The sequence below is a fragment of the Dipteris shenzhenensis genome, chromosome 19, assembly GCF_047967505.1.
Source record: "Dipteris shenzhenensis isolate YYH24624 ecotype China chromosome 19, Dip_SZ_1.0, whole genome shotgun sequence".
In the NCBI taxonomy this organism is placed as follows: domain Eukaryota; kingdom Viridiplantae; phylum Streptophyta; class Polypodiopsida; order Gleicheniales; family Dipteridaceae; genus Dipteris; species Dipteris shenzhenensis.
Window position 1 is genome coordinate 7,812,870 of NC_141614.1, and position 108,636 is coordinate 7,921,505.

A 108,636-nucleotide genomic window follows, 5' to 3' on the forward strand; every position below is an offset into this window, starting at 1 on the left:
CTTGCCTTAAGAACCATAGAAAAGGGGCTTACCTAAGGATGTAAATTATGGCCACATTTTCAACAATCTACAGCTTCTTGTAACCCTAGCAACAAAAGGAAAGCATTACTAATGATCAATAAACATATGAATGGGATGCTAAGTAAATAATGGCAAAACTTTTGTACATTGTACACCATTCCCAGGGCCTCTATTTTGGTGGTAGACTCATTTATGCCATCGCAAACATTCAACTCGCATAGAAAATAGGCAAATCCATTTTCTTATCTGGTTGAGCTAAAAGGGACCCAATCACCATTCTTGAATCTTGATGCATCACCATGCACAAGAGAAATCTAATTCTAGCCTATATTTTAGAGTATTGATGTCGTTACTACCTTTTCCTACAAAATTGGAATGATTCTAGCCTAGCCAAACCTGATAATATTGTTAATTCTTCTAAGCTTTGGGATGTGGCCCTCATATTGTAAGAATCCATGCAAATCCCTTCTTGGGATATTATATGTCCTCAATACCCTACTTCTTTTGCAAATAAATTATGGCTGGATTCTTTAGCAAAAAAAGAGTTACCTCTAAGCAATTAGAGCACTCCTTCAAATGTTCCACGTGCTTCTTCATATTTTACTATGGATAAGATATCATTTTGAAATATTAAGCAAAGTTTTAAAAATATGACCTTAAGAGACTATTCATAAGTGTCAAAAATGTTGCTAGAACATTAGTTAAAGCATTACTTTATTGATAATGCCCATATCTATTACAAAAAGATGTTTTGGGTATATCTTCTTCTAACCCATATTTGTCGTTGAGATTCTTGGTGGCTTTGTGTGTCAAGAATTGTGAACTTAGCCTTCCTAGATGCATTTGCTTAGTCTTTCATTTGTGTATTCTTTTTGTGCCTGTTGTAATAGAAATATTGATCTACTGGTATGAGAGAAAATAGTAGATTGGCAATTGCTAGTTCTGTTGCGACTCTGCAATCATGGAGCACCAAATAATTTAAGAATTTAATGTTGCATGACCCCGAAGCTATTCGTGTGCCCCACCTTGCAAATGAATAGCTTGTTGCGAAGCTCAACCCGATCAAAATACTTTTAGTGTCCATAAGAATACCATTTACACATATTTGAGAGTTGAATTACAAGGGCCAATATCGTTTGCATGAAAGTGTCATAAATATCCTGGTGAGAAAGCATAGAAAGCATTGCCATGATTTTTGGACAATAAAGCATCTATGTTGGTCAAAATGAAGCGAATGATCTAATAGACTCACTATTACATGAGCAATGCACCTTGCGCATTGCTAACAATGAAAGCTCTACATGACCTTATCCTAGTGCCAATTTACATGGAGAATAATGTCATTCTAAATTATGCAAAGGTTGAACATCACATCGCTACAAAGAAACGATCAAGATATGTCTTTGATGGGTGATCCTGTCGTCAAAGACTTTGATGAGGAGTGGTCCATGGTTTATAAGCATCGCAACAAGTCACTGACCACAATGACTCCATTACTCACATTGCACCACCAGAAAATTACTTGCCACTTAACTAATTCAAAGACATAATCCGTGAGATGTAATTCCCAACATTATTATTTGATAAAGGAGAATATACACAACTTGTGCTATCGTAACTATCAAGCAATTGCAAAGTAGGAACTAATGAATGAAGATAGAATATTGACAAGGAACATAGAAAACCTATTCTTCAAGACAATGAAAGTAATGGTCTCAAGGATTCTGAGATTTGCCTTGGTGTGACTGTACAGTGCGCTCTTCCCCCGATCTCTCTTGTCTATGGCCAGTAAGCTCAATGGCTTATTTAAACCCTTCTTCCAATCTGCTTAAGCTATTGCAATATCCTTTGCTATAATCGTACTTTGTCAGATGCAGAACTCTATTACAATACCCAACCACTTTATAGGCCTACTCCGTTTCTATCCCAAGATCTCCCTACAGCCTCCTCCTAAAATGACTTTGGAATGAACTGTTTAGGCCTCCGTGCATTGGGAATATGCACAAAGAGTGCAAACAAAATTGTAAACCCTTCTTCCAATCTGCTTAAGCTATTGCAATATCCTTTGCTATAATCGTACTCTGTCAGATGCAGAACTCTATTACAATACCCAACCACTTTATAGGCCTACTTAGTTTCTATCCCAAGATCTCCCTACATCCTCTTCCTAAAATGACTTTGGAATGAACTATTTAGGCCTCCGTGCATTGGGAATATGCACAAAGAGTGCAAACAAAATTGATCATGGACCAACCTCTTGCGTCTATCCTTATTGGTCACCTCTCCCATAATTAAAAGAACAAGTGCGCCCAATTGATCGGAGTCCCGATTTCAGCATAATGCATTAAGGCATAATTATCCTTAGAAATATAATCGTGCTTTGTCAGAAGCAGAACTCTTTCGAGGAACCAATAACATTGTCCCTTTTTTTGATGCACTTGAGCAAGGGCAACTGCAAGGGAAGCATCTTAATGCAAAAGATGTGCAAGATGATACAAATGTTGAACGATTATTAAATTTGAGAATAGGGTGCAAAGAAGTTGAGGCTTTACGAACATTGAAGACTACAAAGAAACACTTTTTGAAAAAAGTATTTGCACTGATTTGCCAGCTTGGAACCGCTATGTTTTTTGACACATTCTCATGTGCTAAGAAGAGGTGGGTGCACTTGCTCAGATGCCCACAGAATTTGAATCCAAATATCAAGCATTCAATAGATGAGTCAGTGGCATCATACATTCATCCTAACCCGATCACAACAACAAGATATTATGTCTACTGGTTCATTACAAAGATGGATACAACCACAACAAGAGCAATTTAAAGAGGCATTTGACTACTACGCACAACACAGATGCGATATCATTACTACTTGCAAGTTGCTCAAGACAATTTGCCTTTGTCAAGGCTAACTTCTAGGAAGATAGAACGCTACTACCAAAATGGAAGGCATCATTGCAAGGTCTAGACAACAACACCAACATATTCTTTGATGACATCATACAAAAATACTACAGTTACCAAGCAGCATTAAATGTGATTTGCCTAGCTGAATATGCATTGCCATACAAAGCAATGAAGGGCAAACAAAGAAATCTTAAAAATCCACAAATCTTATGCTTTTTGTACTTCAAGGAGCGTGAGGACGCTTTGTGCTTCTATCATGAGAATTGGTTGCTGTACATCCCATTTAGAAGCTTTGAAGAACAACTCATAAAAGGAGCCAAGACATGGCAAATGTGTATCGAGAAAACATAAATATCCTTAATGCAAACAAGAACAAATTCACAAAGACAATAGTTTCGCTCAATAAGAATAGCGAATCAGCTAATCACATAGCAACAAATCAAGTTGTTGATTGCGATCTTGGGTTGGGCATTTAAAGACAAAAAAATGAAGCACATTCGATACACAAAACTTGGACCTTCATGCCCAAAGCAAATTTCTACAACAAAATTAGAAACCTAAACAATCAACAACACTACTTCACAATGACATAATGCTTTTGAAAAACATTAGAGCCCGAGAAGCCTATCAACCTATTCTTGACTAGTGGCACTAGCATAGGTAAGACATTCGCATTGCACATTATAGTTGAGGGACTCATTCACCACCACTGTACACAAAGAATCAAGAATCATGCCAACAACCCCATAGCATTGCTCATGGCTTACACAGGCAAAGCGGCATTGAACATAGGGAACACAACCATCCACTCAGTGTTGCACCTTCTACTAGTCAAAGCATCATTGATAGGACAAAACATGTTAAACATAATTAATACTCATGTTCGCTCAATTAATCACAACCACACAAAAGCATTCGGTGTGCTAGATGTCATATTCTGCGACTATCTTTGCCAAGCAAGCCCTCTAGAGACGATTGGATCTTTACCCAATTAGCATGATCGAACATTCATACTGACAGTTGCAAGTTTGATGCTATGAGCGAACTACAACAATGTGTCAAAAAGATAAGTAATTCATACAGATACTAAATAGAGTAAGAATTGGACAACAAACTATCGAAGACCTAGCTTCCATGAACGACACATTTTATAGGGAACCGAATCTAGAAACCAAGATCATGCACCTCTTCTTCACCAATGCCCAAAAAGAAAGCCACAGTGAGCATGTTTTCAACAAACTACTAGGACAGCCTTACACACTACAAGCAATTGATTCCAAACATAAAATGTGCAACAGACGAATCAAACCACCAAATAGTGCGCAAAAGGGCATGAGAGTCGAAATATGCTTAAGGAATATAGACATTGTTGATGCACTCATTGATGGAGCTGATGGTGTCTTCCAAGTTGTGCCACAAACTAAGAACAACGAAGCAATACTATCAACATGGACGCCATTACAATCACTAAGGACTTCCAAACAGGGAAAAATTTTATCACGTGGAAGTGATTCCCAGTGTAGCCTGCGAATCCAAGAACCATACACAGATCTCAAGGATTGACAATGGTGAGTGTAGCACTTGGTCCAGAAAACATTTGAAGCCATGGTCTCACTTATACAGCTCTTTCTCGACTTGCATTCTACAGACCACCTATTCAACAAGCTAGAAAATTGGCACATAAAGGTTGATAGCGCTGTTCTTGCTAGATCTTGTATGTCCAAACAAAAGCAAAATGGGAATGCCTCCAAAAGGAAATCTGTACATATGTTAATTCGCACATTGTTCAATGTGCACATAGAAAACATAGCGGTACGCGAAATCCTTATGGTTGCTGACATTTTGTGTTTCTAAGAGATAAGAAACAGCCAAACAAAACTGCCTCTTTTACATGGCTTCAAGAATGTATCTTGCTTTGGTAGCTGCAGGCTATCACTTCTGTATAGACAAGCGCAACACTTGATCGTAAGCATGCTAACAGTAGCGAAGAAAGGCACAGAACCAATGCACGTGCTCGGATTATAAACCATGACAACGCACTCTCCAATGCTCTACAAGAACACTCCTGCAGCAGCAAGGTTATTAACCAGGCTTATTAACCAGGCAACAACAATCTACAGTCAAGCTTTGTCCAAATATGATCCAATTTCAATTAGCGAAGCAGTCATCGTCATAACTTGCCATTGCTACTGGTCCAACCACTCTAGTACATACATTCTCATCCTAAAGCAATGATCCGTCGAGCTACATCTACACATAGCATTTTCCAATGCCCACACCCCTCAACAAGCCCATCAACCTTTTTTTGGCATTCTCTTTCTTCTTCTTGCCCATGCAAAACAAGGATTTATATTTCTAATTTGTTTAAAAAAGCTTGCTAGAATGTCACTATCCACAATATATTCCCAATTAAAAAAAGAGGGGGGGGGGGAGGACTATTTCGAATGATGTTACCCCGCATGCATTGCTAACAATTCTAAAAAGCCTACCACACCCAGGCCACTACCTTCACCCATAGTCCTCGGCACAAACCTATAACTACCAATACTACTTCCTATTCCCATGGGCAAGCCATGTGGAATTAACGCCCTTGTATTATCTATCCTTAAGTGTAATATACTATAGACATAGATAGATGCAGATTAAGCCCTTAAACCCTTCCGATATAGTTACAGATTAAGCCCTTAAACCCTGGTAAAACTTGCATTTCTGTGCGTGAGCTATGCTAGCTTTGCGACCATGGATTCGCGTCAGGCATCGGCTTTCATGGAGAAGAGCAATCGTACCTCCCTTCACAGCCACTCAGGGTCTCGAAAATTCTGTCCTGCCTTCAGAACGGACAAGCCACGCCTTCACAACATCAGGTGTTTCGCTTTCAAACGGCAAGCAGAAACGTTGGTTTAATCAATAGTGTCCCAAGAAAGACTTTTATGCCATTGTGCGCTAGTTTCTGGACACGACTTCAACATTGTTAGGAAACTCAATGCACCGTTTTGCTGTTCAGGTGTACCCGATCGTCTGAGGACTGAAGCTTCGGTAAGAGAGGTCCTAGAAGAGCACAACATCTTCCTCACTTCATATCACGCGGGGCAGTACAAAAAACTCCTTTGCCCAAAGGTATGCGAGCTTTTAAACTCTTCATACGTAGACCTATTTCAAAGAATCTCGAATTGCTCGTCTCATATTCTCATGTAAGTTTGTTTGCTGACGTGCTATACTTTCAGAGCATTAAAAATGTAGGATCTAGATAAGCTTAATCAGTGCCATTGCTGGCCTTTTCAAGGGCATCCAATGCAACTTTGAGGGCCATGAAATGGGACAAGGCCCAGCTGTAAGCCATGTGCCTACATTGCTCTTTCATGCGCCAAAGCCCAACGCCGTAATATGCCATCGGCACCTTGGTGATATAATTGGCCACCAATCAATGTGTACTTCCAAGCCTTTAAAGCCAATTGTCGGCGTTTGTCCTTGGGCATTCGTTCAAGGAATGTGCTTTGTGATACATACTAAAGCTATAGAGAAATCCATTGCAACGTGTAGCTCAGTTAGCAAGGTTGGCTTATTTTAACATTTATTTTTCATTGGCTTGTTTGGTTCGTAGGAAGAACGAGGAGTTAGTAAACATTTTGTTTAGTGAAAATCCAGCATTATTGCTAGCACATCAAAGCTGATCCCCAGAGTTGACTATGAAAGAGCTAGGAACTCATGGTGTAAAGACCATATAGATGAGTATAGAAGCTTAGTGGATATGCGGATTATTTTAGTCTCGTGAGGCACATTGATAGGTGGAGGGTGAACCGGTGAAATAATAACAAGTCCTTTGCTTCATGAACAGCCAAAGAAGAAAGAGAAGGGGGGTAGAGAAGGCAAAGGGCTGCACAAAGATCCAATAGGAAGAGGATGGAAAGAGAGTCAAAGGATGAGGGTTGGACGAGGGCAAGCACATGGCTGTGGAGGTGGTGAGAGAGCCGCATGCTAGAGGGAGAAGGGGGCTAGGAGAGGACAGGAAGGTGCTAGAACAAGAAAAGGGGGGGGGGGCTTGAGAGAGTGTGATGGAGGTCCGGAGTTTCATCTCTGTACTTTTTCAGGTTGTAATAGACTCCTCCAAGTTATATAAGATCCATGGCATTTGGCATTTTACTACATTGCTCTGATCTGCCGCCCATGCTCTACTACTTTGCTCCACACCCCTCCTGTATCCTCTATCTCTTTTTTGCCCCTACTCTAGTTTGCTCCATGCTCCCTCCTCCATCTCTCATCACTGCATCTACTCCCCTGCTCATCTTCTTCTCACCCACTCATCTTCAGCATGCCTAATTGGTCCCCCCCTCAATGCTCTGTGATCCCAATAATATTTGCAATCTCATATAAGGTGATTGTGTTGCACACATCTGAATGTCATCATCTTGGATAACATGCTCACAGAGGGCCTCTTTATTTGGCCGTGCTGTATGGGTTCCCCCTAGATGTCGATAAAGCCCTCAATATTTTTAGAGCAGAGTACTCTCGATGGGGTGATTAATAGATTCTTAGCAATGTGCATGGTCTTTGAACTCTCCATCGTATCCTCCTTTGGCTCCCTAAAAATTTTTAATGCAACAAGCTAGACTGGCTGAAAACTGAGTTGTACAAATTCCCTCTTGCTCAGACGAGGCTATCAGTAATGGCTGGATGTAATCTTTTGGGCGAGCTCAACGATCTTTTGGCTCACTCGATGTAATGTTTTGGTCTCTAAGAGACTAAGGCATTTATGTAATCTCTCTTTGTTCAATTTGAGGCTCTCAGTATGCACTGTTGTTAACTTTTATATTTTTATTTGAATGGTTATGGCCGCTTCCTGTAATCTTTTGTTTAAGGCTCTCAGCAATTGTCGAGTTTTAATAAATGTAAGATCCTCTGTTCAATTTTTGCTCGGCCCTGTTTTTAACACACGTTTTTAATACCTTGTGAGAAGTGTGATTGTTGTGGCCATGACAGTGTGAAGGTGGACCTGGGAGAGAGCAAAGTCTTGCAGTGCATATTTTTCCTGATGGGTAAGTCGTTAATCAGGTATGCAATTGGTGGAAATGGGGTCTTTGCCATTTTTTTGATATCCTGTGTAGGAAACCATAAAAGGTGTGTGAAAAATGGCGAGCTTGGAATCAATCCTTGTTGTAAGCCGATCTCTCATGGCAGGGGATTCGCCATATGGAATTGCTTTCGAGCCGATTGTGGATACACTGGCCAAACTGGGGTATGTTGAATGTAGCCAACTAGGCTTGTGCTTGGTTAACTCTTGTGACAGTTTATTTCCATATTTGTATTTTATACATGCTATATTCTCTCATTCTAGGAACAAGAAAGTCAATGTCTGATGCGCAGAGTTTTGCACTCACAATTGTCTATGTAGGGCAAGAACAATTTACCATCACAGACTAATGCAGACAATACAGATGCTGATGGTGTTCATGAGACACATAGTGCAGGCTCCATAGATGAGAGTCTCCAACTAAAACCTTTATCTAACAAGGTGAATTTTGATTGCACTGGCTATGTAAAAATCCTCCTATAATGCCTGGAAAGTCAAAGCTTTATGATTGATTAGTTTTCATGTGCTCATAATGCTTTGAGATAAGATGTTAGTCTATATCATTTTTATATTGTGGTGAAATATCCTCGTTATTTAGTGAGTCCATTTTGTTAGGTAATGCGGGCTATCTGAAGTCGACTAATTGTAAATAGACTAAACGAGAGAATAAGCACGGTTTGGTGAATTACCTAGCATGGGAGCACTCTGTGCCTTGAATGACCACATTGATATAGTTTATAAAAACAGCATGCTTTAAACTATTTTGCTTGGGTGAAAGTGTTGGATATTGTTTTATTAATTGTATAGGACCTTGGAGAGTGCAAAAAGGCCTGAGAAAAGTGTGCTAAGTTGGACAACCAGCTTTTAGGAAAGGGCCCACATGAAAAAATGTGCCACATCTAGTGAAAAAATGTGCCACATCTAGCTTTATGGGTGCCTTTTCTAAAAAAGACCAGTTCAGCCAGCTTTTCTTGGCTGAAAAGCTCCCAGCTTTTAGGGGCAAAGCCCAAAACCATGGCTGCCCCTAGTCTTGTAAGTGAGGGAGCTTCTAAGCTCTTAGAATCAGAATTCTAGCTGTATCAGTTTCTTGCTCCTCCGTGAGCCAGTTGTATGGCAGTTTACATTGCAATAAAGACCCTCGGGGGAGGCACAGCCCTTGTTTTTGGCCCTAGTGTGGTGCCCTGCTTCTCTTTCTCACTCTCTCCCTCAATTGCGATTTCATGAAGTGCTGCAAAGTGACTTAAGGTGTGTTCTCATTAGCTAGAGGTTTCAGTGCTTTTCTCTTTGTCATAGGCATTAAGTCTATATCAACTGCATGTCAATGTCCCAGTGGAGGATCGGAGCTTCTCCCTGCTCCCCAAGCTCCTCCTCCTCATTGCCATTGCCATGGCTTCCTCTCCCTCCCCGTCCACCCCACCTTCGGCTCCCTCGCCACTCCTTGCTGCTCTGCCTCCCCCGTGCCCCTCCCTACACTTCTCCCTCTCCGTCCGCCCTCCTTGCTCCTCTCCTCCCCTTCACGCCATTCTGCCCCCCCGCCGTGCCTCTTTCTGCCCCCCTGCGCCTTCTCCTCCACCCCCGCTTCATCTCCGCCTCCCCCATGCCTTCTTCGCCCTCGCCCGGTCTTCTCCCCCCCTTGCTTGGAGGCTGCTGCCACCCCCGCCTCTTCCTCCTCCTCCTCCCTCCCACGCCCTTTCTTCCCGGCCTCTTCCTTTCCGCTCCCCTGCTTCCCTTGCCCTTTCTTCACCTCTTGCTCCCCCGCTCCCCTTGCCCTTTATTCACCCCTTCCTTTTCCCGCAGGGCCTTTCTCTGCCCCCCCTTGTGGGAGTTTTTTCTTCTTCCCTCTCCCGCCTTTTTGCCTCTGCTTGGAGTAGCTGCAGTTAGGTGGACCAGCCGCCTGTGTTGGGGCTGGGCTGAGTCTCGAGGGTCTCCTTCTGAGTCCCCTCGAAGCAAGACTTGAGCGAAGTGCGCTTCTTGAGAAGCCTGGAGGTGTCTTGGCACCCCGGGCTGCTTGCACGTGGCTTGAGTTTAGCTCAGTTCTCAGCTTGAGTGCCAGACCATTTGCAGCGCCATCGTGCCCTTTTTCCTTTCTTTATTTTTTGGAGCTTTGGGTTAATTGTTGACATTTGGAAGAACGAGAACTTGGTGGCGACTTCTGTCCGGCTAGAAGGGCTCAAATGGCATTACCTTCGAACCCCCTAAGCCGTCAAGGTTAATCTCTCTCCCTAGGACAAACAATAGGTCAAGCAAGCAGTTCAATCCCTCACGGACAGAGCAGTAGTGGGCCGGATAGTAGGGCTCACCCCTTCTAGGACCCAGATCCACCACTGGTTACAGGCGAGTTTAGCATTAGAGGGGGACCACATCCATGAGGTCACCATCTATGGATGAGGAGCCTTCCTTCTCTAGTTGCGCTCACCCGACACCATCCAAGCACTAGTTGAGCAGAGCCCCCCATCTATCTTGGCCCGCACCTAGTTTTCCTTTTCCCCTGGTACCACAGCTTTACAATAGAGGACATGGACTCATCCCACCATGTGCCTCGCTTTCCAGCGACGCTTAGTTTTCCAGGACTTCCCAGGGAGTACATGCCCATTCTCCCTTCCATTGGAAGAGCGTTTGGCACGGTTCTAGAGTCCCCCCCAGAGTCAGCCGCATCAGTGGTGGTGACAAATGAGGGGGTCCCCAGACTCCAACTGGTGATAGAGGACCCAGAGTCCATCTTGGCATTTAGCATTAGAGGGGGACCACATCCATGAGGTCACCATCTATGGACGAGGAGTCTTCCTTCTCCAGTTGCGCTCACCCGACACCATCCAGGCACTAGTTGAGCAGAGCCCCCCATCTATCTTGGCCCGCACCTAGTTTTCCTTTTCCCGTGGTATCACGGCTTTACAGTAGAGGACATGGACTCATCCCACCATGTGCCTCGCTTTCCGGCGACGCTTAGTTTTCCAGGACTTCCCAGGGAGTACATGCCCATTCTCCCTTCCATTGGAAGAGCTTTTGGCACGGTACTAGAGTCCCCCCCAGAGTCAGCCGCATCAGTGGTGGTGACAAATGAGGGGGTCCCCACACTCCAACTGGTGATAGAGGACCCATAGTCCATCTTGGATTGGATCCTTTTCGAGACTCTCGAGGGGGTGAGCTATGTTAGAGAATTGAGATCTTAGGATTACCGAGTCAGTGCCTCCATTTCAGAGAGCATGGACACCTGGCCAGGGATTGTTCTCGAGGCCCGAGACGATCCCCTCAATCGCAAGATCGTCAGCGAGAGCCGCAGGTGGACAGGCAGAGTCACCTGCATAGGCAACAGCAACAATCGCAGACCGCCTGGGTGGAGCCCTTGAGTGGGAAGTGGACAAAAGTGGAGCATAAGAAGAAACCCTCCAAAAAGACTCTGAAGAACCGATGAAGGAGAGCTCGCCTTAAAGCAGAGGCGGAAGCTGAGCGCGAAGGAGAGTTCGTCCCCCCAACAGATCTCGCTGGGGAAGGGACCCAGAGCATGCAGAGGGTCACTTAGCAGCAGCAGGGCCCAGGAGGCGCACGGGGCCCTACTCGACAGGCTAACAGACTCTCTTCGGTGATAGAGGACTTCGGGTTCGCAGGCTAGGTCCCAGAGACCGGCTCCGACTGCATCCCCGGCCTCTTCCTCCGTGTTAGGGGAGGCTGCCTCTCCCCCTGCCTTGGTCCTCCCTCCCCCCTCGCCCTCTTGCATAGTTATCACCCTGACCACCTACACCCCCCCCCAACTCGACAATCCCCCTTCCCACCCCCTCAGCATCACGATCTCCTTCTCAGATCGTGCTCGACCCTCAGCCCACAGGCAAGGGTGGATCCCGCAGACAGGGGCTTCTTCGTCCTCTCAGAAGCCTAGCCTAGTGGTTTCCCAGAACACGGATCTGCCTCATCAAACAACTTCCAGAGGGGCCTGTGGGGGAAGTGGCTCGTCCCCCCAGTCCTTAGCTCCACTGCTCTAGCCTGGGCGACCTCTTCCGAGGGAGTTCTAGAGGTTGGGCCTTGGAAGTACCTTGAGATTGAGGACTCCTATCCTATGCCGTTGGAGGTGATGCTTCTGGTTTTGTAGCCTCGGAAAGGGGGTTCGATCAGTGCAGTGGGCTCCCACACACATCTAGCTTGGAGGTTCTAGTTCACTTCCACATGGGTGGAGAAGTGGACTCCATCTATGTTTGATGCCATGCTTGGTGATTAGTTATCGCACATGATGGACAAGTGGATGGGTCCGCAGGGTCTGGATCTATGGCTCGCCCATGGTGTCGAAGTTAATTTTCAGCTGGGCTTCGCGCAGGAGAAGTTGATCTGTGGCCTGGCAGTAGAGTGGTAAGACTGCGACCCGAGGTAAAGCTTGATCAGTCGCACTGCTAGCCACTCCAAAAGTGTGTTGAGATGTTTGGGGTGGACGTCTCCTTTATGTTGCAGTAGGCACAGAAGGTAGGCGTGGAGCCGGTAGCCACTATGGTACACCGGAGGACAAATATAGTCTACTCGCCTTCCAAACCTACATCGAAGTCGCAAAAGGCAGTTTTCCTAGAACAAGTTCCCACTCACAGACGAGCCTTGTTTCTTGCTTGCAGCTTCCCCCTCCCCACCTTCTTCGAGATGCCTGCAGTAGAGAGGAGCACATGGGAACATTTTATCTTTGCAATCAGAGGGAGGGATCCTTGGCGAGAGGCGGAGCTCACGAGGGTCCCAGGTAGCTTGCAGTTTTCCTTTGGCCAATGGAGACAGGATGGGCTTCTAGAGTGACTCGACAAATTCTACGTAGGGGACTGGGCATTGCACAGGGGCGGCTCTACCGGCATCTTGGCATGTACCACCATGTCAGACCATTCCCCGGTGGTACTCTTCCTAGAGTAGCTTCGCACCGGTCTTTCCCAGAAGGGGATCCGCATCTCGGATAGCCTCCTACAGGAGGAGGTAAAGCGGGCAGTGGCCTTGATATGGCAGCTACCTGATGATGGGCGGCTTGGGTTGCAGATGTGATCCAGAGGAGCAATGAGGAGCTTTAGTGACAGGCCCTCCGACAGAGACATGCGCTTCAGGAGTGTGAGAGAGCACTGAGGCGGGATCTAGCCTCCATAGAGCGACTCAAAGAGCATGACCCAGACTCACGGGCTTTGGGGCTGTTGTGAGGCTGCGAGACTCCTTTTACAAGCTACGGAGGTCCGCAGAGCTGAGTTTTTGTATCACTCGTCCCGGGCGAGATGGATTCAGCAAGGGAATAGGATGACCAAGCAGTTTTTCTAGACTACCGGGCCACATTCAGCAGGGACATAGCTGTAGAGGTTGCGGGATACCCAGGGACAGCTGTATTCAGACCCTCAGGAGATCCTTGAGATTACCACAACTTTCTATCGGCAGTTGTTTCAGGCAGAGGTGGACCCTTGAGGCACTTATAGCACGTGAGGCAATTTGGGACGAGGTTCCTTCAGTGGTCACATCGGTTCTGAGCAGGTCCCTGGAGGCTTCGTTCACAGATTAGGAGCTCTGGGAGGCCCTCAAGGCCCTCCCTCCTCAGAAGTGCCCGGGGGAAGATGGCCTGACTCTGACTTTCTTCGTGAGCTTTTGGGAGCTAGCGGCTCTTTTGTCAGGAAATCTCCGACTCTGGTTCACTCCCGTAGTCCTTGAGTCGAGGTTGGATATGCTTGATCCCGAAAGGGGGAGATAGATCAGACATTCGGCAGTGGAGACCGATCACGCTTTTGTATACCGCATACAAGATCCTAGCCAAGGTCTTTAGCTTGCGGTTGCGGCCACACCTTCTAGACATCATCCATGACACACATACATGCTTTTTGCAAGAGAGGAGTATCCTGGACAACATTTTCACTTTCTGGGAGGCGGTGGATTGGGCTAGGGAGGAGTCATAGCCTCTTGTGATTCTTCCCTTGGATTTCGAGAAGGCCTATGACAAGGTGGAGTGGTCCTTTCTAGAGGGCACGATGCAAAGGCTAGGCTTCACGGACAGATGGATTAGAGGAGTGTCGGTTCTATGCGCAGGGAGCTCCAGTTAGGTGATCATTGGCGGACACACATAGATACCGTTTCTCTTTCACGCTCACTTTGCCAGGGCTGCCCCCTCACCCCCTTCCTCTTCCTCTTTGTAGTGGAAGCTCTGGGTACTTCCTTCTCTCCCGGTCAGCTGGGCTCATGGGGACGTGGCTTTTCATCAGACATGAGGAGCTACTAGACTTGGAGTTCGCTGACGACATATCCTTGTTTGTCGAGGGCACCACAACGAGGTTAGAGGCGGCTAGGGGAGCTCTAGCCATCCATTGTGAGGCTCTGGGGGCTCGAATCAACTGGACCAAATCGATCGGTTTCTTCACACGTGCAGAGGAGGTCTAGGAGGTTCGGGATTGGGGTTCGGCTATTAGCTTTCTGTGGATCCTGCGTGGGCAGACTGCGAGATACCTTGGCTTTTCAGCGGAGCAGCAGATCCCCCAGTGCTGCAGAGTGCGGCGAAAGCTCTTGTATTGGAGCTCAGCCAAACTCTCTCTTGCAGGCAGAGCGTTGGTGGTCAACCAGGTCCTCCTTGCTACGGCCTGGTACATAGCCTCTTGGTGGTGCTTTCACCTAGGATGCATGGGGCAGCTGAGATGACTGGTGCAGAATTTTCTCTAGGCGGGATTTGCAACCAGCCTTCAGAATTTCCAAAGGGCAGTGAACAGTTAAATAATTAGCAAATACTTAATTTCCAGCCACTTAGAACTTTCCACAACAAACCAGAAAGAGCTAGATCGCCCTCGTCCTGCACTAGACACCAGATTGGCCCTAAACTTAGCGCCCCTTTCAGTATTTCTTTATCTTTTATCCAGAAGGCGTTCAAATACAAAGAAAGCACTGTCGTGCGTCAGCCCAAAGACAGCCAACTGAATAATCCATTCACAGGCACTTCTGTCCTGCTATGCAATCATAGAAAAGGCATCCTAGTCCAGTGCATCATTCCATGGCAGCCCTTCTTCCGATTTTTGGCTGAGGGTTCTAACTTGGCAGCTCTGATACCCGTCAAGGGAGTCCTGGCACGAGAGAAATCAGCCAAATCTGTCATGGCAGTGGAGTCCTGGCAAGACTGAGGCCAGCAAAACAACCAACCCTGGCTGTTCCTGGCAAACAGAAAGGCTAGCTGCAACAAAGCAATAGGATCTGAAGGTTCTGAGGCAGTAGGAAAGATTCCGGAAAGCAATCAACAGATTGGAAGGCTAGGGAAACCTTGGAAGAGCAGCATACATGAAAACAAATCTCCTGGCCCAGTTCTCTAGCACTTTGGTAGGTGAAAATCAGCAAAAGCAACTGTGGAAGCGTGCTGGAGAAGATCGCCAACCGTGGAAGCCCTGGATGGCCCTGAGAAAACCTGAAGGTGACCTGTTAGAGGACACCGGAGCAGCCCAGATAAGTGCGAAATTGGAAACAACTGACTAGAAGAGCCCCCTGGTAAATTGTGAAATCACAGGTCAGACCTGGCAGCTGCTAGAAGCATGTAGCATGGGGCTCTGCACTGTGTCATTTGTATGTGTGAAAGGTGGAATAGAATCAAACACATCAGAGGCTTCCACCGAAGGCTGTGTTTTACAGTCCAGCCAAGGTAAAGGGGCATGCTAAGCAAAAACTACGTCCCTACTGACAATCACCTTGCCTGTGCTAGGCTGAAACAACTTGTAACCGTAGCTGTAGCCAATGAAGATGCATTTGACAGCCTTATCATCAAACTTATGCCTCAACTGAGAGGGTACATGCACATACGCAAGAGACCCAAACACCCGCATGTGAGAAATGACAGGCTTACGATATGTCCATGCTTCATAGGGAGTCATGGTCTTCAATGCCCAAGTGAATGCTTGGTTCAGCCCATAGTTGGCACAGATAATCGCATCCAACCAGAATTTATTGGGGACTTTCCCTTAAGCATGCACCTGCCCATTTCCGTTTCTGTTCTATTCTTGCGCTTGACAAGTCCATTTTGTTGCGGAGTGTAGGCCACTGTGCATTGATAAATGATACCCCAGGCTGCTAAAAGATCAAAAAATTCCCGGGACAAGTAATCACCTCCCTTGTCAGTGCGGAAGGTCAAGAGTTTCTCCCCATTCTCATTCTTTGCCAAGGCAATCCAATGCTTGAAGCAAGAGAAGACTTTTGACTTCAGCTTCATGGGATATATCCAAGTGAACCCAGTGAATTCATCTATAAAAGTAAAAAAGTAATAGTACCCCCCAAGTGATGCTGTCCGCACACATCTAGCTTCCTGGATGCACCAAGAGTCTCGTCCTTGGGAAATGGAATCCTATGCATTTTGCCCAACAAGCAGCCTCGCATACATGTTTTTTAAGTGCATGCATGGGTGGAAGATCTACGACCATGTCATGTGAATGCATCTTCAACAAATTGTTGAAGTTGAGATGTCCCAATCTCTCATGCCATAGATGTGTATCAGAAATTACAGATTCAGCTACGGCATTAGCTTCTATAGCCGCTTCTTGTGCATATATGTCAAGATGATACAGTCCTCTATCAAGTGTTCCAGTAAGTACAATATAGTGGTCGTATCGATTATCATAAATGGCACAGCGATAACCATAAAAAAGAACTCTGAAGCCATGTATGGAGATGACTGAGATAGAAATCAGATCCTTTTTGATACCTGGAACATATAAAACTTGCACAAGTTGAATGGTATCACTTGACACTATAGTGACAAGCACTTGACCAATCCCTTTCACGGGATATGCTGCATTATTTGCACAAGTGACTCTGCCCCCCCTTTGGAACACAACTCAATGTGTGAAAGAGATTTTTGCAAGAAGTGATGTGCTTGGAAGCACCACTGTCAAATTACCTGTCTGAGGCAAACTCTGAGTTTGCAAAAGCTGAATCATGCAGAGTATGACACTCCACAAAAAATGCCCACTCATCATGAGCAAGATTGGCTCCCTCTGTATTTGCGACATTAGTAGCTGGAGTATTTGTGACAACAAGATGTTGGTGTCCTGGCTGTCCCTGCTTCTTCTTCTCGGAAGCAATACGCTTTCGGCACTCAGAGATTTCATGACCTGGTTTCCTGCAATAATTGCAGTGTTTCTTTTTCTTCCCGTCAATAGAAGAGGAAGAGGTACTAGGTATAGGTTTGGGCTTGCTGTAATTTCCCCCCCTTTTTCTTTGCCCCTGTGATCAGTAGCAAAGGCTTGATCTGCATGAGTGGAAGCAGCTCTGTTTTGGTGACTTTGCTCCTTCTGCAGGAGTAGGGAAACGAGCTGATCAAAAGAATAGTGGTTGGGGTTACACATGGCCACTAGTCCAAGTGTTGTAGCAAATCCCTGATACGAGTCGGGAAGCCCATCAAGTGTGGTAGACACAATCTGTGAGTTTGGTACAATCTCATCAACATTGATGAGCTGCTCTCCGAATTCTTTGACCTGTGTCAAATAGGCATCCATGCTGCCCCCTTCATTCATCTTAACATTGTCAAGCTACTTGTACAAATAAGCAAATCTGGCCTCATTGCGTATCTGATAAAGACTGGCCAAATTGTCCCATGCAGCCTTGGCTGTTTTGCAAGACCGAATGTGAGGTATAACAACTCTCTTGCAATTCATGGCAATCACTGCATGTGCCTGTGCATGTCGTGCTGATCCCAACGAATCTATTCTTGTATTGGAGGGTCGACGGCAGGCACGGAGGGAGTAGTGGTAGATGAATCAGAAGTGGCAGAAGTGGCTATGGTGGCAGCAGTTGCCTGTGATGAAGAGACATGTCTAGTCTCCGATCCAAATACAGTTCCCCAAAAGTTCCTGGACACCAATAGGTGGCGCACCAAGTACGACTACATGGATAATTGGTGCCATCAAGCTTGTCCCAAAAAATAAAAGTGCTATGCAAGTGTCACAGTCTCAAGGCTTGTTGCAAAGAGCTGGCTGCCCAAGTATTTGACTCTGGCAGGAAATGTCAGACAAAAAATGACAGCAAATGTCTGCAAGTGTCAATGCCAAGATGGCTGCTCAAACACTGAGCAAAATGCACAAGCTGCCCCCAAAAAATGACATGCAAGAAAGTATCTGTCCAATCAAAGGACCCCCCTGCAAATAGCTATCCTACAAATGACCAGCCCAAATCAAAGGGCAAATGTTTGCAAATCTGTCCAATGCAAATCTGAGCTGAATCTGTCCCAAATGGTGGTTGAATGCCACAAATGTCAAAGGACAAATAGCTCAAATCAAATGGCAAATGCAAATAGAACCCAAATTTGGTTTTGTCAAGCAAAGAATGCTGCAAATATCAGCAAATCTGGCAAAAGCCCCAAATTTGGAGAGGACAATTATGCCAAAAAGAGGGCAAATTGGTAAAAGCCCTAAAATAAGCTGTAATTTTGCAAATGTGACCAAATCTGTCGCAATGTCTTGCCAATGTCGGTGAAAAACCCCCAATTTCATATCAAAGTAGCCAAATGTCATTGCTATTTAGGCAAATGTGACAAAATAACCTACTTATCTGAAAATATCCCGCAATCTTCCAGCAATAGATCCAAAATCCCCAGTGTCGGAGTTGAAGTGGAGTCAAAATAGGGCAAATACTGCAAAAGTCCCAAAATGTGACCAAAAGGAGTAAATGTCACTGCAAAATCTGCAAATGTGACACAAAAGCCCCAATTTCTAGAGCAAAATCACCTCAATGTCACTGCAATGTGTGCAAATGTGACATAAAAGAGGATGAAAAGCTTCAAACCCAACTGTGCCAGGCAGATTTTGAGTCAAGAGGGAGCAAATCCTACCAAAATCGTGCGAGAGCAGGTTGGAGCAGCTGGAGGAAGGCCCGGATGACTGAAACGAGTCCAAAATCTGAGCAGAATACCCCAAAAACAGTCAAAAAATGCTCGAAATCAACTTTTGACAGGCCGTACGGATTCTTGGCACCGCCGCACACATGTCCATACAAGTTTGTACCAATTGTACGGACCTTTTTTTTTGGGGGCCGAAATGGCGCGGGACATGGTCGTTTGTATGTAGGCAGCTTAGAAACTTCGAAAAATGTTGAAATCGGACCTCAAGAAGTCAAAAAACAGCCGTTGGGCTATATGTTTGGTCAAAAAACAGGTTTTCGGCAATGAAATGAGGCACCGAACTGAGCTGGAGCAAAATGGCAAGTAGGAGCAATGCTTGAGCACGAGGGGAGGCAGGTAGGAACAAGAGAATCTGCTCTGATACCACTATTGGGTGCGGGAAGCAATGGAAACGGAGAGGAATTCAAGGGAGCAAACAAGCTGAAGGAACATGAAGTACTTGCAAATGGATAATGAGAAAGTACAAAGGGGTGGCCTATATGACCCTGAAGTCAACCATATGGTTGACCAATGAAGTCAACCTAAGGGTTGACTGAGTCCTAAGACTAGCCTACAAGGTCATACCAGGGCTAAGTGCTAACAAGGCCGGCCTCGTTGCGATTTGCAGTGGGACCCAGGGGAGTGGTTCTGGCTGGGGGCTGATGGATTCAGTTAGAGGCTGCAGCTTGGACCCCATTGAGGAAGAGACACTGGGTAGAGCAGGATGTTCCCAAGTCTCATGATTCTGGCCTCATCTCTGGACAAGCCTGAGACCACGGAAGATCTACTTTTTTCGCTTGATGGCTTATGGAGGATTGCACATCGGCCCTTGGCTAGAGCAGATGTGAGTTGACGGCAGGTGCCTTTGTTGTGCAGAGGGCGTGTTGGAGACGATCTTTTATTGCTTGTGGGGTTGTGTAGCAGCGCAGAGGATCTGGCTTGTGTCCTTTCGGATAGTGGCCAGTACTCAACGGAGGCAGAGGGACTTCACTTGGGGGATGGTAGCATGGCTCACAGCGGGCGGGCACGCTTTCTTCATTGATCCAGTGTCACCAGCTTATAGGATCTATGGCCAGCAGGTCTCCCGGATAGAGGCCTATGATATAGTACTACCTTCCCGCTCACATGTAACCAATCATGCTGAGCCTCATTGGCTGATTCATCCTTCTCATGAGAAGAGAAATTAGTAACTGCAAGGTAGAGTGCTTCTTCTTCTTCTTTGACTCTATGTGCTTTCGGCATTCAGAGATATTATGACATGGTTTGCTGCAGTAATTGCATTTCTTCTTTTTCTTTTCTGCACTATCGTTGGCATCTGAAGTAATACCGCAATTGTGCTTTGGTTTTACCACTAGGCTTTGCTGTTTTTGCATGACCCATATGCTCTGCTCCTTTTGCAACAAGAGAGTCACCAGCTGGTCAAATCTATAATGGTTGGGACCAACCTCAATGTGGTAGCAAACCCCTAATATGAGTCGTGAAGTCCACACACACAAGCTGACTTTTTGTATAACCTCGTCAGTGCTAGCCAGCTGATCTTTGAAATCCTTGACCTTAGTCAAATGCCACTTGCTCTTCATCCATCTTCAATTGCTTTGGTAGGTATGCAACCCATGCTTCATTGTGAATTTGATACAATGAGGCTAACTTATCCCAAGCATCCTTTGTAGTCCTGTAAGATCTGTTGTGAGGGATTATCATCCTTTTAACCAACAACACTATCAAGGCATGAGCTTGAGTATCTCTGTGATCCCATGTGATCTGATCCTGAGTAGGAGACACTACGGCATCAGAGGCAAATGATGAAGAGTCAATGTCATTATCACCACCCGTCGTGGCGGCTGTAGTGGCAAGAGATGCCTATGGCAGAGGTCTCACCTCAAAACCTGCAATAATGTTCCATAAGTTCTTGGCCACCAATGCATGACGCATCTTGTATGACCACGTGGGGTAGTTGGTGCCTTCAATCGTGTCTTCATTGTTTAGGAGCAAGCATACCAAAAAGATCATTGCTTGCTATTGCAGAAGGCAAGCTAGCTGATCTTTGCATGTGATGTGTTTGAAAGGTCTTCTGTGGCTATAAAAGAAGTGATGCAACTTCATGTTTGGCATCATAACTGCACAAAATTAAAAGCCGATTGTTTAGCCACAAAGTTGCTGAAGTATCATCCTTATTTGCATTGGAATGACTAGAAGCTATAACCAAAGTGCCAGATTCTCTCTCTTCTTCTTTGCTTTTCTTTTCTTGCATTTGCTAATGAAGTGCTCCAACTTTTTGCAATAATGACACTTGCCCTTTTTGTGGGCTTGATAGTAGGGACGCCTGTGCGTCCCCGAGAGCATGTGTCGAGAGCCTCCCTCGAGGTGGCCGAAGGAGCCGAGTGATGTAAGTATGACTTTGGCAAAGACTTCAAAATGAATTGATTGTCTGGAATGACTTCATTAATATCGAGCAACTGCTCACAAAGATCTTGGAGTTGTCAAGTGTTTTGACATCGGATCCCCTTCATAGGTTCCCATGAACAACAAATTGCAGATCTCGGCAGAAAACGAGCAGACAGTGGCAATAAAAAGATGAAATATCAAAAGACGACCTTAGGTAACAAGGTAGTGGTAAGAAACAAGCGGTCCATGGCTCCAATAAAGTAAGGTAACGACTTGATTCAAACTACGATGGCTTGAATAGGCAGAATTCGGCAGTTGAGCGTATTTTGAAGCAATTGTTGTTGCTTATAAGGTTCTACCGGATGACGATACTCTTGTAGATGATGATGTAGGTCGATGCTAGGAGATTGGTTAGTTGGAGGTGATGATGATGCAAGTCTCTGAGGCAGTGCACGAAATAGGTCTGTCTGACACCGAATGACGAAGAGGCAGGGGCAACTTTAGTTTGTGTGTTTTGTCTTGATTTCAGACAAATGGTTGCATTAACAACCAGGAGCCGCTCCCACCCTTACTCCATCGTGCATTGGGCCCTATCTTGTCTTCACCCATCAATCTTTCCTTGGAAAAGAAGTTGTTTTGTTGGAGGAACTTCTCTTGAAGCAAGACTAGCTTGAGTTCATAGAGTAGCAAGGATTTGATACCAACTTGTAAGTTTTTGGGGTAGAGGAAGATAGAGAGTGGAGTAGAACAAATCAGTCGTGGAGAGCAAAAGAAGGCTAAAGTGCTATTATGAAATGTCAAAACGTACAAAACCAAAATGGGGTTATGTACCTCTAACATAAGAAAAAACCCTCCTAATTGGAGGTGAAAAGGGCCCAAGGGGTGTTCACACCACACTACTCAATATCGAACACTTGTCATGATCATATTATCAACGCAAAGAATGGGTATAACAATAATGAGATTTAAGCCGGAAAACTACATTTTTCTTTCGATTGTGAAAATGACCTGCTCCATCCTATGCTATCAAGGTGACAAGTAAAATTGGGTTTCCGTCAATATGTGGCTTCATTGAAAAAGATTCCCAAATCCTGAATATCTTTGTTTTTACGTAATGTTTTTACTATTCCACCAAATTAATTGATTCAATAATAAAGATCTATATGTTGACAAAGATGTATGCAATTTTTTGCTGCCTTTCGGTGTTGCACATTACCATATCGGCTCTTAAAGAATCAGTATTTTGTTCATAAGAATGCTCCCTAGTGGAACCTTTGTGCATCATTGACAATTAAAAATCTCAACCCTGGAGAAATTGCTAAGCTATCTTTCTCTACAGTCGTACTGCGAGTTGTGTGAAACGATCGTTACAGTGATACAATTGACTCATTGGACCCTTGAGCCATGTCAACTGAGTGAGCTCACGTGTGAGAGGACTGTTTGATATGTATACAATTTGTGAGAAGTTGAGAACTGAGTGAGCTCTCTTGTGAGAGGACTATCTGATATGTATGCAATTTGTGCTACCACAGAATTGCGTCGCTGTTTGAGATGCATGGAAGCAAGAGACAATTTTCATTGCTTGACTGCAGGGAAGTGAATATCAAGCTTCCGAAACTCTAAAAGTAGGATCAAGGGGTATGATTCGCTATCATTATTTAGAATATGCTTTTCTCTGTTTATGGGCATGTGGAAAGGAATTGGATGGTGCATCAGGAGCCCTTTTTGCTTGCTTTGGTGGCCAATAGCTGTTTTTCTTCTTTATTTTGTCTTGTTGTGGTCCTTCTTTGAAAAATCATTACTACTACCTTTGTAGTTTCCTCATTTACTCCACTTGTATCATCATTGGCTGTGACCACATCTTTTGGTTACCTCATCTTTCTTCTCTTTCATTTTCTTTTGTATTTTCTTTGTAGAATTTTGAACTTTAGAATAAGAGAAATCTGAATTTGTACAATTGGATTTATTCCAGTCTTACAAAGGTATATATATATCGTCGGCGGTGACCACATCCTTTGAGCATGCTTTTAGCTCACTGAATTGAAGTGTTGAACGATAGATGGGGATTGGAGGCTGCTGCATATTCTTCTCCTACTGCAGCCTTGCCCTAATCCTAAAGAGGAATCACTTTGGTGTTTTGTTAGAAGAAGCATTGTGTTGTTGAGACAAACAAATAGCGAAATGTGGGCTTGGTTGCTGAAGAAGGTTTTTTTTTTTTTTGGGGGGGGGGGGGGGGAGGGGGGAGGTTGGGAGTGTAAAGATAAGAAAGACGATTGCATATGCAGGTACATGCAAGGAGGAAGTAACTCATTACATTTTCTATGTTTTGACTCAATTGTACATGTGAACTAACGGTAGTAGAACATATTTCTGAACTGATTAGATCATAACATGACTGACCTAGATCTAGTGACAATGTTTTGCAAGCTCAAGAAGAAATCTGATTTCATGAATTGTGGAAATGTTGGCTTTGTTTTTGTAGGTGATATCATATTTTGCCTCAAGAGGAATCTCAAAAGAAACTCTTGTTCGCAATGGAGTGAGGCAAAAAAGCTCGTCTAAAGGGGTAAGCATGTTGATAGTGTAGATCATAATGCTTATCTCTTATGTATACTGTTTGTCATGACATCTCTTCGTAACTTCTATGGCAGCTTGCAATTGCATTTCCGTACAGAAAGAATGGGAAGATAGTAAATTGCAAATATCGAACTTTGGAGAAGCTTTTTTGGCAAGTAAGAGTCGTACGTTTTTTCCTTTCAATTTCTCAGCAGGCACAGATTGTTGTTGGCAGTTTTTTTAAATTTTAGTTTGTTGAATTAATCCTGGTTTGTATTACTTTCTGGCAGGAGAAGGATGCATTGAACATATTTTATGGTCTAGATGACATAAAGGCTGCGGATCACATAATTATTGTGAGACTTTCACATGGTGTTCTCATGTTGAGGTTCTGTATCCAACTTATTGTGATTTGTGACTGAGGCTGTCTATAATTTTCAGGTTGAAGGAGAGATAGACAAGCTATCAATGGAAGAAGCAGGATTCATGAATTGCATGAGTGTTCCGAATGGTGCACCAGCAAAAGTTTCTAAGAAAAGCCCTATTGAATCTGAGGTACCTTGGTGTTTGGACCTAGCTCTAAACCATCTTAAATAGTTTTCCTCATTGGTTTTCAATGTTTGAATGAGATTGAGGAGCTATAGACATTCATTAGTTGAGGGCCTTGTTGGAAGTCGATTCTCCATGCTTTGTTACCCTTTGTTCAGCTTAGTTGCTCCTCTATAAGGCCCCCAAATGAGAAGCCATGAGCATGGTAGTGTAGAAGAAGGATAGATGCATGAGAATCAGTATGCAGTGAACCATTATCCTGATGAGATGGGGTGCATGTTCAGGACAGTATATGGCTGGCTAGATCATCATACATCCATAATGATGTAGAGGTGGCACACAGCCACCCGAGGCGGCGACGTAGCATTCTGGCCACATGGCGAGGTGCTGATGTAGTCTGTGGGCAGCTGTATGGACTGGTATGATGCTGATGTTGTAGAATCTGCAGGCTGCTGACATGATAAACAGCCACATGGGCTGTACGATGTTGGCATGGTAGCCAATGCTCATGTGGCATGTCGTTAGGCTGACGTGGCAGTCGACTAGCTGACATGACAGTTGGCCTGCCATGTGTGAGTTGGTTGCTGGTTGGCCTTTGGGTTAGTTGGCTGGCTGGTTGGGGTTCTTTGTGCTGTGCACTTCCATGGGCTTGATATATTCTTACTCTCTAGCGTATTCAGTTCCCTTGCATTGCAAAGAGCAAGAGTGTCACCTCCTCTCTCAAGAGTTGTACAAGGGACATCCAATGGAGGAGACTGTGGCTTCAAGAATTTATTCTGATCATGTGATGGAGCTTCACTTTCAGCCTGATTGGGCTATGTTTATACAGATCTACAGATTACCTCCCTTTCAGTATAGCATTGATGTGCCCCCCTCCCCCCCCAGTTCCGCTCACATATCATGAGATGAACCAGGTTTTTTTGGAGGATCTCTTACCGTTATACACATTCAGGACTTGGTTTGCACCCAACGAGCTTACTGTGAAGCTCAGCTTCTAGAGGGACCACTGCTTGCAGATTTCAGAGGGCTTCATTGACCCACCAGGATATTCACAGTTCCACCTCCCCCATTCCTTGAGGATATCGATCGGACAGATTGTGTCTCCTCACATAGAATTTGTATCGAGAGTGGGTGGCCTGAGGGCATACCCAGACAGGGTCGCATCTGTACTTTGTGATTGAAGAGATTGAGTAGAAGGAGCGCTTTGATTTCAGATGCCCTGCATACTATTAGTTCCGAGGTTGCTATCACAGTCTTTTTCAAGGATGGCTTCGAACCCTTAACTAGTTTCTTGTCCTACCCAGATCAGCAATGCCAGTGACTCTGATTCATGAGGCCATCCGACACATGATCAAGACACATAGGCGAGATTAGGGTATACAATTGGACTCCACTCAGAGCATGATCACCGAGTTTTTCCAGTTAGTCAGCACGGACCAGCAGGCCTCGGGGAGATGGCGGACCCAAGGACCAGAGAGAGACACGGCAGATCTGTGAGTGGGTTGAGGCACATATAGATTGGGAGACCTTCTCTTCATGCTCAACAGACCACAGGCATGACTGACGACGGGGGTGACAGTGGCACTCGTCCGTTGCAAGGCCATAACTAGGAGACCACAACAGACCTCACATCTGATCATCGTCGATGCCCCATCACAGGTTTCATTCTACTGCATCCTCCCACATTGCCGGGTTCCCACTTGGGCTTGCCCCCTCTGCTAGCATCTGGATGATCATCACACTGGTGCCACATCACAGCCTCTGCATGGGATTAGAGAGATTTCTTATTTATTGATATCTCTATGATTTTGGATATGTTATATTTGTCTTGGATGTTGATGCCCGCTTAGAGGCTCGACCCTTTCAGCTCATTGTATGAGGTTCTTACAATCTCATAGACAAACTTTCTCTCTCTCTCTCTCTCTCTCTCTCTCTCTCTCTCTCTCTCTCGTGTGGGAACTATTCTTGGTTAAAGATTGCTTCTGCTGTTGTGCACTACATGCATGGTGAATTCTCTCACAGACTTTTACTTGATTTTTGTTTTGTTTATCTTGAAATTTTGAGGTGGCCAACTTGCTCCACATGCACAGCAAGGTACCCTGTACTTTGGGTGTTAATGTGGTTAGGAGATCATAAAGTCATTACACAGGTTTAATTACTAGGTCTTTTGGACTCTCTCGATCCAATTTCAGAAATCAGAATGCATAACTTCGTGCATCCTGTTGTTTTTTCCTATTTGCATTGCTCGCCTCAAAACTGCTTCTGGAACAAGATTGGCATGATGATTCACTTTTCATTGCAATGAAGAGGTAGAAGTGTGTTTTTGTTTTTTGCATAAAAACCCAAGTGAAGTACAGCTTGTGAAACGAGAAATTGAACTTTGCCCAAACCTGAGAGAAACGGTGATATGCCAAAAAATGTCAATAGTTTTTTCACTTGTTGCATGTTTGAGGGTAGGCACATAGGTATGCACATAGCTAGTGGGTGATGGTTTTGAGTCAATGGGCACTCCCATCAAAAGGCTTTGTATTGATGTAAATATTCTTTTGAGATTGTAAATGTCTTTGCAGGGGCTCGTGGGATATGATGAAATGCAATGTGGGAGCACCAGGATAATCCAGAGCATGGTTTCCAACATTGTCTATGTGGTGACGTGATACCATGTGCTCCGAAATGTTGTCCTGTGTCACATGTTTATGTTGGGATATCTCAAGGTGTATGCCCCAGGCACACCTTGGTTTCTCTGTGTACCTCAAGACGAACATTTTGAGTCATTTTTCAGCTCATTTGGTTCAGTAACGAAGGAGAAATCGTCAAAACTCAGGTTCAGCCTGCAGCAACTCCCCCGGGCAAAATAGCGCGCCATTTCGCCCAACCTCTGTGCTGGATCTTCTCTGGTATATGAGCTTTCTTTTGCTTCAGAAAGCCCTCTTTTCTTTGCTTTGAAGAGTGAGATACAAGCCCTCCAAGTTCAGGCCTCTGTTTTGGACAGTTTTGACAAGGTTGTGAGTGTGATGCTACATTAGATGCTACTTTAGCATTTCTGAGGTTTTAAAGTTTTGAAAAGCATCAGTACAACTGTGGCTACAACTTTCTTTTAAGTTGCTATACCTGGATTTGCTTGGAATACTTTCATTTAGTCACCTCTATGAAGCATGCAAGTGAAAACATCATTGATTTGTAGTATGGATTTTGGTTGCAAGCCTTTGCTACTCTAAATGCTTGTTTTTTGAAGCTCTTCAACTCTTTCTTGCCTTGTAAGAGAGTAGACACTGCCCATTCTGGGTTAGACCCTCTCATGGCTACCATCTTGAATATGGATAAGTTCAATGGTAAGGGCTTCCACACATGGCAGATGAAGGTCAAGTTTGCATTAATGAGGGAAAACCTCTGGGGGCTTGTTAAACCGGCTTCAACTTATTCTTCAACAGCCTCCAATGCTGGAGAATCCTCAGCTCCGACACACCCGGCAAGAGATACTGCTAGAGAGGAGAAAGCCTATGGCATCATTGCTCTTGCCTTAGGAGATGACTATATTCATCACATCTCTGACTTAGAGTCTTCTTCAGAAGCTTGGCAGAAGCTTGACATTATTTTTGGTGCTAGCTCTCACATCTCAAAATTGTCACTTAAGATTGCTTTCTTTGAATTGAAGATGGTCAGTGGCACTCCATTGGCTGCCCATGTCAATTACATGCGGAGTCTCATGACTCAACTTGCTTCTATCAACTCTCCTATCACTACAGATGATGCTATGGCAGTGCTGCTCAAGAGTATGCATGAAGATTATGATCATGTTGTTACCACTTTGAAAAATCTTCCTAATCCTAATCTTGAAGGTCTTATTTCTGCCCTTCAAGAAGAAGAAAGGCACATGGAACTCCGGAAAGGCAATGACACAACCTATGCCATAAAAATTCAGAAGGGCAAGTTTTCACCTTGCAATCATTGTGGGAAGACTAATCACCTCTCAAAAGATTGCTTCAAGATCAATCCATGCAAACACTGTGGCAAAAATAATCACCATGAAAAGTTTTGTAGAGCAAAAAAGAAAGCAACTTTAAAGTCAGAAAATGCCAATCTACTTTTAGTTGATGTGCCTCCACAAGATGAGGCATCCTATGAAGATTATGCTTTTTGAATCATCTCCATGTATGCTCCAGATCTCTCTTTTTTGTTGAGTCAAGGTACTCAGCCTGGATAGTCCTCCAAAATGAATGAAATAAACTATTGTGTGTTTTGTAAACACCTCTGGTCACCATATGATGTAGGCCATGTGTATGTGCTTTTGCTCCATGGTACCTCTTGCAGACATTGTGTGCATGTACATGCAGGGGAGATAACCATTGGAAGGTCTTTTGTATCCCTTTTGTTTACCTTACACCCATGGGAACCCTTACTAGCTTGAGATCCTAGCCATTGATAGATCCATGACCACCATGAGATGGCATGTGACACCTTGTGCTAGCTGTATCCTTGACATAGCTTGAGGCATTCCCTTGAGGGGGGGTATGTTGGGATATCTCAAGGTGTATGTCCCAGGCACACCTTGGTTTCTATGTGTGTGTGCTAGAGGCGCAGTTAGGAGCCCATAAGCACTGTTAGGTGGTGGTAGAAGCCACATAGGATGATTGAGAGAATCTAGGAGCAGATTGAGGAGATGATTGTGGAGCTCAGAGGTCATCAGTGATGTCAGTGATCATGTAAGAGGTGCCTACTTAAGGACCTCACCTTTCTTCATTCCATAAGCAAGAATTCTCAGTTTGTGTTCACTCCATGCTTTCCCTTCAGTTTACCAACAGTTTATAATGTCACGAGTGTTTTTCCTCTTGTCTTGAGTCATGTGAACTTCCCATGAGTTGAGTTGGTTTGATCTAAGGAGATTAGAAGTGGCATGTAAGTGATTGAATGCCTAACTAGAACCATGTGTGCATCAACGTCTAAGGTTTGGAAAATGAGCATTTAATGCTTGGTGTATGAATTTGGGGGAAAATCTTTGAGAGTGGTAAAATGTCGTTGTTGAGGTGGCTGAATGAAGCTGAGGTGGCTGAATTGATTTGGAAAGGAGGGTGTGCATGTGAATGTGATTACGTGAATCCCTTCTCAAGCTTTCTGGATGGCGAGGTGTTACGTGATTAGGATATTGGCGTTTCTGGATAGCATGCAAGGTGGCTACGTGATCTAGAAGAGGGATGCTCTGGTTGACGGGTGGAGTTGATCGATGGGATGTTTGATGGAAGGATCGTTCGTGACTTTTTGGACGAGAGGCTAGTAGGTGATTGCAGAGGTCGTCAAAGAGACGCTGAAGCATTCCCTTGCTTGATGAGGTGACGAATGGAGCTTATCTATGAGAGGCCGTTGCTCTTCGATCGTCGTTGAGAGGGAAGATGCTTGCTGCAGAGATCAGTGCATGTGTGTCAAGGATCCTTGCTCTGGATACTGGTGCACGTGCTCTTGAACTCGAGCCCACATTGCTGCTGATCCCTCGAGTTCCAACTACAGTTGGTTTTCTCTTATACAAATCTGAAAGTATATGATGATCTCTGGAGCTTGGCCCAGAAGTACTCGGTGTGTATTTTAAGGGTTTTCAGATTGAAGTGTTGTTCAATAAGGTTCTTGGGTATGAGTGGTCATTGCTTTAGCGGGTGAAAGAAGAGTAATGGGCAGGGGTAACTCTAGTTGATGAGGAGGACCTTCCTGAGTATGTATATCACATGGAATTTTGTGAAGAAGAAGAAACTATCTGAGTGATTGTTTGCGTTTACTGGAATCAAAGGTTGGTGCGTGTGTGTTATCTTAGCTTCTTTTGTCCATACCGTTTTCTGTGTATCATTGATTTGGCGATCCTGCTGGGGAGTGCACTTTTTTAATTGGTGAGTGAAGTCCATCCAAATTAAGAAGGCCCAAGAGTTTGGAAATGGCTCAAGATTTTCCAAGATTCTATGGTTTGCCTAATGAGGACCCTGAGAGGTTCATTGAAGGCATGGAGTTTTCAGCTTTGATCAAGGATACAAACGTTCGAGAGGTTTTATTACAAATATTGTCCTTCTGTTTGATGGGGGAGCCCCGTTTGTGGCTGTAGAGGTTTATGGAAGCCTACCAAAATGAGCAAGGGGAGCATAGGAATCCCACATATGATAGGTAAGAGTTGCATTTTTAGCTCGGTTTGCTTGCCAAAAAGATGCAAATGGTCTCCGGAGAGAGATGTGTGTTTTGCATCAGAAGCCAGACTAGAGTGTTGATGCTTATTTGGGAAATTTCACCATTTTGTGGAATGGATGGCAGTCAGCCCTTTTGTGCCTTCACAAACCTTTGCCTTTTCCCTTTTGAAACCTCTCCTGGAATTCTACCTGTCATGAGAAAAGTTTCCTTCTTTGCTAATGATTCTCTCCCTTTATACCAAGGCTCTTGAATACTGATTGCATAAACCTGTACTTCCTCTTTATTACAAGCAGCATCATGAGCTTCTTGATTTTTGCTTCTGTCTATATGCTGGAGTATCCATTTATCAAAATACTTTAACTGTTTCTTTACAGCCACAATCCAATCCTTTAAGTGTTGATGCTTTGTCTTCCAAATTCCCAGTATTTGCTTCACAACCAGAAGAGAATCTCCTTTGATCGCAAGTCTTTTTATTCCCATCTTTATACTTCTCTGCAAACCTTCAAACAGAGCTGATATTCAGCTTCATTGTTGCTGCCCACCTTCAGCTCTAAGCCTGTTTTAAATATCATTTCACCTTGAGGGTCATAAATTACAATTCCCCCTGTAGCTTTGTTTAAGATTTTTTTGAATGATCCATCAAAGAAAAGCAAAAAACTGTTTTCTAAAATCTGCTCCTGCCTTTCCTCCTTCTCTTCAACTTCTTTGACGAAAATTGGCTTCTCCTTATATGTAAGTAAATCTGCAAGTGTTGCTCATCACCCCGATCACTATATACACAGATATCATCAATGAAAGCTTTACAAAACTTGTCAAGAAACGGAGCAAGTACCTCATCAGTGTTCTCTTGGTAATGAGAAGGGGCATTCTTTAGACCAAAAGGCATCTTCCTGTAACTGAAACATCCCCAAGGAGTAATAAATGTTGTCTTAACCTGATCTTTTGGGGCTATCTCCATCTGAAAGTATCCTGAATAGTCATCACAAAGGCTGTATATTTGATGACCAGCAACTCTGTCCAGTATGTCATCCATATGGGGCAATGGATGATGATTGCTTTTTGTCAAAGCATTAAGTGGCTTATAATCTACACATATTCTCCACTTTCCATCTTTCTTAGGTACTATAAGCACCGGGCTGGCCCAATCTGAATGAACAACATGATAGATTATATCATCCTTCAAAAGCTTTACCACTTCCTCTCGAAGCACCTCCACTTTTGTTCTGGGTTTAGCGTTCTCATTTTTTGAAACACTGGCCTTGTATTTTCTTTTAATTCTATCCTCTAAGGCTTTCCTCTAAATCCCCGAGTTTCATCATAAGAGGTGATGAACAAATGAGGGTATCTCCTTAACATTGCATAATATTGCTCCTTCTCTTCCAAAGTGAGGTCTGAATTAAGAGTTTGTTCCACCACTTCTTGTATTGGAACTGGGGGGTCACTAGATTGCATAAGCTGCTCCATCTCTTCATATCTGCCCTGCTTATTTTCCATTTCAGATTCAAATGGTTGATCTATCTTCAATCATTCAACACTTTGAATAAATGCAACATAAGCTTCTTCACTTTCAGATGTTATTGAGCTGTCTTCAAAACTGGTTGTATCACTCATTTCCTCCTCTTCAGAACTACTTGGAATATCGGGTTGCTTTACCATATTAAACTTCATCTTTTTTCCTGTGGCTGAGTGAATTGTAATCACACCCTTCCCCCAATTCTGGATGGCTCCCACTTTCCTCAACTAGGGCCTTCCCAAAATGAGAGGATAAGCCCCTATTCCTGCTGGCATAACATGACAATCCACCTTGCTGTGGACATTATACACCTCCACATCCAAATCTGAAATTAACCCCAGACTCTTAACTTTGGCATGATTAGCCATCATTATCCGAAAGTTAGATGGAGATGTGATTCTAAGACCCAATCTTCCAACACAAGATTGAGTTATTACACATATTTGTGCTCCACCATCTATATATGCTTCTCCAAGATCAAAACCCTTATGCCATGCTTCTATAGTGGGACATATATCTGATAACTTTGCCACAGACATGACCTTCTTTTCCTCTCTACGAAAAGTCTTCTTCCTGCCTGTATTAACAGCCCTCCTCCACTACTTCTTAAGCTTAGGACAAAGACCTATCAGCTGGCCAAAAGTTATATCTGCTTTTCTGCTTGACAAATCACCAATCAAGTCATATTCAAGCTGTTCCTTTCCCAAAGGATAATCTGATGTCTTGTACTTCCGTCTTGGCTGTCTTGCTTTTCTTTTTTGATAAGTTTTCATCTCCTCTGCTTGCTTGTTTTTCTTCGCACTTGGGCCCACATCTTCTTCTCTGTCTCTCTTCCTAAAAGGCAACACATCAGCTTCATCTTCTTCCAATTCCAAGGGCATGACATCAGCAGCCTTCCTTTCAAGATTAAGCACACTCACAAGCTTCCCTTTCCCTTTCTCTTCATATGTAGGCTTTGCTGCCCCATTACTGGCTGAAGATTTAGCCTCCTTTATCTCAACTTCATGATCATTTGACCTGCTATTCAGATTTGGAGGAAGTGAGTATACATCACCACCTACTCTAGGAGGCTTGTCACACTGTGAACTATAGTGATCCCATTCTAAACAGTTAAAGCACTGAACATAAGGAGCATAAATCCTTTGCCCCTGTTTAGCTTGCTGAGGAGCTTGAAGATTCGAAGTAGAAGGACCCCCAATTCCTCTACCACTTGGGACACCGCCACGCCCTCTTCCTCTTCCTATCATAAGATGCAAACTCAGATTCTTCATCATCTCAGCCATCTCATGTATCTCATCCTTAACAGATCTTTCCTTCTTCTCCTCAACCTTGAGTGGCACAGCTTCATTCTGAATGGGTATCTCTGGAACAATTGGAACCGCAAACGTATCATAACCCAATTGTATCAACTTCTTCTTCCTTTCTTTTTCTCTGATAACCCTTACTGCATCTTCAAAAGAGCTAAGCTCTTTTACCTCCACTTTGACACGAATATCTGACTTCAAACCTGCAATAAACCTGTCCTTCTTGATGATGCGAGGTGGGACCTCTGGCAAAAGGGCTGACTGTCATCTATTCTACATAATGGTAAAATTTCCCAAATAAGCATCAACACTCTCATCTGGCTTCTGATGCAGAACACACATCTCTTTCCAGAGACCATCTGCATCTTTTTGGCAATCAAACTGAACTAAAAATGCAACTCTTACCTTATCATATGTGGGATTCCTATGCTTCCCTTGCTCATTTTGGCAAGCTTCCATAAACCTCTGCAGCCACAAACGGCTCTCCCATCAAACAGAAGGACAATATTTGTAATAAAATCTCTGGAACATTTCTATCCTTGATCAAAGCTGAAAATTCCATGCCTTCAATGAACCTCTCAGGGTCCTCATTAGGCAAACCATAGAATCTTGGAAAATCTTGAGCCCTTTCTAAACTCTTGGGCCTTCTTGATTTGGGTGGACTTCACTCACCAATTAAAAAAGTGCACTCCCCAGCTGGATCGCCAAAATAATGATACACAGAAAACGGTATGGACAAAAGAAGCTAAGATAACACACACGCACCAACCTTTGATTCCAGTAAACACAAACAATCACTCAGATAGTTTCTTCTTTTTCACAAAATTCCATGTGATATACATATCCAGGAAGGTCCTTCTCATCAACTAGAGTTACCCCTGCCCATTACTCTTCTTTAACTCGCAGAAGCAATGACCACTCATACCCAAGAACCTTATCGAACAACACTTCAATCTGAAAACCCTCAAAATACATACCGAGTACTTCTGGGCCAAGCTCCAGAGATAAAATCATCATATACTTTGAGATTTGTATAAGATAAAACCAATTGTAGCTGGAACTCGAGGGATCAACATCAATGTGGGCTCGAGTTCAAAAGCACGTGCACTAGTATCCAAAGAAGGGATCCTTGACACACACAAAACGAGACAAACCCCCCCACAAAATCGATTGATTTCAGATATACAAAAAACAGAAAATTCACGACTCAAGATGCACAGGTCATTGACGATCTTCAAATTTGCATCACTGCCAAAAAACCCTCTTCACTGTTCAGTAACAAGTCAACCATGTATAGCCACAAATATACAGCTCGCAGTGATCGTTATCTGCTCAAGATCCCAACCACGAACCAAATTCAGAGCTCCATAAAACAGGTCGCATGTAGTCTATGCAGGCTTTTCTCCAAGACAGAACTGCCTCGTTCAGTGTGTGTGAATCAGCTTATCCATGCATATACGCAGCCATTAAGAGTCTCGTTTATACTCACGAACCAATACCAGCCTGCGTACTAACAACGAGCACCCCTGGGCAATATAATCTGTCAAAAAGGAACTGTGCTAGACTCCACGTGACAGCATACAAACAGATGCAGGAACATTAGCGATCAATAGCATCCTCCCACAATTCATTTAGAAAAGCAGCGTCGCATTGATCTGCAGCAAGCATCTTCCCTCTCAACGATGATCGAAGAGCAACAGCCTCTCATAGACAAGCTCCATTCGTCACCTCGTCAAGCAAGGGGAACAAACTCTTAATTCAGATCTCACTTTGGAAGAGGAGGAGCAATATTATGCAATGTTAAGGAGATACCCTCATTTGTTCATCACCTCTTATGATGAAATTCGGGGATTTAGAGGAAAGCCTTTAAGGATAGAGTTAAAAGAAAATACAAGGCCAGTGTTTCAAAAAATGAGAAGGCTAAACCCAGAACAAGTGGAGGTGCTTCGAGAGGAATTGGTAAAGCTGTTGGAAAGCCTTTAAGGATAGAGTTAAAAGAAAATACAAGACCAGTGTTTCAAAAAATGAGAAGGCTAAACCCAGAACAAGTGGAGGTGCTTTGAGAGGAATTGGTAAAGCTGTTTTAATACAAGGCCAGTGTTTCAAAAAATGAGAAGGCTAAACCCAGAACAAGTGGAGGTGCTTCGAGAGGAATTGGTAAATTACTCTATCTCCATCTAGTTTATGCTTGGAATTTGAGTCCACATCAAGTCTCTGCACAATGCATTGCAAAATCTGAAGAACTACTCTCACTAATGGGAGTTCATGGAGGCAATGTGAAGCTTAAGTAGGACAAGAAACAATCATGAAAGACAAAATCTTCCTGCTAAAGTATGGAACCTATGGAGTGTTTAATTGGTGATGGAAGTTTAAAACCTACATAGTTAAGTGCACACTGTTAGGACAAATCTGGGATGGGGAGCCTCTCGGGACCTCTCAATCAAAGAATAAATATATTTTTTTATATTTGTTGTGTGCACATGTGTTCAGTGGGGACGCCCATCGTGACTAGAATTAGTCCACAGTGTGTTATTTGCATGCAAAGCACTAACAATTAATGGGTGCCATGGTGGTGCACTTTAATTAATTGTTGCAGGTACTAGGAAAAGTTACCAATTCCTCTTGAAGCACCTCCACTTGTTCTGGGGTTTAGCCTTCTCATTTTTTGAAACACTGGCCTTGTATTTTCTTTTAACTCTATCCTTAAAGGCTTTCCTCTAAATCCCCGAATTTCATCATAAGAGGTGATGAACAAATGAGGGTATCTCCTTAACATTGCATAATATTGCTCCTCCTCTTCCAAAGTGAGATCTGAATTAAGAGTTTGTTCCCCTTGCTTGACGAGGTGACGAATGGAGCTTGTCTATGAGAGGCCGTTGCTCTTTGATCATCGTTGAGAGGGAAGATGCTTGCTGCAGATCAATGCAACGCTGCTATTCTCAATGAATTGTGGGAGGATGCTATTGATCGCTGATGTTGCTGCATCAGTTTGTATGTTGTCACGTGGAGTCTAGCACAGTTCTTTTTTGACAGATTATATTGCCCAGGGGTGCTCGTTGTTAGTACGCAGGCTGGTATTGGTTCGTGAGCATAAACGAGACTCTTAATGGCTGCGTATATGCATGGATAAGCGGATTCACACACACTGAACGAGGCAGTTCTGTCTTGGAGAAAAGCCTGCATAGACTACATGCGACCTGTTTTGTGGAGCTCTGAATTTGGTTCGTGGTTGGGATCTTGGGCAGATAACGATCACTGCGAGCTGTATATTTGTGGCTATACATGGTTGACTTGTGGTGCAAATTTGAAGATCGTCAATGACCTGTGCATCGTGAGTCGTGGATTTTCTGTTTTTTGTATATCTGAAATCAGTCGATTTTGTGGGGGGGTTTGTCTCATTTTTTGTGTGTCAAGGATCCCTGCTTTGGATACCGGTGCACGTGCTCTTGAACTCAAGCCCACATTGTTGCTGATCCCTCGAGTTCCAGCTACAGTTGGTTTTCTCTTATACAAATCTGAAAGTATATGATGATTTTATCTCTGGAGCTTGGCCTAGAAGTACTCGGTGTGTATTTTGAGGGTTTTCAGATTGAAGTGTTGTTCAATGAGATTCTTGGGTATGAGTGGTCATTGCTTTTGCAGGTGAAAGAAGAGGAATGGGCAGGGGTAACTCTAGTTGATGAGGAGGGCCTTCTTGAGTATGTATATCACATGGAATTTTATGGAGACGAAGAAACTATCTGAGTGATTGTTTGTGTTTACTGGAATCAAAGGTTGGTGCGTGTGTGTTATCTTAGCTTCTTTTGTCCATACCGTTTTCTGTGTATCAACGTCACACAGTCACAATGGACGAGCAATGAGGTAGCCCTATATGGACGTTGGGACGATTGTACCCTTTTGAAATATCACGTCTCCAAAAATGCATTGATGAGCAATGATGTAGCCTTACATGGGATGCTTGGAATAATTGTTGCTCATGTCATTGAATTGTCAGAGGCTAAAGGGGCCATGTGTGGATATGACTTAGAAAGGCCACCACAAATTACCATGTGTTCCTCTAAATTAAGACATGATAACTTTGTGTCATACTTAAGATATTGCCTACTCGCCACTCTAGGAAAAATTGGCAAGTTGCTTCATAGGGTAGAAGCAAAAAAAGTTTTTGGGGGTGCCGCGGGGGGAGATTAATATGCATTTGAGATGCATAAATCAGCTAGTGGAGTTATAAAGTGCAACATGTATTTTACTGTTTTGTGACATGTATGAATAAGGCTCATACTTACATCTTTTTGCAAGTATTTCTGGATAGTTACAGCTCTTACCTTGTGTCAGAAAAGCAATGTACTATTACTCTAGCAAGAGAGGGAGTGCTAAGTAAGAGATAAGCCCGCATAAATGTAACATGGGGAAGGACATGAGGTAGTCACTTCAATCTCATAAGAATAGGAATAGAATAGGAGGAAGTACATCAGGATAGGTATGAGTCTTGAGAAACGACAAGAACAAGCCAATGAGGCGGAATGTAATGCCACCCCATATCATGTTTGGTGGGCTGGAAGCAAATGGCACAACTTTGGACATCAAGGAATGCCTTTGTCTGTCTTTGCCAGCATGGGAAACGGCCTTTGCAGTGCATATAGAATGTCTTACCAGATTTGTGACCAATATCTTGCTTTTCTCCATCCAATCGCCATAAATAATATGCTTGCAACATCCAGTAGGGTAGGAGTATGGAGGATGTCTATGAAGGATTGAACTATTCCCATCACCAGCGATTGATGTCCCTAGAACTTTCTGCAGGAGATCCATGTAGAGCGTCATGCCATGCATATGATATAGTTCTTTGAGAGACAATCAATATGAGTAGTTACATAGTGTATCAATGATCTTACATTCGTTGCTTTGTATTGTGTTTAAGAAGCAATATTAGGATAAACGGAGATCTGCCTAACTTAAACAATGCGCCAAGAGCAATGCCTCTATGTGCTCTTTCATGCCTAGACAAGTCCAGCTAGTGCATCGATTTGTTACTTGGATGAATGCCTGTCTAGTCTTGTGTCTAGTGCACTAAATTCAATATCGCAACTCATGAGGACCTTATCTAATCCATGTGGACCATAGTCACAAGAAACGTTTCGTCTGTTTCGCCGTTTCGATAGGTTTTGTTTGATTTTGTTTCGTGTTGTTAGACGAAATGGAAAGGTTTCGAATTGATACATAATATATACCCTATTAGGGACAAAAAGATATGTTATATTTAAGTTAGAGTGAACAAAGAGAAATATAAGTCAAGATACCAAAAGGAAATTCAAAACATAAACACCTTGAATTCTAGAAAAAACGGGGCAAAAACGTTTATTTTGATTTGGGCGAAACAAAGGTTTTGTTTAGAGCGTTTAGTCCTATTTCGAAACGTTTCGTCTATTTCGTGTTTCGAGGTTTCGAAGAGGACGAAACGGGTTTTCATGTGACTATGATGTGGACATAAGCTCAGCAATCCCCCCAATAATGCAAAATGGTTGAGGAGTTTGACTTGATTCTTAGAGATGAAGAAACAAGCTATCTTGTATACCAAAGAGATGCTTGCATATGAAACATGTCTCCTTTGGTAAAGCCTTGGGGAACATGTTCGTTGGATTATCCTTGGTAGAACAATATATCATCTAGATCTGTTGATTTTCCACATTCCACAGATGTAATGGTACGTGATATCAGTGTGCTTAATTGTAGAAAGATCCACAGGATTCTAGACCAGATCAATGCATGAGTGTCGTCACGACCACTTGGAACTGAATCATGCTATGCAATGCCAAGATCACCAAGTAATCTTTGAAGTCACATTGCTCGACATATTGCTGCACTTTCGTCCATATACTCAGCTTTAGTGGAAAAACGAGCACTAGTGTTTTAGTTCTTGCTCATCCACAAAACACAGTCACAGTTGAGTGAAAAAGTTGTAGCGTGTATTGGACTTGATATCTCGACCTACTTGCTCACTATAATCGCAACCCTTGCAGCCGTAGTTTCGGATGTCACCCATACATAGTTGCATGCCGAAACGGAAATGGGGGAAAGGGAAACGGTAGAAACGTCGGAAATGGAGTTTCCGTGCCGAGCCGAATCAATAAACGGCAATATAGTAAAATTTTTGTGTGAAAATCACTTTATGAGGAGAAGGGGGAGGGAGAGTATGAGTAGTAGTAGGAGGAGGACTCAAGGAGGAGGATGGAGAGGAGGAGGAGGAGGAGTAAGAGTATGAGGAGGAGGGGGGGAGAGTATGCGGATGAGGGAGAGTATGGGGAGAAAGAGGAGGGAGAGCAAGAAATGAGGAGAGGAGCAGGAGGATGGAGAGGCTAGGGTAGGAGATTGGAGAGGTTGGAGTAGGAGAGTGGAGAGGCTAGAGTAGGCGAGGGTAGGAGAGGGGAGAGGCTAGGAGGATGGAGAGGGTAGGGGACTAGAGAGGCTAAAGTAGGAGAGTGGAGAGGGTAGAGGAGAACGGAGAGGCTAGAGGGTGTTTTAGAAAAACCCAAAAAAAAATATATTTTTAAAAAAAAAATGTTTAAAAATATTTTAAATTAAAAAAAAACAGGCAACCAGAAACGCGGTTTCGCTGTTCGGAAACGGCCGGAGTTTCCGTTTTTGTTTTGGCCGCAAGAAATTGCTTTTCATGTTCATGCAAGGCTTAGGTCTACGGATGTGTCATGTACTTGCTTGCATATGAAATGCAAATCCTCGTGGTCATAAGATAAGCTAAGATTCACTTTAAGTACTTGTACAAAGTGGCATCCACAATCTTGCTTATCCACATCAACACTGAATTTCAATCTTGTCTCCATGGGAGTTGAAATTGGTTCGCTGCCTTGTATGTGACATTTTCCTAATAACATCAAGCATACTTTGCCTGGCTGACAAAAGTGCCCTTAGTATGCTGTCATACTAATATGCCAAAAAACTAATTGAGCTGTCCCAAATTTGTGATACCTTTGCATTGCTTGCATTGATGAGATCATCCACATAGAAAATAGACGAATGAAACTGCCATTTTTATGTAAAACAAAGAGATTTCGATCTAATTTTGTTGTTATGTCAAATACATGAAAGAAGGCGTGCATCTTGGTAAACCATGACGTAATGCATGTTGAGTCCATAAGATGACTTTTGAAGCTTGCAAACCCTCTGCGCACGCAAGGCCAGGTGGATGCTCATCTCCATTTAAAAATCCTGATTTGGCATCCATGTGGGGCTGCCTAGAATAGCACTGTTCTTATACTGGTAGACTTAGCAACTGGCGCAAGAGTACCACTTTTTCTTGGGGGTATCCTTTGGCAACTACTCTTTCCTTGTACTTGTCAATGGGTCCATTTGTTTTGACTTTCTTCTTCTATACCTATTTGGATCGTGCATCAACAAGCTCTCTGTTTTCTTGGGGGTATCCTTTGGCAATTACTCTTTCTTTGTACTTGTCAATGTGTCCATTTGTTTTGACTTTCTTCTTCTATACCTATTTGGATCCTGCATCAACAAGTGCTCTCTTGTTTCGTGGCATTCATACAATGCACAGGCAAGTAAAGCTTGGGTCGTAGTTGCCCAACAAATGCATCATGAAAGCCAAATACCCTTAAGTTTTTCCTTTGTCATTAAGGTTGGATATCGTTAATATTATGCATAACACACACTTTTCTCAAGCTTTCAACGCATCATTGATACATCACTTGTGGGATCTTGTCCATAATCACCTTCCACATTTCTTGTGGGATTTTATGCTGTCCTAGTGTTCTGTTGGTGGTTACATGGGGAAAATAATATGGTGCATCCTTCCCTTCTCATATGTATTTTGTAAATTGGATTTTTCTTACATCAGATCTGCAATGATTAGACCTCGTGCATTCTAGAAATCTTAATAGGACCCTGTTTCACAATTTAGTCGCAGTGCTGAATTGGTGGGTGACCTCATTGCTGTCACTGTCATGGTAGAAAGATAAATTGGGATTTATTCGTTGTTGCTACTGCTATATCCTGGCTGTACCATATATATATCTATATATATATGTGTGTGTGTGTGTGTGTGTAAAGTCTACAAGCTTCTTCAGCCTGCCCCTTGGATTCATCAATATGCTAATACTCTGTGGCATATCAGGTGGCCCCTTTGATGGTGGCGGAAAAATCTCCGACTAATATGGAGGTGTAAAATGCCTTTGAAACAAAGACTTTTTCTTTGGAGATGCATTGTCACGATCTGTGACGTATTCCTTTCTCTTTCTAGACTTATGGATGGTTTAATGAATGGACACTTGTGGAAGGGTATGACCTTTCGACGGGACACTTGCCCTTTCGACGGGACACTTCCTAATGAGGCACAACCCTTCACAAGAGACATTCTAATGAAGAGACATTCCTATTGTAATGTACCCTCTCATCAAGGGTCACACCCTTCACAAGGGGTACACACCTCTTCATGCACATACCCTTTGGAGTACACACCTTTTCATGTGTGACTCTTCACTCTCTATATAAGAGAGGCCAAATTGTATGGATGACAATCACATCCACCCTACAGATATTCAAGCAATACAGTTATTCCTTGTTCTCTGCTATATCAGTCTCTTTTCTGTTCCTTAGCAGAGTTCTAAATATAGTAAATCTATTCTTACAGTGGTATCAGAGCAAAATTCGCTCCTGCCTGTAGGAAATGCCCCCCACCTTCTAGCGCTGATCTGATACATTTTTGCCGCTAGAAGGACATCCGTGCACATAGTGCATGGAAGAGATGGAGAGGATGAGCGTAAAATTTTTAAACGCCTAAAGTCATCCTGGCCTCTCCATCTCCCTCACATCACAAGTTGATGTGAATGGACACGACCAAAATCGTGTCCTTTAAGGTGCTTGGGCTGTCCCAAAACCAAGGGACGCGCCTTTTCCACCATGGGACACACCTTTTGGTGACGAGTCTCGACTCCTCACTCATGGGACATACCCCATCGTGGGCAAAGGGACATACCTATTCATGCAGGGTCACACCCCTTTTAACAAAAAGGACACATCCCCTCATGAACAGGTGCACCTATTCCAAGGGTCACACCCCTTCGAATAGGCACACCTCCTAGGCCCCAAGTACCTACAAAAGGGTTCCTAGAGGGGTAAAAAAGGGACAAAAATGAAACCCATCCCCTACCCCTAGGTTTACCCTAACTACCTTAGGGTTAAACTAAACCCCCATTTAAATTTTTGGGGCAACTAACCCTTTAGGCAGCCTTAGCGAAAAGTCGTAACTTCTCCTTCAATAAAAGACAGAAACAGTACGGATGTCCGTACCTGCGCCATCTCGTCCGTACCCTCCTGCGCCATCTCGTCCGTACCTTCCTGCGCCACTTCGCAGCCAGCCGTACGCTTGCGCAGTCAGCCGTACATTCCTGCGCAGGGAGTCCGTACATTTTGTACGATTTTTCGCCCAGCCTGCCGTACAGGCCGTACAGCCTGTACCGTACACGCCATACGGTCAGCGCAGATCTTTATCAGTTTGCGCTGGCAGGCCCTACTTCGTCATCTGCGCTGCCAGTTCCTGTTTCCTGCCAGCCTTGCCTCGCCATTTTCGCTGACAGTCCACTCCCTATTTGCAGCCCTGGATACCACTTTTTTTGACAGTCTGCGGCCCTCTCCTTGTTTCGCCATTTTCACCCTGCCAATTCAGCACCAGTTGCCACATTTCTCGCAATGAAGACAGCCCGTTGACAGCCCGGACTAGACAAGCCTCGAGCACTCTTGGCAAAACACTGCAACATGGACCTCCGGACAACGATTTGTAGCTTTCTTCTACGCAATCACTTGGCAGATTAAAGTATTGCCAGGTGGAGTTTTTCCAATCTGCTTTTTCAGGATTCTTTTTAACAAATTACAGCAAATGAAAGAATCCACATTAAAGCATGGAAACCCCTGGTAATTCACCCGGCCATTCAAGGACACCTCAGGCACCTGCTACTACACAATATCGTGTTCAAATTGCACAGCCAGCCCATTTTGGAGCCTTTGCATCTTGGGTCTTCTGTGTCACGTGCCCTCCGAGTGACTTGGATCACATCCTCTACCTTCTGCGTGAGGCACCTCAATTACATTATTTCCTCAGCACAGTACAGGTTGTGTTCCACGAGACACGAAGATATCCGGAACACGATATTTCTCAGGAGTTTGCTGTTCATTTTTGGAGAGAGTTTTACCCTTCACCTTCGGCATCCCCAGGGTACTCTCCACCTCCTTCAGCTCCCCGATATCCTCCTCTACAGGGTGTACCTTCTCCAAGTCATTATTTACATCCTGAAGGCACTCCCTCCCCTGGATATCCTCCTCTTCCGACAGCAGCTCCTTACCCTTTTTCAGAACCGTGGACTCTGCTACCTACCCCTGTCTTATCACGAGCAGTAATACCTTTTTCAGAATCTCCAGTGTTACCTCCGCCAGGACCTCCCTTACCAGATTTCCACGGGTGGTTCCATCTTGCCTCGCCTGCCCCCTCCAATATGAGCAACCTCAGGGAGCAGCCCGAATCCTCTTTCAGGGATGGTCCAAACTAGAGCGCAAGTTCGCGCTTTTCTTACAGGGATTTCCGACATATCGCACCGCTCGCGTGAAGCCTCTCCCGAGATTAAAGAATCAGTCCCAAAAAGACCCCTGAAGGCAACGTCCAAAGTGAATCTCTATTGCAACTTCAAATATCTCAGCTTCAGGACAACATCTCCGACCTGGTTCAAAAAGTTCAACAACTCCAAGATTCTCGAAGTCCAGCACATACAGAGGACGACGTGACGCAACCCGATGACGATGCGGACTCTTTCCCACCAGAGGTAGAAAACACTGAACTGCGTACTCTCTACCGATTACTTCAAGCTTCCAAAACAAAACGACTTGACGTCAAACTTCCGGAAGCCTACATTGGTCAACGTAATCGCCGAACTGTTGACCAATGGCTCGCTAAACTGCGCATGTATTTTGACACTGTTGACCTCACGGAAGGCAAAAAGATCGCCTTGGCAGCCTCCCTCCTGAAGGATACAGCATTTCTATGGTGGCAAAGACGCTTAAAGGACGGAAAAAGTGTGTTAACTTGGGAACGTTTTGAACACGTGCTCCGTAAGCAGTTTGTACCTGCCAATGCGGACTTCCAAGCACGATCAAAACTTCGACAGTTGGAGCAAACGGGTTCCCTGTCTTCTTATATCTCTCAGTTCACCACATTGGTGCTAGAGATTGATGGTTTAACTGAGGATGATCGCCTTCATGCTTTCATCTCAGGCCTACAACCCTCGTTACGCATTGATGTTCTTAAAGCCAATATCACCACCACAGATGGCGCTATTGCTTACGCAGAGCGCATTACAGATTTCCTAAACACAGGGAAGCAGAGTGCTAATCGCACACAGAACTCTCCTATGGCCAAAGGTGCTCGCCCTCAAGATAATACCAGGTTTCGCAAAAACTTCGGTAATCAAGGTCAGCGACAGTCTCAAGATCCCCAGAAGCCTCAGAAATCATTTGCTGGATTCCAACAGAAGCACTCCCCCAAGGATCGTGTTTCTTCTTCTTCACAAAGTCATTATCGACAGCCCCAACATAAAGGTGCGGCCACTGACAAGAAGAATAACTCCAGCTCAAAAGGACTTTGTACCATCTGTACAGGCGACCATAGATGGTTCGATTGTCCCAAGCGACCAAAGCAAAATTCTAATATGGAACCTAGCACTTCCCCAAAAGAAGATGCTACCTCAGCACAAGACAAGAAAGGCAAAGCTGTTCGAATGGCGAATACCATCCACCTGAGCCTTGCCAGCAACCCCGAACCTTCCCTGGCCACTCAAGTACTTTGTGTTCAAGGATCGATTCGTGGAACAACGGTCACCATCCTCATCGACAGTGGCTGTTCTCATAATTTCCTAGCCAGTTCTGTGGTCGATAAACTTCGGTTGACCACCAGTCCTAGCCTCATGGACTATCAGATTGAACTCGCAAATGGAACTACTTTCTTGTGCAACACCAGGATCAAAAACTTGCCTTTTCGCATCCAACATTATATGGATAAGTTAAACTTCGACATTATGCCTCTTTCTCGGTACGATGTCATACTTGGACAACAATGGCTCTACGACTATGATCCATCAATCAGTTTTCGCAGCCATACTATCCAGTTTGTCCACCAGGGAAAACTTATTGAGCTAACTGGTTCTAGGGATTCTCCTTCAACCCCAGTTGCCTCTACCCTACAAGTAAAGAAGTGGGTTCGTAAACGCCAAGCAAAGACTTCACTTCTGTTGGTTACGGCAATCGAGGAGACACCAACAAAGGATCCTCTTGAATACCTCAACCAACCTTTTTTCCAGCCTTACCTGGATCTTTTTCCACAGGAATTGCCAAAGCAGTTACCACCTCGACGACCAGTGGATCACCCAATCGAACTTATTCCAGGCAGTAATCCACCGTCGAAACCTCCTTATCGGGTTTCTCACACTCAAAATGAAGAAATCCAAAGACAGGTCACCGAGCTACTCGACAAAGGTCACATTCGGCCCAGTCGCAGCCCTTTCGGATCTCCTGTATTACTTGTGGAAAAAAAGAACAAGTCTATGCGTCTCTGCATCGACTACCGAGGCCTCAACAATTTCACTATCAAAAACAAGTATCCATTGCCTCGCATTGATGATCTTTTCGATCAACTTCTACATGCAACACACTTCTCCAAGATTGATCTTCGTTCAGGTTATCATCAAATTCGTATACGAGAAGGCGATGAGTACAAGACAGCTTTTCGAACAAAGTATGGACACTATGAATGTTTGGTCATGCCTTTTGGGTTAAACAATGCCCCGGCCACATTCATGACATTAATGAACGACATCTTCAGGCCTTTCCTCGATAAGTTCGTCATCGTTTACCTCGATGACATCCTCGTTTTCAGCAGATCCCTACATGAGCACAAACAACATCTTCACCAAGTTTTTGAAGTTCTCCGCGCAAATTCTCTCTACATCAACATTGAGAAGAGTGAGTTCTTCAAGACCCAACTTGAATATTTGGGACATGTTATTTCAGCTCAAGGTATCTCTGTGGATCCCAAGAAGGTCGAGGTAATCCAAAACTGGCCTACTCCTAAGAATGTTCATGATGTCTGCTCTTTTCTCGGATTGGCAAACTTCTACCATACAAAGGTATATCAGTTTTCCGAAATCGCAGCTCCTATGTCCGAATTATTGAAAAGCACAGCAATTTTTCAGTGGCTTCCCGAAACAGAGTATAGTTTCCAACAACTCAAGCAAGCACTCACTACCACACCAGTTATGGCTATTGCTGACCCAAACCTTCCATTTGAGGTCATGACCGACGCTTCCGACATCGCTACAGGAGCAGTCTTGATGCAAGAAGGCAGAGTTATTGCTTTTGACAGCCATAAACATTCTGATATCCAAACCCGATATCCGGTTTATGATAAGGAGTTTCTTGCTGTTGTACATGCTTATTGCTCTTGGAAACATTATCTCATGGGTGCCGACTCTGTGGTCAAGACATACCATCACTCTCTCAAGTACATCTTTACTCAGCCAGTCATGAACGCTCGACAAGCACGCTGGGTTGAGTTTCTGGCCAACTTTCACATGACCATTGAGTACATACCAGGACTACGCAATGTAGTTGCAGATGCTCTCAGCAGGTTACCTCTAGCATCAGCCATGGTAATCTCTACATTATCTGTGGATGTTCCGAACTCATTCAAAGGAAAGTATTTCAATGATAAAGACTTCGGCACCGCAGTACAGGTTCTTTCCAAAGATCAACCTTCGACTTTCGAACAAAAGATTTTCTCATCCTATTCTTATACGGACGACCTTCTGTATTATCAAGATCGCGTCTGTGTACCACATGACAAGGATGTTCGACGTCTTTTGTTAAAAGAGCATCATGTAGTTCCTTATGCTGCCCATCCAGGCATCAATAAGACTTATCGGTTACTGAGTGCAACATACTACTGACCTCAGATGAAAAGAGATGTCATCAACATGGTTACATCTTGCTTATCATGTCAACAAATGAAAGCAAGTCGACGACTTCCAACAGGACTTCTTCAGCCTCTTCCAGTTCCAACTGAAAGGTGGGAAAGTATTTCCATGGATTTCATTACAACACTACCACGATCCTCTAGAGGTAACACTCAGATTATGGTAATTGTTGATCGATTGTCCAAAATGGCACACTTTGTTGCTTGCAAAAGCAGTGCACAGGCCCCGGACATAGCCAAACTCTTTATACAACACATCTTCTGACACCATGGATTACCCAAGAATATCATATCCGACAGAGATCCTAAGTTTACCAGTCACTTCTGGATTTCACTGTTCGAATCTTTGGGTACAACTCAACTGTTCAGTTCAGCCTACCACCCAAAATCAGATGGACAGACTGAAAGAGTCAACCAAGTTCTGGAAGAAATGCTTCGACATTATGTTCAGTCACGCCTCGCAGCCTGGGAAGAGTATCTACCACTCCTCGAGTTTGCTTATAATAACTCTTTCCATAGTGCCATCAGCATGACTCCATTCCAAGCAGCTTATGGACACACTCCGATTGCACCAACAAATTTTGTACTTCAACATCAAGTGGCCCTAGCTGATCAATTGGTTCAAGAAATGCAAGACATTCTACTGCAAGTCAGGGATCATATGCGAAAAGCGCAAGAGCGGTATCAACGGTCTGCCAACAAACATAGACGTCACCTGGAATTTAACACTGGTGACATGGTGCTATTATTTGTAGCCCCACATCGCTATAAGACGGTTAAGTCTGTGTTTCCTAAGGTGCGACCCAGATACTATGGACCTTTTCGGATCGTCAAGAAAAATTCACCTTTAAGTTATAAATTGGAATTACCACCATCATGGGGTAAAATCCATCCAACATTTCATATTTCTTGGCTAAAGACGTACATTCCAGGCGATGAAGCAGTTCCTCCTGCAGGTGATTATGTCCCAGAAATCGAAGACGATTATGTTCTCCTTATTCCTGAGCGTATTCTGGACCATCGACAGCGAGAGACTCGACATCGACTTATCACGGAATTCCTTGTTCTTTGGCGAGATCTGGACGACTCCGACGCTACTTGGCAGTCTGATGAAGACTTACAGCAGTACCCTGATCTTTTACAGCAGTATTTTCAGAATCTACCATGATATTTTCTACATCGGTTCATTATCTCCACCAGGGTCTTCTTTTGAGTGGGAGGGGATGTCACGATCTGTGACGTATTCCTTTCTCTTTCTAGACTTATGGATGGTTTAATGAATGGACACTTGTGGAAGGGTATGCCCTTTCGACGGGACACTTGCCCTTTCGACGGGACACTTCCTAATGAGGCACAACCCTTCACAAGAGACATTCTAATGAAGAGACATTCCTATTGTAATGTACCCTCTCATCAAGGGTCACACCCTTCACAAGGGGTACACACCTCTTCATGCACATACCCTTTGGAGTACACACCTTTTCATGTGTGACTCTTCACTCTCTATATAAGAGAGGCCAAATTGTATGGATGACAATCACATCCACCCTACAGATATTCAAGCAATACAGTTATTCCTTGTTCTCTGCTATATCAGTCTCTTTTCTGTTCCTTAGCACAGTTCTAAATATAGTAAATCTAGGATTTCTTACATGCATGACCGGCACACTGTCAGTGGGAATAACACTTGCCAAACGTCACATTGCTTCACCCACTTGCTTACGGTGTCACGCTCCTTCAGAGACTGTCCCTCATTTGCTTTGGCATTGCCAGTCTACTTGGAACCTCCTGGGAAAATTTCGGATCATCTTCGCCTCCGTTTCCCGAGTCACATATTTGGGAAACAATTTTGGTTATTTGGCAGATTTAGGATGCCTTTATCTCAATACTCACTCTTTTTCTCATGGGTGAGATATTGGGCTCTTTGGACAATCTGGGAAGAGCATAATCTGGCATACTTGGGCCGTCAGTTTCAAAAGTCATATGAATCTTTTAGAGCCTCATTGCAGCTGATGCCTGCCATGAGGGTGATATACATGCATCTTGCATTGAACTTTTGTTTTTATGTTTCTGATCTGTGGAATACTCTCCATCTTGGAGACTTTCCCTCTTGTAAAGTTATGACAATATAAATACACTGCACTGGAAAAAAAAAAGTGTGTGTGTGTATACGTACGTACGTACGTGTGTGTGTGTGTACTTTTAGTCATTGTATTGACAGAAACACATTTTTAGTCATTGTATTGAGCAAAAAGACAGTTTGAGTGCCAGCGAGGACTCAGGGCTTAAGGAATGATCTTTTTGGGTTGGCCAGGGACACTTGATTTCCTTTCGGGTTGATACGTATATGTTTGTTGTTTGTTGTATACTTTCTGTCTCTACCACCTTTTTTTTTTTTCATTCTGCAGGACAAGAAATATGGATATATTTGGAATTGCAAGGACTACTTTGAGAAGGTCTGTTTTGACATTGATTTGTTTTTGGAGATGTTGCCTATCTTCTTATTTGCGCATTCTTAAAACTAGCATCATTTGAATATGCTACACGCATCACACTAGCTACCGATTTATTTTGGAGATGTTGCCTATCTTCTCACTTGAGCATTCTCAAAACTAGCATCATTTGAATAGGCTACGCGCATCACACTGGCTACCGATGCAGACCCTCCTGGTCAAGCTCTTGCAGAAGAACTTGCTCGTCGTCTTGGTCGTGAACGGTGAGATCGCATGGCTGTTTTAGCAACCAGAAATGCAGAGTTGGCTTGGAAAAGTTGTTCTTTCAGAGGTTATTTGTTTAGTTTTTTTGGCTGAATATCTCAATAATGGTTGGATTTTTGGGGTTTATTTTTATAGATGCTGGCGTGTAACGTGGCCTTACTCTGATGGTAAAGTGTGCAAGGATGCCAATGAGGTGTGTCTAAACATTAACGATATCTTATGATTGCTTTCCTCTTCTTAGTGAGTGATCACTTGTTTTACACAACTAATAGACCTGGCTTGGGATTTAATATGCTCGAGTATAAATGATGAAGTTTCTTGTGGAGAAACATCACATTCCATCACAATTCTTGCTTGCCATTGGTAGAGCCTTGATGTCCCACAAGCCGCATACCCCTATTTTGTTGAGTTGCTTGCTCTGTTGTACGATAACCTTCCATCTACATGTGCTTTCGCTTCCATGCATTCTGTATTCTGTTCTTCTTGCATGTGTGGGCGGAGCATGTATGTACATGTTGCCATTCGAAGCAGTCCCTTTGTGTTGGGATGAGAATACGGAAGCAAAGAAACAGAGAAGATACTTGGCTTACATTGATATCTCTCACAACAAGAGGGACAGCTTGCACATATTGTTTGAGAAGAACACACAAGACAAGCTGAGACTAAACCTGTGTAATCAGAAATTGGAGTTCCCAAACTCTACGGCAGTGCGATGTGGTGGGCCAAACTTGTTCAATAATCACATTTGAACGCATAAGCTTCCCTAGCTGAGCTGGATGATTTTAGAATTTTAAAAATAACCAGTGGCATGAGTAGTTGTACTATTATAAAAGAAAATGCTGGCATCAAAGGAGAATGCAGGTGCTACCTAAACTTGCCCATCCAGCAAAGTTTGCAACCCTTTCATTGGTGACGGTTAGCCTTGCAACTGGCAAGCAAAGGCGTGCACATATACGTATCTTGCGAATTACACTCATGGTGGTACATTATATGAAAAGTGAGGTCACATGAGTTCCAATATTGTAAGGCTTTACTCTGAATCTTTGAGCCATATGCAAGCTTCACATTATGGTAAAACGGTCACCATCAGAGATTTCCTTGTACTCCTATTCGAAGAGTCGAATCGTAGCTTGTGAGATAAAAGGTCTTGATAGGAGGCTGAATCTATTGATAGGATAAAGGTCTTGTGAGATAAAGGTCTTGATAGAAATCAGGATGCTGAAGCTATTTGTCATTTTGTTAACCCTAGCGACCAGCATACAAGGAAATGTGTCAAATCTTAAATTTGCATTATTTTGACTATTAAAGAACAGTCTTGGACTGCTAATGGAAAGGAAAGTAGGAGGGCATCTAGATCTCATGAATGGGTATCTTACTAATGCTGAAAAAGTGTTCAACATTGTGGCTCATGAGGATCATCTAAAAGTCTTGCTTTAAGATGGGTTTTACAGGAAGTGAAAACTTATTTGTTCTTGAACATTATATTTGGTCTTAAAATTGTATGCTTGGGAGCAGGTATTGCAAAAGCTTGGAACGCAAGCATTGAGGGCTGTTGTGCAGACTGCTGTAATCTATCCCATTTATGGATTGTTCCAATTTTCGGACTTCTATAAAGAACTAGATGATTATTATCATTTACGTGGGGCAGACGAAGTTGCTGTATCGACTGGATGGCATGGTCTGGATGAATTTTACAGAGTAAGTACTAAATTTTTTCACTAAAAGAGAATTAGAAAGAGTGTACAAGACTTTATATACTGCATGATGTTATAGACTAGTTTTCACAAACACAACTCCTGTAGGTTATTTGCTGTCATGTGGAAAGATAAAATGATGAGCAGTATGCTTAGTCTCGAATTGCTGTGGCAACGAAAGTTTTGTATATACACGCATATATGTACATATATGTGTATGTGTGTGTATGATTTCACAAAAAAAAAGAAGAATGTGTATGTGTACATGTGTATATATATGTTGTGTGTGTGTGTGTGTACACACACACACACACACATGTGTGTGTGTGTGTACTTTTTTAGAAGTAGTAAATCCTGGACTTACCATAAAAGCTAGACCATGACCTTTTGTGTTCAAACATCTGCTAATCCGTGAGGAATTGCTATTAAGGGATATTGTTTTTTAATTACCCATGGGACGTTGCATGGAAATGCACATATAAGGTGAAACGTTGCATGAATATAGACCGACGGGGTCGGCCTGAATACGTTGATGGCTATATAAAGCCTCCCACTCAAGCCATTGCAATTCAAAACGCAGCTTCAAGGTTAATGCATGCCAACGGAGTCTTCTACGTGAAAGGTGGGTGCGCAAAGATACTCCATACATCTACATAGTTACGCTTCAGAGTCACGGGGAGTACGCAATCACAACCAACTACTTTGTGCCCATTCAACGCTCCAGCATATGACGATCTGCGCTTACCAAGGCCAGTTATCACGATATGCGATCCAGGATATGACGATCTACGCATGCTTATCAACACAACTGTTGACTATAAGAGGTAATCTAGAGACCGGTAGGAGCTCCTTATCAAATCTATACGTTACTCTTTTATGGTTGTATATGATCCCATAATCTAATAAATCAGGCTGGATGAGGCAATGGAGGCATGAAATCAGAGATAGAGTGTTGTCGGCCACTCACGAGTGCAGCCCTGTGACCTCTCTTGGTTATAGCTCTGCGCCTAACAAGGGCTACAGTAACCCTTGTCGGCCAGGCTCCAACTCTAAACAGGGAGGGGATATCCCCAAGTGTAATCTGCGTGTCAACCCTCTCTGAGCTGTCGAGTCCACTGGCTCTGGTCACGATCATGTCGAGGCCTCGTCTCGTAGGGGTCCATGTGATCTGGCTGAAAGAACTTCGTGATAGAGCTCTGAGAGGGATCAACAAAGGAAAAAGTTTGCTTGTGTCTCCGTGATTGAAGTATCCTCTCGCAGTGCCTGAGTACCTTATGAATGAAGCTTTCCAAGCATCTCTGGTCTGGGTAGGTGAGGAATCGGGACAAAACCCCATAGCTATCTCTAAAGAGGCAGTAGAAACGCCCTCGGATCTCATAGTAAACATGACACTTGAAGATGAAGTGCTCCTTTGTCTCAACCTCCTGCATGTCACATAATGTGCATATGCACCTGTCCTAGTGAGTGGGGTAAGTAGATCTGCGTGGGGTAAGTAGATCTGCGTGTATCCTGGTGGGTCAATGAAACCCTCCTTGATATGTAAGCAGTGATCTCTGTAGAAGCTAAAGCTTCACTAGGAGTGTGCTCGGTCCCAACCAGGTCCGGAATGTGTGTAGCTGTAAGAGATCCTCACGGATAACCTGGTTGATCTCGTGTGACAGGAGGGGAGAAAACAGAGCGTTCATGCTGTACTGGAAGGGAGGGAGTCTATCCATGTGGAGTCCCAGTCGCTCAAACCATCTCTCTGTTCGTGCATACCAGCATCTTTGGTCTACTAGGGATTTATAATTTGTTCCATCATATTTCTTGTCGCGAACTTCTTGTTGTAGAAGCAATGGAACCAGCTCCTTGAACTTCACTAGCACTAGCCTTTGCCCTGCAATCATCGTAGTTACAAAACTAATGTAGCTCATGGGGAGCATTCCTAGAATACCTAGCCATCCCGTTCGAGTTCGTTCTTTGACCAATTGTCGCTAGCTGACCCCACACCACCTTCACTTGGTAATGTGCTCTTGTCTTGAATCCCCCTCATGTATGCTGATGCCATAGAGCTCCATCTTGAGGTTCAAAATCCTCGCTTCGTTGTTGAGCTCATACATGTCCCTCAGAATGGTCCACGCCTTGGAAGGAAAAATTTGCCATTTGTAGGTGAGGGAGCGCATCCGCCGTGGTGCCCACAATGATAGCCAAGGCCCTCGCATCACGGATCTGCCATGCTCTCACTAACACTGGGTCCGCTAGTGTAGTCACCGCTGCTGTAGTTGCTGTGGCTGAAGTAGTCACGGTGGGTGGAGGCATCAGCTCTCTCACGGCACAATCTCCCACGACTCCCTCCACACTAAATGGCTCTTGACCTTCATCGTCCACAATGGGTAATTGGTCCCATCAAGCTTGCCCGTTTCACCAAAATCTGATATCTGTTGGCCATGACAATGAACTGAAAAGAGATAAAGTAGGAGTTTCGTACACGTCTTAACCTAAGCCTCCCGCCTGGGTACAATCCTTTAGACGTCGAAGTAGATTTTCTTGAGCAATGAATCAAGGTCGTCCTTCAACAAGGTCCTTGCCTTCAAGCTCCAGTTCCTGTGACCTTCCAATTAGGGCTCTGATACCATGTTAGAAATGAACCTATATAGAGGGTATCCTGCAGTGGAACACTGATAGAGCGTCCCAAGAATTACACGCTGAAGTGTTTAACTGCGGAATCTAAATTTTCTTTCCTTATGTGTATTTCACAACCATGTGTGTGTGTGTGCAAGTCAGTAAACAGACTGTGAACCACGAGAGATATAGCACCAACAAAATGGTATATTTCTTTCCTCAAACGGACACGATACAAAAGAGAGGCTCAAAGTCCCACCAAACCGCGGTCCTTTGACCTTACCAAATGTTGTACCTCTATCACCTTGGCACCTCTAGATCCCTTAGCCCGCTTGGTCCTCTCTGACCTTGTGTAGACTCTCCGTCCGTGATCCCTGTACCTTACTACCCTGGAAGACAGCCTAGTACAGCCCCTTGCTGAGTTAAGTCTGCAGCTTCTTAGCTTCCGGTGCTCCTTTATGTTCCCTGAATTGCTGCACTGGTCGGTGCCAAATGAGGCCCAAGTGGCCTCCTTTTATAGGGGAAGTCCTCCAAAATACCCAACCTGGTAGGGGGGATTTGGTCGACCCAAACAGCCCCCCCTACCCAACTTGGTCGTCTGTACATTTCCCCCTGGTGGGGCACATTATTTGAGGGCTGGCTGGCCCTGCCTGGCCACGTGGCAGGCTGCCACTGGCCCACGCCTGTCCAGCCCTAACCTGACCAGATCTGGGGCCTTCTGGCACTCCAAAACTGCTGCAAGCAGTGTGCAATGATGCCCGCCCTCTGTCAGGCCTATTCCAGCTTCCGGATCGAATTAGAATGGCATTGGTGACATTCTCCATGTGACTGGTAAGAACAATGGCACAAATGATATTGTCTACAGAATCAGACTGTACTGTCTTGTACTGTTGCTGATGTCATTGCTGGGTCAGCACAGCCTTTCCTGCCTGTAAACCCTGCAAAGTTCTGCTCTCTCCATATCCAGACAGGCACGTGGCAATTTTGTGCTGCTGCTGTCCTCCATGGTGGCTTCCATCTGCCAGGTATGTCTCTGGTCCTGCTGCCCACATAGACCATGTGCTGCCCATGTGGAAGCCCTATTTTCCTGCTTTTCCTTGTCTCAATGCTGCCCACATGGCAGCCACTATGCTGCCCATGTGGCAGTCCCTCAAACCCTAGGTATATGACCAACCCTATTCCAACACTAAGTATTCACTAAAAAAACTAACCACTCTACTAGACTCTAGTCTATTGCGTACTGTCTACATAGTAGGAATAAAGAGACTAATTAGTCACTCCTCTTCGCTTTCAGACATGGCCACTATGGCCTCCTCCTCATTGATGTCCTCCTCCTCCTCGCTTTCTGTGGAAGCATCCTCATCATTGGAGGAGCCTCCGCCACTGGCTGGCTGGGCTGTGCATCTTCAGCCCTAGTGTGAGCTCTCGTGAGTGGTCCTCTTTGCATAGGCTCCTCAAACAGCTGCGCATATATGTCATGCTCCTTTCGTGGCATCTCAGGTATTTTTGGAGTCTTGTATTTGAAAGTCAAGGGGCAGGGATAAATTTTTATTTGGTTACAGTTGTAAACTTTGAAGTGTGCAGTAAGAACTTAGAACCCTGAACATTAGTTTCAAGGTTGCAACTAGGATGAAGCTGCTGCTGCTTTTGCCGACAGTGCCAGGGCCTATAAATGGCCTGTACTTTATGTCCTGCCCCTGTAGAGCAGATGCACTGCTGCGCTGCAGAGGACCAACAGTACCTCAGTGTTGGTTGTAGACAAAAGCACCAAGGAGGTCTGCAGGGAGTGCATCTACTCAGCCCACCCTGAACCTCATTGCTGCTTGTGTCTGCAGCCAATGGTGAGGCACAAGGCTCACTGTTTCCAGGCCTCCTTGCTGGTGGAACTGAAGCCAATGTGTGAGGCACTAAGACTAAGTGTATCTCTGGACCTTCCTGCTGCTAGAACTGCAGTGAAGAGCTGAGGCACCAAAGACATAGAACTTCCCTGATCCAGGGGCCCTTTTATAGGGCTGAAATGCCCTGGGAATAGGCCTACCCCTTCCTCGTTTGATTCGATTGGGAAAAAAATTCATTTTGAGTCTGCATTCTTATTAATCTGAAAAGATAGAACCTTTGGTACATGTTTGTGGTATATAAATCTGTATGATGCTAACAACGTCTTCTTGTCCCTCTTCCTAGTAAGATAGCTATGAAAATGTGTTGTGTCAAATCTTCCTCTATTCAAATATGCTTAATTGTTTATAGTGGCAGTCCAGGTGAAATTATTATGACGCATAATTGGCAGGTTGTGCCAGGTGAAATGACCTTGGTGACTGGAGTACCTAATTCTGGAAAGAGTGAATGGATTGATGCACTCATGTGTAATTTGGTTCAGCAGAAAGGTTGGACGTTTGGGATTTGCTCAATGGAAAACAAGGTATTGGGTTACCTTCCTCATGAAATGTTATCTTCTTCAGTTGGTCATTTTAACTGCTCTTTGACTTTATTTGTGCCCTTATCCTAGGTGCGCACGCATGCAAGGAAACTACTCGAAAAATATTTGAAGAAGCCTTTCTTTGATGCTGTGTATGTACTTTTTCCTTCAGAGGTATCTGAATATGTTTCATTAGACTTGAAGTATTGTCCAGAGCACTGCAGGGTGTTCTTATGCAGCCTTTTTAAGGGTCAATGATTGAGAGATTGCTTTGTTGCTTGTCTTTTATTTTGGTGTTTACATTATAGCTTGTATGAATGGTTATAAGGTTCGCTAAAGAAATTACACGTTAAATGCTGGCCATGTGTGTTAGCCAAGACATTTTGCCAAGTCCTACGGCATGAAAGGAGAATCATGGCCAGCAGGGATAGATTTGCAGCATCTTGTTAGGTTATATGCGGGAAAGAAGTGAGCATGAAGGGGTTTTCGCAGGTACGAGCTGTCTAATAGCTTTGAAAGACTGACATGAGAAGCGTCATGGATCTTTCAATGTAGTGGAAGATGCAAAGGAAAGGATACATAATTTATCTTATGAGAAATCTGGAATGAATCATAATATCACAAGGCAAGCTTTACGGATACAAGACTTCTTGTGGTGCTCTTGGGCTGAATTTACGCATGTCCTCAATGACCTAATCTGCAGCCAACACTTCCTCTTTCGTGCATAATGCTGAAAAAGGTAAAGGATTCCCAAAACTACCTCGGTTGGAGCTTTACCTGTAGATGAATGTATAGTATTGTTGTAGGCAAACTCTACCATTGGAAGATATTGTTCCAACAACTGTGGATGATCATGGACATAGCATTGCAACAATTCCAGCAAGCCTTCATTTGCAGCTTCACTTTGCCTGTCCGTCTCGATAAGAAGATGTAAATTCCAGACCAAGTTGGTAAATAGTGCTTGCCAAAAATTATTGGTGTCTTTATTGTCTCAATCAGATACATGAACTTGGATATGCCATGATATACAAATATGTGCTTAATGAAAGCGATGCTGTGTTCGTTACTTTTAAAGTCTTCGTAGAAGGAACAAAATGTGCTTTCTTGTTGAACCTATCAATTATCCCCAAACCATGTTGTGTCCTTGTGGGAACCTAGGAAAACGAGAGTGATGTTATATATATAGATATACCTCTACATACATACATAGATACATGCATATATATTGGTATATGTTCCAAGGTGCTTTTGGGACGGTCAAAGGCTGAAGTAGCCTTGTGGTTCCAAATGATGTCGATACTTAGTCTTTTGACAAATAGTGCAAGATGACGTATATTGAAAGACATCGTACCTAGAGGCCTAAAGAAATATCTTTTGAGTTGTCCCAATGGCGGTGATATACCTCGATGCCCTGCAAACGTTGGGCCAAGACACCCTTCAATTACCTTCCATCTCATATCCCATGTTATACAAATCATGCTCCGATTCCATAGATCGATTCCATAGATACCCATTGCGCAGATAGTAATCCTTATGGTCTCTTCCTTTACTCAACTTTGTCCAGATACATGAGAATAGAATAGAATAGAATGTTGTATTATCGTCCTCTGGGGGCCGAAAAACGACCCATGGGACCTCATCTGATCAGAGAAGATACAAAAAAGGAAGTCTCTGTCCTCCAAAGAGGAAGGGGTGATAAAGTAACATAGTATCACTGCTTTATAGCCTACGACATCGTGCATTGTTCTCTGTGCTTAAGAATCCTACCAATATATGTGCCCAAGATAGGAGGATGTACATGCGTGAGTAGGCTCACAAGATTTGAGTGCCTCTCTACGACATTCCGAAAATCTTTCCTTATGTGGGCATACTGTGGGCATGTCAATAAAACATGTGCTTCTGTCTCCACGTCCTGCAAATCACACATTTGGCAAATTCGTCGATCTCTTGAAGTATCTCCCCAGGCTCCTCTCTCCACCTCTAGCATATGAGAACGGGTACGCATACTTGCAATATTACGCCTGACATTAATAGGTATGGAAAGGCATACTACGAGGAATCAGGTCCATAGTAAGATCCTCTGGTCTCTTGGGTGGTGAAGACTTAGGCAACCTGTTGAGATATGGTGCCATGAGCACATATATTAAAGGCTAAGGTACGATCCGTACTTTCACATGGTATCAGAGCATAGGTCTAGCTCTTCTAGATTACTTTTATATTGCTCTTGAGTGATTGTGAGTGATCTCCATTCACCTCCATTGAGAAATCTCTGGCTACTTATTTTTGCTCATTCTCTTCTCATAGATAGAGGTAGACATACTTAAGAGGTACCTATTGTACTTTAGGAGAAAGGAGATAGAGAGAAATCCACGAGCGACTCAGACTTTTCTACATGGGTAGTCAAGGCAGACTGGAGCAAAGATGGATTCTACAGCGACGGCCAATTCCTTGTAGGAGCAAAGCATGAACCAAGGAGCTTCAGCCGCGACCAAAGGCTACCTCACGCCACACAAACGACTTCTCCGAAGCTTAACGGCTCATGCGTCTCTTCACAACACCTCAGCAGCAGTCGTCTGACTTTGCACGTTCAAGTTTGCTTGCGGTATCACCGACCAAGGCGTCCTACTTTAGAGAATCTTGACCAGTTGGGTTCTGAAGGACTTCTTGAGAGCTTTGGTCCACAGGTCGCTCACTGCCTACGCCAATAGCTGCCACAACAACACATGAAGGCGACTCCTTAGATCGAACAAACAACCTTCTTTGCAAGATCAGCTTCCTTCTATGCCTCAGTGCGACTATACTGATCTGCTCTTCTCCACCGCTCTACAAGCAGTGCCCTCCGCAGCAGTAGCGCATGCCTAAACTCTCCAGCCTATGAGCCTATCAGCTTCCACGCTTAGCTAGCAGGGCCGACATAGCAGAGGCTCAGCGGCTCCAAGTGCCAAACGACCTCGACACACAGCCTATGTCAACTGTGCCTCTATGTCAACACAGCACGAAGTCTCCTTCGACGGTTCCAACAAACAGGACTAGCAGCCGCTCTGTTACAGTCGGGCGATCTCAACAGACTCCTTCGATGGCACAAAGGCTCCATTGAGCTTCCTCTCCAATGAACGCCAAACAGCTCAAGGAGCTCAATGGCCAGTCGATGGGCTGTGACAAATGAACACGGCTACCTAGACGCTCCAACATCTTTGCCATAATCTAAGCGGGTTGACTGAGAGCTCCCACGCACAACAAATGGTCTTCCACAACGAGACGGCTTAAAGGTAGCCGCATGTATCTACTCTAGTTTCAGCGTCTTTTTCATCTCTCTGCGACGTCGTCGGCCGTCTCCGCCATCGCTGTTTCTTTGAACCCATCTCCTAATGTTAGACCTTAGAAAATTTACACGTGGCAAAGATAACAACTAACCATGGTTTATGTATTTAACCTTGGTTGACTATGCACGGTTAAGTTACCTGTCACCATAATATCCTAAGTCAAAGTACAGTTGACCATTTATTTGATCATAATTAAAGAGTTTTATATGTATTAATTATGGTCAAAGAGTTATTTTAATGGTCAAAGGATTGACTACGGTCAAAGATACTTGACTCTAGTTAAGTAAACCTGACTGCGGTCAGAGAGTGTTGACTTCGGTCAACAAGACTTGGCATGCGCCAAGAGGGTTAACCCCGGTTAACCAAGATGTGCCAACTTCGGTTAGAGAGACTTGGCTATAATTAAGGCGCCTTGACCCTTAGTCAAAGCTCTTTAATTATAATCAAGAGTGTTGACCCTAGTCAACCAGAGAAAATATATATATGTTTATTTGTATATATATTTGTTTTGATGTGCACATGTGTTCAGTGGGGACGCCCACCGTGACTAGGATTAGTCCACAGAGCGTGGTTTGACAGTTTCCTTAAACTGTGACGATCCAAGTAAGGTTGAAGAGTGCAGGTCTGTGACGCAGAATAAGTGATGGCATAGCGCAAGAAGAGCTGCCAATAAAGCTATCGGTCTGGACGTCGATACAAGTAGTGAGCAGACGACGAAGTGGCTATCGATAGCGCAAATGAACTCCACTACCATAGGTCCGATGATGGCAGACGAAGGTGTGGACCCGAGAGGTGCTAGTTGGTAGGTCGGTGCAGTGCACTGACCACAGATGGGTCAGCCCCAAGGAAGTGGAAGGGCTTGAAGAAAGCCTTCTGCCAGCAGTTCATGCCTAAACAGTTTAGAGACCATGTTCTTCAAGATTGGGACAGCTTGCACATGGATGCAGGAGATACAGTGGATGGGTACAACCAAAAGTTCTGGGATGCTTATTTGCAGGTTGCACCGTTCAAAAAGATCTCCAAAGGCACCCAGATGAGGAAGTACAGAGCAGGTCTCACTCCAAGAATTCAGGCAGTAGTGAATGCTTTGGGGGCAAAGAATATTCAAGATCTTATGCATTCAGCTTCAGTAGCGAGTCTTGTGCCGCTACAAGATCCATCTACAGTGCCATCCTTGCATGTAGGACGTGCTGATAAAAAGAAAACTGATTTTACAAAATCAGAAAAGAAAGAGTCCCCCAAGGCTGAAAAGAAAGGGTTTCAGCCTCAGAAGCCGAGGGGTACTCAGTTTTCAAAGACTTATAAGGGCAAATCTCTATTCACCCCTGAACAGATAGCGGAATTCCGTAGAGATGGGAAATGCTTCAGGTGCGGTAAAGAGGGGCATGTGGCTGCCCAGTGCCCAGAAAAGCCTTCAACATCGAAGGGAAAAGAGGCAGAGAAGCCACGAGGACCGCAAAAGCCAATGGCAGGAGGAATTCCTGATATACTGGGTCATGCTTTGAACCCAGAAGAATGAGAATTACTGCTATCATGGGGCAAAGTTAGAGACCAGCAAGCGCTAATTTTATTTGATCCAGGGGCTAGTGATAATTTCATATCAGAGGATCTAGCCCTGAGGCTGGGAATAAAGACGGAAGAGTTAGGCAGGGCTTTGGATGCCGATCAAATGTTTTGTGGGAATCCTGTGCCAGTTACTCCCTTGATAGGGAAGCTCCGTCTTCATGTTCAGAGTTATGTGGATCAGGAAGACTTCTTCATTTCTCCACTGAAACATTATGATGTAGTTTTGGGGATGCCTTGGTTTCACCGCAAGGCAGTGAAGTTGACTCTTCCTGAAAGAGTGTTGGAATTTGTGCATAGGGGGAAAAATCAGCGTTTAATTGCCAGGAATAAAGGGGACACTATCCCCATTGTATCTGATGTTTCATGCGGTAAAGCAATAAAGTCTGCAATTTCTGCGTACATGGTTTTTGTAAAAGAAAAAGAGAATGATATGCATGCTGAAATGAATGATGCAGACAAAGATAAGCTCCAGTTTCTTGTAAACTTTAAAGATTGCTTTTCTGATGTTTTGCCAGGGGAGTTACCCCCAGAGAGACCAGAAGATCATCAGATAGAGTTAATGCCTGGTAGTGAGCCACCAAACAGACCCCCTTATAGAGTCAGTGCGACTCAGAGAGAGGAGATCATGGCTCAGGTAAAGGACTTGCTGTCCAAAGGGTTGATTCAGCCCAGCTCGTCTCCTTTCTGTTCCCCTGTACTGTTAGTACAGAAGAAGAAAGATGGTTCATTCCGTATGTGCGTCGATTATCGCGCACTGAACAAAATGACCATCAAGAATAGATTTCCTATTCCGCGTATCGATGATGTCCTAGATCAATTAAATGGAGCTTCAGTTTTCAGCAGGATAGACTTAAAGAGTGGCTACCACCAAGTGAGGATACAGCCTTAGGATGTGCATAAGACAGCATTCCGCACAACATTCGGGTTGTATGAATACTTAGTGATGCCTTTTGGGTTGACAAATGCTCGAGCCACCTTCAATAGAATGATGGATCGTATCTTCCGGAAGTACAGGCATTTTACGGGTACTTTCTTTGATGATATCTTAGTTTTTTCTAAGACAGAGGAAGACCACAGAGAACATCTTGCTATAGTGTTTCAAGAGCTGAGAAATCATCAGCTCTATGCAAACAGCAAGAAAAGTGAATTCTTCCTGGAAGAAATCCACTATCTGGGGCATATAATATCCAAGAATGGGATACAAATGGATCCAGTGAAGATCCGTGCCATTCAGGAATGCCAGAGCTGAAAACTGTGCATGAAGTTCGAAGCTTTTTGGGCTTGTGTTCTTACTACAGAAGGTTTATCAGACATTTTGCTGATATCGCCGCTCCATTACATGACCTCACTAAGAAAAATGCAGCCTTCACATGGGGATTATCACAGAAGAAAGCATTCAATACACTCAAGGAAAAATTGACTACAGAGCCTATTCTGGTAGTTCCGGATCTGTATCAGTCTTTTGATGTGGATTGCGATGCTTGTGGAGAATGTGTTGGGGCTGCATTGCATCAAAATGGTCATGTAGTAGCCTATGAAAGCAGACGACTTCGAGATGCGGAAAGATATTTCGGAATCTATGAGAAAGAGTTATTGGCTGTAATTCATGCCATCCATACATGGAAACATTATCTTTTGGGTGCAGATTTTACTGTCAAAACAGATCACCAAAGTCTGAAATACTTTTTGACTCAGACCAAGCTTTCAGAGAAGCATATGAAATGGGCAAACATGCTGTCAATGTATCATTTTCAGATTGTCCATACTCCAGGAATTCGGAACAGAGTGGCAGATGCCTTGTCCCGAAGACCCCAGGTCAATAATGTAACTATTGCTTATCATCAGGACGTGGAAGGCATGAGGGAACAATATGCTCATGATTCTGATTTTGGTGAAATTTTACAGCAAATGCAAGAAGGGCAATCCACCAGTCACTATTCCCTGAAAGATGGGTATTTAATGAAAGATGATTGCCTATGCATCACCCAGGAGATGAGGAAAAAGATTTTGGGGGAATGCCATGCACCTCCCTATGCTGGACATAGAGGAATTACAGCAACAACTCTAGCTCTGGAAAGATATTTCTTTTGGCCAGGAATGCGGAAAGATATACATCAGTTTGTTACGGAATGCCTTACGTGTCAGAAAGTGAAGTATGATAGACAGAAGGCACCTGGCCTACTTATGCCTCTTCCCGTGCCTCAGGCACCATGGGAAAGTATTACAATGGACTTTATTTTTGATTTGCCGAGATCAAAGTCAGGGAATGATGGGATTTGGACTATCATTGATAGATTCAGCAAACAAGCTCATTTCCTTCCGGTTCGCAAAACCATAAAGGCAGATCATATGGCTAAGCTGTTCATGGCACAGATCTTTAAACATCATGGTATGCCTAAGTCCATTGTTAGTGATCGAGATCCCAGAATGACCAGTCTATTCTGGAGAGCTTTATTTGATAACATGGGGACGAATCTGAATTTTTCTTCTTCTTTCCATCCCCAGACAGATGGTCAAAGTGAAGTAGCAAATTCTACCATTTTGGATATGCTGAAATGCTACGTGGGTGACCAAAGTTCAGACTGGGAAAAGTACCTACCGTTAGTAGAGTTTGCTTACAATAATACAATACATAGCTCTACAAGGAAAGCCCCTTTTGAAATCATATATGGGAAAGTGATTTTGCCACCTATATTGAGGACCAAAGATGAAATATTTGCAGCTGATCAGTTTGTGAGAGACCTCCAGACAGCTTATAGCCAAGTCCGGACAGCAATTGAAAGGTCTCAAGAGAAACATAAAAGAGCTGCAGATAAACATAGGAGACAGCTAGATCTCAAGGAAGGGGACTGGGTACTTTTGAGGTTTGAAAAAGCTAGGCTCCGCAAGTTTAAAGGCAAACAGAAAGTGTATGCAAAGTTATCTCCCAGATATTATGGCCCTTTTAGGGTTACAGAAAGAATAAATGCGGTTGCATACAGATTAGCATTGCCAGAGCATTGGAGGATTCACAATGCATTCCATGTGAGTCTTCTAAAGAAATTTCAAGGACCAGAGCCTACAGAACCAGTATCAGAGGATCCACCAGAAGTGGATGAGCTGGAGGAAGTCCTTCAGCCAGAGCAAATTGTGTACCATATTGTACGTAAAGGCCCTCAGGGTAAGGAATTTTACAGGTATCTTGTAAAATTCAAGAATTATACCGCATTAGATGCCAAGTGGATGGACGAAGACATGTTATTCGATCATCCACAGCTTTTGGGTGTTTACAAGGAAGCTTTTCAGTTGAGGTCAACTGAATAGAAGCCGAGGGGATGTCACCATAATGTAAATATCCTAAGTCAAAGTACAGTTGACCATTTATTTGATCATAATTAAAGAGTTTTATATGTATTAATTATGGTCAAAGAGTTATTTTAATGGTCAAAGGATTGACTACGGTCAAAGATACTCGACTCCAGTCAAGTAAACCTGACTGCGGTCAGAGAGTGTTGACTTCGGTCAACAAGACTTGGCATGCGCCAAGAGGGTTAACCCCGGTTAACCAAGATGTGCCAACTTCGGTTGGAGAGACTTGGCTATAATTAAGGCGCCTTGACCCTTAGTCAAAGCTCTTTAATTATAATCAAGAGTGTTGACCCTAGTCAACCAGAGAAAATATATATATGTTTATTTGTATATATATTTGTTTTGATGTGCACATGTGTTCAGTGGGGACGCCCACCGTGACTAGGATTAGTCCACAGTGCGTTATTTGCATGCAAAGCGCTAACAATTAATGGGTACCATGGTGGTGCACTTTAATTAATTGTTGCAGGTACTAGGAAGGACTATTTTTCCTAAGCGAAATGGGAGCCTGACAAGCATCTAGGAGGCGGTTCGTGTGACCGAGAGCTTTGAAGACTCCAGAATGGCCCTTAGAGGCTTGTAATAGGATTTAGTCTAGATTCTAGACAAGTGGCATGTTGCCAATTTGAATGGAGCTTGAAGCTCTTGTAAAAGTGGATTTTTCACGTTTTGAAAAAAGAGAGACTTACGAGACAGCTCTAAGCTGAACTTCTGTAACAGAATTTCTGCAATTAATAAAGACCTTCGGGGGGGTCCAGCCCGACAATTTGTCCTGGGCCCTAGTGTATCTTCAGAGAGAGGGAGTGAGGGAGAGCTTTGGAGAGTAGAATTCCGTCTGGTTTTATGAAGCCATACTCGTTCCCACCGTCTGGTTGTATTACCTCACCCTCTGCCACATCATCCATGATATGTGTTAGAGTTAGATCTGACCATGGTTAAGTTTTCTTAGACTTGGGTTAATTCAGTTCAGTTAGAAGATTGCCATGTGGCATAGGGTCCCTTTTTTTGGGATCAAAACTTCAACAAGCCGGAACTTCCAATCCAGGAAGAATTTGCACACGCTCCAAATAGAAAAAGTGATCGCCTTTTCGTGCTCTACGCGTCTGTCAAGTTAGAATCATTGTATGCAATTAGACAATGCCAATATTGAAAGAAATCAATTGGTAAGATCTTTGCAACAAATGATAAATCAAAGAATGAATGCACGCATCGTTGTCATAAGCATGCCAAAAGCACAAGTGCGTGAGATGACCATAACACAAAACATGGCATCCACACATAAAGCATTAAGGCACATGGTAGAACAAAGCATCATGCATCAAGCTAGGTCAAGCAAAGAAGAGAACGCCATCGACATCAAGCATTGAGAAGCAACAACCTTGCCACCTCTAGCCCACATGTTTGTATATCAAGCCTGACCACCTGAGAGTAGCCATGTAAGCACCCATGGGAGGATTTGATCTTGTAATACCCACACTTGACCACTTTATGTAGCAAGGTATGCACCAAGTGAGGTGATGGAATATAAACTCACACTTGACCACCTTGCGGTAGCCAATGGATCATGGCACCAAGGGGAGGTGTTGAGATATGGTGCCATGAGCACATAGATTAAAGGCTAAGGTATGGTATAGGAAAGAATTAAAGTAGCTATCCTAGGATGTGGACTACATGATGTGGATCAAGGATATCCACAAGGAGAGATGTGGATCGGAGGATCCCACAGATGCTGACTATTCAAAGGGCACTCTCTATATAAGAGGCCTATCATGTATTGTTGAACACACACATTTGGAATAGATTGAGTATTGCGTACCATATGTCTCTCATGGAGTTTCTTCTATGGCTTGATCCCCCTTGATTTTTTGCTAATTTCATGTTGCACTTGTAAGGAACTCTCTTTGAATTCATCTTGGAATTTTGTCCCTTTCGAAGTGATACTATACTCATTTTCTTTTTTATGTGCCTCTTGCACATAAATTAAATAAGAAATAAGGTTATTTCTCATATACATTTTGTGCTTGGATATGACTAACCATGAGTATGAAACTACTTGATACACCACCCTGAATAGTAATGTCTCGACCTATGTGATTAGTAATGTCTCAACCATCTTCTTGACCGCTAGGGCTACTTTCTTTGGTGGATCTTCCCTTGGTTCTTCTTGTGTCGACCATACTGAAACTTTACGTAAAGCATAGACTTCCAATCGACGCACAACCACACACAAAGGAATTCCTAGATTGACCTAAGGCTGTGTTTTAAGCACTATTAAGATCCCCAGCTGGAAAGGAAAGCAAGCATTATGTACCTTTTGTTTGTGCTTTGGGGAGAGGTTAAGGAGTCGAGGTGCTGCCATAGTTACCAGCCGAAACGAAAACGGAAGAAACGGAGTTTCCGGCCCCCGCTAAAACGGAAACGGAAGAAACAGCAATATGATACAATTTATGTATAAAAATTTATTTTTTATACATAATATAATTATCAATAGAGTGCAAATCATACATAATACAATTATCTATACTTGAAGCTTCAAGCATCAATGCATCATTCATGCCTCTATGATTCTAAATTCTTGAATGATGCTTCAATAATCTGAAATCAACATGTATCATGACTAACAAGTTTGGCATTACAAGATTCTGAAATTTAGAAGTTTGAAGTACTTTAAACTTAGCACACAAGTTGAAACTTGAAACTTGAAAGCATCCAATGTCCAGACTCCATAGATGATTCATGATCCACAAATTTCATGATCATGACTCATGAGTCATGCAAGACTCAAAATAAAAGCACCCATGGATGATATAAAAAAAAGTAGTTGCCACCTGGCACCAAGGTCCAAAGTACACTCAGTAGTAAGTACTGTATCTACTATCATAAAAAAAAGAAATAACATAGTCTAGGAATCAAGATGCATCATGCTGCAGAGAAGGATGAAGAGGATGAAGAGGATGGAGAGAGAAGGACGGAGGCCCGAGGAAAACGGGTTGGAGAGTACAAGAGCAAAGGATGGAGGGATGGAGAGAGCTTAGAGAAGGTGGAGAGAGCAGCAAGGATGCACAGAAGGAGTGCAATGGGCGGGAGGCGGCGAAAAAAAAAGCCAGGCGGTGAAATCGCGATTTTGGGGGTCTAGGGCAAAAACAGGTTTTACAAAACGGCGTTTCTGAAGAAACGCCGTTTTCAGAAACGCAGTTTCCATTTCCTGCCACGAAACGGCCGTTTCGTGCAACTATGGGTGCTGCCATGTGAGACCCTTTTTCCATACCAAGTGGTCACCTTCCATATTCAAATCCTTTTGTCAAACAAAGACCCTCACCTACTAGCTTGAAGAGGAAAAGGTAAAGGGACGGGATGAAGACCGGTTCGAAAAGGGGAGCAATTTCCATTGAAATACTTAATAAAACTTGGAATTTCAAATAGTCAGGGAAACTGAAAAAAACATTCGCATACACATCATTAAAAATTCACACTGAGATTAGAAAGATATATTAACGTCTCCAGGAGGCTTTACAGGCCTATGAGACAGAATGCCATAAAAAAGGATAAACACCAACATCAGTTATAGACTAAGAGTCTTTTGGAGTGCGGCTAGCATCTCCAAGATTATTATAGGATAGGTATGCTCTACTATAAAAAGAAACATTTACTTCAGTTTAAGGCTGAGAGTCTTTATGTTTAGATTCAAAGTCTCTAATTAGTGCTTTTTCGTCTCTGTAAACAGCCCATTTTCCTTCTTTGCAAGCGTCCTTCACTTTGGTCAATTCTGTGGCTTTTATCTTGAGCTGAGTTGGAGTGAGCTCCTCTGAGATCCATAACTTGTTACCTTGGTTTGTTTGAGAACCTTGCTCCTTGCCATCTTGTCATTAAGACTAGCTTGGCTTGAGGCCCACATTCAATCTGGGGGGTTGCTTCCATAGTATGGTCAATCTTTTCTGTCGTGCTCTCCTCGCTGTTTCACGGTCTTGAACTGAGTAGTACCCATGTCCTGGACTTTGGTTAAAAATTGAGGTGCAGGCGCTGTTTCATTGTGTATCTGCAATAGTTCCTGTACTATTTCCTGTTTTCCATGTTAAAAACTTTCATATCCAGAGAGACAAGTTGAGCCTTAGCCTCTGTAGGTAATAGACTTGTTCTTGTGGGTCCAAACCCATGAGTCTTCTTGGTTGTCTTTGATATTTCAATGCTGAGAGGAAAAACACTAGCACTTGATGGGTTCTGAGAGTTGTCAGATAGGGTCAGCACTTATGAGCAGTAGGAGGCTTGAACAATTCATAGTTGGCCTAACCACCACTAAATTGATGATGACCTATGCAGAGGATTTGCAATAGAAGATAACTGGCCCATCAGGAAACATATGCGCATAGAAAAGCAAACAAATGGAATTGAAATATCCATGAATAATCCATAAACGTAGTCTGTAAATATGTGGGTCGATCATTCTGTCATGTCAAGGCTTAGTAGATATAAGTGAGATTTTGGGAAAAGTGAATTATATCATAAACAAGTAATTGATAGCTTTATGTATGCAGATATGCGCGTTCAGTACCCAGAATCAGTCCTGAAGAGCTACAAGCAGGAAAGCAATGGCTGAATGACAACTTCTACCTAGTCAGGTGAATCTCCATTCAAACAAAATAGAACGGTTTTCATACAACTCTTCACAGATTCTTCATGTTGGTTTTCCAAGGACGTGGATGATGTTTAGGGTATAATTGTTTCCAGATGTGATGATGACGAGCTTCCTTCAGTGGATTGGGTGCTGAAGCTTGCAAAGGCTGCAGTGATGAGACATGGAATCCGTGGATTGGTTATCGACCCGTATAATGAGTTGGACCATCAGCGCTCCTCTCACCAGTATGTCAAATTTCTGTTTTCTTTGACGTTGTGCTCAAGTGCTGAAAAACCATAAACTTAGATACACTGCTGACTGACTTTCTTTAATTTCAGGACAGAGACAGAGTACGTAAGCCAGATACTGACCAAGATAAAGCGCTTTGCGCAGCATCATGAATGTCATGTTTGGTTTGTGGCTCATCCCAAGCAGGTATAGAAAAGTGTATCTTTGTGTAAGCAAACAAATGTTTGGTCACCAAGAGGAAGAGCGCTACATTACATTGGTCTTTGCATTGGCTCAGATGCAATTATGGCAAGGAGAGGCACCAAATCTTTATGATATTAGCGGCAGTGCTCATTTTATAAATAAATGTGATAATGGGCTTGTCATTCATCGCAACAGAGATATTCAGAGAGGACCTCTTGATCAAGTACAGGTTGTTTTACATGAACCCTTTTCAAGTTCTTGTTATGGATTGATTTAATCGTATTGTTGGGCAGTATGATCGGACACTGTAGGAGTCTATTTGGCAAGAATCAGGTCTGTGGATTTAATCATGTATTTTTGTACTCTAATTTTGCAAGGTTCTTGCAAGATTTAATCGTATTGTTGGGCAGTATGATCGGACACTGTAGGAGTCTATATGGCAAGAATCAGGTCTGTAGATTTAATCATGTGTTTTTGTACTCTAATTTTGCAAGGTCCTCGTAAGAAAAGTTCGCAACAAAACAGCTGGAACGCTTGGGGAAGCTTTTCTTACATATGATAGGTATGTTCCCATCCTGTTTAGACCTGTGATTGGTGTTCATGGTACAAAACTTTCGATAATTTGGTTCTGTTCTGTAGGGTGACTGGAGAATATAAGGATTACAAAGAATGACTGTACAGAAGCAATAACTTAACTAGAGATATATGTTTGTCCAAGCCTTGCTTACCATGCTATATAAGCTGTCTAGGATTTAAATCAAGGTGTAATCATATCTGTCAAACAGCTGAGAATGGCTCATGGGTCGGGTCCCTTGTCAAGCATCTAAAGATGAATATCTTTATTCTTTGGCGTTCTTGTCAATTGTTTTGAATTCAATAGGTATTTTGGTATCACTTTAATTTTTACATCCAAACAAAATGAATTCTTAGCACTATTAAGATTATCAATCATTTGATTGTTTCTTAGTAGCCAAGAGATGTTTCTTACATTGGCCACCTTTTAAAATCTTATTATTAATAATGACAATCGTTTCAAAATGAAATCAAAGCCATGGCATATTTTGAAAGCAACCTCAATAACAACCGTGCCAATCATGACTACTAACGAGAATAAAAATTCAAAAGGAGACATAATGATAGTCTCAATCATGACAATGAACGAGAATAACAAGAGAACTAGTTTTACTATCAAAATATTGATCATTTTGATATAGATTTTTTTAATAAAAAGACCTATATGCATGATTGATTGAGGACAATTTTTTTAAGTAGACGTTTTCAAAGCAAATTTATAGGTAGGTGTGATAGATGAACAAAACTTGGTTTTGTGTGAAGATAATGTGAACGATTCTTACATGATGAAGCATTCAAAAGGAGAGTTTAATAATTGGCCAAGTGTGACAATATATTTTAACAATAAAAATTGATTTTCATATCTTGGAACTAAAAAAAAAAGGACTTGTAAAATTAGATTACAATTATGAGTAGAAGATAATAATACAATGACTTTTGCTTGAGTGAGTTGAAAGAACAATGTAATAATGATATAAATTGTTTTACCTTACAGAGGATAGTCAACTAATGACAAAAAAGAATTTAAATGATCTAAAAATATCAATCTTGGATCTAAAGGTATGAAAGTCAATAGAATATCTTTTTGGGCTAAGGCAAATGCATTGAGAATAATGTAAGAATAAGGCATTTTTTTGCACTCAAATATTCTTGAAGAGTTTTCAGCATATGTAGAGGCTTCATTTTTTCATGATTGGATGGAATCAATGCAAAGAGAGTATAATGCAAGTTTGCACAATAACACAATTCAAATGATTAACTTGAAGGCTAGGATAAAATGAGGTATGAATGGGTATATTGAACTAAGTATTATATTGTCCAATGATGGGTACAAAACATTATTGGTGGCAAAAAGGATATGCATGGGAGGAAGGTGATTATTACTTTGACAAAAAAGAAGACTTCGCACAATGTTTGTTCTGTAGTGGCACATAATTGAATAAGTGGGTTAACATGATGTGAAATCAAATTTTCAAATATAAATTTAGATGATGTCTTACGTGAAGCACTTTGAATGACTTATAGAAAAAATAAAAGAATTTAGTTTGCAAGTTGAACGAGGCATGTAAGGATTAAAACAAATGTATGTGGTATCAATGTGAAGGAGTTTATGAGGTAGTGTGGTGGCCTATTTTGGTGTATATATAGTGTGAGCAGTTTCATGCTACACTGGCTTTCATCTCTTCATTCATAGTAGTTTGTCATTCAGGCTTGTCAACTGCGTCCTTAAAGTATACTAGCTCTTTTGTAACCATGATGGTAGTCATAAGAGCATAATTGGTGGTTTTAATACAAATTGCTTTGCCTTTCTGAGCATGTCAATCTTGTTGATGGTCTATTTTCTCTAGTAGACTATCTGAGTTGTTGCTCTTTTGGTGGATTCTTTTACAAGTCTTTCTATTTTTCATCAACCTTTTCTATAAGTAACTTAGTAATCGGTCTGACCATCTGCTATGTATTTGATATTTTTCATTCCGATTCTTCATTAAAAATAACATCTCTAGAGATTATGATCTTTTGGTTGATGGGATCATACAACTTGTATACTTTGCTCTCTTCATTGTTACCAACCATGATGCATTTACATAACTTAAGATCCAACTTTCTGCATGTATGTGGGCATATGCTATGCAACTATATATGCGGAGATGCTCAATGCATGGCTTATATCCAGGGAATGTCTCATAAGTGTCATGTCTTGAATCTGTTCAGTCGGAAGCCGATTAAGCAAGTAGTTTGTAGTGGCAATATTATTAACTCAAAAGATGCTTCTCACTGAGCATTGCTCTAGGATAATCTACTAAAATCCCATTCTTTCTTTCAGCTCTTGCATTCTACTTACGAGTATCTATACATGTGAGTTGTCTTCGAATGCCATTACTTTTGTAAAAGTTCATGAATGGTGAAGACATATATTCATCTCTTCTATCGGATCTCATGACTTTGATCTTTCTGTTTGTCTGGTTCTCTACCATGGCTTTGAATTCTTGAAATTTAAAAAATACTTTAGATTTCTCCTTTAAAAAGCAGACAAAAATATTTGTTGTAGTCGTCGATGAAAGTCAAGTAGTGAACCATTGATGCTATGGGTTTGTGCACAACACCATACATTTGTATATATCAAATCAAGAATATCTCTTGCTTGAGGGGTACTTTTGTCAAAATTGGTTCTCTTCTATTTACTGAAGCTACATGCTTCGTAAACTTTTTCAAGTACTGTAGCTTAGGAATGCCAAGTGCGATATTCTGGTTTCTTAATTACATCAAGCGTTTGAAATTGACATGTCCATATCTTCTGTGCCAAATTGTAGAAAGTGGCATTGGTTGCTATTGAGCTAACATGGCATGTAAGTTTGGTATTGAAGCTAGCATCCTGAATAAGCATCCTTTCTTGATTGCTTTTTCCACTAGCTTATATCCTCTAGATTTATCCATGATTGTGCATTCATCGAAGATGCCTTGATAGTAGTGTTCTGTCATTTGTCTAACTGACAAAAGGTTCTTGCCGAGCTTTGGAAAATAGAGTATATCTTTCACCAATTCTTTCATACCAGTGAAATTGTCCTAAGAGCAAGCTAAGAGGTTGGTAGAAGAAGATACAAGCAAAGGGCTTGATGGCCGAGCTAAAGTTAAAGCGGTGAATTTAGCCATTGTTGATGACTTAACATCGGAAGAGGAGAGATATTTGATCTCAACCTGATGGATTATAAAGATTGTTTTGCATGGAAATACACCAACATGAAGAGTATTCCACCAGAGATTGTACAATACAACATACCATTGATGGATTATGCTATGCCAGTAAGGCAAAGACCATCCAATGAATCCAAAATAAGCATCGCTTGTAAGAGAAGAAATTCAAAAAATTGATGCTAGGCCTGATTCATATATGAGATTGAACACACTAATTGGGTATCCCCCATTATATTTGTGATAGCGAAAAATAACAAGATCAAGGTATGTCAACCTCAAAGAGACCTCAAAAAGGTCAATGCCGTAACAAGGAAAGACCACTACTCTCTTTCATTCACAGAACATGTGTTGGAGAGATTGGGAGGGAAGGAGGCCTATAGCTTTCGAGATGGATTCTCGAGAAGTGTCCATTGCCCTTGAAGACCAGCAAAAAATATCTTTTGCTATAGAACGAGGAGTGTATTTTTTGCTATGGCTTGCAAAGTAGATTATATAGTCTAGATTGTGTTCGTCTGGATGTGTCAATACACACCCTAAAGTGAAGTTCAAGGCATCGATGTGGACATGGACTATTAAACTCCACTTTGGTGCCCTTAGGATAGGTGTGGTTGCTAGTGCATACGTTAAAGACTCAAAGGCATTCGGGTACTCTTCTATTCAAATGAATGCTATCAACAGCTTATACAAGGGACAAAAAATTCTTCTAATCTAGAAGAACTAACCTCCCAATCAATCGAGAAGCACCGTACATTGAAAGACAACATGCAGGCATCTGTCCAAGGACAAGTATTATTTGTACAAGGAGCATACAATCTATGTAGGGAAAGATGAATCTTCTATAATAACCCGTGTTCCCTGTGAAGCATTATATGCCTTTTACATTTGTTGGTAGGGGTAGCTCCAAGATGAGCTTAATCTTGCGGAAGTCCATGGAGATCCCGTTTTTGGACACTATGTGCCCTAGGATCACAACGTGCTTAACCCAGAATTGGCATTTTAGTGGGCTTAAAGATATTTGATAAAGTTGACATCTTTCGAAGACCAGCCTTAAATACTTTAGATGAATCTCATCCCAAGTGGATTTGAGACATAGATAATCTAGAAACCTTAAATGTTGTTATCATAAGCCTTTGAAATGTTGTGGGGGCATTTGTGAATCCTAATAGCATAACAGGTGATGCTTATTTTGGGTTAAGCATGGTGTGATCCTAGGGCACATAGCGTCCAAAAACAGGATTGCCACGGACTTCAACAAGATCAAGATCATCTTGGAGCTACCCCCACCAACGAATGCAAAAGGCATACAACGCTTTATAGGGAACAAAGGTTATTAAAGAAGATTCATCTTTCCCTATGCAGAGATTGCACGTCCCTTCTATAAGTTGTTGATAGTATTCATTTGGACAGAAGAGTGCCACAATGCCTTTGAGACTTTAACGCACGCTAGTACTAGCAACCACACCTATCCTAAGGGCACTAGAGTAGTGGAGTCTAATATTCCATGTCCACATCGATGCCTTGAACTTAGCATAGGATGTGTATTGATGCATCCAGGTGAGCACAATTTAGACTATAAAGTCTGCTTTGCAAGCCACCCATTAAATGATGCCGAAGTTAATTATACAACCATGAAAAAGGAAGGCCTAGGAATGCAAGACAACCTATGGTGTCCAACACTCTTTCAAGACATGGCTGAGTTTGTTAAGCATTGTGATCCATGCTAGTGATCGAAGGTACCCAACAAGCAGATCAAATGCCCCCTACAAGGTGTTCTAGCTGACAAACCCTTTGAGAAATGGGGGATAAATTTTATATGGGCAATTTGTCCAGTAGCCAAGGGAATTCAAGAATAGTATATCATTGTTGCTACTACTAACTATTTTACAAAATGGGCAGAAGCTAAAGCAAAAGCTAAAGCAACACAACAAGCTAATGCAAGAACTACGACCAAGTTCTTGTATGAAAATGTTATCATAAGATTCGGATGTCCCCCCTAGAATTGTTCAGCAACGATAGAGATACTCATTTTTAAAATGAGAATGTAACGATATTGAATTCAGAGTTCCTGATCATTCATCAAAATTCCTTGGCCTATTATCCAAGGGCCAATGGCCAAGCTGAGAGAACAAACAAGACATTGACTTTCACAATGACCCGCATGGTGGAAGCCAGCCATAGTGATTGGGAACACAAGGTCACAACACCATTATGGGCATACCACACAATGTATAACGTGGATACTGATTGTATGCCATTTTGTCTTGTCTTTGGCCTTTGGTACGTGGTTCAATATAGGGGTATTTATTTTTGTTTGACTTTACATAATATATTTACATTAGGGGTTCAAATTATAGATATAGGCATCCTTATAAAAGGGGCCCCTATTTGAAGCTCAAAAATTAATTAATTAATAGGATTTTACCAAAGTTAGGGGCCCCTATTTGCTAGAAGCTCAAAATTATATGTTGCAAATTGTTGCAATGAGTATATATGGGGGATGCTTCAAGGTATGAATGGCCATCGGCAAACTTTATGGAATATTGCTGTTAATATGGCATTATGCTGTATTCTTTATCATAATATAAAGTTCCATTTTGCTAAAAAGAAGAAGACATTATAGCATTTCTTAAGGAGAATATGACATGACTTTAAGGACCTTTAAGGATAAGTATGCACAAAATTTGTATAAAATAGAGGTGGGATCATTTGTAAATAGAGATTTAGAATTTATAACTTTTTTTTTTGGGAGAGTTCGCACATATTTGCAATTGGCCACCTTGACAATGATTGGGGAAAGTGTTTCATCTAACAAGTAAGGTGGTTCTAAAAAGGTTCAATACTAATTATCCTAAAACTTATGTGGGGGAAGGAAGGAAAGGGCTTTTTTTCACAAAGCTTGCAAAAAAAGGAAAGGGCACTGCAAGTTATAAAACGAGCGAGTACAAGTACTCGTGAGCACTACCCTTAGAGGGATGAGTTGATTTGGGAAGATAGGAAGAGAGAAAGAAAGAGGGCTGAGTTGATTTGGAAAGGGGAGAGAGAGAGAGAGAGAGAGAGAGAGAGAGAGAGAGAGCCCATGTTTTGCTTTGGTTTGAGGACCCATGCACACTTACACACACACACACACACACACACACACACACACACACACACACACAATTTGAAAAGAGAATTGTATACATATTAGAGAGAGAGAGAGAGAGAGAGAGAGAGAGAGAGAGAGAGAGAGAGAGAAGTGGGCCCACACACATACACAAACACACACTTGAAAAGAGAATTGAACACACACACTTGAAGAAGAGAGAGAGAGAGAGAGAGAGAGAGAGAGAGAGAGAGAGAGAGAAAGAGAGAGATATTTTTGACCTACCATCCATGGCTTTTTACTTGGATTTACACATGCAAATAGCTAAAAGCCTTCGCGATTGGGGGGGTTCAAATTTAAATTGAGGGTGGATTTCAGGAAAAGAAAATAATGGAGGTAAAAAGGGGGAAAAAAACAAGGTGGATTTTGTCCAATTGGCTTGCCCGTGGATGTTTATTTTTCTTGGTGGGTGGGTAAAGCGTAGCTATTTTTATAACCAATGCAGGGAGTATGGAGGTCGAGGGTTTATGGTCGTAGTTGTGTGTTGTTTTTTCCATGTCTGTGTCTATGTCTGTGAATAACAGGGAGTGGTCTACCTCGTAGGCAAATCTTGTCCCTACTCGTGCGTTTGCTTCAGGTCTGTTTGTCTAGATGTGGTCGAGAGTCGATCCGTATATTGTAGTTGGTACTTTTACTATTTGTTGAAGTTTGCAATGCGACATGAAGTCTTCGAGCTTTTTTTTGTTGTTAGTTTGTGTGTTGCAGTCTATGTTGAAATCTACCACTATGTATGTTGTTTTGGTCTGTGGAATTGTCAGTAATACTTTTTGCAGATGCTCTTGTATTCTGGTTGTGCTAGTTGCCGGTGACTTGTAGATGTTGAAGATGGTGATATTCTCCCTTTTTTTGGTTTGGAAGATTGTTGTTAAGCATTGGAAGTTTTCTCCATTTTTTCTATGTTTTGTTGTAGGAGGAGAGTGTCTTTATTGTATGTTGTTATTCCTAAGCCCGTGTTGATGCAAGACTCCTGGAATCCTCAGAGTTTAATAACCTCAAAATTTTGCGGTCTTGTCTCTTGCAAGCATAAGATTGTTGCGTCGAGTATGTCTCTGCAGTAGAGGATGTCCTCCATGTGCCCGTGCATTGACGTTGTGTTTAAGCATTGTATTGTTGCATGCTCTTCTCCTTTTTCTTTGATGTCTTTGTGCTAGAACACCCATTTGCATTGGCTTCTCAATCGTTGCGTCTCTTGTTGGACTAGTACATCCACCTTGATTTGTTTTTGTTCCACCTTTGATAGCAGGAACAGGCCGGCTAGGTCGCGTACTCTCGATAGCACTGTGTACATGAGCCCATGAGTCTTTATGCCGAAGGGGTCAAAAGCTACTGTGTCCAAGGTCAACCCTTGTGACCGATGTATTGTGCGTCCAGTCACTAATTGAATCAAAAATTGCTTCCGTGTAATGCTGTTGAGGTGGTTCTTCCCAACTTGGAATTCTTTGTCAACCTATGTGATTGGGGTCCATCATAGTTGTGTTTTTTTAGTGTATAGGAACTTGTTGATTCTTGCCCTTGTCCCACATGCGGATCGAAAAATTCGATCCAAACCACTACTGGTTTTGTATTGGCTGTGTTGCTCTTGAATATCCCATCCACACCGTTGACAATGCCATCGCTTGTGTCTAGATTAGCTGCACATATTTCAACAATCATGCCCTCCTTGAGGCGCAACTCTTTGTGTAGTGCCGCTGTTAGCCTCGTGCCTATTGGTATGTTTACTCGCTTGCTGCAGGTTTTATGTTTAATGTCAGCTGCTTTTAGAATAGGAGGCTGATTCTCGATGGTCTCGAACACAGAGTCGTTGTGCTTGTTTTTTTCCACATTTGTGTAAAAGAGGTGCGAGAAAAGGCATTTTCTCGGTGGTTTGGTGACATGCACATTATTGAATTCATGCAGATCTTGATTGGTTTGAGTCCTTGTCCTTATCCTGTTTAGTAGTGTCAGAAAGTCTTTGTTGGTTTGCGGCATGGGCAAATCAAGTTGGTAGTATCGGATGTTTGTCCTCCAAAACGACCTCCAAAACGATCCGAGCAATGTAGATATTGTTGTTTTCTCCATAAATATCCATGGGTCCTTTGTTGGGCTTGCTTGGTATAGGTCACTGCAGAGGAGGACGTTAACCCCTCCGAAGGGCTTATCATGGTTGTGCTTTATCTCATGCATGCGCACGTCTGCGGCGACAAATGTGTTGACTCCCACCAAAGAGATCTCACAATCACAATGAGTTGCACGTCTTTATATAGCTCGGATAGTATTTGGAGCTTCTTTGATGATAGTGCCATGTATGTGGATGTCAGTAGGGGGAGGTACAGCAGTGCCGCATGCAGTGTCATTCCGTGTACTGTATGTGCCGCTCTGCCAGTATATGCAAGGATTAGTGCTCTTGGTAGGTCAACGTTTGAAGTCTGGTTGTGTGAGTAGATCCGTAGTAGCGCTTGCAATATTGTCAGCAAGGCAAATGTTTTCTTTTGAGTATGATGTTGTCAAGGATGCATCCTTGTTGTTTTTTTAGTTGACGAATTGATGTCCCGAGGTCAAACTTATCTTGGATTGGTGCCTCTACGCTTGTATCTGTCGTTGAGCTCATCGAAGAGTTTGCTGGGCTGGGTGTTGAATTGCATGCGTTAATCTTGTTGAATTGCTGCCAATTTGTTTTGATCGTATTGGTGTTGGAATTGTACATGTCAAGCCAGGTCGGGTTTTTGGTTAAGAGGTTGTGTTCATGTTGATGGAATGGCAGGTACAGGAGGCATTGATCCCTGTAGTGGTTCTCAGGGTCTTTTGTTTTGTTGTAGTTGTTGAACCGTATGATACGTCTCCTTTTTCGAGAACTCTTTTGATGCTTTGGCACCACGTGCTCACTTGCAATCTTTGTGAGGCAAATTTGATGCAAGGCTTTGTTACGGTTTATGTATATGGCTACAATGTCATCGAAGAAGATGTTTGTGCTTTTAGGGTCTAGTCGTTCTAGTTGTGCTCGTCTCTTTACAGGCAATGTCCGCTCACCAGGCTCACTTGTGTTAATATAATAGAATTGCCTAGTCACGCTTGTGAGAGGTAGCGAAAGGCAGAGGTAGGTGGCTTGTTGGGCGTTGATGTGTTGCATGTTAAGTATTGCGTTTCCAATCTTCCTTACGTGCTCGTTTGCTGGCTCATTGGTTTGCATGCATGAATTGGATGTCCGTGTTTGCTAAACCCTAAACCGGTTTGTAGACATTTGCATTCGGAGGAATATGGTTTGAAGAGATTGCCCCAACCCTAATCTGCCAACAGAATACCCTTGGAGGGCCTACAAAGAAGGGGTCATAACTTTTGCTCCTTAGCCTAGATTGAGGAGCTATAAAAACAAAAAATGTTTAAAATTTCATGATCTATTCAATGGTGGGCTATTAAAAGTATAATTTTGAGAGGTGTAGAAGAGATCGATCGGGAATTTCAAGATGTATATGAGAGTTACAACTTCTCTCTAATTCATATTATGGCGGGAAGGAGTTTAGCAGGGACCACATTTCCTTAAAACTAGTTAGGTTTGGAGAATTTAAAATATTTTAAAAGTCAATCCCATGCCTTCCCATATTTGATAATATGATAGAGATGACTTTATGATCAATTATAATGGCTTTAGGTATGAGGGTTTTCAATATCTCCATCCAAGGAATATGGTGTACATTGTCACATGAGAGCTTCTCAATACTTGAAATATGGGATTTCTAAAGCTAAGGGAAATTCTTCTAAATCCATTGAATTACTTAAATCCTCAAAAGAGAGTATGGTAGGGAGGGATTTATAAGAGTGTCTAAACTGTTTACTATTTCTTCATATATAGAAAATGTTCTCTAAAATGAGGGTTAGAATGATAAATAAGTAAGAATATGGTTCTATAAATGAGAAATTAAGAAAGAATTGTATATTCCTTTGAGAAATTTACGAGCATGGTTGCTCGTACATATTTGCTCAAAACTGTGCACATCCAAAAAAAGTAGCTACCAAAGAAGAAATCTACATAAACCTTAGCCATTTTCCTCAGGAAAGAGCTTTAAGTTCATCTAAAAATCCCCACCCATTGAAAGAAATTAAAAAAATGATTGACCTCATATTGTAGGCTTTGGAACTTTTTTGGATCAAGGGAACAGGTACTGAGTCGTCCTTAGTGCCTACCTTTGAACAACCCCTTTTCTTGGCATAAATTTTGTTGGTGAGAATATCCCTTAAAGGATTTGGATTGATCTTTTGATTTAACCGATGCCAACATCTATCCTATAGTCATGGTCATCATGAAAATTTTGTAGCTCTAGGGAAGCATGCCTCCTCGTGGTCTAGGATGGCAATATTTTTTGACCAACTGTAACCACCAAATACATGTAGCCAATTGACCCCATGCCACCTTTACCTTGTTGATTTAGTATTGGATCATATCTCCCTTGTCCATCTTCTTGTTGTAGAGGATACCCGAGGTGAAGTATTTGGGATTGTCTGACCACCTCCCAAGATTCCAATGATGTCTCAATCAATTAGATGTAAGGAAGGATATGGCACTTGTTGATGGCTAATGCTCTTGCATCTTGAACTACCTAATTCTACATTACAAATGGGTTTGCCTATAGGGTCACTATTGCAGTGGCATCCTTGATGTCCTCACATCTCAACTCCATTTGCAATACTAATTTGCTAGAGACCCTAACAACCAAGTAACTTCAAACCTTCTTATTCCATAATTAACAATAGTTGGACCCTGATCTCCCCAAAGTTGGGGATGGGAATTCAACAAACCATCTCCAGGTTAACTTTTTGAGTCAGTGATAGGATACATCAAATCAGCTCCTTGATTACACAAAGCTATCATGGATATTTAATCCGCTCTGACCTTTCCACAAGATACAACACTGCCAAAGATGCAAGCATGAAGAGTTAAAGAGGATCCTACTTGCCTCATGGTTTCAGTAAAATTTTTAGTGTGCTTGGTCAAGCTCACATATGTTGTTATTGCATTGTGTCTACTAGCACAATGCTCTTGCTCTACACCTTGGCATTGTGGTTTTAGAAGATGAGCTGCAACTTCTCCATGCTGCTAAGTCTTGTCAACTTTAGCAAATAGTTTAGTGACCACTCTTTTTTGTAGTTTCTTTTCTTATCAAGTCTAGTGCCCTTATCTACTGAGCTACCTCTTTTTCCTACCATCAATGTGATGGTGGTGGTGCGAGTCCTTATTTGTTGATGCCTAGAATTCCTTTGACAATCATGGCAAGATGTGTCGATGTCTAAGTTGTTAAGTCAACCCTGAATCAATGCCCTGACTCATCTTTGAGTTGCCTAGTAAGCTACCTTGTTATCTAGTTTCCACCCAATACTCTTGCACTATCATCTCCTAGTTTGTGTTTCCTATTAAAATCTAGTATAGGTTTCATATTTTGGGTTCCCATCTGGACCCTCATTCTACATGTTCATTCATATTCTCGTCCGGTTTCACATTTGATATACATCTTCATTGAGAAGCCCAAATTTGGATTGTTCCATCACTTGCCTCCTTTTCCTCATCGTATGAGGGCTCACATGAGGAGCAATTATCTTCAACAAATATGACCTAAGATTGGTTGAGTTAGTCCAAATGAGAGATGAAACGTTCAAGAAAAAAAAGAGTTGTCATTTTATAAATCCTTGTATCATTTGGATATTTAAAGCTAAAAACTATGAATTGATAAAATTTCCTTCAATCTAGGCACATCTATACTTTTTCATGGTCATAAGCTCATTTCTTGAGGGATCAATGTTTTCTTGGGTATGGCCATTTTTGGTGAAGTTCAGGGAATTTTTTGCATATAGGTATCTTGCCTAACCCATAATTATGCATTGCTCAATGAAATTCGACAAACTTTGTCTTCAAATTGTAGTACACATATTCAAGATTAATTTCCTTCAATCTAGGCACATCTATACTTTTTCATGGCTACAAGCCCATTGCTTGAGGGGTCAATGTTTGCTTGGGTGTAGCCATTTTTGGTGAGGTCCAAAGCATTTTTTGCATATAGGTATCTTGCCTAACCCATAACTTATGCATTGCTCAATGAAATTTGACAAACTCTGTTTTCAAATTGTAGTACACATTCTAATCTTGAACATGAGATGAAAACCATATGGAATAAATATTTAGAAAAAGACCGTTAAAGCGTTACAAGTGCTATGTTCCATGTGAAGCATGTATCTTAAAGAGTATAGGATATAACAATTTATTCAAAAACATCAAAATTTTATTCTACACATACATGAAACCAAGAAATCATTGAAAAGTACACTACGTGAACTTATACTCAACCAAAGGACACACCTAATTGAGAACCTTATATGTGGTTTAAGGGGCCTCCAATGTTGTGCTAAAATTATCCATACCCATTTGAGGTCACACTCCATAACTATTTCATATTTTGTTGAAAACCCAAACCAATTGAAAAAATGGAAGCCAAATAGTGGGACTAGTGCATGGTAGTCTTAAAACATTGATAGTTGGTGATTTGGGATCTAGATTCATGCTAGAATGGAAGAATTTGAAAATGTGAAACTTTTGCATGTGCAAAGATCTTTTAATAAATCCAACACTATTTACAATTTTATATTAAGTCTTTCTCTATGCAATTCCTTGATATATGGCTCATCAGTATGTCAAAGATCATTGCATCTCATAATAGACAACATCAAACTTGATAGCATGCCCTTTGGCCATTTGTATTTTGAAGCAATTTAGGCCACATTGCAATTGCTTGAGGACGATATATCATGATTCTGATGATGTGTAGAGCTGGAGGGACATGGCAGCTGAAAATTTCATGTAGCTACAAAAATTTTTACCTCCTACCTTGCAAATCTTTGAACATTAACCTCCTACCACCTTGCAAAGTACATTCTCCTCCTATTGCCCTCCTGCAACGTGTCTTGTGCAAAGTTAGCTCGACATGACCTCGTTCTTTTGGTTTGGCATTATCTTCTTTACTCAGGTAAGTCATCTTCTATTCTTTGCTCACCTCACAAGTTAGCTGGTCTCTGTTTTGGTGATGATTCATGATCATCTCCATGGCGTCTAGCAAGATGTAGCTCATTATGGCTTGCAAGAGAACTAGACAAAGGCTACGAGATAGGAAAGCTGAAAAGCTTGGTCAAGGCATAAGGAACAAAACACAGGGTGAGGAAAGAAATGGCACGGTATCAAAATGGCAACGACGACACTTTTGCAACATTTGCGAAGGGAGAAACAATGAGAAGAAAGAAGAATCCTTGTAGAGTAGAAATAGAAAGCGACTATAGATGCACGCATTTGATCATTGTTAGTGGAGTGAAGAACATGAGCTCTGGTTCCATATTTGGTGGGAGCGTTTTTCAAGTTCAAATTCCTTCTTTCACAATCTACCAATGCTGATTACAAAATATTAGCTCTACTATTGTAAGTAAGAGTTCCTACTCCATTCTGTACTAGAGCTCGGGTAGTTTTCCTTCACACAAAGTGATCCTTTGTTCATTGAACAACAATTGCTACTCAAGCCAATGTGAGTGATCCTCCTCATATTTGGAACCTTCCTTGTATTGGTGGGCCTTCAATCTCTTGAGGTAGTAAGAAAACCAAGCAATGAAAAGAAAGTAAGGCATGAAAGGCGAGTAGTGAAAGCCAAGCAAGTCAAGTACACAATTAAGCTAAGATGAACATCACATAAATATCCATTTTTCTCACAGTAAATAAGTTCTATGAGTCCCAAATTTTTTTTCACAATGTAGTATAACACACTCGTAATATTAGTTAATAAACACCCTAGCAATTACAAGGGCATGTAAAATTTATGGTTGATTTATGGTCTTATAATTATATACACATGGTTTCAATCATGAGTTTAGATTTTAACCAAAATACATTTTTGATTAAAGTTTGATAGAATTCACTCATAAACATCCACAACTTAGTAACATATCACTTTCATTGGTAGCTCGGGGGTTTCACCTAATAAAATTTTAGTGTACCACGTGCATTCAAAAGGAGGGGTATTTTAATTTAACTTTTTGGAAAATTTTAACAGGTTTACAATAACAGGAGGGGTTTCTTAATTCAACTTTAGAAAAAAATCACTTAGTTCATAAGTAAAGAGGGGTGTTTTTATTGGGTGGAAAATTTTAGTTGAGGGAATTTTAAACTACCCCCTGAACGCACGTGATACATAGGGTTTCTAAGTAGTGCACCCCTCGAGATTGGTGGATAATAAACACCTTAGCATATATACTATGTATAAAAAGACATAATAATCATACTACGAACATATAGTTTCATATTTTGATATATTTTAAAGAAATTCAACAACATCAATATGTAAAGAATACAAAATTAAAATCTTTTAATTTTTATAACTCCTCGATTCGAGCTCTATATTAAAAGTTATGGCCATGGGAGGGGATATCTAAGGGGTCAAAAACCACCACGTTTGAAAACATAGTCCCTTTGCTAGTTCCAAGTTCTAGATGCTTCCATTTCATAGATCATAAAAAATTCCACACTTTTTCCTCGATCCAAGCAATAGATCTCAATGTTTTGCCATATCTTGAGATCTCTTGAGGAGCTTTAAAAAGAAAAAGTGTGTGGTTTTTCATGTGATTAATGAAATGGAACCATCTATTCTTGGACCTAGAAAAGGAATCTCGCTGCAAAACATAGTGTTTTTTAATCCTTGGTGCCCCCCTTGCCATTGACATAACTTGTAATCTGTAGCTTAGATCGTGAAGCTACAAAAAGAAAAGGTGTGTCATTTCTAATGGTCTATCCAATGGAAACATTTATTTCAAGTATTAAAATTAGAACATAAAGATAAATTATATTTTATTCACTTGAACCTCTCTTGATTTACGATGATCTCATAAAACCTCCTTCATGCATCATGCAAGTGTCACATGATTGATAGAGTAAGACCAAACACATCAATCACTCATAATGCATCATTGATATCAAAATATATGGCTTTATAACCTTCCTCAAGGGATACTATAACTAGTAAAAAAAGGACCATTGATCTTATTTTTTACATGCTAACCGTCCTTCAAGCTTATAGCAACCTCCTTTAGGTGCGTGATCTTAGAAGGCCTCCTTCAAGCATGTGAGCTCTTTATATGATATTTTTGTTTATTGTGTTATACATGATCATTTTTTTATTATCAATAATCATTTATGATTGTGTGAGAAAGGCATGTATAGATAATTAATTTGAGTACTTTATATAGTCTTGGCACATGCTAACATATCACTTCATCTAATTTATTGACTTTCAATGGCCTCTTCCGTACTAATGGAAGTTTGTGTTGCATGCTAAGTGTGTTGGACTTAGGTTAAGGCCCAAAAAGGAGCTTACCACCACAAGAGAAGGCATGGTTCCTATACGTAGTGATCGAGCCTTAATGAGAAACCGCAAGCAGTGTGTCTTAGTTAAATTCTGAATCACAAGCACCAGTAGTAGCATGTGATGAAGCAGATGATTTAGGTTGGTCGACCAACCGTGAGGTAACAAGATTAAAATGACTCCTTTTAGCAGGTGGTTTTGCTTAGTCTAGAAAAGCTTTGTAACATGGAGAAGGGTAGAGTAAGAGTGACAGTATGAGTTCATTCTCTCCCTCTTACCTGAGAGTAAGAGTGATAGTATGGAGAAGGGTAGAGTAAGAGTGACAATAAGAGTGATAGTATGGAGAAAGGTAGAGTAAGAGTGACAGTATGAGTTCACGCTCTCCCTCTTACATGAGCTTGTTAGGGTAGAAGCTTGGCACCAAGTGTTGACTACAAGATGAGGTGGCCTTGGTTGTACATATAGTGCTTCAATATATGATTTCATTTCCTGTTTTTCAATGAAATGTTATCTACTCGGTGTGCTGTTAAATTCCTAAGTGTTGATATTTTGATTCTCCCATCACCATACGATTTTCCCCTTCAATAGCCAACCAACAACCTCTGGGTGTTTAATGTTGAACACTATTTAATTCCTTTGGGAATTTGCAATAGCATTTTCACCCAAGTGCTACATAGGGTTGGGTTGTTTCCAAGCACTAAGCACCTTTGAGAGCTTGTTGGGAGTGATGATCCAATTGGGGAAGGGTCAATAAAATTGTGAGTTAGGGACTTATAGAGTATTGAGGTAGCAAGCCTAGAATTGAGCAGTCATTGAAAGGCCCAAGTTGTCTAGTGAAGAATTGAAACAATTGTTGCTGGAGCTATTACAAGACATTTCTTTGAGTAACTCTACATGAGTGGCGTAGCTTAGTGTTGTGCTTGAAGACTGATGTGTGGAGTATAGAAAGTATTCAAATAGCTACTTAGCAATTTTCCAACCTGGAAAATGGCTAACATGCACTTGAAAAGAAGACAAAGATACATGGCCATGTGTGAAGTGTTCTTGAGCCAAAGGAATTGGCCACATCCTATCATGAGAACTGGTGCAATCTCAAAACCAAGGTTCAGAACGAAGGTTCAACACCTAAAGGAGACTGGTAGAAGCATTGATTTCCCTTCAAGAGCATAGAGCACAAGGAGAGACACTCAGCCATGCTACCCTAGGGGTGGAAGTTGATTACTATGCAGAGTTATAAGGATAGACCAAGGGACTTGGGCTAAGGAGTCCCAAAAGATAGGCAAATGAAGGTTCATTATTGCAAGTGTAGTTTGAGCACTCTTCCATAGAGAGCTTGGATTTCAAATAGTTGGCCATTTCCTCTTTTGGAACATCAAAATGAGCATGAGGAACATGCCAATGCACTAAGAGAAATACTTTGTATGTACTTGATTGATATTCCAAAGAATCTCATTAAGAATACATGAATGAAGAAGATCGTCCATGGCAGATGGCCAAAGAATTAATAGATAAGAAGAGCGGCATGCTTCTGATGGAGTAAAGATACCGTTGAGTTCCTAAAGAGGTGAATGTGGAGTAGCTAAGGCAATTTTCCCAAGTATCTATAGCCATGGATAGAAATACTTGTCCTATTGACATATAATTACTTGCACCTCTAAGCCTTAAAGATGCTGCAATGGATCGATTGTAGGTTGGTCAACAGTGACCTCCTACGCATGAAGGCGACATATAAAGAACCTATGACTCAGTTCTTCGGAGTGGAAGACCTGTTTACCCTAGGTATGGAGCGAGTAGAATGGAAGCACCTTTGGAACAAACACATAAATCTAACTCTAGCTCCAATATCAAGGTAAAATTTTAGAATTTCAAAGGCATGATTGATGACGAAGCCCCGTGTAGTCATCTTCAAAGTTTATTGCAGGTTTTCCATATCAATGGTGCCACAATAGATGAGGAATACATGGATTACTTTCTGTGTACCTTAGTCAAAAATTCATAGAGGTAATTCAACTAGTTCCCAATCGGGTATTTTCCTAACTAGTATGCTATGTTAGAATCATTCTTGCAAAGATTCAGATAGGAGATCAATGAGGAAGATGTTCTCACAAAGCTAAGTGAGGTAAAATAGAACAAAGGAGAATATGTCCAAGATTTTGTAGTTAGGATGTGAGATCTTATCAAAACCAATTGAGTACAATGCCAAATGATAAGTCTATGTGGGCCTGGTTGATTATAGGAATGCACCCAGGTAGACTTGCATAAGCCAGAGATAGTCAATCCTACTAAGACATATGAAAAGTTGTTAGACAAGTCAATCACCCTTGAGATGAGCGAAGGCTTAAACGGCAAGATAGAGAAGAAAGATGCTGATAGTGACACCAAGGAGACACCAACAAAGAAAGATAAGCTCAAGACCAAAAGCTAAAGACCAAGGTAAAGAAGGCCTTGAAGGAATTGTAAATTCAAGGAAAACTAGGTAGTAAAGAAAAATGGTGTAATAAGTGTTCTAGGAGTGGGCACTAAGAAGAAGAATGTAAAATAGAGTATTGTAATACTTGTACCAAGTTTGGGCATGATGACTTGGATTACTAGTTCAATGTCAAAAATCACCAAGTATCAGTGAACCAGGTGACCATCGATACTCAGCCCTTGAGTGGTAAACCACCATGCCCCGAGCAAAAGGATAAGAATACAAATGGCAAGGAGAGAGCAGATCCACATCTAAGATCAAATGCTTTTTTTGTGGAGAAAACCATCTCCACTCCGATTGTGCTTGGGTTGAGCATTTGAATTTTTTAAAAATCAATAGAAGAAGTGGATCCAAAATGCAAAGCAGTTGTAACCAAGCCACCAGATGCAATTGATGCCCAAGTGGTTACCAGGTCAAAAGGCTCAGTTCCAACTTCTATAGATATAGGTTCCTCAGACAACAATGTCAATTGGAAGACTGCTACAATTTCAAGGGATTTGAAGGACAAACCATCAGCAATAGAAATGCTAGACAAATCTAACGCAGTGCACAAGAATCCAACAATTTGTTATATTCTAGTGCAGAGCTATCCCTAGTATGGGAAATATTCAAGAATATGCAAATCAGTTTGGAATTTGCTGAGAACCTTCAGCAAATAGGATGACTTCTCACACAAGACAAACCGTAACCAGTAAGTAGCCCACACAATATCCCCTACGGCCAGCTCCAAGCCATCCAAAACACCATGATGCAATAGCTCCATGATAAGGCATCTCCACAGATCCACCTCCACGCTGCAAAAGGCTTGTAGAAGACAATGAAATCTCAAAAGATTTTGGTTTAGCTAAAAGATTTTGATGCATCTTGGATAATTTTGATGCTATCCTAGTGCCACTTGGTAGTGCCATTTGCCACATCATCATAGCCTCTCTACAGTGCCACATCATTGGCGTATCCTCCACATGGACTTCCATGTAGGCATCTGGGTCTTTGTGCCACCTCACTATCCATGTCATCAAACCTCTGCCAAGTCTGTATTGTAGGCCCCAGTGACATGTCATTAGGGTAGCTCATGTGCCACATCATCACCCTAGATCACCTGCCACCTGTGCAGTGATACATTATCAGGATTTTCTGTCATCATAACACATGACAATGCACAGTCATCATAACACATGACAATGCACAGTCATCATGTGCCTTCTAAGCACAGTTTCCTCTTCACAGGCACACAATGCATGCACCATGTGAACACATAGTGCCACCTCACCATAGGCCACATCATAATTTCTGGGCCTTCTTGGGATCAAAGTCTGGCCTATCCTTCCGGGGAGCCGTATCTTCTGATCGACACACAATTTTCCAGTGCTCCAAAAAGCAAAATTGCTCATCAGCTTGCACTCTATGCAGCTGTTAGATAAGATTTGACATCTAACATTTCCATAGATCTGTTAAGAGACCACGCTCAACATCATGTGATTACATGTGCATAGCACTTACACATATAGAGTGCTATAGAGGAAAGGGTTAGATGCCCTAACCATGACCCTAAATGGGTTTGTATATATTCTACAGTTTTAACTAAATCTAGTGTACAATTAGTCATTCGTGGTGTGATCTCTAGTTGTGACCTCTCTCCTCATCTCCACTCTTCTCCTCTCCCCTCTTCGAGCTCCCTTGCCTTCCACTGAGGCATTGAGATCCTAGTGCGAGAGAGTGAGAGTTATTGAGAGATTGAGAGTTCTCTTGAGTGTTCTCCGTGAGAGTCCAATTCCGGTGAGATATATTCATTCATTCTTTGATAAAAAATTTCCGTCCATGAGAGAGAGTTCAGTTTGTGAGATTTTTAGTCTTCCCATTCGGAGAGGAAGATTTGCTTAGTGTGTGAGATAGATTCATTCTTCTTCTCAGAAAGAGAAATCTGTTGAGAGAGTATTCTTTAAGAGAGTTCTTGCTTTGAAAGGTCCGACTAAGAGGTTCATTTATGTGCTAGCTAAGAGAGTTTCTTTCTCTCATGGTTCATAAAAGAGAGTTTCTTTGAACACCTTGCATGCCTCTCCAACATCATACATGACCAAGCTCCGAACGACTTACGGCTCCAACTAGAGAGTTTCTTTGAACACCTTGCATGCCTCTCCAATAGCATACAAGACCAAGCTCCAAACAACTTATGGCTCCAACTAGTCTACTAGCAAAGCCTACTTAGCTCTCTGCTCCATGCACATCTCCTATGACCTTCTGCCCAACAACAGTCAACACCCTTACAAAGTCTTCAAGCTCCAAGCTCCTAGCTCCACGGCTCCAATGACAGCACGGATGTATAGCTATGCCTCCATCTACAGCTTGATGCACAACAACTTAATCTAGCACCCTTCAAACCCCTCTCGCTATGAACAGTCAAGCCTTCTCCTAGCATATGCAACAGCACCCAATGACCATCTACTATGACCGGCTCCTTCTCTACACCACAGACCTCCAAGGTCCCTCACGGGAGGCTCTCCAACATTCTTGTAACTAAGCGCATAGTAGCAGCCCGTGGCTCCAGTCAACAACTCTTCCATGCACAAGTGAATACGATGCTCCTGCAACACAATCTAGCAATGACCTCTATTGCCACACCCACAACTCAAGCTCACGGCGGGCCTGGCTTCAAGATGCCTGTGAAAGTCGACCGGCTTTTCTCACTGAGCTCCTGCACTCCAACGCCCATGTAAAGTAGCCACCTCTTCTAAACAATGTGCTACCTCCAATCGACCATGAGCCACTCCAGTTGCCGCCAGCTTCGCAGTAGAGCTCCATGCAATGTAGCTCCAAAGCTTAGGCTCCAACATCAACCACAACCTCCACTTGCCAATTCAAAGTTGGCATCATTAGTCTCCAAACCAATTTGATCCCCACCTCTCTCACTATCATCTACATACTTGAGGCTTGCTCTCCTCCTTCTCATCATGATGTTGGTCTTCCCCCTCAATATCATGGAGAAGCTCTTCATGTGTCCCACTAAATCTCTTGACTCCAACATCTTTGCTAGTTGAAGTCCTCTTGCCTCCACTCCTATTAGAAAATGTAGTATTTCTTATTCCTCTTCCTACTCCTCTAGAGGAAGAGTCTCTTTTTGTGCACTGTATCATGTATATACTCATATTTGGCATGGTAATCCTCTCTCTCTCTCTCTCTCTCTCTCTCTCTCTCTATTTATACACACACACACACACACACACACACATATATATACACACACACATATATATATATACTGCAATGTTGGGAGGACCAATCCTTTTTATAAAACTATGTTGATCATTTGGCCAAAAAGAGGTTTATAAATACATCATTTATCCTTTTTATAATTCATCAATTTGAGCTATAGTTTGAGAGTTATAACCATAAACACGTCTCCATGAACCCTTTTGCCTAGTGAAAGGGTCCTAGAAAGATGCCAAAATTTATTTTTGAGTACACAGTTAGATACATCATAAGAAGTACATCACATTTTATTTTTACATCTTATCTATCTAAGCTACGGTGGTTAGAGAGTTATGAGCACTTTTGTTAGCCATCATCATGATAACTTTCCATGTTGTTTGAAAGGTCACCTCCATTTATCATACCTCCCCTTAATGGAGGGCAAATGATGAGGTGAAGGTCAAAATTGGGAGTAAAGTGGATGCTCCAAAAGAGAAGCGATGCAAGTTGTAATGGAGAAGGGCTTAGAGACTTAATCTTAAATTAGCATCTTAAAAATACCCATAGGACCCTTTTGTTGGCCAAATGGTCTTCTAGACTTTTTTTTTGTTGTATTAAGTCTCAAGAAATTAAGTCAAATTTGGTTTGAAAAAAGACAATAGGATCATTTGGTCGAAAAAAGGCCCTTTGTCCTTTTTTTGTTGCATTAGGCCTCAAATTATTGAAAAGGAATTGCTCATAGGACCCTTCCACTGGCTAAAGGTTCACTTGGACCATTTTAAGAACTAAATTTATTGGCTTATTTTTTATTGGAATGCAACAAAAAAAATGCTCATAGGACCCTTTCATCCAATCTCATGAGCTTTTTAAAGACCGAAATTCATTTATTTATTTTCAATTTGAATGCATCCAAAAAAAGCTCAAATGATCCTTTTGATAACAAAAGGCTCCTATGAGCTCAGTTTTTACTAAAGAGCCTTAAAACTCATGAAATTTTGGTTTATTCACTCTTTGGGCAACAAAATTTTTTGAAAGGATACGAGGAGATATTTTTTCTTAGCCAAGATGTAGTCAAATGTAGTATTTTGCATCCTTCTAGGACCCTTTCACTAGTGAAAGGGTCCACGGATATGTGACGAGCCTCAAACCGTAGCTTCGATTTGGTAACATATGAAAAAAAAAAGTTATGTAATTTTTGTGATCCATCTAAAAATGCAATCAAATACAATGTTTCTTTGAGACTGCCAACAAAAGGGTCCATGGAGACATGATGGCGATGAAAAAATGGTCATAACTTTGAAACCATAGCTATAAATGATGAGATGTAGAAAGGAAAAGTGATTTAAATTTTTTTCTCTATCTAACCGTGCAATCAAAAGTAGTTTTTTCATCTTTCTGGGTCCCTTTTTCTGGCAAAAGTGTCCATAGAGATGTGATGAATGTAAAAAATGGTTCATAACTCTTAAACCATAGCTCGGATTGCTAAACTGTAAAAAGAAAAAGTGATGTAATTTTTGTGCTCAATGTAACCATGTAGTTAAAAATAATATCTTTCATCCTTATAAGACCCTTTCTCCATAGAGAAAGGGTCCATCGAGATGTGATGATGGTGAAAAAATGGTCATAACTCTCAAACCATAGCTTGAATTGACGAGCTATAAGAAGAAAAAAAGATGGAAATTTTGTGCTCTATCTAACCATGCAATCAAAAGTAAGTTTTTGAATAAAGAAAAATTATGTTATTTTTTTGTTCTATCTTGCCACCATGAAATCGAAAGTAAGTCTTTGCTTCCTTCTAGTATCCTTTCACCAATGAAAGGGTTTGTGGAGATGTGATGAGAATTAAAAATGGTCATAACTCTCAAACCATAGCTCGGATTAATGAGATGTAAAAAGATATAGTTATAAAAATCTATTCAAACAAATGGTGAAAATAATCTTATAGGAAAAAAATTACCTCCCAACACAAAAAGGATCTTGAGAGGGTTACATTCCAAATATGAGTATATGGATGGTGTGCTACGTATATACATGGTGCACTAAGTATATACATAATGAAAAAGATAGATAGTATATACATGGTTAATTGCAGTGTTTTGTTAGTGTTGAAGGGTTCATGGTGGAATCCATCTAAGAGCATGCATTTCCTACAACCATTGGATTCCAAGAGACTCATGTGCATTACAATTATTTCCGTTGATGCTATGCTACCAAGGATTTCATGGTGAAACATATCCTACCATTAGTACATTCGAGGAGGCTCATAAAGTTCCCTTGCCACTACAAGGTTAATAAAGTGTTCAACATCCCTTTCACTAGAAAAAGAGGTGACAAAGGGTTCATCCACCCAACCAATAGAAGTCATGATCATGAAGCCCAACAAGAGGGGTTTCAAGGGTTAATAAACCCCTTACTAGCAAAACGGGTGCTAAGGGTTGCATGTCTCCAAGGACTCATTCTAAAACCATGGAAAATTAACATGATGGTGTTATCCCTTGTGATCTAAGTGTATTAATCTAAAGTCCTCTCTCTCTCTCTCTCTCTCTCTCTCTCTCTCTCTCTCTCTCTCTCTCTCTCTCTCTCTCTCTCTCTCTCTCATAATTACAATAGTAAAGGGTGACTCTTGGACTTGGGTAAGACTCCAAGACTTCAAGACTCACATTGCACATGGTTCAGTACTTCCTTCAAAAGAAATATATTTCACCATTTTTCCAAGAAATAGTAGTTTGGATGGTTGTTTTTTGAAGATATCTTGGCAATCCAAGCTCGAAGCTGGAGAGTTTAGGCTCAAAAAAGGGAATCCCCCAATGCTAGTTAAGTATCTGGTGATAGTAGAAGGGATATACGGCATCCAAACCTTTGGTACTTTGAAAATTATGGGGGTATTAAGTTAGGATGATCATATCCAAGAAGGGGGGGCTCCACTTAATCGGCTCCCACCACTTTGTGGGTCTTATCCCCTCTTGATTCATTCTCCCTCAATCCTATGCTGATGCAAGATGATCATCAGGATCAAAATGCCACCGACTCATAGTGGCAAATCTTAAGGGAGAATATGGTAGGTTCCGCTCAAGCCCTCGACTACTTGGCCAACCATGGGCTCCCTCCCCAAGTCCTAGACCATAATCTATTTTTGCAAATGAAATACCAAGAGGAGTCATCTCAATTCTTTAAAGAGAACATAGTTTGGTTGAGGCTCAGGCTAACCTTACCACGCTGAGTACAATAGTTTGCAACAACATCTCGACAGTAGGAAGGCAGTGTGGTGAGAAATTATTCCATGTGCTAAGCTAGAGTCACACCAACCCACAAACGAACCATTGCAATCTCAAGTGTGAGGTGGACCAATTACACATTATCAAGGCTAGGTCCCAAGATGAGATAATCAACCTCACAGCAACCAACCTATAGTTTCAAGAAATGTTAGAGAGCATGCCAAGGATAAGGATTGATCCAAAGGGACTCCAAGATGTACAGGCGTAGGTTGGGGCACTGCAAGAAGAAAACACTAGGCCCTAACACACGATTAAAGAAGTTGAGAGCCTATGGAAGGAGAATGCCTGGTTATAAGGGAATTTGGAGTACTAAACCCAACTTCAATCTCCAATTTGACTCCTCCAAGAACCACCAGACAAGAATCCACCCAAGATGCCCCAAAGATAGCCAATTGCTAATAGTGATGATTTAACAACAACAGGAAACACCGATGTGCGTCACCTATCCCAAGTGCTCCCCCCTTAGATAGTCCCCTCAGAGTAGAATTCTATAGGAAATGGTGGCACTTTAGGGACTAAGCTAGTGGAATAAGTGACGGCCCAAGCTCTTTTAGTTATAGATCCAATAGGCTAAGTGAAATTTGAGATGCATAGGGATGAGGGTACCCAAACCCATAACAGTTTTGCAGATATGGGAGCTTAAGTCTTGTTTTTGGCAGAGAATATTTTTGAAGTGGGGAATCAGACATCTGAGCAAGTTTTTGATGCCAAGCCTATTTGCAAGACAGGATCTCCTATGTAGAGTACTAGGCTATAAAATTTTACTTGTGCAATACCGAGCGTGGCGGTAAATTGAGGAGATAGAAATCAATACCCCTTCTATTTATGACTGATCCATACATGCCTTTAATCCTTTTGCTAAGGAACAAGCAGCACACCAGCACAACATTTTCAAGGCTGAGCAACACACCTAATTTCTCCCTCAATCCACCAATTCCCTAATCCCTCTATAAGCTCCCATGCTATTATGTAAAGATATTGTGGAAATTAGAGAAGCTAATAAGTAGCCACTCTACCAAAGCCATGGTCATGCTAGATAACTTATGTGATTTATGTAAGGATCCCCTCACAAAGTGGCAGGGGTGAATCACACACATTCGATGGTTTTTGACTCATTTTGATAGCATGCAAGGCATCTCCAATCTAGCCAAGCACCCCATCATAGAGCTGTGGTTAGTGGATTGGTCGACTCACCCAAATAGGCCACCACTTAACATCAAAAATCATTGTAATGGGGGTGAATCCTCAAAGGGCCGCACTCCACCCAAGGGGTCTCCTACTAGTTTGTTCTGGGAGCCCGTATAATTCTTTCTTTAGAATTCAAATACAAGGGCTATGGGGATGGAAGTTGGGGGAGGGGCAGGGGGAGGGGGAGAAACATGGACTCTATGAAGCCCATTTTTTATGTGCATAAGTGCACATCAAAACCAAGCCTCAAGGAGCCTCACTTTGATTCCACTTCGACCTGAGGGGGAACCCACATTATTCCTTCTTGAACTTTGAAGACAAGATGTGGATCGAAGGGGATGGAAAATAGGGGTTCTCTAGAGCCTATTTTGGATGTACGCTAGTGCACGTGAAAATGGGGCTCCAATGCATTGCAAAAGATGGTGTGAAAATGACGGAATCAAGCTCATAACTCTCTGCACTATGCTGCCCATATATTAGACCCGCAATGGTGGGAATATCATATAGAAACTGATGTTCATATAATGCAGTCGTGGCATGATCTTCTTGGATGTTTCTTTGAGGATAGGATAGAGTATGCCTCTGCTATTAGGGAGCTATCAACTTTTCAAAACAGAGAAGGATTGTTTTCTTATCCAAGAATCAAAGAACTAGCAAAAGACATGCAGCCATGGAGATGGTGGGAAGAGTGTGGGGCATCCATGCCTCATTTGCAGGCCTTGGCCATGAAAGTGTTGTCGCAACCTTGTAGCAACTCCTCTAGTGAATGCAACTAGAGTAACTATAAGTTTGTGCATTCCGTCACAAGAAACCGTTTGACATCGAAAATATCGGAAAAGCTAGTTTACCTGTATGAGAATGGTAGAGTTTTGGATGATGTGAAAGGGGCATCTAGCGACGGTGATATGCCAAAGTGGGTACATACTGATCTTCCAGGTCCCTTGCATGATGCCCCTATATTGACTCACCTTGAGCCGAATTCTAGTAACTCAGAAGAGAAGATGTTGGTTTGATGGTTGGTTATAATTGGAACATGTTGCAATTGTAATTCTTTTAACATGCAATCCTTCTAAAATGCTATTTATTTAAAATGCAATTATCTTAAAATGCCACTTAAAATGTAATTCTTTCACGCTGCAAACCTTTTAAAATGCAATTCTTTTAAAAAGCAATTTATTTGATATGCAAAAAATGGTTCTGATGGTGGCTGGAGTGATGGAAGACTAGCCCTTGATGAAATTATGAATCTTTCCAAGAACACTTTGTAGAGGGAGCATAAACCCCATCAAAGTGTTTGTGAAAGATTTATAATTTCAATGATGGCTAATCTATGATAATTTTCATTTCACCGAACATGACGATTTACAATAATCCAAATATGCCAATTTTCATATCAACAAACATAATAACGGCTTGTCATCATATTGTAGAAGTGCACATTGTACACAATATCAAAGTGTTTGTGAAATAGTTACAATTTCAATGACAATTAATCTATGATAATTTTCAAACATGCAAATTTTCACATCAACAAACATAATAACGGATTGTTATCATATTATTGTACACAGTATTGAGTTTGATCATAGTTTATATTTAGTCACAGTCGTTGGGCGAACTGTATACGTGTGCTTAGTTTCCAAAATTTATAGTTACAGATTAAGTGGCCAAAAAATTATCCTAAGAAGCTCATTTTACAAAAATTGTGAGCATAAAAAAATTGTTGGTTCATGCGAGGTCCATATCCGATTGCTAATTTTGTGGACCGCATGAACAATTGCATCGCATGCAATTGTGCAATAGAACAATGAATAACTCGCACAGCAACACCACCAACACCAAGGTGGATAGGATGGAGAGCAGTATGATCATCATGGCAGGTGGATAATTTGCACAGGTCTGAAGAAAAATAATTAAGTATTAATTGCAGAGATATGAAGTATAAACAAGCATTAAAATTGCACGTCTACAGATTAAGTATTTCAAAACAATTAAAATATACCTCTAAAGAAAATTGATTTAAATAAACCCAACCAAAAATTCACATGCCATTTACTTAAGTATTTCAAGACAATCATAATATACCCTTAAGGATAATGGATTTGAAAAAACACATCACTCACGCAACATTTACTTAAATATTTCAAAATAAATAAAAAGCCATCACATTAGCTCCATTAACAAAATTGGTATATGTCTTTACAAGGTAGTACAATATATGAGATCAGAGTGTTCTCAACTGAGGATTTGCTGAAAATGTTGCTCCAATGCCAAGAACATCGTACAATTGCTTGGCTTGGGGAGGATTACAAGTTGGGCAGGCACTCCTAACTTTCAACGTATTTGCCAAGCAAACCAGGTGAAACCGATGATGACACGATAGGGCATAATATCCAGTCGTCGTATCAAAATGATCTTGTCATATTGGACATAAAGGCCCATCATCCACAAAAGTGATACGCGATGGAAGGGTGGATGGTTTTCTGGCTGCCAAGCCCACAAAATTTAGACTCAAGTTGCAAACACGGCCGCAATCTTCAATGTGTTGGAGAGCGGCTTGTGCATCTCGCGCTTGTTGAGCATATGAAGTGGCAATGCGGCATTGCTCCTCATAGATATTTTCGAGGTCTTGCCTTTGGCCGGCTGGTTGGAGAATGGCATTTAGGCGACTGACTTCAACTTGTAGGCACTTGTTCTTGCTCATCACCCGTCGATACTCGATCATTACGTCAGGCACTATGATGCTTGGAAAGGTGAGATCTTCCCGCGCAGCACCTTGCATTGTAGCTTGTTAACCCTCAGCATGTGGGCCCTCTACACCTTCATCTTCCGCGACTTCACCCAAAAAACCATTCCCACAAAATTTAGACTCAAGTTGCGAACACGGCCGCCATCTTCAATGTGTTGGAAAGCGGCTTGTGCACCTCGCGCTTGTTGAGCATATGAAGCGGCAATGTGGCATTGCTCCTCATAGATATTTTTGAGGTCTTGCCTTTGGCCGGCTTGTTGGAGAATGGCCTTTAGGCGACTGACTTCAGCTTGCAGGCACTCATTCTTGCTCGTCACCCGTCGATACTCGATCATTACGTCAGGCACTATGATGCTCAGAAAGGTGAGATCTTCCCGTGCAGCACCTTGCATTGCAGCTTGTGAACCCTCAGCATGTGGGCCCTCTACACCTTCATCTTTCATGACTTCACACACGTTCATAAATAACTCAGAACCCGTCACGAAAACTACACAAGCGCACAATGTGGCTAATGAGTACACTGTAAATGATATAACAACTACAACAATGGACATGTAACAAAATGGCATGTACTTCACTTACCTGAAGTCGAGCTTTCCACGTTAGCAAGCAGTGTTGCAACGATAGGAATAGTGGTAGCTTGTGGTTGTGCTCACTTTTTGCCCCATGTCTTGGGTTTGTTGTCAGCAAAATCCACAAGCACGTCCAACACAAACTTTGCATATAACATCTTTGCAACGTAAAGTGGCATAGCCCCGCTATGAGGCTTGTCAGATTTGATCATGTGCAGTATATATAGTATGCATATTCCCTCATAGCGGGGTGGTGGCAATTCTTGATCGGCCACCATCCATGTTTTAAGTCGGTGCATTCCCATACCCTTGCAACGTCCTCATTGATCACCACTGTATTGATGCGGTTCCATTTCCAACCGTTTGGATCATGAAATACACTTGCATTGGCAATTGCACATGCCTCATCTCTTCGTGTCGAGAGGAGAGTAGCATCAGCCACATCCATCATGTGCTTCATGGCTTGCTTTCCCCTCATGCTTGGATCTTGAGATGCGTATGCAGCTTGTGTTCCACGTTGCGATGTGGATGCCATGGTGACTCGTGAGGGAGGGAGTAAGAGGAGATCTAAGCACCATGTGAGATTGAGTGAGCGACTTGTTATTGAAACATTTAATTATAACATGCTTATGCCAACCATACCATATAAGAATTTATCTAACTAACAGAATTAAGGATTGACCACGATCGATTAAATTGTACGAATAAAAATGTCAAACTCTAACATATTGTCACATTTTTAAACCCACATTAACATTTTTCAAAGACATAAAACTTTGGCAATCATAGTGCTTTTATTCAACAACATGTCTTCATTTCCTCAATAGATCGCATTGCCACATCCTCGTCTACATTGAAACTATGCAGTTTTGTTAAAATTGCTCCCATGGAAGGTCACTCCTTTGGATCAATATTGCAAAGTGCGTTCCCACAATCAACCAAGAGCTTGATTGCAACGTCGCCCTTCACGGAACTCTCACTGAGAGCATCTGTAGAATCTATGAGAAAGTTGGCAATTTGCCGAAATAGCCATCCAATGGCAAAGCAATCTGACTCCTATGCCCATGCACCCTTCGAATTTGCCTGGGTAGTAGTACTGGCATATAATTTTGGTGCTAACCATGGAAATGCCCTGGGAGGAGCAAAAGCTAGGACTTGTGGATATCGACTTTCAATCCAGTGGAGAGTTCTTCCCCAATCAATAATCCCCACTCAGACTGACCTATCATCCATCGTGAAGTCCAGCATGTAGTTGGTTGCTTGCAGATCAATGTGTGCATATCTTTGTTCGTGAACTATTTTCAAACCACTGGCAATAGTAGCATGACAACCAAATGGGCAATGCATGACAACAAAATAACCTTGCTCGCAACCTGGTGAGTGGAGATTTCCATAAAAGCGAGGTTCTTCTCTAGGATGTGTGGTCTTAACCCATTGCACATATGTCCCACATCGCTGTGGGAGACACATCAGCATGTCATGCACAGTTCCACCATTAAAAAAGGGAGTGACGACCCATAACTCTTGGGTGTATGAGTACCCCAATACTCAACAGACAGCTCTATGGAAAACTGTCATCGCTAGCTCATCCTTTAGTGCTAGATGAGCATGGGCATCATCTTTATTGCTCCTCTTGCTAGCATACCACTCTATTGGCCTAAGACCTAGGACACCCTGCACCTGTATCCTGAATACCTTCCCTTCTCCTCCCTTGCCCACCGACTCGTGCAAGGTCAATGCTTGCAATGGAAAGTGTACTATGTGGGAGCACGTCGGCAAATGCAATACAAAGTTCTATCTACGCTCTCCCTTGAACTTGGCCTGGGTCAGCATTTGCTTCTGGACCACTAGGCTATCTTAGTCATATGGACCAGGGCACTGGCTGTTGCCTTTCCGACGGACCCTTTCTCCTTCTGGTTTTTTCTAAATTTAGATATCTGTGATGCCTTCCATTCAGTCATCCAGAGTGCAAGTTTCACCTCTCCATTATCGGGCAAAGCTACATTACTCACCTTCTTGTATAATATCCATCGTCCTACTGGATCTCCAAATACTCGAGGGATAAATTGTTCAAGTATCTGCCTCACATCCGACCATGTCATTTTCGATTGCGACCAGGCCAGCTCGTGTAAAGAAGGTCAAGTATTCGGGATATCATTTGATCATGAAGAAATTTAGAGCTTGCATAGGCTCGGATTTCTTCGTCACTCAATCCTATCAAGTGCTCGATCGTTGTCTTACGGGCAAGCATCTGAATATCATGCTTTAATAGCTCTTGTGTTGCCATCAGAGATGGGTGTGTAGACAGAGTAGCGATCTAGTGCATGCAACAATTGTTTTGTAAGCACTCAAACTTAAAAATAAAGAGCATTCAGAATACACTTGCAAAATAAAGAACATTCAAAATACATAACATCCAAAATACACAATGTAGGTGTAAACTAAATTTCACTCAAAAGCAACATGCAACATCATGAACGTTTCTTGCAACATAGTCTACTACTATAGCAGTCACTACAAGCGAATTCCATAAAGTCACTATTGAGTGTCAATCTATCAACTAGTGGATGTAACGACAGAAAACATATAACATCACATAACCAAGATAATCTAGATCAGCTTTGCCAATCACACATCCGATTGGGAAGAGTTTTATCGGGAGGAACCGGTCAACTGGTTAAAGCAGGCCATCATCTGGATAAAACTCGGCTCTATTGCACCTATGTACATAAATAGATATGATATATAAGAAGATCGAAGCGGGGGGAAAATGGCTGGCAGATGTGAGACATCACTCGGCTTCGATCTTTACTATTATTATACACATCAGTCGATGCGAGGAGAGTACGATCGATCGAAACGGTCATCTCCTGGCGTGACTGAGACATAAACAAACATCTCTCCCTCTCTCTCTTTTACTCTCCCTCTCCCTCTCTCTCTTTTACTCTCCCTCTCTCTATTTTCCTCTCTCCCTTTACTCTCCCGCTCTTTCCTCTCTCTCTTTTACTCTCCCTCCCTCTCTTTCCTCTCTCTCTCTTTCAATCCCTCTCTTTCCCTCTCTCAAACAGGCTACTCACAGTTAGCCAGGCGAGGTGAGTCCGACTGGCTGAGGCAAGTCATCACCTGGCCCGACTAACTAACTCTAAAAGGTCTAGGAGCTCACCGAAAGCTAAAGGCAGAGGAGTTGCAGCGGGAAAGCGATAGGTTTGCAGGGTGGTAGTGGCAAGGGTGGGGTCCTTTTATAGATTTTGTCACAAGAACCGCTGGTACCCTTCTTGTACTGTGCGATATCTCAATGTACAGGATTTCATATCCTTCCCAATCGGACAATCCAGGCTATCACACATGCCGATTGGACATGTACCATGCGGTACAAGAACATTACCGGGGCAGTGTTTACTAATGCCTAATGCCATAATAATTACCGTCGATATAGACCACAGACCGTGTGGGGCAATCGATACTGCTTGGTATGGCTAGACATCGCGCGGTGTTTTTTGTAACGATACCGTGCAGTAAGAGCGTGTACTGTGTAGTGGTCTTCTGATCGTCAGTCGGTGTAAAGAACCACGTTTTTTTGCATTTAGGGTGTTAGGACGCGATCTTTAGTCGAAAAGTACGTATTTTTATTTTAAAAAACATACTTTTTAAATCCCTGTTGTTTATTCATTGAGAGAGTGTCATTATATAGACATTGGGTACATCCATAGATTATATCATATGTGAGCCCAATAGTGAGCATCTAGATCCACAATCATCTCCATGAATCTCTCAATCACACAACACATTCCTAGATTCACTCATTCACACCTACTAACTGACACATCATCAGTCACACCTAACTCAGGCACACCTACACACACTCACTCACATGATCACTCACAAAACCATAGACCTTGGTATGATCCATTACATCAATTTGTCCATCATACCCCCCACAAATTGATGACCTCAACCCTAGCAGTAGTCCATGGGAAACTTCATGGCTTGCCCACCTCTAGTGGCAACACACATGATCCACAACTTGGTACTCACTCAAGTTGCATCAGCAGTAGACTCATTTGGGCATCCTGACCCCAACATGATCTCACTCTGACTTTGGTCTCTTGGTTTACAATTTGGAAGACTGGACAATGACTATGCATGGGAAGTCCCCATAGGTCTAGCAAGGTAAAACTCACATAAGACTAACAATCATTTGAGGGGGATATCCCAAGGTAGAGAACCCTTATTTACCACACACACAAAAAAACATCTACTTTGAAGATGTGGGGAAATTCCCCCCCTTTGATGGCAATCTTTTTTTGCCGTCCTTTCCAAGCCACCATTACAGTATTAGACTCATAAACTTGCTTGTCCATTGCATTGTACTTGGTGTCGATGAAGCAAAGCTTTCCTTCTTTGTGTATCTTCTTGGTATACCAAAGCATAATCTTTTTGTCAATGTGAACCAAAGTATCCAATTCTAGGCAAGGTCTTACCACATGGGCAGTGTCTAATGCCTTACAAGGTTTGACAAATAGACTCAAGTAAGTGGAACTTGAGAACATATTCTTTGAGAGCACAAGCATCATATCATTCGCATAGAAAAGCAAGAGTATAATGATGAATATAAGCCTCATGACTGAGTTGTTGTGGTGAAACATAGTAAACATATTCAAAACTTTCAGTCAAGTATAAAAGCCCCAAATTTTGATTGCCTGGTCAACTATCTTTGACCAAAATATGAACAAATCTACATACAGAGACAGAGATCAAGCTAGAGGGTGGAATTTTTCCTGATTACAGAGTAGTATGAAGGGGCTTTTGGTGGCAAAAGAAGGTTAACAATTGCCTTGACTATTCTGAGATGTGTCCTTGTAGCTCTTTTGAATCCCATTCAAACTGCTATTCAAAGGACAGGGGTCGGACATTCCATGCCTTCTATTTGACCGATGCCACTTTTGTCTGCGAAGGGGACTTGGTTTTGGTTGGTCCATCTCTTGAGATGGAGTTTCTAAAGTCAAAATAGATAATATTCTCCTTAAACTAGTTGTTATGCTGATCATCTCTACAGTCTCGATTGCATTTTATGATAGATCGAAGTCATGGATCTATGGGATGGGTTGGAAGGGACTTCAAAGCCTTGGGCACCAGCTCAATATGTATTATGACCCTCATCCAAAAATCTAGGGTATGGGGGGGGGAAGGTCCATATAGAATATGCATGGATTTCCTTAAAATTTTTCAAATATGCAAGGGTAAAATATGAAAATCTCATGTCCCCTCTCCCACAAAATATAAGGTATATACCTGGAAAAGTATGCAAGATTTTAGAATTTGTACATATTTTTCATAATATGTGAGGCCCAAGGGGGGGGTCTTTTGGATGAGGGGCGGTTAAAACAAAAAATACACTAAAATATGAAAACCCATCTCCTTTCAAATTGATGTAACTTTTTCATGTGTTACCTAAATTTCAAGATGTAAAGACATATTTGAAGCTCTTTTAGTGTAGAACACAAGCATGCTAATTTAACTAATTTCTAGTCATGGCATATTGTTAAATTCATCTCATGCTCAAGATTTTGATAGGTATTTTTTACTAAAGGGAGTTAGCGCCCCAGGCTTCGGAGGTCCAATTCAAAAGTCTGTTTCTTCTAGGTCTCAAAATCTTTGTCAACTTTAGAAGCCCACAATGACTTAGGTTCCCATGTGAAAGACCAGGGATGGACCATTGTACATTAAAGCTTGTAGTTGGGGATTAAGGGGGCTAGGGCCAAATCCCTCGTAAGGAGCATCTAGCCAAGCACTAATCCCTTGTATATCAACAAGATCCCTATAATGAGCATCTAGCCAAGTGCTAATCCAATCTTTAAACATTTTGGTAGCCTCAGTCATAATGGTGCCAAGGAGTTTCTCCACCAAACAAAGGATCTGTGCAAAGTAAGAAGGAAGCTCGATCATTGTTGGCTCTATCAAGTGGTGTTGGTATTGATCATTTTCCTTCCTACTCTTGCGCAACTTGGTGTTGGCGCCCTTTGATCATTTCTTCCTAATGATGCATCAATAGCCTTGTAAATCAATAGTTTGCTAGGCTCATCAAATTTTTTTACAATGGTTGCAACTCTTTGTGCTTTGTCTGCAGGTGAGTGAGTTGCTCATCCATACGTTTTTCTCTTTCCTTAAGGGACTCCATAATTTTGTCATAATACTCCCACATTTGGTTATCATATCATTAGTGCTCCTGTTATTCATGCTGCATTGCTCGAGGAGGCACCCAATACATTGCTATGTGATGTACTATGCAGGCTACTTCCAAACTAGCTTCTAGGCCAGTGCATGATCGGGTGTAGCCATTTTTAATGAAGTTGCATATGGCCTAGCTTGATCGATTCGTCACTCAATAAAATTTCACAAACTTGGTGTATAAACTAATCTAAACATTCTGAGCTTGAATTTGAGATAAAAAATTTACACAATTGGCATCTGGAATGAGATCATTAAACTATTGCAAATGCTATAATGGCTATGAAGCATGCATCTTGGACTGTCTAGGATATTCAAAAAATATTTAAAACATCAAATAATTGTTCTACACATATATGGAAGAAGCTATTTATCTGAAAGTGCACTCCTTGAGCTTCCCACAAACCAAAGGACTCACCAAATTGAGATCATTTGGTATGGTTTAAGGCCCCCCAATGTTGTGCTAAAATTACACACCCTTATTCAAGGGCACACTCCATAACTTTTTCTTGATTTGTCAAACACTAAAAAGAACTGAATGAGAAACCATTCATTTCATGCATGTGCAAATATCTTTGAATAAATACAACACTTTTTTTTTTTGCATTGCTTCTTTTTCCATGAAATTCCTTGCTATAATGCCCATAAGCATGTCAAAGGTCATTTTCAATGGAGGCCCTTGGCCATGTTCAATACTATCTACAAGATAGTAGCCAAACTGTTAGCCAATCGTATCAAGTTCATTCTGGGTAGAGTGTCCACTCTAAGCAGTATAGATTTGTAACGGGAAGAAATATAAAAGATGCAGTCCTAAATGCATTGTTGCCTATAGATTATGCCCAGGCACAAAAGGAGAAATACGTCATGCTGAACATGGACCTTGAGAAAGTGTACGATAGGATCAATTGGGATTTCATCCTTTGCACAATGGATTTGGGAGATAGTTCTATGGTATGACTAAGATGCTATTTGCTAATGCTTGGGCACTTGATTTAGTGAATGGATATCATTATCAAGGCTTTTCCCTTCAAATATCTGTGAGACAAGGCTGTCCACTAGCCCCTCTTCTCTTTGCGGTAGTGATTGAGCCCCTTCTTTGGTAAATTGACTATCAGATTAATCATCAAGGGGTTAAAAATGCATGACAAGTTTGCATTTTGCACGCAATTTCCCCTGATGATAACACTAGTTTTTTGGAAGGCACGCAAGATAATATTTGTAAGGAGGATATGGCATATTGCTAGCCAAAAGACATTGAAATTTCTATGCGCCTATGGATAGATTTCTGAAGTAGAACTTCAGATTGTCAAGAGTGTGGCCAACAACTCCATCTTTCAGATTGAATTTTCTAATGTGGAGAATTTTAGTGGGCAAAATGCCACTCATAGCCATAATCTCGAAGTGGAACCCCAGAGTTCCGCCATCTTGTGCACTTTGCAAAGGGTTCAAACAAACCCATATGCATATTTTTTGGAAATGTTCAATGTCAAAAGAGCTCTATAAAGGGTTAGAGAAGCAATTGACCAGCCTTCGCATTGGGGTGAAGCTGAAATGGAAGGTGGAGTTGCTCAGAGATAAGGGAGGGAAAATTGATATTTTCTATCAATTGCTTCAAACTCTAAGAGCTTTAGTTTTGATGCACGTGTGGAACTTCAGGAATCATGAGGTTTCCTTCCAAAGAGTACCTACTGGGAGCATCCCTGTTGAGAGTAAGCTCGAAGAGATTTGTAAAGCAATTGTTTTTTGGCACTCGCAATGAAGCCTCTAAAGCTCTTAGGCGCTTATGGCGCTAGTCTTACCTTTGCGCTCTTTTTTTTTTCTTTGTAAATATTTCTCTTTTAATAAAATTTTGTGCTTTTCCACACAAAAAAAGAGAGATCTCCATGAGGCTTGTTGTGGATAGTGGAAGTAGGATGCACCTACAATGTGGAAAAGGCTAGTACAGCCTTGACATTGCTTGGTGATTCATCCTTTGTTTGCAAGTATTAGAGCAAAATTTAGAGAGTGCGAATGGAAAAAGTGGGAGGTTAGATGATCCCCACTAGAGGGCTAATCTTTGAGCCCCACTAGCAACTAGTTTGAAGTGCCCCATGGTGGTTGCACTACTACATCCTCTCTTTTCCTAGCTTTGCAATGCCAGCCCATTAGCTTTGTTTGAAGGCTTGCTAGCACATCATTGCAATGCCCAAGGAATCCCCACTAGCAACTAACGGGATGAATATTTGAGCCCCACCAGCAATTAGTGAGATGAATATTTGGGCCCCACTAGTAACTAGGTTGAATTCCCCCAGGGCGGTCGCACTAGCACATCCTCTTAGCTCTGCAATGCTAGGCCAATTGTTCTGTCTAAAGGCTTGCTAGCACAATATTGCAATGCCCAAGCATTGTGATTGTCTACAAATGGTCATCTTCCATTCGATTGGCTCAAAGAGCTTGTAGAATCCTTGTCAGATCTCATTAATCCTTCTCTAGAATCACACAAGCCTTTGTGGGGACCTGTTTCTACAATGTTATTGAGGTCCTTTACACACCAAGGACTGCCTAAGTGCCCATCATTAATGGGCGCAGCCAATCACGATGCTCCAGTGGGGTGGATGGGCGCACCCTGGTGATTCCAAAAGTTGAGTGAGCTGCCACCTTCTCCCTACCATAAGAGATTCTTGGG

General features: G+C 42.2%; 1 protein-coding gene across 2 annotated transcripts; it reads left to right on the forward strand.

Moving 5' to 3' along the window:
- The first annotated feature begins 5,512 nt into the window (after positions 1–5,512).
- On the forward strand, positions 5,513–70,946 carry LOC147890016 (primase-helicase Twinkle, chloroplastic/mitochondrial-like). 2 transcript variants are annotated; one of them, XM_087390387.1, is made up of 21 exons: positions 5,513–5,792; positions 5,933–6,045; positions 7,906–7,961; positions 8,104–8,161; positions 8,318–8,437; positions 23,692–23,775; positions 23,861–23,941; positions 24,056–24,121; positions 24,207–24,320; positions 49,737–49,784; positions 49,959–50,044; positions 50,181–50,238; positions 51,561–51,743; positions 56,628–56,759; positions 56,847–56,908; positions 69,526–69,609; positions 69,719–69,850; positions 69,944–70,040; positions 70,132–70,266; positions 70,532–70,599; positions 70,677–70,946. In XM_087390387.1, exons 1-21 carry the CDS (start codon positions 5,651–5,653, stop codon positions 70,708–70,710), a joined length of 1,953 nt encoding a protein of 650 aa, XP_087246513.1. In that variant the 5' UTR covers positions 5,513–5,650; the 3' UTR covers positions 70,711–70,946. The 2 variants fall into 2 exon arrangements, with proteins under 2 accessions (XP_087246513.1, XP_087246514.1); XM_087390388.1 differs by lacking the exons at positions 5,513–5,792; positions 5,933–6,045 and having other exon boundaries at positions 7,912–7,977.
- Positions 70,947–108,636: the final 37,690 nt, after the last annotated feature.

Bases quoted from the DNA above. Each gene is read 5' to 3' on its own strand.
- LOC147890016 (XM_087390387.1), top strand. From the start codon at position 5,651: ATGCTAGCTTTGCGACCATGGATTCGCGTCAGGCATCGGCTTTCATGG. The intron at 7,962-8,103 runs GTAAGTCGTTAA...CTCTCATGGCAG, and splicing joins GTGCATATTTTTCCTGATGG to GGGATTCGCCATATGGAATT. The intron at 8,438-23,691 runs GTGAATTTTGAT...TTGTTTTTGTAG, and splicing joins TAAAACCTTTATCTAACAAG to GTGATATCATATTTTGCCTC.